The sequence below is a fragment of the Cetorhinus maximus genome, chromosome 5 (genome assembly GCF_964194155.1).
Source record: "Cetorhinus maximus chromosome 5, sCetMax3.hap1.1, whole genome shotgun sequence".
NCBI lineage: Eukaryota > Metazoa > Chordata > Chondrichthyes > Lamniformes > Cetorhinidae > Cetorhinus > Cetorhinus maximus.
Genome location: NC_135883.1, coordinates 105,386,059 through 105,530,237, shown reverse-complemented (window position 1 = coordinate 105,530,237; position 144,179 = coordinate 105,386,059). Strand labels below are relative to the sequence as shown.

General features: G+C 45.3%; 2 pseudogenes; both read right to left on the bottom strand.

Moving 5' to 3' along the window:
- Window positions 1–9,986: 9,986 nt before the first annotated feature.
- On the bottom strand, window positions 9,987–11,049 carry LOC144680332 (4-galactosyl-N-acetylglucosaminide 3-alpha-L-fucosyltransferase 9-like; annotated as a pseudogene).
- A 37,277-nt stretch (window positions 11,050–48,326) lies between these two features.
- LOC144680331 (4-galactosyl-N-acetylglucosaminide 3-alpha-L-fucosyltransferase 9-like) lies at window positions 48,327–90,213 on the bottom strand (annotated as a pseudogene).
- Between the last annotated feature and the right edge of the window lie 53,966 nt (window positions 90,214–144,179).

Here is a 144,179-nt window from a genome sequence, read left to right as displayed (position 1 = left end):
TCACTTGTTTTGCCATAGCCTCCAGGGCTACGGGCCACGTGCTGGAAAATGGGATTAGTGTAGTCAGATCTTTGTTGACCGGCGCAGACATTATGGGCTAAATGGCCTCCTTCTGTGCTGCAAATGTCTATGAGTCTATGAGGGATAACAGTGAACAGTAAACTCATTAGCCTAACATTAATTGTTAGGAAAATTATGGAATTTATTATTAAGGAATTCTTAACAATGCACATAGAAATTCATAGTACGATTAAAACGAGTCAGCATGGATTTAGTAAGGGGAAATCCTGTTTAACAAATTTATTAGAGTTTTTTGAGGATGTAACTGGCAGGGTAGATAAAGGGGAACCAGTAGATGTAGTACACCTGGATTTCCAAAAGCCATTTGATAAGGTGCCACACAAAAGGTTAATAGGCAAGATGAGGGCTCGTGGAGTTGGGGGTCGCATTTTAACATGGGTAGAGGATTGGTTAATGGATAGAAAGCCAGGAGTTGGTGATTTTTCAAGTTGGCTGACAGCGAATTGTGGAGTGCTGCAAGAATCTGTGATGCAGCCTCAGCTATATACAATCTATATCAATGACTTAGATGAAGATTCAGAGAATAATGTATTAAATTTTGGTGATGATACCATGCTATGTGTGAATGTAAGCTGTGGAGAGGACACAGAGAGGCTGCAAAGAGATATAGGCCTGAATTTTTAGGATGGTGAAGGCTTGATCCCCACCATCCAAAGAGTCCGGCTGCCCCACAGCCACTTTATGCTCAAATGAACATTGATTGGCAGTTGGCGGGACTTCTGTCCCTCATTCGGAAGGAAGTCCCGCCTTGGTGCTGCAGTGGCCAGTAGAGGAAATGCATGGAACTGCCTGAGGCTAAGTCCAGGGAACCAGAAACCCAGATAAGTGTCAGGGATCCCAGGGTGGGGAAGGTTTTGAAGGCCTGGGGGTGGGCAGGAACCTGGACAGAATCCTGTCCCTGCAATTTCACGCTTCCCCCTAACCTAGAAACCCGCCGGAGGGTGAGCTTAAAATTCTGGCCATAGTTAAGTGAATGGTCAACACGATGGCAGATGGAGTATACTGTAGGGAAGTGTGAAGTTATTTATTTTGGTAATAAGATTAGAAAAGCAGAATATTTTTAAAAAGGTGTGAAACCGGGAAGTGCTGATGTTCAAAGATACTTGGGTATGCTTGTACAAGGAAAGTAGAAAGTTAGCATTCAGGTGCAGCAAGCAATTCGGAAGGCAAATGGTATGTTGGCCTTTATTGCAAGGAGATTGGATACAAGAATAAAGAAGTCTTGGTGCAGTTGTACAGGGTTCTGGTGAGACCACATCTGGAACACTGGGTACAGTTTTGGTCTCCACATTTATGAAAGGATATATTTGCATTGGAGGGGGTACAGGAAAAATTCACTAGATTGGTCCCTGGGCTGAGAGGCGTGGTCCTATGACAAAAGGCTAAGTAAATTGGCCTTATATTCTATGGAGTTTAGAAGAATGACAGGAGATCTCATTGAAAACTACAAAATTCTGAGAGAGTTGGATAGGGTAAAAGTTGATAGATATTTTCTGCTGCTTGGTGAATGTGGGGGAGCAGGGGGCACAGCCTCAGGATAAGGGGCTGGTCATTTAGGACGGAGGTGAGGAGAAATTAGTTTACTCAAAAGGTTTGTGAATGTTTGGAATTCTCTACACAAGAGGGCTGCTAATGCTCCATTGTTGAATACATTTAAGGCTGGGATAGACGGGTTTTCAGTCTCAGGGCATTAAGGGATATGGGGAGCAGGCAGGATAGTGGAGTTGGAGCCCAAGATCAGCCATGATTCTATTGAATGGCAGAGCAGGCTCAACTGACCATATGGCCTACGACTGCTCCTATTTCCTATGTTCTTTTGAATACAACTTTATAGAGTGAACACCTGGGAGTTTGATGAGTTAGGGAATTCAGTGACGAGGGCAAGGAGGTGTTTTTTTTCCCGACACTTTTCAGCCTCCAGTATTTGGTTCTTACTTTGGTAAAGAGGAAGAAACTGATTGGAGAGTAACTGGTAAATTATTCTACTCATAATAAATAATTTGTAATAGCTTGTAAAAGTTGAGGCATGGCAGGGCAGCTCAGCTGAGTGGAATGTGCCTCCTGTGGAATGTGGGAAGTCACGATTGCACTATGTGTCCTAGACAAACACATCTGCAGGAAGTGTCACTGGCTGCAGAAGCTTGAGCTCTGGGTTTCAGAACATGTGCGGCAGCTGGAGTCACTGTGGTGCTTCCGTGAGGCAGAGAACCATGTGAATATCATGTTTAGGGAACAGGTCACGCTGCAAGGTAAGAGCATGTAGGCAGAGAGGGAATGGGTGGCTAACAGACAGTCTAAGAGAACCAGGCAGGTAGTGTAGCTGTCCCATGAGTAGATCTCACTCACTAGCTGGTTTTCCATTTTGGATTCGGGCGAGGTCGATGGTTGCTCAGGGGAGTGCAGCAACAGCCAAGTCCATGGAACCATGGATAACTCAGCTGCACAAGAGGGGAGAACAAAGAGTGTAAAGGCAATACTAATAGGGGACTTATTAGTTAGGGGAACAGACAAGTGTTTCTGCAACTGTAGATGTCACTCTAGTGTGTTATGTTGCCTTTCTGGTGCCAAGGTCAAGGATGCCAAAGAGCAGCTACAGGGCATTCTTCTGGGGCGGGTGAACAGCTAGCGGCCATGGTTCCCATTGGTACCAATGACATAGGTTGGAAGAGGGATGAGTTCCCGCAAGCAGGTCTTAGGGAGTTAGGAAAGAATTTTTTAAAAACAGGACCTCAAAAGCAGTAATCTCAGGATTAGTCCCAATGCTATGTGCTAGTAAACATAGGAATAGGAAGATTGAGTGATTGAACATGTGACTGGGGAATCGGTATGGGAGGGAGGGCATTAGGTTTCTGCGGTATTGGGACTGGCTCTGGGGAAGGGGGTCCTGTAGAAGATGGATGGGTTGCTCCTTAGCAGGACTGAGACTAACACCCCCCACAGGAAGATTTGCTAATGCTGTTGGAGGGCGTTTAAGCTAGATTGGCAGGGAGATGGGAACCTGAGAGGGAGCTCAGATTGATGGGAAGCAAAGCTGGTAACAGGAAGTAGAAAAGTAATAAGCAAAATTAGAAGACAGACGAAACAAAGGCAAATATAAAATAGGGTCAGAATTCAGAATAATGTCAAAAAGACAAAGCTAAGGGTACTCTATCTGAATGCATAGGGTACTCTATCTGAATGCATGCAGCATTCCCAACAAGGTAGATGATTTGAAGGCACTAATAGAGGTGAATGGGCATGATTTAATTGCCATTACGGAGATATGGTTACTGGGTGGCTGAGATTAGGAACTGAATATTCAAGGATATTCATTATTTAGGAAGGATAGGCAAGAAGAAAACATAGCTGGGGTAGCTCTGTTAATAAGGGATGAGGTCAGTATATTAGTGATAGAGGATCTTAGATCGAAGGATCAAAATGTACAATCAGTTTGGGTGGAGCTAAGAAACAAGAAGGGGCAGCAAACATTGATGGGTGTTGTTTATAGGACACCAAACTGTAGGGGTAATGTTGGGTACAGAATAAATCAGGAAATTAGAGCTCTATGTAACATGGAAATACAGTAATAATGGATTACTTCAATTTACATAGAGAATGAGTAAACCTAATTAGCATTAATATTATGGAGGATGAATTCCTGGAGTGTGTACAAGGTGGGTTTCTGGAGCAGTACATTGAAGAACCAACTAAGGATTGGGCTATTTTAAATTTAGTATTGTGTAATGAGAAAGGGTTAATTAATAACCTTTCTACAAAGCACCCTTTAGGAAATAGTGACTATAATACAATAGAGTTTTACATTAAGTTTGAAAGTGACATAATTCATTCTGAAACTAAGATCTAAAATCTGAATAAAGGAAACTATGAAGGTATGCGGGGCAAGTTGGCTATGGTGGATTGGGAAAATACACGATAAGAAAATTGACAGTACACAGGCAATGGCTGGTATTTAAAGAAGTATTACATGGTCTACAACAAATATGCATTCCTCTAAGGCACAAACCCCAACAGGAAAGGTGAATCAACCATGGCTAACAAAAGAAGTTAAAAGATTGCATGAGATCAAAGGAAGTAGCTCATAAGGTTGCCAGAAAAATTGGTAAGCCTGAGGATTTGAAGCAATTCAGAATCCAGCATAGGGGGATCAAGAAACTGATAAAGAGTGCGAAAGGAGAATATGAATTCTAGCTAGCGAGAGATATAAAGGCTGGCTGTAAAAGCTTCTTGAGGTATGTGAAAAGGAAAAGATTAGCAAGGACAAATGTGAGTCTATTACAGGTGCAGACAGTAGAACTTATAATGGAAAATAAAGAAGTAGTGGAGAAAATAAACAATTATTTTGTTTTTCTTCACAGAGGAAGATACCAAAACTCTCCCAGAAATACTTGGGAACCAGAATGTGTGAGAATAAGGAACTGAATGTAATTAATATTAATAAAGGCATATCACTCTCAAAACTAATTGAACTGAAGGTTGATAAATCCCCTAGGCCTGAAAGCTACATCCTAGAATGTTGAAGAAGGTGGCTATAGAGATAATAGATGCATTGGCGATTATCTATCAATATTCTGGTCCTTTGCTAGTACAGAACTTGAGTATCACTGAAAAAAGACACATGTCGAAGCTTTTCATCTTGCACTCATTAGCACATTTGCAAGAATACCAAATGTAAAGGGAACAATGAGTTATACATCATGAGAAAAGAGTGCTGACTGGCAGGAATGCAGAATCTGATTGGTAGAGGCTTTGCCATGAAAACATGCAGACAGAAAGAACATGTACACACATTGCGCCTGTTTCAACTGAACAAAATAGGTGACAGCCATTTTCTGGTGCATTCCCCAGGGCAATGCTTTGACCAATCAGAGTCAACCTGCCTAGTTCAAACTTAAACAAAGCTTGGCAGTTAACTGTCAGGCACCAGTTAACTGGTACATTCTCCATTGCAATGCCTGTACGAATTAGATTCCGCTTGCCAACAAATCAGCACTTTCTTCTCATGAAGTGTAAATTGTTGTTCACTTTACATTTGGCATTCTTGCGAACGTCCTGCTGAATGCAAGATGAAAAGTTTTGACAAGTATCTTTTTTCAGCGATATTCTATAGATTCTGAAAAGGTTCCTGCAGACTCGAAAGTAGCAAATGTACACCCTCTATTTAAGAAGGGAGGGGGAAAGAAAATGGAGTACTACAGATCTGTTAGTTTGATATCAGTAGTAGGGAGAATGTTAGAATTTATCATAAAGGATGTGATAACTAGACACTTGAAAAATAATGATCTGATTGGACAGAGTCAACATGGGTCCATGAAAGGGAAATCATGTTTGACAAACCTGTTGGAGTTTTTTGAGGGCGCAACTTATAGCATAGGTAAATGAGAACCAGTGGAAGTGGGGAATTTGGATTTTCAGAAGGCTTTTGATAAGGGCCCATACAGGAGGTTAGTAAACAAAATTAGAGCACATGGGATTGAGGGTAAGATGCTGGTATGGATCGAGAATTGGTTAACAGACAGGAAACAGAGAGTAGGAATAAACGGGCCATGTTCAGGATGGCAGGCTGTTACTAGTGGGGTCAGTGCTGAAGCTACAGCTGTTCACAATCTATGTAAATGATTTGGATGTGGGGACCAAATGTACGGCGAGATTTTCCGCACCTGCCCACCGCTGGGATCTTCCGGTCCCGCCGCAAGTCAGTGGACTTCTGGCTGGGGTGCCGCCTCACCCACGGAGAGAGAAAATAAACTTTGAGGCTAAAACAGACAATAAGAGCTTCTTTGAATACATAAAAAGGAAGAGAGAGAGGCCAAAGTGAACATAGGCCCCCTAGAGAATGAGGCTGGGGAAATAGTAATGGGGATCCAGGAAATGGCAGAGGAGTTGAATAAATACTTTGCATCAGTCTTCAGGGTAGAAGGCACTAATAGCATTCCAAAAATATTGAATAATCAAGGGGCAAAGTGGGGGACAAAATAAATACAATAACTATCACTAGAGAAAAAAGTACTGGGGAAACAAATGGGGCCAAAGACTGATAAGTTCCCTGGACCTGATGGGTTGCATCCTGGGATATTAAAGGAAGTAAATATAGAGATAGTGGATGCACTGGTAACAATATATCAAGAATCCTTAGATTCTGCAAAAGTCCCAGAGGACTGGAAAACTGCCAATGTTCAAAAAGAGAGGGAGACAAAAAACAGGTAACTATAGGCCAGTTAGCTTAACATCTGTCATTGGGAAAATGTTAGCGTCTATTATAAAGGATGCAGTAGCAGAGCATTTAGAAATGCATAATACAATCAAACAGAGGCAGCATGGCTTCATGAAGGGGAAATCATACCTGACAAATTTATTAGAATTCTTGTAGGAGGTAACAAGCAGGATAGATAAAGGGGAACCAGTAAATACAATATATTTGGATTTCCAAAAGGCGCTTGATAAGGTACTGCACATAAAGCTACTTAATAGGATAAGAGCCCATGGTGTTGGAGGTAGTACATTAGCATGGATAGAAGATTGGCTAACTAATAGAAGACAAAGCGTTGGGATAAGGGGGGTATTTTCAGGATGGCAACCTAGAATTAGTGGAATGCCGCAGGGATCAGTGCTGGGGCCACAATTATTTATAATATGTAATAATGGCTTGGATGAGGGAAGTGAATGCACTATCGCCAAGCTTGTAGATGACACAAAAATAGGTGGGAAGGCAAGTGGTGAGGATGATACAAAGAGTCTACAGAGGGATATAGACAGGTTAAGTGAGTGGGTAAAACTTGGCAGATGGAATATAATGTGAGGAAATGTGATGTTTTGCACTTTGGCAGGAAGAATATTATTTAAATGGAGAAAGACTGCAGAAAGCTTCATCACAGGGGGATTTTGGGGTCCTCATGCATGGATCACAAAATCTAGCATAAAAGTTCAGCAGGTAATAGGGAAGCCCAATGGAATGTTGGCCCTTGTTTCAAAAGGAATGGAGTACAAAATTAGGGAAGTCTTGCTAAAACTATACAAGGCACTGGTTAGACTACACCTAGAATACTGTGAACAGTTTTGGTCCCCTTATCTAAGGAAAGATATACTAGCATTGGAGGCAGTCCAGAAAAGGTTCACTAGGTTGTTCCCTGGTATGGAGGGATTTTCTTATGAGGAGAGGTTGAGTAGGTTGGGCCTGTACTCATTGGAGTTTAGAAGAATGAGAGGCGACCTTATTGAAACATATAAGATCTAAGGGGGCTTGACTGGGTAGATGCTGAGAGGTTGTTTCACCTTGTGGGAGAGTCTAGGACCAGAGGGCATAATCTCAGAGTAAGGGGTTGCCCATTTAAGACAGAGATGAGGAGGAATTTCTTCTTTCAGAGGGTAATCAATCTGTGGAATTCTTTACCGTAGAGGGCTGTAGAGGCTGGGCCATTAAGTATATTCAAGGCTGAGATAGACAGATTTTTAATCAGTAAAGGAATCACGGGTTATGGGAAAAAGGTAGGAAAGTGGAAATGAGGATTATCAGACCATCCATGATCTCATTGAATGGTGAAGCAGACTCGATGGGCCGAATGGCCTACTTCTGCTCCTACATCTTATGATCTTATGTTCCAAAGGGACCTGGGTGTCCTTGTTCATGAGTCACTAAAAGCATGCAGGCACAACAAGCAATTAGGAAGGCAAATGGTATATTGGTTTTCATCGCAAGGTGATTTGAGTACAGGAGTAAAGATGTCTTGCTGAATTTGTATAGAGCCTTGGTGAGACCGCACCTGGAGTATTGTGTACAATTTTAGTCTCCTTATCTAAGGAAGGATATACTTACCATAGAGGGAGTGCAGCAAAGGTTCACCAGACTAATCCCTGGGATGGGGAGATTGTGTTATGAGGAGAGATTGAAGAAACGGGGCCTATATTCTCTCGAGCTTCGAAGATTGAGAGGTGATCTCATAGAAATATACACAATTCTTACAGGGCGTGACAAGGCAGATGTAGATAGGATGTTTCCCCTGGCTGATGAGTCTGGAATCAGAGCACACAGTCTCAGAATAAGGGCCAGGCCATTTAAGACTGAGATGAGGGGGAATTTCTTCACTGGTGGTGACGTTTTGGAATTTTCTACCCAGAGGCCTGTGGAAGTTCAATCATTGAACATGTTCAAGACAGAAATTGATAGATTTCTGAATACTAATGATGTCAAGGGATATGGGGATTGCGTGCAAAAGTGGTGTTGTGGTAGATGACCGGCCATGATCTATTTGAATGGTGGAGCAGGCTCGACAGGCCAAATGTCCTACTCCTGCTCTTATGTTCCTATCTACAAGACACTGTAATTACGCATTATAAATGGATGGCTGACTTTGCATTCAGTATTTAAGAATACAATATTAAATTGTAGGCTAATATTTATTTGCATCAGTGGTATCAATAACTGACACAGCAACTATCAAGAAAGTAGTTGAACTATTGCTTAAAATTGCAATGAAAGGTTTAAGCCTTGATTGTTGAGACAGAAGCATACAACAATGTTCAGCCCATTGAGCTTAATTTTACTTGTCAGGCAGGAGTACGGCAATGTGATCTATAGACCTATGTGAGAGGCAGCAGACAGCCTCAGACAATTTTAATCGCAGGGCTTTATTAGCATGTCACTTGCTGGCTTCCTAATCAAAATGAGAGTGAAGATAATATGTAATTATTGCCTGGTGACTGAAATTTGGTGTCAGGAGACGATCACTGAGAACACTGCAGTAGGGTACCCAGCGCTAGGTAAGTGCTCTGGGAAGGGAATCCTTGTCAGAGGAAGAGGGAGGAAGTCTGGGGCAGATTTGCGCCAGGGGTTCCTTATGGGGGCTGAGAAAGCATTCCTGCTCCTCTTGACCCACAAGTAAGCTAAAAACGTTTTAGTTTGTTGGTCCTCTGCTGGCCCTGGCAATGATTTCCAGCAGGTTTTTCCAGGCATGGAAGCCATCACTGGAGCCTTGTTCAGGTCCCAAGTTAAAGTGGCAGTTTGCATGGCGCTCCAATGATGTCATCAGAGCCTGGTCTGCATATTTAAGAATAATGGTCTGAAATTTAAAACTGCAGTCAGCCAAATTGGAGTGGACAAGGTAATATAAGTCTCCCACTCCATTCTAACTACTTCCCTGACCCTGGTGGGTGTTAAATTTGAGCCCATTGCATCGGTGCTGGTTATTTGACAAGCAGATAGGAGTTCAAAGTACCTGTAATAAAGGGTAAAACATTTGTCCATTTTCAACTAGTGATTGGGTCTTACTACCAGTCAAATCACAGAGGAACTTTGTTGTCAGAGGCTGTAGAGCTGGATCCCAAGTCAGCTCATTCACTAAAAAATCATCACTGCAGCAAGTTTGGTGCTTAAGAGTCAATAAAGATTAAAAATTTGAAACAAAGCTTTGCTACTCTACTCAAAATAGATGGAAATTTGCTGTGTTTATAAATCATTTAAAGTAATTTTCTATAAATCATAATGTAAGTCAAATCATATTTCTCCAGTTAAAATATCAGATTGGCTATACAACCTGTTTCAGGACACTTTCTCCTTAATTCTTAATAAAGATTATCCTTTCTAACATTTTTCTAAAGTGGCAATGGCAGGGGAAAGACAATGTGAAGTTTCTTTAAATAAAATCATTCATCTTGGAAAGCAATTACACTTTCCAACGCAAGTCAATTTAAGATGAGAATCTGATGCTCAGAATTTCACTGCTGCTGTTTCAGAAGCATGATGAATTTTCACGTAATCAGGAACTATGTAAGGCTGTAGAGTTATTTTTGGTTACACAAAAAGATCAACTGATATTATTTTCTTTTGGAGAAAGGAATCAATTGAATTCTATAGATATTCTTGATGATCCATGATATTTACCAGAGACATGTTTAAGAGTTCAATCCCAAAGTCATCTCTCCAAACTGGAACATGATCTATATTTTTGATGTCATTTAACGTTCTCACACACATTACATGTATGTTCATCCCAGAAATGAACCATCCTCATTGTGTAGCATTTCCTCCATTTGAAGTAGAGCATGTGCAAATTTTCATTGCCATCCAATTTGTACAGGTAATCTACAAGCTCTTTAGCTGAGTGGAAATCATCCGCATGAATGAAAGAGTCAGCTGGTATGTAAGTTTCATAGTTGTTTCTAGATGGCCCCAGGACCACAGGCACGGTGCCTGCAAGCAATGCTTAGTAGAGATTTTCAATTATGTAATCGTCATGTATTGAATTCTCAAAGATAAGGTAGAACTAACAATCAGATATGGTAGACGTCAGTTTTTTAACCACGCAGCCATGGTCCAAAGGCTTTATCGTAAGTGCCGATATTAATGTATTTGTGGAATTCATTGTAGCACTTCACTCTGGTATGACTTGTGCTCCAGTTGCTTTCAAGTCAACACACTAGACTGCTTTTACTAGGAAATTTGAAAGCTAAAGAAACTTTGTTCATTGTCAGAGATCCATAAGGCACTTCGATATCTGAATCCCGCCATTGTGTCAAGGTCAGGATTAAGAATTAGTTAAATCCACTAATTTTTGAAGGGAAGGTAGGTGACTCCCTATTCATCCAAACCCATTTCAGAAAAGTTGGCTATGTGGGCAAATTTGACAAGTCTCCACTTATGCCTCGGTGATGGATAAGGACAGCGTGGGATTTGTTACAGAGGTTCCTGTCCGCAGTCAGGTGACAGTTACGGATGTTAAGCTCAGATTCAAAAGAATTCAGCTCAAATCTATGATCAAAAGGCCAAAGCCAAATGAGCACAATAGTTTCATTCTCTTCAGCACCTGTCACAAAGGGGTTTTTCACATTGAGTGCTGATGTGGCAGATTCCAATGGAGCATAAATCCAGATGTTAGATAGTTTGACATACAGCAACAAACCGGCTAAAAAACAACCCAAAGTGGTGAAAGAAATGAACAGGGTGTGGCAAATCCCTTTATTAGGTGCTGGTGTCATAATATCTCCTGTAAAGGAAAAGATGAAGACTATTAGGATCCTGGGAGAATAGCTCCTCTTCCACCTAAACTGCATTTAGATCAGAACATTTGAACACAGCTTCCCTAATGGAATGAGGAATGTTTACATTGGAGATATAAGAGAGAAGGTAAAGAAAGTGGAAGAGGAACAACCTTAAAATGAGAGTTAAATTCAGGAAAGAAGTGAACAAACAGAGTGAAGAAAACAGACAGTGGAAGGCCATAATCAAATACAGCTGACAAAGTACATTATAATATTGTTAAAATTAAAATATACTAAGGAATAGACATGCATTTGTATCGCACCTTTCATCGGGTCATAGGGCAAAATTTAATGTAGGTGCTGGTTGTGTCCCCCGCCAGCTGGGCCGTAGCGGGCTTCACCCGGGATCAAGGATCCCTGGCATAGAAATCCCGTCCCCCAGCAGCTGCCAGCCAATCAGAAGCCAGTAGCTGCGCTTACTTTGCATTGCCACCTGGGAGACAATGGCTGTTGCTGGCAATTCATCCAGCTGAGGCCCAGAATTGCTGAGGGATGCGCACCACGGGTGAGTGATAACGGGACGGGGGTCACTCAGTGAGGATACGGGGGTGGGGTCAGCTGCAAGGGCAGGGGAGTGGCTCTCAGCTTGTTCCCCCACCCATGTTTCGATCCCCCGCATTAAGTGCCCCACCCTGGATGCCTGCAGATTTATTTTTCTAGCCTCTCACAAGGCGAGTCTCCCACCTATCATAGGATGAATACCAGCGGCAGTGGATGTGTTCCCTTAAGTGGATATTAATTTCCCATTTAAGGGCCTCAATTGGCAGCAGGGTGGTATGGCTGTCCATGAGCATTCCTGCCCTGGACTTAATTTGGGCAGAGGCAGGAAGGAAGCAGAGTCTCAACTGCCACCCTTCTGCCAAAATTAAATGTTGCCCACCAAACATGCCTTCTGGAGGGCATTGAATGCCACCCATGGGCCCGTCATGGCTAGATTAGCTAATGTAATGTCTCACTAGCTAATGGTAGCTTACATCCTGATGAACAGACTAGTGAGCAGCGATAATGTTAGTATAGTGCAGATCATTTAACTAATGCAGAATATTTTTCAACTCCAAATGTTGAGATTTTCCCCCAGCCACCCCAGTGCTTATCTTACATCAGGTTATATTTGATGTGGCCTTGTATGGTAAATTTTATTACTTTGAGGCACTTAATTTGAGGAAAAAATGTTTGGGGTTAAATGGGCATTTAACTGGAACATTTATTTGAAGATCCCATTTAAATTCCTTAGCCATTCTAAACTCCATTGACTTTGGCAGGACCGTAAAATCCCGCTGGCGTAAAATTCTACTCATGGAGTCAGAAAGAGACCATTTGGCCCACCAAGCCCATTTAGACTCCTTGTAGTGGAATCCTGTCCATCCCATTCCCAGGCTTGATCCCCATGGTCCTCTAAGTTTCTTTTCCTCAATTGTCCACCTGATTTTCTTCTGGATTCATTCATTGTCTCTGCTTTCAGCTCCCTAGTAAGCAGTGATTTCTAGGTCATTACCATTCACTGTGTAAAAAAAGTTCTTCCTCACATTCCCCCTGCAGCTCTTGCCCAAAGCTTTAAACCTGTGTCCCATAGTCTTTGTACCACCACTTAATGGGAACAACATTCCTTTGACTATCATGCCTGATTTTCAGAAGAACATCAGGACGCAATAATCTAGCTGCAGCCTTTTCATGACTTTAAAATATGTCAAAATGTTTTATGCACAATTATTCACTCTTGAAATGTAGGAAATGCAATATTTACAGACAGAAATGTCCCATGAACAGTAATATGATGATGACTAGACAATCTGTTTTAGTGATATTTAAAGGATAAATATTGGCCAGGGCACTGAGAGATCTCACCTGCTCTTCTTCAAACGGTGCCATAGAGTCTTTTCCCTCCACCAAAAGGCAGGTGTGGCCTGGGTTTACAGTCCCTTCTGAATGAAGGCATCCATGACAGTACAGTACCCCCTCAGTCCTGCACTGGAGTTCAGCTCTGATTGTTCCATTTTCTCAATACAATCTTCCAAACGTGGAATAGGATTTAAATCCGCTTTTGTCACTGTGTTTAATCATTGATAATCTACACACAGTCATTGCGATCCATCCGGCTTCGGCACCATCAGAATAGGTGAACTTCAGTTACGGCAACTAGACTCTATGGGCAGAATCGTCCCAGATTTTCACTAAATGCAGTAGCAGGCAGGTAAAACAACGTTTTACCCACCGGCCGCAATGGCAGCTTTTCGCGCCGTATTGTCTGAAACCCGTGGTATTAATTATGCATTCCCAGGAAACATGCCATTTCCATGGCAGGCAGGCTCTCATTTGCTTACCACGCCATCACCGCACCACTTCATCTCGCCGGGCGCCATATTTAAATCAATTATAGCAGTGAGGAGGGATGATATCTTAGAAGGATTGTCAAATGAGGCCAAATGGATAGAAGTAAAAAACACAGAAAGGGCAAACATGCTATTGGGTGTGTGCTATAGGCCCCCAAACAGTCAAGGAGAGATGGAGAATCAAAGATGTAATCAAATTTCAGAGAAGTGTAAGAATAATAAGTTAGTAATAGGGATTTTAACTACCCAAATATTAACCAGGATAGTTTTGGTGTGCAAGGTAGAAGGGAGCAAAATTCTTAAGCTGCATCGGGAGAAATTTTTTAGCCAGGACGTAGAAGGCCGGACAAGGGAGGGGGAAGTTCTGGACCTAATATTCGGAAATGAGCCCGGGCAGGTAGAAGGGGTATCAGTAGGGGAGCATTTTGGAGATAGTGACCATAACTCAGTTAGATTTAGGATGGCTATGGGAAAGGATAAGGTTGGGCTGGGAATAAAAGTGCTAAACTGGGTAAAGGCTAATTTTACTATAATAAGATACAATTTGACCCAGGTGGACTGGGAGCAGCTTTTGCAGATAAAACTGTGTCAGAGCAGTGGGAGACATTGAAGGACGAAATAGTGAGAGTACAGGGAAAACGCATTCCCGTAAAGACAAAGAAGGGGACCAAGTCCAGAGAGCCCTGGATGTCAAGGGACATAAAGATTAGGATTAAGAAAAAAGAGAAGTTTATGAGAGATACCGACAGCTCAATACAGCAGAATCCCTAGAGAAGTATAAAAAGTGCCGGGGGGAACTTAAAAAGGAAATTAGGAAAGCTAAGAAAGTGTGTGAGAAAGCATTGGTGGGTAGAATAAGAAAAACCCAAATTTTTTAAATATACAAAGAGCAAGAAAATAACTAGGGAAAGAGGAGGGCCAATTAGGGACCATAGAAGTAATCTGTGTGTGGACCCAGAAGTGTGCGGGTACAGTCTTCAATGAATAATTAGCATTGGTCTTCACAATGGAAAAGGATGATGCAGGTATAGTGCAGAGGACTGTGAAATATTAGAGGAAATTAGCATAGAGAGAGAGGAGGTATTAACGGGTTTAGCGGCCTTAAAAGTGAATAAACCTACAGGTCCAGATGAGATGTGTCCTAGGCTGTTGAGGGAGGCAAGGGAAGAGATATCAAAGGCCCTGACAGTAATTTTCAAATCCTCTCTAGCCACAGGTGAGGTGCCAGAGGACTGGAGGACTGCTAACTTTGTCACATTATTAGAAAAGGGAGCAAGGGATAGACCAGGAAATTATAGGCCAATCAGTCTAACCTTGGTGGTGGAAATTACTAGAAAGAATTCTGAGGGACAGAATATATCTGCACTTGGAGAGATCTGGATTAATCAAGACAGTCAGCATGGATTTGTTAAGGGAAGGTTGTGTTTGACAAATTTGATCAAATGTTTTGAGGAGGTAACCAGGAGTGTTGATGAGGATAATGCATTTGATGTGGTTTACATGGACTTTAGCAAGGCTTTTGGTAAGGCATGGCAGACTGGTCAAGGAAGTAAGAGCCCATGGGATCCAAGGCAAAGCGGTACATTGGATCCAAAATTGGCTGAGAGGCAGGAAGCAGAGGGTGTTGGTAGAGAGATGTTTCTGTGGCTAGAAGTCTGTTTCCAGTGGGGTTCCACAGGACTCGGTGCTGGGGCCTTTGCCAGACAGGAGTCAGACATTCTCAGAGGCAATGTGAAGATCCATGGAGTGCCCTCACTGCATGTCGTCATCAGCCTCCTGCAATTGAGCACCTATTAGGGCATCCACTGCGTCTCCATGACAGGAGGATTAACATAGAGGGTATGTGCACTGCCATAAGCCAGACTAGAGTCAAACATTCATAGATGCAATGTGAGTATCTTATGGTGTCTCCTTACTACATGTCGTCACCATCCTCCACAAATCTTGCAGCTATGAGGGCTTCCCGAGTGCGCCTGCCTCGTCTGGCCCATGCGAGGACCTCATCGCCGTCATCGTTGCCTTCAAGGTCATCCTCACCCTCATCGCTGTCGACGCCCTCCTTATTGGAGAAGACCTCCAGCTCCTGCATCTCCTCCTCAGCCAGCAACTCTCTCCGTTGCAGCGCCAGGTTGTAAAGGGCATAGCCGACTACGAGGATGCGTGACAGCTTCTGTGGACTGTATTGCAGGCCTCCACCAGACCGGTCCAGGCACCGGAACCTCATTTTCAGCATCCCGATGGTTTGCTCCACAAAGTTGTGAGTTGCAGCATGAGCCTCATTATACTGTCGCTCTGCTGCAGTTTGAGGCTGCCACACGGGTGTCATCAGCCATGTCCTCTGCGGGTAGCCCTTGTCCCAGAAGAGCCATCGCTGCAGCCTCTGTGGACCCTGGAAGACCTCACGGATCTGTGACCAACTGAGAATGTAGGAGTCGTGCACACTCCCTGGTGGTTGTAAACCAGCTGCACATTCAGCGGATGGAATCCCTTGCGGTTGACATAGTTGACCATGTGTTGTGACTGAGCCTGAGCGCCACGTGAGTGCAGTCGATGGCACCCTGCACCTGTGGGAAACTGAGGATCTTGGCAAATCCAATCGGACTTGCCTCCTGGCTCTCCTAGTCCCGGGCAAAATGCACAAAGTTGTGTGCCTTTGCGAAGGTGGCATCCATGACCTCATGGATGCATTTGTGCATGGAGGCTTGTGATATCCAACATAGGTCACCTGCGGAGCCCTGAAAGGAGCCATTGGCATATAAATTGAGCGCCGCTGAAACTTTCACAGTCACTGGCAGTGAATGCCCTCCATGTCCACGTGTTGCCAAATCCTGCAGTATCTGGGGGATGTGACTGGCCAGTTCCCTAGACACTGGTTCTCGGACATCTGCAGGGGTGAAAGGTGGCGTCTATAGACCCTGGGTCTAGCTAGACACCAACCAGCGACGGCTCACTGTGGCTCTTTGGTGGTGTGAGTGGGAGCCCCAGCCGCCCCTTCTTCCAGAGAGTGCTGCTCATCCCTCTGCACAGCCAAGTGCCTCAGTCGCTCTCTTCTCCAACGTCTTAGCTCTCTGTAAGCCACGAGGCTACGACTAGTTCACCAGGCTCCATGATCCTGATGTGCTCCTCCTGCAGGATGAGAGAGATGCATAGTTTAGCATGGGTGTACTAAGCACCTCTCTTGCTTCAGTCTGAAGGCCCCTTAATTCATCTCAGAGAGTGCTGGTCACTACTCGGATGGCCAGAGGTTAGTGCGCTGCTGGCTGCCCGAAATCCCACCTTCCTCCGCCCCACTCCATCTGACGGATTGGCAGCAGCCTTGCCCATTGGACTGCATGCTGTGCTCTGAGCTCAGGGGCAGGCATTCTCCTAACCTGCACTGCAAGGCTTCTTGAACCATGGGGGAGATTGGTCCATGTGGGATGATGACATTGCAAGAGACTATGTGTGACTCCATCAGTGACTGCTCCATGGCCAGCTTTAGCAAGGAGATTTTACAATGTGCTCAGTCGTCTAGCTGTTCTACAGACCACTAAAACGCTCATTAATTTGCAGTCTGTGCCCAAGGGTTGTAAGGCTCTGGAGCATTTGGTAGCACTTTGAGGGCTCTGCGTTGCTTGTGTGGGCAGATAAGCTAGAAGCCTGACTCCAATCATATTAATGTGGCCGTGCCTGAACTGTCTCAACTGCAGCGGAATGGTCACTTTATACAGGTTTCCCTAATGCATGGCCACTTCCCTTGCACCTTGCACCTTGCACCCCCCCAAACCTCCCCCACCTCCCAGCCCCGTACATGTTTGTGCGCTACCTTCAAGTGCAGGCAGCCTTTGCCACCCCCCACAACGCGCCTTAACCTTGAAGTGCAACAGGCATCCCTTGCGAGTGCTCTGCAATATTACTGTGCACTCACCTCACCCCTTTGAGTTCCCCTCAAAGTGCAGCACGCCAAGTGCACACCTTTTATATGTCGTTGTGAAACATGTTGGCGTGCAATCATGCCAACGTGGGCGGACGATCCAGCGGGGACAGGATGAGTCCGGCGAGCTACCCTTATAATGATATGCTGATGTTTTACAATGAGGCTCCCGATGTCCGCTGGTGGGAAACGTGGCCTGCCATTGAAGGGCTGAGCGGACGATCACAAACTGGCTTCACCACGTTGTGAAACCGATTTTTGGCCTTCTCGCCATCCTGCCTGCGCACATCACCGAACATGCCTGATTCCAGCGAGCAGGGATGATTCCGCCCTATGATGTCATTCCGAAGCATGAATTTGGTTTCTTTTTGAACTTGAGCTAATTTTACTGAATTTAATCTATAAGCACGTTGCCCTCTTTAAACTGAATCTCAGATCAGCCATGCACTTACTAAATGGCGGAGCAGGCTCAATGGGCTGAATGCCCTACTCCTGCTCCTTGTTCATATGTTCATATGTTCACATCTTTGTTGTGTGTAGCTAAATTTGTTTCCCCCCCAAGTTTATTCCCACAAATAGCTTTGTGTGATTTTTCCCAAATCATTTTGACACTTGTCTAGAAGGTAATTCAATATTGCATTTAAATTTTTAAGTAGCCCCCTCACTGTACAATTTGATTAGAAGTAAATCATTTTCAGAATACTTCATTCCTATCTCATTCTATTTATCCACCACTACTAATACCTCCATTTGGTTATCTTCCCTGTCAAAATATGTTAAGCACATTTACATGACACACCCTCTGCTTTTTCTATCTGGAGTATTTATTAAATAATTTACTTTGCTCAGTCTGTTTTCAATCTTGTAAGGCCCATTAAACCTTGCCTTTTACAGTTCACCTGACACTGTTAATAAAACTAATACATTTTCTCAAGCAACAAAACCACGAGCCTGTGTCGTCTTATCTGCATTTGTCTTCATTATCCGCTGTGCTATCTTTAAATGTTCCTTTACTAACTCACATGTTCTGTTCAATCTTTCTCTGAATTTTGTTACGTAATCCAGGAGAGTAGTTTCTGAACTCTGACCCACGAGTTTCTCCTGAATCAGCTTAAGTGATCCCCTTACTTCATGACCACAGACTAATTCAAAAGGACTAAATCCTGTCGATACCATAGGGGCATCTCTAATAGCGAACAACGGGAATGGAATCCCCCAATCCCAGTCCTGAGGGTAGTCTTGGCTGTGTGCCCTCATCATAGTTTTAAGGTTTGATGCCATCTCTCTAAAGCACCTTGTGATTCAGGGTGATAAGCTGAGGACTTAAATCTCTTTAACCCCAGGCTGTTCATTACTTCCTTAAACAGCTGTGACATGAAATTCCAACACTGATTTGTATTTATTTTGGTAACCCATATCTCATTAAAAATTTGGTCAACTCCTCTACATTTCTCTTTGCTGTAATATTCTTAAAGGTATCACTTCCAGAAATCCTGTAGACACATCCATGATTGTTAAGAAGTACTGATTACCATTTTTATTCTCAGGGAGGGACCCCACGCAATCAACCAGGGCCCTGGTAAAAGGCTCCTCAAATGCTTGAATCGGAATTAAAGATGCAGGTTTAATCACTGCTTGAGGTATTCCTGTCACCTGACATGTGTGATATGATCTATAGAATTTGACTAAGTCCTTATGCAGCCCAGGCCAATAAAAATGTTTTTGTGTTTTAACCTGAGTTTTCCTAATTCCTAAATGTCCAGCTATTGGAATTTCATGAGGTCCTCTCAATATTTCATTTCTATATCCCGATGGTATAATTGTTTGATGTGCTACCACCCACTTCTCATCTGCTGGAATATGAGACGGTCTTCATTTCCTCATTAACACATTACCTTTAAAGTAATAACATTCTGGTATACATTCTGCTTCTGTTTCTGAATAAGCTGTGTGATATAACTGCTTGATTCATGGATCCTTCGGCTTCACCAATTTCACTGAGCTAAACACTTCCACCTCATTCCCTTCAACCTTCTCTTCCTGCACAACCTTTTAAAAGCTGATCCAGCTAATTGGTTGTCAGCCTCCTTCCCCTGCCTTTCAGATTCATCCTCCTCCTGTTTCAACCTGTGAGTTTATGATCTCGCTACTATGCAATCTGGAAACAATCCAGGGTGTTCTTTCTGCAACACCTCTGTTGAATGCATCTCCACAGGCTGCACGACTACGGTAGGCATCACCACCATCTGTGACCCAGCTATATCATTACCTAAGATAAAAGGAGAGAGTGAAAGGAGGACTCTGGGACAGGCAGTCAGCAGTACCTAGAGGAGTCGGGAGTTGAAAAGGAGCACGAGAGGAATCAGGAGTTGAAGAAAAGCGTGAGAGGAGTCAGGAGTTGAAGAGAAGAGTGAGAGGAGTCGGAAGTTGAAGGGGAATGCGAGAGGAGTCGGGAGTTGAAAAGGAGTGCGAGAGGAGATGGGAGTTGAAGAGAAGCGCGAGAGGAGACGGGAGTTGAAGAGGAGCGCGAGAGGAGACGGGAGTTGAAAAGAAGCTGGGAGAACAGGGATGACTGAGGGAGTTCGGTGAGGAGGGAATGAGGTAATCCTTTGAGTACCATGTGTATGGCTGGGTAAGCATTTACTACTTTTATTGCTTATAGTTTCTAAGGTCTTATTTTGTGGTTCATCATCTGTAGGGGCTATATTCTGTAACAATGAGGAGCAGGGAAGAAGGGCCCGAGAGTAATTGATATTAAGTATCTTCCAAAAGGTTTAATTTAATTTAAAGGGGTGAGTCATGGCAGGAGAGCTCAAAGCCGTGGTGTGCTCCTCCTGCTCTATGTGGGAAGCCGGGCACATTTCCAGTGCCTGGGGCCAGCATGTGTGCGGGAAGTGTCTCCAGCTGCATCTCCTGGAAGCCCGGGTTTTGGAGCTGGAGCAGTGGCTGGGGACACTGAGGAGCATCCGTGAGGCGGAGAGTATCGTGGATAGCACGTATAGAGAGGTGGTCACACTGCAAGCTAAGTGCCCACAGGCAGGAAGGGAATGGGTGACCACCAGGCAAAGCAAGAGGACTAGGCAGGCAGTGCAGGATTCTCCTGTGCCTATTCCCCTGCAAAACAGATATACCACTTTGGATACTGTTGGGGGGAATGGCCTCTCAGGAGAAAACAGCAACAGCCAAATTCATTGCACCACAGTTGGCTCTGCTGCACACGGGAGGAGTAAAATGTGTGGAAATGCAATAGTTATAAGGGATTCAATTGTAAGGGGAATAGATAGGCGTTTCTGTGGCCGCAAACGAGACTCCAGGATGGTATGTTACTTCCCTGGTGCTAGGGTCAAGGATGTCTCAGAACGGCTAGAGGACATTCTGAAAGGGGAGGGTGAACAGCCAGTGGTCGTGGTACACATTGGTACAAACAACATAGGTAAAAAAACAGATGAGGTCCTAAAAGCAGAATATAGGGAGTTATGAAGTAAGTTGAAAAGTAGGACTTCAAAGGGAGTGATCTCAGGATTACTACCAGTGCCACGTGCCAGTTAGAGTAGAAATAGCAGGATATATCGAATGAATACGTGACTGAAGAGATGGTGTGAGGGGGAGGGTTTCATATTCCTGGGGCATTGGGACTGGTTCTGGGGGAGGTGGGACCAGTACAAACTGGAGGGGTTACACATGGGCAGGACCGGGACTGATGTCCCAGGGGGAATGTTTGCTAGAGTGGTTGGGGTGGGTTGGGGATGGGAACCTATGCAAGGAGTCAGAGGAAGGGGAATCAAAGACAAGAACAAAAGATAGAAAATGGAATAAGAAAAGTGATAGTCAGAGAAATAAAGGGCAAGAATCAAACAGGGCCTCAGTGAAAAATAGTGGGAATGGGACAAGTAATGTTAAAAAGACAAGTCTTAAGGCTTTGTGCCTTAACGCGAGGAACACTCGCAATAAAGTGAATGAATTAACCGCGCAAATAGATGTAAACAGGTATGATATAGTCGGGATTACGGAAATATGGCTGCAGGGTGACCAGGGATGCGAACTGAACATCCAGGGGTATTCAGTGTTTAGGAAGGACAGACAAAAAGGAAAAGGTGGTGGAGTTGCATTGCTGGTTAAAGAGGAAAATAACGCAATAGTGAGGAAAGATATTAGCTCTGACAATGTGGAATCTGTATGGGTAGAGCTGAGAAACACTAAGGGGCAAAAAACGTTAGTGGGGGTTGTATATAGACCACCAAACTGTAGTGGTGATGTTGGGAATGGCATTAAACAGGAAATTAGAGACGCATGTAATAAAGGAACATCTGTAATTATGGGTGACTTTAATATGCATACAGATTGGGCAAATCAAATTAGTAACAATATCATAGAGGAGGAATTCCTGGAATGTATATGGGATGTTTTTCTGGAGCAATACATTGAGGAACCAACGAGAGAACAGGCCATCCTCGACTGGGTATTGTAGGTACCTTACAGTCAGAAACAGGGGAATTTATATTGGGGATCAAAGAAATGGCTGACCAACTAAATACATACTTTGGTTCTGTCTTCACAAAGGAGGACACTAATAACACACCAAAAATGCTGGGGAACAGAGCTTAGTGAAAGGGAGGAACTGAAAGAAATCATTATTAGTAGGGAAATGGTTTTGGGCAAATTGATGGGATTGAAGGCCAATAAATCCCTGAGGCCTGATAATCTACATCCCAGAGTACTTAAGGAAGTGACCCTAGAAATAGTGGATGCATTGTATGCCATCTTCTGAGGTTCTATAGACTCTGGAACAGTTCCTACAGATTGGAGGGTAGCTAATGTAACCCCACTATTTAAAAAGGGAGGCAGAGAGAAAACGGAATTATAGACCAGTCAGCCTGATGTCGGTAGTGGGAAAAATTCTAGAGTCCATTATAAAAGATTTAATAGTTGAGCACGTGGAAAACAGTGGCAGAATCGGACAGAGTCAGCATGGATTTATGAAAGGGAAATCATGCTTGGCAAATCTACTGGAATTTTTCGAGGATGTTACTTGTAGAGTTGATGAAGGGGAGCCAGTGGATGTGGTTTATTTGGACTTTCAGAAGGCTTTCGACAAAGTCCCACATAAGAGATTGGCGTGTAAAATTAAAGTGCATGGGATTCGGGGTAGTGTATTGAGATGGATAGAAAACTAGTTGGCAGACAGGAAACAAAGAGGAGGAATAAACGGGTCTTTTTCCGAATGGCAGGCAGTGACTAGAGGGGTACCGCAGGGATCGGTGCTGGGGCCCCAGTTATTCACAATATATATTAATGATTTAGATGTGGGAATTAAATGTAATATCTCCAAATTTGCAGATGACACAAAGCTCGGTGGGAGGGTAAGCTGACAGGAGGATGCAGAGATGCTTCAGTGTGATTTGGACAAGCTGAGTGAGTGGGCAAATGCATGGCAGATGCAGTATAATGTGGATAAGTGTGAGGTTATCCATTTTGGTAGCAAAAACAGGAAGGCAGGTTATTATCTGAATGGCTATAAATTGAGAGAGGGGAATGTGCAACGAGACCTGGGTGTCCTTGTATACCAGTTGCTGAAGGTAAGTATGCAGGTGCAGCAGGCGGTAAAGAAGGCAAATGGTATGTTGGCCTTCATAGCCAGAGGATTCGAGCACAGGAGCAGGGATGTCTTGCTGAAATTGTACAGGGCCTTGGTGAGACCACATCTGGAATATTGTGTGCAGTTTTGGTCTCCTTATCTGAGGAAGGATGTACTTGCTATAGAGGGAGTACAGTGAAGGTTTACCCGACTGATTCCTGGGATGGCGGGACTGACATATGAGGAGAGATTGAGTCAATTAGGATTATATTCACTGGAGTTCAGAAGAATGAGGGGGGATTTCATAGAAACCTATAAAATTCTAACAGGACTAGACAGGGTAGATGCAGGAAGGATGTTCCCGATGGTGGGGCAGTCCAGAACCAGGGGTCACAGTCTGAGGATACGGGGTAGACCATTTAGAACTGAGATAAGGAGAAATTACTTCACCCAGAGAGTGGTGAGCCTGCGGAATTCATTAACACAGGAAGTAGTTGAGACCAAAACATTGTATGTTTTCAAAAAGGAGTTAGATATAGCTCTTGGGACGAAAGGGATCAAAGGGTATGGGGAGAAAGCGGGAGCAGGCTATTGAGTTGGATGATCAGCCATGATCATAATGAATGGCGGAGCAGGCTTGAAGGGCCGAATGGCCTACTCCTGCTTCTAGTTTCTATGTTTCTATTAATTGAACACCTGCAATGGGCAATTTTTCCACTACTCCAACCATCATCTCACCTGTCTTCAACTTACTTTTAAAACTTACCTCCCACAATGGAATAGGTTTAGCATCTTCATGAATTCCACTTATTACCACTGTTTCCTGCAGTTCTCCCGCTGGACAATAAATAGCACTATCCCATAACATTAAGGACTGACTAGCCCCTGTATCCTTTAAAATTTTAACATCTTTGCCTGCTCCACCCTGTACACATGGAAAGACTTTCCCTTCACACATAAAGGCCAGGATTTTCCGGCCCCATCACTGGCGGGACCTGCTGCGGGTGAGGTGACACCCCAGCCAGAAGTCCACTGATTTATAGTGAGACCGGAAGATCCCGGTAGGTATGGAAAATCCCGCTGAAAATCTTTTAAAATTTCTCTAACCTGCCCTTCTAAACTCTCTAGGATAAGCTGTCAACCCATTCCCACTGCCTTACCTACCACTGATTCTTCCTGCTTCACCTCTACGCAAATCATTGGCTTTCCTTGCCCCGGGATCTCAGGATCCACAGTACTCCTATTTCCAGAGCTTTTCCGCATTCCAACCACTGCATCCCTGTCACCTCCAACACATTGAATGCATGTGCCCAAACTTATAAGAGTGAAAACATTTAAGACTTTGAGTGTCACTTTTACCCTCAGCACCTTCCTTTCTGGTCTTAGGAGAAAATTCCTGAACATTCCCAACTGCTCCTTCTCTTCCCTGACTACCTGCCTTTCATTCACCTTCTCACTTTCTATCCTTCTCGGATTTAAAAGGGTGACAAGAAAAGGTTAAGATCTACGGACTAGCTCATAATCATCAGCTACCTTTGCTGCTTGCCTAGCTGTTTTAAGCCTCTATTCTTCCACAAGTTCTAACTACTGAAGCAATTGAATCTTTAAATTCTTCCAAAAGAATTACTTCTCTAAGAGCTGCATATGTTGTTTCTATCTTTAATGCCCATATCCACCAGTCTAAAATTATTTTGTTTTAACTCTCTCAAACTCAATATAAGTCTGTCCAGGCTGTTTCCTTACATTCCAAAATTTCTACCTGTACACCTCAGGAACCAACTCATACACATTCAAAATAGCCTTTTTTTAATGATCCACTGATACTTCCTCAGACAGCAATGCATATGCCTCATGCCTACTTACCAACCTAGACTGTAAAAGCGGTGCCCAGATTTCTTGTGGCCATTTCATTTACTTAGCTATCTTCTCAAATGAAATAAAGCTGATATTCTCTTTCTTTCTCCTTTTCTCTTTCCTCCATTGCTAACTTCTCCCTCTGGAGATCAAGTTTTCTTATTTTCATTTCTCTTTGAAATACTCTCTCTTTTTCCTTTCCCATCTGCCTCTAGCCTTTTCAATACCAATTCTCTTTCTCTTTCTTTTGCCTTCAATTCAAGTTTTTTTTTTCATGTGCATTGCTTGTTCATGTTCAAGCTTCTCCATTTGTAACTGAAGTTTCACTAACTCCAGCTGTGACTTACTAGTTTCAGATATCCTTTCCAATTTCATATGCTGCACTATGACTTCAATTATGTCCGCTTTCTTTGCCTCTGCAGTTAACCCTAACTGCAACTTATCTACCAATTCTGTTAACTGTGCCTTAGTTTCTTCTTTGTAAACCAACCAGGGTTACATCTCCTGCTCCAAGAAAAGTCTTCGCAATTGTTAAAACCATGTTTGCAGTCTAACCACCTTAAAATTCCTCAACCCCAACTCCTGAGTTCAATGTTCTTCTCATATTCGTAGCCTTAAGATTCACCCGCTCCAAGAAATCAAGGAAATTTTAAAATCCCGGATGAACCCCCAATTTTATGATATGGCAGGTAGTATTTGCCGAGCTGACCAAATCTACAAAGGAAACTTGGCCACGCGATCACACAATTTTGCAATTTATACTTATTATTAGAAGGCTTGTGCACTTACATCAGAAGTAACCAGTCCACTACCACTTTTAGAGATTTTCAAGATTAAGTTAAAGCATTTATCAACAAAAGAAGAAAAAAAAACTTAAACACACATAAGAATACAGTCACATAGTTATAACAGTTCCCAAAATTTCTACTTAACCAGACATCCAACTATACACCCCCTTTAAGGCAACAGTCTAAATAGTTTTCAAATTTATAAAGCCATCCCATCCAGCAATATTATCACAAAAACCCACTGGACAATGGACTCTCAAAGGTTTTTAACAAAACTTTGGTTACTGGAACAGCAGACTTCTTCAGGGTGGCTGGAGGCTTTTTCCTTAAGTCTGTTTCACACAGTCACCTTTCAAGATCTATCACGGCCACACCTCACACAACCTTACACCCTCCTTTAAATATATTTTATCCCTCTTGATTTGTAAATCCCCATTGTTTACACTTGTCTGCCGAAGTTACTTTTCCCAGGATATTAAAAAAACTTACATGTTTTCATTATGGCCAGCCCTTTTGGGAAAAATCAACGTAATAACTGCCTTATTAATCTTGCCAGTTGTAAACATTTTCCATGCTCCTTTGAAAATCAAACACTTCCACTTATCTAAAACTGCAAATCTCATTCACATTGTATCTGCTGACTTCACCGTAGCTCTACTCATCTTGATTTCAAATGCCTATCTTACATCTCAATTCTTTGCTAATTTAAACCTTGCAATTTAACCACCTTTAGTTTAATTAAATTAGTCACACACACAACCAGACACACACACGTAAGCCTGCTTTAAAGTATCCCACAATAATATTAGGGAAAAATATGATAGTTCCTTGACATATGTCTTTAGCTCCCCTGTCCTTTCCCATCCCCCAGCCACCCCTTTCCTTTCCCCCATCACTGTTGATCCCCCTGGCATCACCTTTCACCTCCCCACCAACGTCTACCAGCCAGAGCCCTTTCCTTTCCAGGATGTCCAGGTGAATGTGCATGTTTCCTACCTTCCTAAGAATCCCACCCCCATCACATTCACCACCCTGACTTTCTCCTTCCCGCTCCCAGGGTCCGTGTCTGCCTTGGAGTCCCCACCAACCACCCTCGCCGTTTCTTCTGCCGCTACCATCACACCCTCACCCTCCCACCACAAAGGTTCATTCTGACCCCTATTGTCCTCACCATTCCCCCTACCATGCCCACCTTCATTTCTCTCCCCTGGATGCAGTCATCAACTCCACAGACCACCTCCCTTGCACGTTCGCCTGGACATGCCCTCCTTACTCCTCCCCCACCATTACTTCTTCCTCCATTCTTACTCCATCCTCCCCCCAGACTGCATCCTCCCTTGGAATCCTTCCCCCCTGCAAGCTCCTTCCTCCCCCCTGAACTCCTTCCCCCCCTAGACTCCATTCCCACCTCCAAACTCCTTCCCACCTCCGAACTCCTGTGCTTCCACCTTCCTCCCCCCTTACACCTACCTCCCCAGTTGCTGCATTCTTCCTCGTTACACCTTCCTCCCACATACTCCCTCCCCCACCAACTTCACCCCGCTGACACCCCCACTGACACTGACGCCCCCCCAACCTCACCCCCCGACACAATTGTTCCCCCCCCTCCCAACTTCACCCTCACCCTGGTATGTTTCCCTCTCCCAGTCAAACCTAAACCTTCCTCTCCCAACAGCCCCCTTCTCCAACAACCCCCTCACCAGTACATCTTCCTCTCCTACTCACGGCTGGACCTTCTTCTCCATCCCCTCAGTGATCATAGCAAACCATGGCCAAGACACTGACGTCATGAAGCAGACCCTCAACAGTGACCTTACAGCTCCCGTGAGCTGCTTCATGGCAGAGCCATGTTCATAAGAATCCACCCGACATGAGATGCACGTGTTCCTCCAGGGTCTGATTGCTGTGGTGTTCCAGCATCTTCTGCTCCTTGGATGTCCACAATGTGAGCAAGGCTCTGACAGTAAATCCCAACTTCTGCATGTCATATTTGTCAAGATGTGCTCTGCACCAATGAGTTTACCCGCTGACGTGGGTGGTAAATTTGATGGGTGGGGGGATGATTCTGGCGAGTAGGGCTTATAATGATATGCAGATGTATTAAAATGTAGTTTCCGGCTTCTGGCAGTGGGAAAGGCAGCCCACCATTGACGGGTGGAGCGGACAATTGCAAACTGGTTTCACGACGGCGTGAAACTGATTTTTGGCTTTTCCAGCATATTGTCCACTCATGATCGCTATGACGCCCGATGCCAAAGGGCATAGAAAATTCTGCCCTTTGCAGTTTTAATTGAAACTCAAATGCCTGCCATTCAAACCTTGGGATGCACTAGTGAGAATGGTGCTGAAACATCCCGAGATGCTTCACAGGAGAATTATAAAATCATGTATGGCCCCACACCATTAAGGAGATAATGGCCCAGAAACTTCCAAAGAGTGGTAATCACAGTCGGATTGCCACTCTGCTCCTTTCTGTTTACCCAGATTGGGAGCTATACCTTTTTCACCTGGACCTCCCTCTCAGGCCTCGTGAGAAATGTGTAGCATCCCTGGTTCCTGAGTCCTTTCAGTGCAGGGCATCAGTGTCCAGGAGTGAAGCCACACCCCTTTTTTACAGCGCTAGCTGCCATAAACTTGTAAGTTTAAAGATCCCTGTGTTTAAATGCCACTTAGAGAAGTTACGTGTAAAAGGCCAGGGAGTAGGATGGGTTTGGTGGTTTAGGATGTGTTGCGGGGTAGAATGGGAGGATCGGGGGTAGACGGGTTGGAAGGTCAGTTAGGGGGTGGGGGTATTTGGGAAGTGGCGGGATCAGGAGGGGGATGGAGGAGTGGTTATTGTTGAAATGTGTTGGATATAGTTCAGCAGGTCTGAAGAAGTCGTTGTAGGTTAACTGTAAGTCTTTATTGACTCTTAGAATTATTTACAAATACACAGCAAATAGTACAAGCTCAGAGCTGTCTCCACGCTTGCTGGTACACATGGCTCTGTTCAACACTAAACTGACCCTGCGTGTGGGTCATGTGCCTCTTACATCACTGTGTGGGTGGTACTGTACTCAGTCCCACATTAACCCTATGTGTGCCAGACTCTTATACTACATCTCCCCCTAAATCTTTATCCAATGCATTTTAAGTGATTATTGTTTACATTTGTTTTACTTATTCCATCATCGTTGGGTCATGGTGATGTCCTCTGTGGCAGAGGATGAGCATTCCTGTGGCTAGAATGAGTGGCATAATCACCTCTGTGTTTTGCTGTCGGCAATGGAGGGCTGCTACCAGGTTCCAGCATCTCTTGTGGCTTTGGCATGTTGGCTGGGAGTTGCAGCGTATGTTCGGTGGTTGCAGTGTTGACCTGTTGTACTGTTGTTGGGGCTGGAGGTTGAGGATCATCGGACTGCTGTCTCTCTTTTACATCCTCCACTGGAGGTGCCATGGATACCTCCTAGGTGGTTGACTGGTCTGACCATTGAAGGTTTTCTAGCATTTGTAATGGGAATGGACAAGCCTTCACCACAAAAAGAGAAGACTGTTCAGAGCGGAAGTCCCATTCAGGATGCTCTTTCTTGTTTGAGTTCTCAGGAACTTGCAGTTCTGCATGATTAACAACAGTGGTTGCCTTGACATCTTCTGTTATTTTGAGGAGATCCAGGTCCACACCGACATCACTGCTCAAGAGAGAGCAAGGCTGGTTACGGATGATGTACATCACCTTGAAGTTTTGTTTGCTGCCATATCTCAGTGGATCCAGAATCATGCCTATGACTGGCAATCAGATTCATTCGGGCCTTTAGAACGGTGTGTCTGTTGTTCGAAGCCAGAAGTATTTTAGCCACGGTTCTTTGTCCAACAGGACTGTTATGCTGGTTCCTGTGTCTAATTTAAAATTTCTTAAATGACCTTTGACTAAAATGTCCACATTCCAAAATGAGAAACCAAGATCTTTGACCTCACCCAAGAAGCAAGGCTGTGTATCTTCCGGGCTTGCAGTCTCGACCTCGTGGATAATCTTTGGGCCTTCTGTGCGTTTCAGAGTTTTTGCCTTGCACATTTTGCCGTAGTGTCCAATCCTGTGGCACTGAAAGCATTGGGCTGAACTCACAGGACATTGATCACATCTGCTGGGGCGCTTTTCCCACCAGCGTTGGCATGGTCGCTCTCCTGGCTGGTTTGGATGTTGCTTTCCCTGGCCTGGAGTATCTATGTGTCTTTGCTGCGTAACCAGCTGAACTGTGGGTTGGCCTCTAGACTACAGTTTATTTTCTTGCCTTAAAATGGTTTGTGCTGCTCATGGAGTTCTCTCTGCCTAACTATCCGGATTGCCTTTTCCACAGTTAGAATTTCCTTTGCTTACATGAGGTCAGAGACTGCTTCTCCACTACTCCTACTACAATTCCATTTCTGAGTTCACATTTTAATTCTCCATATTTGCAACCTTCTGCCATCCTATACATTTCATTGATGAATGAATCAGCAGGTTCTCCTGGCTGCTGGACTCATTTGTTAAATTTAGCGCTTCCAAGTATTTTATTGCTTCATATATTAAAATGTCGAATGATTTTAGCACTTCTTTGGGTTTAGAAGATGATTCATTGATTCCCTATCTTGCAATATTGTTGTCCACATTTGGGCCTACTGAGTAAAGCAGCATGTTAATCTGGTCTGCTTCTGACTTTTTGTCTAAACCTGAAACAATGCTGTATTTTAGGAATATTTTCCTCCAAGGTCCCCAATTATGTGATTGATCTGGGCCGTGGATTAGTTTGAATTGATTTGGAAGTGTGGAATTTTGACCTATGGTTAAATTTTTAAAAGTGTAGGTTCTGTTTTAAGAAGTTGCTAAAATTTAAAATGGTGCTGTTATTCATTTGAAGACAAGGGGATTTACCCACACTTGCAGCCTTGGCGGGTTCCCACTGCAATGGCTTTCGCGCTTAGCCTTGAAAATATTTTAAGCAGCGGCTGCCTGGATTGACGAGCTGCAGACTTCTCTGTTTCAGTGCTATGCTTCAGGGTTGTGAGAGCATCGAACCCTAGCCTTTACTGGTCTTTCAAGTTGATTCTTTAACAGTGAGTCTTTCAAATTAATTATTTTTTCCCCTCTTCTGAGCGAGTTCAGATGCCACGTGTTCGGGTGCCAGTTCAGGGATCTGGCTTTTAGTGACGGAATTTTTCAAAATCCACTTCTGACTCTGAATCATTTAAAGATTTCTCAGAACTTGCTGTAGTCTGGAGTTTAAAGGATTCAGCTCACACATGCTTGGGCAGCTGACTCTGCACTCTGGGATCTGACACTGGACTTCATTCAATGGAGTCTTTGCTGCAGTAAGGAATTTTACATTTCTGCCTTCAGCTTCCAAGTCTTTCTTTGGAGCTTTTTCCTGGTGATTTTTCCTCTGTGCCTCTGCAGCTGGAACTTCTTTTCAGGCCAGACTGCTTTGCTGAATTTTTTCTCAGTCTTCAAGCATTTTAGTTTTTCTCTGCATATTCTGAGAGGTCTTGGGTTTTTCCACAAGCTGCCACCTTATGGTAGGGTGTTGGATATGGTTCAGTAGGTCTGAAGAAGTCTTCATAGATATACATATTGTTAACTGCAAGTCATTATTAACTCTTAGAAGTATTTACAAATTTACAGTAAAGCATACAAGTTAGCAGCTGGGTGGGGTAGTTGGGGTGTCGGGGGTGGAGGAGTACCGGTGGGCGGTTCTGGGGTGGGAGAGTAGTTGAAGGGTTGGTCTGGGGTGGGGAGGGTGGTTGGGGGTATGGCCGGGGGTGGGACAAGGTGTGGGGGGGCGGTGTTGTTGGGTGGGTAGTTGAGGGTTGGGCGTGAGGACGTAGTCGGGCATGGTGGGGGGTACTTGGCGGGCTGGACGGTAGTCGGGTGATCCAGTGGGGGATTGAAGAGGTCAGTAGTATAGTTCCCCAGGAGTTTGAGCCATCTGAAGTCTCCAATTTAAATCGGCCCTTTGGAAATAGGGAGTTTTTGTCCATTAGGTTAGATGGCCAAAAGCTTGATCAAAGAGGAAGGTAGAAGGAGTGTCTTGAAGGATGTAAGTGAGGTAGAGAGGTGGAGAGGTGTAGGGAGGGAATTCTAGAGCTAAGGGCCCAGGCAACTGCAGGCACGGTTACAAATTGTGTTGCAAATATGTTTGGGAATACATAAGAGGCCAGAATTAAAGGAATGCAGGTATCCTGGAGCATGTGGAGCTGGAGCAGATGTACAGAGAAAAGGAGTGTGCAGTGATGTCAGTGTCCTTTTCACTTCTCAATTTCTGCATGTCTCAGCATATGTATCTCCTTATTTTGAAAGATTTTTTAATTGTGTAAGAATAATAGAAAAACAGAACTCAGGGAATTGTATCATGTTTATTTAAGATTTTTGTCCTGTTACAATACAAAGTTAAGTGCAATTTTCATATTTTCATCCACCTACTTAAGTAAGCGCACTGCAAAACACACTTAAAATATGATGGAATGTTCAACAAACGCGTCAGCTCACAAAGTGTCTCAGGACAACTCGACATCTCAAATATGGATATCACTATATAACTTGATGGTAATACAGGAACTATAAAGAGTCACATACCTCAGAAATTTTTAGTTCCTTGCTGGTGCTAATAGTGTCAAGTCAATTTCTTTCAGGGGCTTTAAATAAATATTTTGTCCTAGTAGCAGCCAACACAAACACATCTATACAATTCTTTTTGGTTTGTGTTGCAGTAGCACAAAGGTGAAGCCAGATAACATTTCTACATTGGTACCCACAACCTACAGTCAAGAAAATATAAAATAGAAACATACCACAACTCCCTTTAAAAAATTATGATGTTCATTTTTTGTATTCATCATTTTCTGTATGTAATTGTTTGGTTCAGTTTGGTAAAAGCAAGTTGATGCATTCAACTTTTAATCGAAATTGCACAATTCAAGCCCTGTTTTTGCATAAGAAGGTCAGGAGCTGAATGCTTATATGTCTTGTTACACAAGGGCAAAGGTGGATATTACAAAACAATTTATACTGATACACTTAATACATCAAAAAATATTTTAATATACGCTGAAAAAGCTCAACCCTCCATTCTGGCACTAAGATCAGGAGCTATGAAGTGGTGTTTAACATCTGGCATATAGTTAACCTAAATATAGTCAAATATATAGGACAGAATTGTCCCAGATTTGCACTAAGTGTGGTAAGAGGTGGGAAAAAGTAATTTTACCTGCTGGCTGCAATGGTGGGTTTTTGCGCCATTTCATCTCATTATCACCTCGTTAATTATGCAGCCACAGGAAACACACCGTCTTGCTGGGGGTGGCCAAAGATTTGCCCGCCACACATTACCTTGCTGCTTCTTCACGCAGGGTGCCATATTTAAGCTGTAGCCGCGCACACACTTCTCAATGCTTGCAGCTCAGGACTGCTCTGGTGAAGACATGGCCCCAAAAGCCAAGATGAGTGCAGCCCCGATTCAGTGACACATCCCTGGGACGCCTCCTGGACACCGTGGAGGCCCTCCATGATGTCCTGTACCCCTGCTCTGGCCGCAGGAGGCCCATGGGTCTCACAACCCCAGCTTGGGTGACGGTGGCAGAGGTGGTCAGTGTCAATGCTGCACACAAGAGGTCGGCCATCCAATGCAGAAAATGGATGAATGATTTCGTCCATGCCACCAGGGCAAGGCAACAATCTCATCATTCTAAACTCACAGACTCACAAGGCCATCATACATTTACTGGTAACTCACTCACTGCCAGCTCAAGAGACATCACCACCCGCTCTCTCACACAGACCCTCACATCTCCATCTGGCTTCATTACATCTAGAGACTGTCTCCTCAGCCCTCACCATCTTGAAGCCACTTACACGGATCAACATCTACCACCCCCAACCACCCGCCCCCCCCACTGCCAATACACCCTGGGATACTCCCCTTCCCCAGTACAGCCCTCGCCCTGCAGCCTTTTCCCTTGCTGAGGCCATTACTCCCCCTTCCCCAAGCAAACCCTAGCCCTGCAGCCATTGAAAAGCCAGCCCTGCCTTATGGCTGGTCTGGTAGGTAGAGACCTGCCTGTGAGGCCCCTAAAAGTGATGTGGTGCTGCCTGCGAAGCCTGGCGCTAATGACCGCGAGTGCTGCCCAAAACAAGATAGGCAAACAAACCTCGAAGTCCCAAGCGAAGTGCAGCTCGCCAGGTGCACGTTGCTTATGTACAGCTGTGAAACACATTGATGTGCAGTCACGGCGATATGCCCGGATATTCCAGCATGGGGGATGATTCCGGCAAGCAGGGCTTATAATGAGATCTTAACCTATTGAAATTAGGTTCCCGACGTGCGGCGGTGAGAAACGCAGCCTGCAATTGACTGGTGGAGCAGGCGCTAGCAAACTAGTTTCACGACGGCCGATTTTTGGTCTTCTCGCCGTATAGTCCCTCCCCTGCCTGCTATGACACCCGACGCCAATGGGGCCGGAAAATTCCGGCCATTGATATGAAATTCTGATATACTAAGGGTGAGATTTTCCTGCCACCGGGATCATCTGGCCCCGCCAAAAGTCAATGGACTATTGGTTGGGTCGCCAAATCTCCCGTGGTGGGTCTCGCCATGATGGGGCCAGAAAATCTCGGCCTAAGTTTCCTGAAATTAGAAAATTATCAAGTCCCAAGTTTGTCCTTCACCTAGTCAGTGTTTTGGTCAATTTTTTGCCGTGTACAGGTTGTTACAAACAGCACTTCATATAAAAAAACCTTATCCATGTCTCAATTTTCAACATATGATTCCGATCCTATACAATTTAGTCAGAAACCTTTCCTATGGAACTGATTGGATTACAAAAATGGCAGTTTAACCAGTTTGTAACCACCTTCCTTTACCTCCCACATACCTATTGTAATATTATTCAGACTGAGTTTCTTAATTCTTTAGAGTTGATTTTTAGACTCTTTACTTGGCTGTCCTGGGTTTAATGCAATATCGCAACAATAATTTAATGGCAGCAAATACAGTTTTCAGTGGAAACTGTTTGAAATGCTTCCCTCTACAGTAATGTGCTAAAATGTATATTTTCATAAATTTGTGCTCCCAAGGTGGAGCTTTGTGTAAGAAGCACATTAAAGAATTTCGATGCGGAGATTAGTGACTCTGTAGGATCTTCCCTCTACATGAAAATCTTTTAGTCCTTCATGTGTTCCAAATAATTCGAGATTGGATATTTTTTTCAAGATCAAAGTTTTAACTGTAAAAATTGCTTTATGTACATAGGCCAATGGAACAACGTTTCAGATAGCAACTGTCTGCATCCCCTGTTGATGTCAGGCAAAGAATCCCTTACAGAGCACATTCACCAGCCAATGGTGATTTCTGGTTGGCTGATTTTATTTTGTACATTGACAGGAGCATGTTTTTTTATTGTGTTGCAGTCTTTGAAGTTTGACAAATAACAGTTATCTGTTTAGAGAAGAGTAGAGGGAAAAAAATGATATTTCAAAGGTCAAGATGCCACAGTGGAGTAAATTCATTCAACGCTACCCGGGTTATTCTGATCTCCACACTGTTCTCTCTTTCCTCATGTGAAACAGATATTTTAATTGAAGAATGCATTGAGGAACGCTCTTTTTTTAATTGCAGCAACGTCCACATTTATTTTTGCTTCTCACGAAATATCAGAGTGGTTTAGAGCAGTGTCCTTCATTGCAAGGCCCTCAAGTCCTCTGCCGACTCCCATTGACACTAAGGGGAGAATTTTCTCCCTGTCGGACAGCCAGTCGGGATCGGGCGCGGGCAGTTGCGGAGCTGATCGCCGCCCACGATCGGCTGTGCGCCGTCACTTTACATGGGTGGGCCAATTAGCACTAACTGTGCGGGCGGGGGGAGGAGGGAGAGTCGGGGCCTGCGTGTGCATGTGCACGAAAGAGCGCAGAAATCTCCCTGAGGCACGGAGCTGCCTCAGGGAGATTAATTTCATAATGTGAGTTTTAAATAAAGAAGCTAAAAAATTATTTTACACATGTCCCCTCATGTGACAGCATCACAAGAGCTGGGACGTTTTTAAAATGTTCGAAAAATATTTATTAATGCAATAAACCCTTCATGAAACCTCATCCCGACCTTGGATGAGGTTTCATGAAAAATGTGAAGGCCACTTAGACTCTTCGCCTGCCCGCCAACCTTAAGGCTGGACGGGCAGCCCTGTCAATATCTTTAATTGTTTTATTAATGGCCTTAACAGGCCTTTGACAGTTCAGCGGGTGCGCAGCCGCCTCTGGAGCATGCCCGCCGAACGAAAGATCACAATGATGCGCGGTGACGTCGGGGCGCACGCCTGATGTCAGCTTGTGTCATTTCACACGTCGCTGTGTGGGGCCCGCCCCCTCATGCCGAACAGAAAATTCTCCCCTAAGTGCGGTTCCCAGACTCCATCCATCCATCCATTTCCAGTAACCATTCTATCCTCAGAGGGTGGCGGCGAGCTGGAGCCAAACCCCGCATTATGTTTCTATTTACTTTATTCTTAACATTAAAAAATGTGTACCGAGCCTATCAAAAGTCAGCCTTCTTTACATGTTACATTGACCACATGCTACAATGTGCGCCAATAAGTATATCTAAGTATGTGCATTATATAGTGACAGTTATATCACCATGGCCAGAATTTTCAGCTCACTGAGGCGTAAAATGACACGCGGTGATGTCGGGTGTGCGTCCCAACGTCACCGCGCGTCATTTAGATTTTCAGCTCAGCGGGCGTGCACACCCGCCAAACTGTCAAAGGCCTATTAAGGCCATTTAAAAACTAATTAAACTAATAAACTGAGCTGCCCATCAAACCTTAAGGCTGACGAGCAGGCGAAGAGCCCAGGCGGCCTTCGCATTTTTCAGGGAACCTCATCCACGGGCGGGATGAAGTTTCATGAAGTGTTTATAAATTGAATAAAAATTTTTATAAAAATTCATTGACATGTCCCAGCTCATGTGACACTGTCACATGAGGGGGAATGTTTTGAAATGTTTTCTTTTCTTTATTTAAATTCTTAAATCTTAAACTAATCTCCCTGAGGCACAGAGGTACAGATTTCTGCGCTCTTCCTCGCGCATGCCCGCGAAAGAGCGCAGGCCCCAACTCAGGGAGCCCCCACCCGCACAGGGAGTGCTCAGCGCTTCCGGGCGCATCACATGCTGGGCGGGCCTTAGTTGTCCCACCCGTGTAAAATGGCGGCGCGGACCCAATTGGGGGCGCGGATCTTGAAAAATAGTGAAGAACACTGGTTTAGAGGGTTAACATAATAAATGAATGTGGTAACTAGGGTGCACTAGAGGACTCAAGAACTCTAGAGGAAGCAAATTACCAGAATAAATCATTGCAATGGTTTGAATTTACTGCATGATTCTAAAATATCTGTTTCCTTCCTGGATCCCTGGTATTCAGCAAGCTGGCTAAATAACAAAGGACTAATTAAAAACATAGGGCAGAATTTTTCGTTTGGCATGCAGGGGGTGGGCCCCACATGTCCGCGTGTAAAATGACGCGTTGAGCGCCCTGACATCACCACGCGCCATTGTGATATTTTGTAGGGCGTGCGCGCAATGAAATCCGACGTGCGCCTGCCATTAATTAACGGGCCATTTAAGGCCCTTTAGTGTTCAATTGGCACCGATTTTTCGGCACCCATGCGATCTTCGGGTTGGCGCACGGGCGCAACGGGCAGGCGGGTAGGAGACATTTCTATTAACCTCATCCACGGGCAGGATAAGAGGGCTCAGTGGTGAATCTGCTCTGTGAAGTATTTATTTTTGAAAGTTTTTGAAACTTGCCTGTGTGATCTGCAGTATTTCAGAACACATCCCAGCTGCTTTTCCTGGACACTTAACCTTCAGGTCAGCACTCTGCAGTGAGGAATCTTTTCCGGGCCTGCAGGTTTCAGGAAGCCTTCCCTTAGCTTGGGTATGGGTGCTGATCTATCCACTGTAGGCAGCTCCTCTGAGGGGAAGGGAGGGCTAGAAGGGGGAGGTGGCCAGGAGTGCACATTCAGCTTCCAGGGGAGCCACCTTTGGGAGGAGAGGCGTAGACACAAGGGGTGCAGGGTCAAGAGGTAGTCCAAGGCAGAAAGGGCCGCAGAACATGCCGCTATCCTGCTGCCAGGGTATACAGGCGGCGAAGCAGCTACCTCAATACATCTGAGGTGTAGTGCCGAAGGAGGCTCCATCTCTCAAGGGAGACAGTCAACTATATCTGTCAGATGATTGGGCCTGAGATCGCCGCTAACTCTGTGGGTGGATACCCCATACCAGCGGCTCTGAAGGCCACAGCTGCCCTCAACTTCTATGCCTCTGGCTCCTTCCAGGGCTCGATGGGTGATCTTTGTGGTGTCTCCCAATCAGCTGTCCACACTTGTGTCAAGCAGGTTACAGACGTTCTGTTCAGATGGGCATTGATCTTCATCCACTACCGCTGGGACCAGGCAAGCCAGACACAGTGAGCCAGAGGCTTCGCAGCCATTGCTGGCTTCCCCCGTGTCCAGGGTGCAATAGATGGCAAACATGTGGCCATCAAGGCGCCAGCAGGTGAGCCCGGTGCCTTTGTCAACAGGAAGGGCTTCCACTCCATGAACGTGCAGATAGTGTGTGACCACAGGATGCTGATTCTACAAGTCTGTGCAAGGTACCCAGGCAGCTCCCACGATGCCTACACCCTCAGACACTCCCAGGTGCCGGGGTTCTTCAGTGCTCCAGCCCGGCTGGATGGATGGCTGCTGGGTGACAAGGGCTATCCCCTCAGAAGGTGGCTCATGATGTCTCTCCGCCATCCAAGAACAGAAGCTGAGGAGCGGTACAGTAGGAGTCACGCCTTCAAAAGGGCTGTGATGGAGAGAACCATTGGTCTTCTCAAGATGTGCTTCTGGTGCCTGGAGCGCTCGGGGATCATGTCTCTGTGATAGTGGTTGCATGCTGTGCTCTCCACAATCTTGCGCTGGAAAGGGGAGACGTGGTGGACAATGAAGATGTCGACGCAGTGGCTGCGGATGCACACAATGAGTCCAGCAGTGAGTCCAAGAATGAGCACACACAGGGAAATGCTGAGGGGGTAGATGCTGACCCGGGCATACTCCAAGGAGGAAGCGACACCTGGGAGGCTTTAATCCAATGAACCTTCAGCTAACACACCACAGATGGACCTCCAGGACAAGCCTGGGCTGCCGCCTTGATACTCGACACATAAGTGCAAAATCTGCCCGGTCAGCAGCAGTAAATAAGGGCCTTGTACATAAAGCTGAATGTCCAACAACTCACTCATTACACTTTTGTCAACCATACACATGCAGAAGAAACAAGGCACCCTCAGCCATGGTCACACATCTGCATTTAATGTGTGAAGCAAAATAACTTATCACAAAGAGAAAACAATAGTGTTAACAATCAAAAAGAAATCATAAGGACCTCATCTCAGGCCAACACAAAAGCGCCAGTGAAAAACCCATGGTGTGCCTAAGGTGCCTTGTGCTTTCGTTTCTGGGTGATAAGTCTTGGTGCTGCCCCATCGCTCGGAGTGGCATCTGAGACAACCTGCTCACTCTGCTGTCCTGTTGGCCTCGATGACCTTGGCGGTCGTCCTCTGGCCCGTGGAGCCTGCGCTGGCCCCGCCTGGGAGGGAGCTGCCAGTTCCACAGCTGGCATCTCCCCAGTCGTCGCAGCCTCACCGGATGCAATGGTCACTGGGAGAGGGGCGGAGGAGCTGCCGCCCTCATCTGGAGCTCCCTGAGAGGAGCCTGCAGAGATGACAGGCAGCAGCTGCATTGACGTGAGGTCACTTCGGACCTCCCTGCTCACCATGGATGGATGGGCAATGAGCTGGGAAGCTTGATGCCCACACCATCTCCCACACTGTCAGTGACCAGCTGATCTCATTGCCAGTGTGAGGGCTTGCTGGTAAGAGCGCATCCCCAGGAAGCCCTGGTGGGTCTCCTGGAGGAGCCTCTCCACGAGAGTCGCCACTCTCTCCATGGAGGACGCATGGCGTTTGGACATGTGGCTCATTGCTTCGGTGATGGTCCGCGCAGACTCCTCCGCCACAGAGACCAGGCATAGCCTCATGTATCTCACCCAGATGCTCCCGCACACCCGGCCTCTTTTGCTGCACCTGCTGCGTTGCGGACGACTCCAGAGGCACATCATCAGGCATCGGCTGAGCATGTGCCTGGTCTCCTGCAGTCCTCCGACTGCTGGCGCCATGGGCACTCTCTGTATCTGCCAGCTCCTCCAGTGCCTGTAAAGTGCCCTCACCACTGTGCCCCGGGACACTAGCCATTGTTCTAATTCCTACTGAGATGCTAGTATCTGCGCTGCTGTCTGCCTCACAGAGATGGTGTGGCACTGGTGAGACTTCAGGCCCCTAAGGTGTGAGAGGGGGCATCTGCTGCTCCTCCTCCCGGCCGTGCTTTGATGATGCTGAAAGGAAGAACAAGGATAAGGACAAGGGGTGCAGGGTCAACAGGAGGTCCAAGGCGGAAAGGGCCGCAGAACATGCCACTATCCTGCTGCCAGGGTATACAGGCAGCGAAGCAGCTACCTCAATATGTCTGAGGTGCAATGCCGAAGGAGGCTTCATCTCTCAAGGCAGACAGTCAACTATATCTGTCAGATGATTAGGACAAATTAGCATGACAAATCAGTTAGCGTGCAGACAATGACAAAGTTCATCCCTGCTCCTCTGGCTCATTATGTGCTCAACCTTCCACAACCAATGGCCCAGGAATGTTGCAACAATAACTAATTTAACAATCTTCAGTGCTATGGCTATTGGGGGGACAATGCTGACCTCACTGTTGGGCATAAATACTTGGCCAAGGCACCCCAGCCTCACCAACACCAGTAGACCTGGGTGCATGGCGCCTCTCCAGCTCAAGGGCCTCTTGCTCAAAGCGGCTTAATGTGGAGAGCTGAGCCTGGCCACCTCCAGTCCTCACACCCTCGGCTGCGTTCTGTGCATTCTTCTCCTGAAAAAGAGAGAAGAGCATTGATTAGGGCAAATTGCACATGGACTCTGTTCATGCACGGCACATCCCAACCAGAGTAGGATATATCAGGCCTCCAGTGCCTTCTTACCCCGCTGCAGCCGATCAGCCAGACAAAGATGCTAGGCCTGCTCCCCACCCCACCCCCCACCTCCCCCTTGGACACATGCTGCCTACATCACATTAGGAACCACACGATATTTCCTTCCATAGCAAGGAGGTGCAAGCACGTGCAGCATAGAGGGCAGCAGAAGGTTCGTTCCTATGCCACCTTGAAGCTCCCCTTCCACCATCTCATCACCCTGACTAGGACATGTCCTGGGATTCTGAGTCTGCAGCTAGGTGCAGCTCCTCCAGATTGCCCCCACACCAGTCATGTGGGACTCAGATCAACACATGCTGTGGGGAAAAACTCATCTTCTCATGACCCACTCAGGCTGACCTCAGCATGGGCACTAACTGCTTGCCCACCCAGCAAAGGAAAAATGCCGTCAATGATTCAATGCAGTCATGACACTGAGACTTTGGAGGTGGGACCGCAGAGGGTGAGGCAGCCTGCTGGGTTAAATGCCCAGTGCCAACATGGTACTCACCCTTCCAGAGAGCAACAAATCATTGAAGCGCTTGTGACACTGGGTCTAGGTGCGTCGCACCATGTCGCGGGAGCTCACCACCTCTGCCACCTCCTCCCAGGCACGTTTGGTCATGTGGGGGTGCCCCCTCCTTCCATCCTGGGGGACCAACACCTCCCGCCGTGCTGCCACCTCCTCGAGGAGGGCAGCAAGGCAATCATCAGAAAAACGAAGGGCACACTGACCTACCCTCCAGCCTGATCTGCTCTGCTGACCTACCCTCCAGCCAAGCCTACTACCCGAAACCCTCTGCTGTGGCCTAGCACCGGACATTGTGAGTAACCTACAGGAGGCTGCCAGGCTTTCTTTTAAACAGACAGCTGGGTCGCCATTGGGCCCGGCATTCTGTGCACTCCCGCCGCCGCCCGCACACTCCCGCTATCCTTGGGAATCGGGGAATACACTGGGTGGGCCTTAATTGGCCCGCCAGCGTAAAATGGTGGCATGGGCATGATCGCGAGCGCCGATCGGGTCCACACACGCCTGCGCCCGCTCACGCTTCACCCCCCCTCCTCTCCCGCCAGACAGAAAATTCTGCACATAAGAATTGACAACTAAAATCAAAATAATCGTTCTAATAATTTTTGACAGATTTGGGTGAAATTTCAAATGTTTTATTCTACACGGAAAAGAGATTTTTTTTCATAAGAGTATGTGTTATTCATTGGGTTAATTGTCATTTCAAGCTTATTTCTGAATTAGCACACTCCAGGGTTGTTTAAAATTAGATTTTTCTCACGCCCAATCATTAAAGGCTAGATTTTCTGAAGTTGTGCTCTTGGTATAAAATCTCTGTGCCAACAGAGCAAGTTCATAAAATCTGTGATTTGAAGACTCCTCTGTAAAGTTTATAATTTTCTTATCCTCAATAATGTAAGTAGACAGGAAAGATTTATATTTACTTAGTGCCTGACATGTAGCAAACCAGCAAGGTCCTTTCTCAGCTGAAGTGAAAATAGGGATGTCCAAAAGGGTAGAATAAGAATCTGAAGAGTATCGAAGGGAATGAAGGTGGACGAAGATGTAGAGACAGGTTGAGTCCATACCGTGCATGATTTGAAAATGTGGATGTAATTTAAATGAGGCCCGTATCTACCTCTGTCCTTGGGTGGGCACACCACTGATATTGCACGCATTATGGGCCCAAACCGAAATCTCCCCTCCTGTCATAGGTCTGAATTTTCACCTCGTCAGGCGGGCCCAGCACCTGAGCCCTAATTCCAGAAGCCCCACCCCAAAATCTGGCAAACAACATTTTTCCCGGTGGGTGAATTGGGGCAGGACATATTTTGTCATCCAGGCATATTTAAAATTGAAGCTACCTTCACTCAGAAGCAATTTTGGTCACCCAGCACTCTGAACCATGACTCGTTGGCTTCAGCCTTTTGAGGAAAAGGTCTAGGGAGGCAGTGAGGAATGAAGGGGGTGGTGACATCTTGGGGGTGTGCTCCCGATGTGTGGAGGGCATCACCCCAAATAATGTATCCCCCTTCCTGCACTTTTTTATCCTGGCCTCAAAAAGTGTACTGCCCACTCCCACCCACTTGCTCATGTCAACCATATTATGGCATGGACTGCATAATATCCCAGTCAACTGGCTTTGTAACAAGCTCAAATGACCTTTAACTATTTCTTCAAATATGGCAGGCAGGCTGCTGATTTCAGTACCCGGGTACAATTATGGGGGAACAGCTCGGGGGTGGGCAGGAAATTGGTGGGCTTGGAACTCCTCTTTATTTTATGTGAACCCCTCCCCGCCGGCTAAAAGTTGTCTTGGTGGGGGTTTTAAATCTAGCCCATTGATGTGCTTAAAAATGGATAAGATCTGTGGAACTCTCAAGCTGGCAAGTCATTTAAATTCCCCCCTCTTGTTGAATTAAAACACATGAAATACAATGCACCCTCATTATTAGAAATATATTAAATTTCCATCTCGAGGTAATCTTTTTAAAAAAGCAAAATATTCTTTAATTTCATCATATACTCCTCATGCTACTTTCTTACTGAAGCTTTAGTAAAACCTTTAAGAGAAGCATAAAATCTCAGAAAGTGCACATTTTAAAACTAATGTTCTTAAGATTTCATTAGCAGATTGTAAATAATAATAATAATAAATAAAAGACATTTCATGTGTTTGTGATGGAAAAATGTAGCCATTAGGGGCAGAGTTCAGGAAATACCTTCTGCTTCTAGAGGTTTCAGTCAGCTAAAAGGCACCAAACAATTTCACAATAGTGAACATAAAACCACGATAGATTCAAGAATCAGAGACCTTACTTGTTCACAAGCCACATTATAAGGTTAATTCCATACCACTAATACAATATCTTATATGGTGTAGATGTAATATATGACAATGGGGTAGATGTTCCACAGTGTGTAAAATTCAAGAAAATGTGTTTTTTTTAGCAAAAGCTTCATGATAAACCAGAGTTTAGTAAAGTAAAACAAATCCCTTCAACAATGCACATAGAGAAAAATAGCCTAATGTAACCAGAGCAACTGAAATAAAAAAGTATAGAAACAATACAAGATAGTATCTATAAAGTCATTCTCTAAACAGAATAGGTATTGCTGTAAAATCCAATATTATAACTTACAACATGCAGAAAGTTTTAGTGAATTACAAAAGAGTAGGAGGAGTACGTACAATTTATGGGTTCAACTTGTGATCTTGTCACCAAATTGTACAGTCCCTGAACCTTTATTTTGTAGTCAATATACATATATTTATATCTATTTCTATGTATTCTTGGAAAAATTTAAATCATTTGATGATATTATTAATTTTTAGTGAGAGAGGAACGTTAACTCCCCTAATTCATAGAGTAAATTCCATTGTGCAATTATCACTTTTTAAAAAAATACAAAGATTTCATTCTGAACAGCTGATTACTTCAGTTACATCAATGTGTTTGTTTAGAAACTCAGTAACTTCAAATTTTCAATTGTAAAAATATATCTATCCAAAAATCGTACAAAAATAGGTGAACAGGCAACAGATGTCACACTGGTGAGATGAAAGGTTTTGCTGGTTGTCAGTAGCAACAGAATCCCCACCAAACGTGATTCACGGTCATTTCAAAAGTGGAAAGAAACTGACTTTAAGAAAAAATTAGCTAAACAAATTGAATTTAATCCACTTATTACTTCAATTGTCTTGTCTATCATGCTAAATAAAGCACAGGGGACAGACCGCAAGATAAGATAAAATAAGATTGAGAAGGGGTTCAGGCTGTAGATAAAGTGAGATTAGCCAAATTGTTGAGCATTTCCAATGCAATTTAATATCACTGCCATCCTGATAGTTGTGGGAATCACATTGGATGAATCCGTTTTGGACTAGCTACAGGTTTTAAGTGCAAGGGCATTGTGTGATCCATAAACAATCATTTGAAGGAGGGAATTTCTCATGACAGGTCCAACTGCTGCCCTTGCAACCCAATTTTATGCCAAAGCCAGTAAACGACAGCTGAACAGGCAGCATCTCCAGCCCAAAAAGTAGAATAAAGACATATTTTTGTTGAAGAGGAATGATAGGTCGTCTTAGAGCCATTTGCTTGACAAGAACAAAGCTTGCATTTATAGTGTCTGAAATGTCGAAAAACAATCTCAAGGTTCTTCACATAAGCATAAAAAATGATGCTGAGTCAGGCTGTTATAATAAGAGGAGTGACCGAAACCATGTGGAAGTGGTAGTTTTTAAGGAGCATTTTAAAGAAAAGGAAAGTGCAGAAGTAAAGTGGAAGGCATTTAGGGAAGGAATTCAAGGGAGTTGAGCCTATAAGTGGCTGAAAGCATGACCACAATGGTGGTGAAAAGGATCCACGACAGGAGTCAGATGAATAGAGAGGTCCAGGAAAGAGGTGTAGCACTCCAAGTTTATAGAGGTAGGAGGGGTGAGGCCATGTAGAGGTTTAAACACTAGGATAAGGATATTAATATTCTGCCATCGCAGGTAAAGGGAGAGAGAGGATGCCTCCATCATGAGGCTCCCTCTCAATAAGTTTAAAAAAATCTGAAATAAAAATGCTCACAACTGCTGGGCTACCATGGTGGAGGGTAGGCTGTGAAATGGGGTATGGTGTCCACAAACCAGCACGCTGGCAGGTGGCGCAAAATTATACACACACCTACCTGTGTTTTTGCTCCCATATCAGGGTGAAAATTCTGCCACATCTCTTCAGTTTATGTTCCAAAAGGATAATATATAGATGAGGAGAAGGAGAGGGTCTAGGATGGATCCTTTGGAGCTTCATGAAGTGACACTGCAGTGGTGGATAGAGAAACCATACAGGATGACAATATGTGTTTCAAATCATCTTCATAGATAATTCCAAGTAACAGGTTGTTTTGAATAGGTCAGTTATTTGTTTCAATTAAAAGGTTGGTTTTGCTCTCTTACATTAATGTAAGTAATGTATAACCTATCCAGACAGCATAATTATGTATTATAAAATGATGACTCTCTTTGCATTCTGTATTTAAACAATAAAAGGGACAGTAGCAACATGGATAAAAAATTGGCTGAGCGACAGGAAACAGAGAGTAATGGTTAATGGTTATTTTTCGGGCTGGAGGAAAGTTTGTAGTTGCCCAGGAGTCAGTATTGAGACTTTCGCTTTTCCTGATATATTAGTGATCTAGATCTTGGAATACAGGGAATAATTTCAAAATTTGCAGATGATACAAAACTTGGAAGCATTGTAAACTGTGAGGAAGACAATGTAGAACATCAAAAGAACGTAGACATGTTGGTGGATTGAGCGGAGAGGTGGCAGATAAAGTTCAATGCAGAGAAAGGTGGGGTGATACATTTTGGCAGGAAGAACATGGAGAGACAATATAAAACAAAGAGTGCCACTCTGAAGTGGGTGCAGGAGCTGAAAGACCTGGGCGTGTATGTGCATAAGTCATTAAAGATGGCAGGATAGGTTGCGAGAGCAGTTAATAAAGCATACAGTGTCCTAGGCATTATTAATAGGGGCATAGATTACAAGAGCAAGGGGTTTATGTTGAACTTGTACCAGACACTAGTTAGACTTCAGCTGGAGTATTGTGTGCAGTTCTGGGGGCCACACTTTAGGAAGGATGTGAAGGCATTGGAGAGAGTGCAGGAGTGGTTTGTGAGAATGGCTCCAGGGATGAGGAACTCCAGTTATGAAGATAGATTGGAGAAGTTGGGATTCTTTTCCTTTGAGAAAAGAAGGTTGAGAGGAGATTTGAAAGAAGTATTCAAAATCATGAGGGGTCCGGACTGAGTAGACAGAGAGAAACTGTTCCCACTCATGAAAGGATCGAGAAAGACAGGGCACAGGTTTAAAATAAATGGCAAAAGAAGCAAAGGTAAAATGAGAAAAAACATTTTCACGCAGTGAGTGGTTAGCAACTGGAATGCACTGCCTGAGAGTGTGTTGGAGGCAGGTTCAATTGAGGTATTCAAGAGCGAATTAGATGATTATTTGAGGCAAAGCAATCTGTATGGTTATGGGGAGAAGACAGGAAAATGGCACTAGGTGAAATGCTCATTCAGAAAGCTGGTGCAGACATGATGGGGCAAATGGCCTCCTTCTGTTCTGTAGTAATTCTATAATTCTGTGATTTAATAATATAATAATAAATTGAGGACTAATATTTAATTAACATCAGTGGCATCAAATAATTGACACGGTAAATATCTAGAAAGTACGTGACTTGTTGCTTAAAACTGCAAAGAAAGGTTTAAGCCTTGATTGTGAAGACAGAAACATACAACAATATTTGGCCATTGACCTTACTTTTACTTGTCAGACAGGAATAGGGAAATGTGATCTGCAGATCTATGTGAGTGGCAGCAGACTGCCTCAGATGATTTTAATCACAGGGAGTTATTAGCATGCCATTTGCTGTCTTCACAATCAAAATGAGAGTGAAGATGACATGTAACTGCTGCTCAGTGATTGAAATTTGGTGTCAAGAGGCTATCGCTGAGAACCCAGCAAAAGGTAAGTGGTCTGGGAAGAGAATCCTTGTCAGAGGAGCAGGAAGGAAGCCAGGGCTGATTTGCCCCAGGGTTTCCTTATGGGGGCCTAGAAAGCATTCCTTCTTCTCTTGGCCCACAAGTAAACTAAAAACACTTTACTTTGTTGGCCCTCTACTGGCCCTGGCAATGGTTCCCAGCAGGTTTTGTCAGGCATGGAAGCCACCAGTGGGGCCTTGTTCAGGCCTCAAGTTAAAGTGGCAGTCTGAATGGGGCTTATATGATGTCATCAGCGCCTGGTCTGCATAATTGAAGTTAATAGTCTGAAATTGATAACTGCAGTCAGCCAAATTGAAGTGGACAAGGAATTATAAATCTCCCGCTCCATTCTAACTACTTCCCTGGCCCAGGTGGGTGTTAAATTTGAGCCCATTGCTGGTTATTTGATAAGCAGATAGGAGTTCAAAGTGCCTGTAATAAATGGTAAAACATTTGTCCATTTTCAACTGGTGATTGAGTCCTACTACCAGTCAAATCACAGAGGAACTTTGTTAGAGGCTGCAGAGCTGGACTGCAAGTCAGTTCATTCACTTTGTATAAAAAGTCATTACTGCAGCAAGTTTAGATCTCAAACGTCAAGAAAGGTTATAAATTCGAAACAAAGCATTACTAATCTACTCAAAATAGATGGAATTTTACAGTACTTGTAAATCATTTAAAGTTATTTTCTTTAAACCATAATGTAAGTCAAATCATGTCTCTCCAATTGAAATATCTGATTGGCTATACAATCTGTTTCAGGACACTTTCTCCTTAATTTCTCATAAAGATTATCCTTTCTAATATTGTTCTAAAGTGGCAATGGCAGGGGAAAGACAATGTGAAGCTTCTTTAAAATAAAATTGTTTATCTTGGAAAGCAATTACACTTTCCAGTTCAAGTCAATTTAAGATGAGAATTTGATGCTCAGAATTTCACTGCTGCTGTTTCAGAAGCATGATGAATTTTCACATAAGCAGGAACGATGTAAGGCTGTAGAGTTCTTTTTGGTTAAACAAAATAACTAATTAAAAGTATTTTATTTTGGAGAGAGAAATCACTTGAATTCCATAGATATTGTTAATGATTCATGATATTTATCAAAAGCATGTTTTAGAGTTCAATCCCAAAACCATTTCTCCAAACTGGAGCATGATCTATATTTTTGATGTGGTTTTATATTCTCACACACATTACATGCATGTTCATCCCAGAAATGAGCCATCCTTACTGTGTAGTATTTCTTCCATTTGAAGTATTGAATGTACAAGTCTTTATTACCATCCAGCCTCTGCAGGTAATCCGCAAGCTCTTTGGCTGAGTGGAAATCATCCACATGAATGAAAGAATCGGCCGGAATGTAATTTTCATAGTTTTTTCTAGATGGCCCCAAGACCACAGGTAGGGTGCCAACACATAAAGGATTGTAGAGCTTTTCATTTATGTAATCTTTTGAATTCTCAAAGGCAAGGTAGAACTTACAACTGGATATGGTAGACATCAATTTATTATCGTTCAGCCTTGGCCCAAAGGCTTGACCATATGTCTTGATGTTAATGTATTTGCGGAATTCATTGTAGTACTTCACTCTGGCATGACTAGTGTTCCAGTGGCTTACAATCCAACACACCAGACTGCTTTTACTAGGCAATTCAGAAGCTAATGGAACTTTGTTTATTATCAGAGATCCATAAGGCACTTGGATATCTGAATCCCGCTGATATGTCAAGGTCAGGTTGAAGAGCTGGTCAAGTCCAGTTTTTTTTGGAGAGAGGGTAGGTGACTCCAAATTCATCCAAACCCATTTCTGAAAAGTTGGTCGTGGCTGCTTGGGCAGATTGGACAAGTCTCCACTTATGTCTCAGTGATGGAAAAGGACAGCGTGGGATTTGTTATAGAGGTTCCTATCTGCAGTCATGTGACATTTATGGGTGTTAAACTTTGATTCACAAGAATTCAGCTTGAATCTATGACCAAAAGGCCAAAGCCAAATGAGCACAATAGTTTCATTCTCTTCAGCACCTGTCACAAAGGGATTTTTCACACCAAGTGCTGATGTGGCAGATTCCAATGGAGCATAAATCCAGATGTTAGATGGTTTGACATACAACAACAAGCCGGCTAAAAAACAGCCCAAAATGGTGAAGGAAATGAACAGGGTGCGGAAAATCCATATACTAGGTGCTGGTGTCATAATGTCTCCTATAAGGGAAAAGGTGAAGACTATTAGGATCCTAGGAGCATAGCTCCTCTTCCACTGAAACTGCATCAAGATCCAGAACACTTGAACACAGCTTCCCTAATGGAATGAGGAATGTTTACATTGGAGATATAAGAGAGAAGGTAAAGAAAATGGAAGAGGAACAACCTTAAAATGAGAGTTAAATTGAGGAAAGAAGTGAACAAACAGAATGAAGAAAACAGATAGTGGAAGGCCATAATCAAATGGAGACAACAAAGAATATGATAATTTTGTTAAAATTAAAATATACTAAGGAATAAAAGGAAAGAAAGATTTGCATTTATATCGCACATTTCATAGAACCATAGGGCAGAATTTAATGTAGGTGACAGGTTCCTGCCCGTCAACTGGTCAGCAGCACACTCTCGCTTTTAGGGAATCCCCCCTGCCCGCACAGGAAGCACGTAGCGCTTCCCGCCGGACGTCACGCTGGGTGGCCCGCCCATGTAAAATGGCGGTGCGGCCCGCTTCTCCGATGGGGATCGGCTCCCCACCCGCCGGAGATTGGGTCGGGCCCGCCCGCCCAACAGGCAGAAAATTCTGTCCTAAAACCATGGGACACAATTTAAAAAGTGTTCTCCCATTTAAGATGGTGATGAGGAGAATTGTTTTTCTCTTGGAGGGTAGTTAGTCTGTGGAATTATATTTCCGCAGAGAGCAGTGGGGGGCCATTGAATATTTTTAAGGCAGAGTTTGATAGATTCTTGCATAAAAGCAAAGTACTGTGGATGCTGGAAATCTGAAATAAAAACAGAAAATGCTGGAAAATACTCAGCAGGCCTGGTAGCATCTGTGGAGTGAGAAACAGAGTTAATGTTTCGAGTCTGTATGACTCTTCAGAGCTCTGAAGAGTCATACGAACTTGAAGTGTTGACTTGGTTTCTCTCTCCACAGCTGTTGCCAGAACTGATGAGTTTTTCTAGCATTTTCTGTTTTATTTTAGATAGATTCTTGACTGACAAGGGGTGAAGGTTCCAGGGGTTAGACAGGAGTAGAGGCCACAATCAGATCAGCCGTTATCTTAATAAATGGTGGAGCAGGCTCGAGAAGTCGAATGGCATACTTCTGCTCCTAATTCTCATGTTCATGACAATTCACTCACTTGAGGCCCAGGATTGCCTAGTGATCCAGGCCACAGGGCCACAGGTGAGTGATGGTGGGAGGGGAACCGCGGGATGGAGGTAGCAAGGTAATGGGGTCAGCAGCAAGGTCAAGGGTTGGCTCTCTGTGGGGCCCTGTCCCATCTCCTGAGGTTGGGTCCCTCAATCAGGCACTGAGTTGTTGACAATGAGGGATTCTCTCCACCCCTAGCCCTCACCCCGGAAGCCTGTAAGCAAATCTAACAGTGTTTGCTTTTGTGGCTCCCTGCATGTTGAGTATCCCACCCACTGTTAGGTGAAGATAAACATTGGTGGAATGAGGCCCTTGAGTGGGTATTAATTTCCCACTTAAGAGCCTTAATAGGCAGCTGGGTGGGAAGGCCATCCACAAGCCTTCCCAATCTGGATTTAACTGGGACAGACATGGGAAGGTGGCAGATTCTGCACCTGTCACCCTCATGCCCAGTTAAATGTCCCCTCCACCCAACATGCCTCAGCATTAAATTCCAGCCATGGAGTCATTAAGCACAGAAGGAGTCCATTTGGCCCATCAAGTCTATGCTGAACTCTGGAGAGCATTCCAGTCAGTCCGACCCACCAGCTCTATCCCTCACAACCCTCCAAGTTCATTTTTCTCAAGTGTCCATCCAATTTCCTTTAGAAATCATTCATTGTTTCTGCTTTCACTGCCCTCACAGGCAGCGAGTTTCAGGTCCTTACCACTTGCTGTGTAATAAAGTTCTGCCTCACATTTCAGCTACATCTCTTGTCCAAAACCTGTGTCCCCTAGTCCTTGTACCACCAGCTAATGGGACCAAATTTTCTTTGATTACCTTATCAGAACCTGTCATAATCTTCTACACCTCTATTAAATCTCCCCTCAATTTCCTTTGCTCCAAGGACAACAACCCCAACTTCTCCAATGCATCTTGCAGCTAAAATCCCTCATCCATGGAAACATTATGGTAATTCCCCTCTGAAGGACCCTCACATCCTTGCTATAGTGTGGTGACCAAAACTGGATGCAGTTGTGGTCTTTTCATGACCTTAGGATGTCTCAAAATGTCTTGCACCCAATTAAGCTCTTTTGAAATGTAGGAATAGCAACCTTTGCAGAAAACAGGTCCCATGAACAGCAATATGATGGTGACGAGATAACCTGCTTTGGTGATGTTAGTTGAGGGATGACCAGGACACTCAGAGATCTCACTTGCTCTTCTTCAAATAGTGCCAAAGAGTCTTTTCCCTCCATCAAGAAGGCAGATGTGACCTGGGTTTAAAGCCCCATCTGAATGAAGGCACTCCTGACAGTGCAGTGTACTCCCAGTCCTGCACTGGAGTTCAGCCGAGATGTTATGCTCAAGTCTCTGAAATGCAGTTTGAGCCCATAGCATTCTGGTTCAGTTGTTGGGTTGCTGACACATAGAGCATGGAACTGGAGCCTAGAGGTTGTCCTTATATTGGGAAACTGAATAGAATTGGCAGAATAGAGACCTAGATAACACTGAAGATGACCTTTAGATTTATATGTAAGACTTAAGATACTTAGGTTATGACTTGGACAAAAGTTCTAGATTTTTCGTTCTGCTGAAGCTCTATGGTTCTTATGGAAATTTCACTCTATTTATGTGATTCAATATTTGCTCTGTGACATCTCAATATCAGTGACTTCACATACATTTAAATTTCCATGTTCACTCGTCTCCAGTTTCTCTGTCTTTCTGTCTTCACTCCTGCTCACCCTACAAACATCACACACATTTTACCCATGGAAAGAAGCTAGTCTTGCTCATCTCTGGAACTCAGCTCTTTTTTCCATGTCTGAACCAAGGCCATAATGTGATCTGGTGCTGAGTGGCCCTGACAGAATCCAAACTGAGCACCAGTGAGCAGGTTATTCTTGACTATGTACTGCTCGAAAGCACTCTCGATGACATGTTCCAACACTTTAGTGAGAATGAGGGTAGACTGAAGGGGCGCTAATTGGCTGGATTGGATCTGTTATGGTTTTTTGTGGCCATGATTTACCTGGGCAAATTTCTACATTGTTGAGTAGGTTCCAGTGTTTTAGCTGTACTGGGCTAGAGGCCCAGCTAGTTCTGGAGCACGAGTCTTCAGTACTACACCCATGATGTTGTCAGGGCCCATAGGCTTTGGTGATGTCAAACTGGCGGAAAAGGTGTACAATGCTGTGCAGAATAGTGGTAGGCCAGAGTATTGGGAAAGTTTTAGAAACCAGCAAATGATGAATAAAGAAATAATAATGAATAAAGAATTAATAATTGAATTATGAGAGAAAGCTAACATGAGATATAAAAACAGACAGTAAAGGCTTTTACAAGTATATAAAAAGGAAATGAGTTGGTTCCTGTGAGTGTGAAACTAGAGAAGTAGTAATGGAAAAAAAGGAAATGGCTGAGGCTTTGAGATTTTATATCCATCTTCACAGCATTATACACAAAAAGCATCGCAAGAGTAGTAGAAAATCAAGTGGAAGAGAGGAAGGAACTTAATGCATTCAGTATCAGTAGAGAAAAAGTAATGGGAATGGTAATTGTACTTAAAGCTGACAAGTCCCTGAGACCTGATAGCCTACATCTTAGGGCCTTAAAAGAAGTGGCTGCAGCAATAGTAGATGCATAGTTTGTAATCTTCCAAAACACCCCAGATTCTGGAACGGCCCCAGCGGATTGGGAAACTACAATGGTAACACCTCTGTTCAAGAAAGGAGGGAGACAAAAAGAAGGAAACTATAGGCTGGTTAGCCTAACATCTGTCATTGGCAAAATGCTAGAATCCATTGAGCAGAATTTAGTCCTTGTAGGGTGGGCTCGACGGGGATGGGCGGGGGGGTAGGGAAGCGATCGAGGCCGGAAGGCCATTTCATGCTGGCAGGCCAATTAAGGCAGGTCCAGCGTGAAATACGAGCAGCAGCGCTTATCGCTGCCTGTGCGGGGGTGGGGGGTGGGCACAGAGCTGCCTTGGGGAGATGAAGTTTTTAAAAAAGACAATTGAAAAATGTTATAAAACATGGCCCTCATGTTACAGCATGGACGTGTTACTAATTAAATTTTAAATTTAAAAAAAAAATTTGCTTTTGGAAACTTCATCCCGTCTGTGGATGAGGCTTCCTAAAAAGTGCAAAGGTTGCTTGGGCTTTTTGCTGCTCGCCAACCGTAAGGTTGGACAGGCAACGAAAAATGTAAATTAACTGAGACTTTAATGGCCTTAACAGGCCTTTCAATTGTTGGTGGGCGTGATGCCGATTCCTGTGCATGCTCACCGACGGAAATATCATGTCATTTTATGCTCGAGCAGGTCGAGTGCGCGCCTGCCTGCCGAGGTAAAAATTTTGCCTATTATTAAAGAGGCAGTAACAGACATTTAGAAAATCATAATCCACCAGGCAGAGTACACATGGTTTTGTGAAAGGGAAATCATGTTTGACAAATTTATTAGAGTTCTTTGAATGTGTAACAAGCAGGGTAGATAAAGGGGAACCAGTAGATGTGGTGTATCTGGATTTCCAAAAGGTATTCAATAACATGCCACACAAAAGGTTACTACACAAGATACAACTTATGGCATTGAAGATGATATATGAGCATGGGTAGAGGATTGGCCAACTAACATGAAACAGACATTTGGGATAAATGGGCCATTTTCAGGATGGTAAACTGTAACTCGTGGTATGCCACAGGGTTCATTGCTGAGGCCTCACTTATTTACAATCAATATTAATGACATAGTTGAAGGAATCAACTGTATTGTAGCCATATTTGCTGACAATATGAAGATGGTTAGGAAAGCATGCTGCAAGGAAGACGTGTAGAGTCTGCAAAGGGATATGGATAGGTTGATTGAGTGGGCAAGAATTTGGCAGATGGAGTATAATGTAGGAAAATGTCAGGTTGTCCACTTTGGCAGGAAGAATAGAAAAGCAGAATATTATTTAATTTGAGAATGGCTCCAGAGTTCTATGGTACCAAGAGATCTGGGTGTCCTTGTACATGAATCACAAAATTAGCATGAAGGTACAGGAAGTAATTAGAAAGCAAGTGGAATGTTGCTCTTTATTACAAAGGGGATGAAGTATAAACATAGGAACATATTGCTACAACTGCACAGGGCATTGGTGAGACCACACCTCAAGTACTGTGTACATTTTTGGTCACCTTACTTAAAGAGAGACACACTTACATTGGAAGAAGTTCAGAGGAGGCTCACTAGACTAATTCATGGGATGACGTGTTTGTCTTATGAGGAGAGTTTGAGCAGGTTGGGCCTATATTCATTGGAGTTTAGCAGAATGAGAGGTGATCTTATTTAAACATAGAAGCTTCTGAGAGGGCTTGGCAGGGTAGGTCCTGCGAGGATGTTTCCCGACATGGAGGGATCTAGAACAAGGGGGCACAGTTTCAAAATAGTAATGATGGTGATGTAAGATGGTGATAAGGAGGGATTTCTTCTCTCAGAGGGCTGTTAGTGTTTGGAATTCTCTTCCCCCGAGAACACTGGCTGTGTGGGCAATGAATATATTGTGATGGAACAGAACCTAACCCTGTATGTCTTTTATAAAAATATATCCTTATTCCTATTTCTTAAACTGGACTTTACTGCTGGACCATGATCATTAAGATGGCTGACCGTCTATCTGTGAGTTATTATCTGTGAGCCTATAGAACAAATGGATTCACTTCTCAGTTTCAGGAATGTCACATTTTGTTATGTCTAATGAGTTTCTACCCGATCACCTGGGGACCACACAGTCCCACTTCAAAGGGAGCTACTAGAAGGTCATTTGCATTTGACAAACCATGCTTGCCAGTGAAGTCTGTGAGATTATGAAGACAATGACTTCCCAAACACCAGACCCTCAACAAATAGCACCTTGTTCAACCCATAATGGCTGGGATGTTATCAAGCTGGAACACAAATTCAATTTCAAGACACTGGATAAATATCCTTTGTTGAAGACATTGTGGAGAGGTAAGGTTACATGTCCTAAGACTCTGGCTTGCTGAACAGGTTAATATTGCCTTCCTGAGCTGTAAGCTCCAGTCTGTTGTTTAACATCAGACTGGCAGGCCACATCGAAGCAAGCCCTGGCCGGGCTGGACAACTGGCCCCATTTAACCTGACTTTGCTGGATGTTTTGCACCATCGCCTACAGAACTGAATCAATCTCTACGTGTCAACTTCATCTTGTGACATCAACACCAGAAAAGCAGATTTTACAATGCTGGTTTTCAGCCCGCCAACCTCCATGAATGCATTTCTCATTGGACTTTTATAATGGTCTCTGGAACTCACATGAACCAATACTTATTTTCTCTGTGGTCTCAGTGCTGTAAACCTTCTTTTCTCTATCCCTCTCTTTACTGGAGCGTGGAGGGGGAAGCTGCGCACCTTCCTGTTTGCGGTTTTTGAATGTGTGCAATAAACTAACCTTCTGAGTTAACCCTGCCTCAAGTTTGCTGTGGAGTTATTGGTAGAAATTGAATTACATGAAAACTGAGGGGTTGGAAAACGCGCCACCGCTTATTAAAAATAACAATTCTAAACACCTTCTGCTTAAGGATGGGTGGTCATATGAAAAACCAGTGCTGTTGAACTGACCCCCTCAGTGCGTAACAATATTCAAGGCTGAGTTAGATAGATTTTTGACTGACAAGGGGAAGATGGTGGTGTCGTGGCAATGTTACTGGACTAGTAATCCAGAGGCCCAGGCTCATGCTTTAGAGACATGGGTTCGAGTTCCATCATGGCAGCTGGTGGAATTTAAATTCAATGAATAAATCTGGATTATAAAGCTAGTTTCAGTAGTGGTGACCATGAAACTATCATTGATTGTTAGAAAAACACACCTGTTTCACTAATGTCGATTAGGGAAGGAAATCTGTTATCCCTACCTGGTCTGGCCTACATGTGACTGCAGACCCATATCCATGTGGTTGACTCTTAATTGCCACCTGAAATGGCCTAGCAAATCATTCAGTTCAAGGGCAATTTTAGATGGGCAACAAACGCTGGCCTTTCCAGCAATGCCCATATCCCAGGAATAAAATATTAAAAAGAGTTGAGGGTTATGCGAGACAGGCAGGAAAGTAGAGCTAAGACCATGATCAGAACAGCCATGATCTTATTGAATGGTAGAGCAGGCTTGAGGGGCCAAATGGCCTACTCCTGCTCTTATTTATGTTTTTATTTTCTTTGCTGTATTCAATGCCTTGAGTTGTTTCTTGGTATCACATGAACTTAATTGAATTGGCTGAAGACTGGCATCTGTGATGTTGGGGAGCTCAGGAGGAAGCTAAGATGGATCATCCACTTGGCACTTCTGGCTGAGAAAGGTTGCAAGTAGACCAGCCTTGTGTTTTGCACTGACATGTTGGGCTGCCCCATTATTGAGGATGGGGATGTTTGTGAAGGCTCCTAATCTGTTCGAAATCTGTCCCAGTTAGCATTGTGCGAGTGCCACACAACAAGATGGAGGGTATCCTCAGTGTGAAAATGGGACTCTGTTGCCACAAGGACTGTGCAGTGGTCATTTCTACCAATATTATCATGGACAGATACATCTGTGACAGGTTGATTGGTGAGGATCAGGTAAATTCAGGTTTTCCCTCTTGTGAGTTTCACTTCTGCAGGCCCACGTGACAGACATGTTCTTCAGGATTCAACCAGCTTGGTCAGTAGTTCTGTTATCAAGGTCCAGCAGTGGGGGTATACATGGTCCAAAATCTGAGGACCCGGGCACTAAGGGGGCCCAAGCTCAGTGCTATAAATGGAGCTCTTGTCATCCAGCCAGAGATTCAGACCTGTTGAGAGTTCCAATTTTTTAAGCTGGTCTTTCAGGTGAGTTGCTGCGCTGCTGCTTCTGACCTTAGGGCAGCTTCGTGGTTTCAATTTTGTCTGAAAAGCCCGCCAGTAAACCAGAAAGCTGCCCAAAGGTCAACAGCAGCAGTCCCTACAGGCAGCAATGAAAGTGCTCCTGGTTCAACATCTGGACAAAAAAATCCCTTGAATAATTTTAGAACTAATTGGAAGCAGTGTGTGTGTAGGGAGGGGAGCGGGGGCAGTGGTGGTGGGAGCATTTTTAAGGTCATTCTGGGTGGGTGACAAGGCCTTTCTTACCCATGATTTCTTGTGAACAGAGGGTGGAATCATGGCTGGATGTGTATTTATTTTGTCACTAATGGAGGTTTACTGTGAGCAGGCTTTGTGGGGTGAAATTTCCAGGAGTGTGTAATGGGCTCATAGTGAATCAGTAGCCTGTTTACACTGCACATAATTCTCAAGCGTCTTTTCCACTGACTTCAATATTGTCCTATTGGTCTACATGCCTAATATCTCACTCTATCTTGGTGTTTTTATTTGTTTTTTGAGGCATTAAAATATTGTGATAAAGCTGTGTTGCAGTGTAGAAATTGAAAATATATTTTAGTGAGAAGCAGCAATTAGCAGCATCTTCAGCCTTGCTGATCAAGAAAACACAGATATAATTGTGAACCATTCAGTCTTTGTCCTCTGTCCTCTTAAAATTTGTATCGCACAGAGACACCTGAGGGTTCCAATGCTTCTCATTGATAGTGAAGGACTATGTTGTTCAGTCATTCCACTTTGTTCCTCAGGGGTTATTTGATAATTCTGCCCTGTGAGATTATTGCTAAAATAGAATCCAACCCTTGTATGAAATAATTACATTGGGCAGAATTTTCCGTATGATATGCGGGTGAAACTGCAATGAAACTGACAGTTCTGATTTTTTTTGAAGCCGGTCACAAAGCTGTCTGAAAGTCTTGCCCAGTCTCAACAACTGTAAGGTTCTTTGTAAAAAAAAAATATTGACTGTTAGTTAAACTGTCAGTTGCTGGGAGTGTGTATTGACAGTAGAGCAGTGATTGGAGGAGCAGCAGGTGTGGGATAGGTGTAGCTTCTCCAATCATATATTCTGTCTCTCCCATGCTGGATGTAAAAGTTCATGGATATGCAAATTCTTCTATTTTTTCTTTGAGTTCTGATGATTTACTTGTCAAGCTGACTTTCTAGTGGTTCTGCCTGGTCCTGTCTGTTTCTCTCTCCCTCGTGCTGAACGGTCTGGAAAGATTGTCTAGCAATGCACTTCATTTTATATATGAAAAAGGAATGAACAATTTATAATGTGTGAACAGATCTGTAGGTGTGTGTGTGTATGTACTGCTGAGAGCTTTCTTTTGAAGCTCATGTTATATTCCCCTGAAGTTGCTCAGACCCGTTGAATGCAATCTATTAGGGAAACCAATGAGGCAAAACAAGACTGTGCCTTCAATGCTCAAGTTAGTCATTGCTCCAATTCCTCCAATCATAGGGTCCCCCCCTCCCCCCCCACACCTCCTGCTCTTGCTGCTCCTCCAGAGACACAATCTATGCTTGGAGGAGCATCAAGCATAGGAGAGAGGGAGCCTGTGATTGGAGGAGCTGGAGCAGTTATTCTGCTCATTCCTGCTGACCATCATGCAAGCTGCACTGAGCGATTTGTGACAACATCTTCCCCAAGGTCAAGGAGAAGGAACAGAAAATGAAAGAACAGGAAGGAGTCTCCGCTGGTAACAAGGCCGGAGCAAACCCAGGGGAATTGTCACTCGGCCTCGCGCCAGACCAGACCTGGCTGTCGTCTTTACCCGTCATATGAGCCATTCACAGGGAACTGGAACTTCGTTTCTAGTGATACAGAATTATCTTGAGTGAAGTGAGTGAGTGCTATGTCAGTGTGTCCGGGGAGGGAAGAGGAAGCTTAGGCAGCAGCAAGTGAATGGGTCCATCCCCCCTCCTCCTACTCTCTCTCCCTCCCTCACTCCCTCCCTCCCTCTTTCCTGTCTATGACTCTCCAACAATGAAACAACAGAAACTGCTGCATGGCGGCAGTGTTTCTTTTCTATACGAACAGGCAGTCGAAATATATAAAACAAAACCTGGAAGGTTTTCTTGCGGTCTGGGTTGCAAGTATTGAATGCTTCCTCCATATATGAATTTACTGTCATTGTGTACATATGGTGCTATGTACAGAACATGTTTATGAAGGCTGAGGCAGTCACTGAAATCAGTGTTATCATTTGCACGGTGTTATAAATAATAATAGGATATTTTTCTGTAAAATTAACAATATTGCACAATGTGATAAATAGAATGGGTATTCTCTGGTTTCTTTAATAGTTGCTGTGGGATCTCCAAGAGCGTGCACACAAATCACCATTGCATTATATCGTTGCTGCTTTTAATAGAAGAGCTGAATATTATTTAAATGGAGAAAGACTGCTGAAGGCTTCAGGCAGAGGGATTTGGGACTCCTTGGGCATGAATTCCAAAAAGCTAGCATACAAGTTCAACAGGTAATAGGGAAGGCAAATGGAATGCTGGCCTTTATTTCAAAGGGGATGGAGTATAAAAATAGGGAAGTCTTGCTAAAACTATACAAGGCACTGGTTAGACCACACCCAGAATACTGTGAGCAGTTTTGGTCCCCTTATCTAAGGAAAGATATATTGGCATTGGAGGCAGTCCAGAGAAGGTTCACTAGGTTGATCCAGGGGATGGAAGGATTTTCTTATGAGGAGAGGTTGATTCGGTTGGGCCTGTGCTCATTGGAGTTTAGAAGAATGAGAAGCGAACTTAATGACACATATAAGATCTAAGGGGGCTTGACAGGGTAGATGTTGAGAGGTTGTTTCCCCTTGTGGGAGAGTCTAGGACCAGAGGGCATAATCTCAGAGTAAGGGGTCGCCCATTTAAAACAGAGATGAGGAGGAATTTCTTCTGTCAGAGGGTAGTCAATCTGGAATTCTTTACCGCAGAGGGTTGTAGAGGCTGGGTCGTTAACTACATTCAAGGCTGAGATAGACAGATTTTTAACCAGTAAGGGAATCGAGGGTTATGGGGAAAAGGCAGGAAAGTGGAGTTGAGGATTATCAAATCAGCCATGATCTCATTGAATGGCGCAGCAGACTCAATGGGCCGAATGCCCTACTTCTACTCCTACGTCTTGTGGTCTTAATAGTAATGACCCATGCTGCATGTATATTGGATGATATTTGTAACCAGATGCCAACAATGGGCCTTAGGACTTTACAAGGATCTTTCTGTGATTATTTAGTGAATTGATTGCTGAATCTCGAGAGGGGAAAAAAATAACATGCATGTTTGAAGGGGAGGGTTAAAGGTGGGTGTGGTGGCGGGGGGGTGGAGGGTTGTGGGAAAGGGGCCCAGAAACAGGAGAAGCAACAGGGCCCATGATTTCTCCTGAGTGTTATCAAGCTCCCCTTAGTGATAGACATTGAAGTCCCTGGCCCAAAGTGCATTCGAGCACACAACGCTATGTTATTGAAACTGCTGGAGTATCTGTAACACAATCATACAGTCACATGACACAGTCTGCAGCAGGTTGCTTGGCATGAGTGCATTTTGTGGTTGAGATTTACATCATAATCTGAAATAATAAAGCTGCTGACTTTATCTAACACAACTCAGCCAAGTGATATACAATGGCCGGGATTTTCTGTGCCTGCTGGCATCAGGTGTGTTCGGTGGAGTAAGCGGGCAATATGGCGCGATCGGTTTCACGACGGAGTGAAACCAGTTTCCAATCGCCCGCTGACAGCGGGCCGCGTTTCCCGCCACTGGATGCTGGGAACCTCATTGTAATACATCAGCATGTTATTATTAGGCCAGCCTACCGGAACTGCCCCCCTCCTCCCCCACTGAATTGTCCATCCATGTTGGCGGGAAAGCACGCCCACATTTTTCACAACAGCATATAAAAGGCGTGCACTTGGCGGGCTGCACTTTAAGAGGGACTCGGAGGTGAGGACACTGCAACAATATGCAGCACTTGCCAGGGACGCCTGTTGGACTTCAAGCTTGAGGAACGTTGGGAGAGGGGGGGTGTCAAGCGTTGCCTTGCAGTTGAGATGACTTATGGGGATCGGGGTGGGGGTGCAAAGGCAGCCCTGCCATTGAGGCGACTTGTGTGGATGTGGGGGCTGCAAGGGCTGCCATGTAGTTGAATATAGCGCGCAAGCATTCGGGACTGGGGGCAGGATGGGCGAGGGAAACAGCCACACATTAGGGACACCTTATATAAAATGAGCATTCCTCTGCAACTGAGACAGTTCAAGTATAGCCATTGATATGACTGGAGCCAGGCTTCTAGCTTATCTGCTCACTCAAGCAACACAGAGGCATTAAAGTGTCACCAAGTGCTACAGAGCTTCTCACGCCCGCTGGCACAGACTGCAAAGTCATGAGTGTTTTAGCGACTGCAGAACAGTTATATGACCGCACACATTGTACAATCTCCTTGCTAAAGCTCGCCATAGAGCAGTCATTCTTGGAGGCGCTCACACCCCCTTGCAATGTCAGCATTCTGGCTTGGACCAGTCTCCCCGATGGTTCAACTAACAATGCTGCCTTGCAGTGTGGGTTAGGAGAATGCCAGCACCTGAGCTGAGAGCACAGCATGCTGTCCAATGGGAAAAGCTGCAGCCAATCGGGTGGAGTGGGACAAATGTGGGTGGAGTCTCGGGCAGCCATGTAGTACACTAATCTCTGGCCATCCAAGTGGTGGCCAGTACTCTCCGGGAAGCTTCAAGGGGCCTTCAGGCTTAATCAGGACAGCCATGCTAAACCACATGTCTCTTCCATCCTGTAGGAGGAGTACATCAGGATCATGGAGCCTGGTGAACTGGCTGTATGACTGATGTCCCACAGAGAGTGAAGACGACAGAGTGGGGTGCGGCTGAGGCCCCTGGCTGCACAAAGAGCAGTAATACCCTCTGGAAGAAGGGACGGCTGGGGCTCCCGCACATGCTGCCGAAGACCCACAGTGAGCTGTTGCTGGTGGGCACCGAGTGACACCCATGTTCTATAGATGCCGCCTTTCACTCCTGCAGATGACTGAGAACCAGTGTTGCTGAAGACTGAGCATGTCTACAGAACTGGTCGGTCACATCTGCCACTTACTGCAGGACTTGGTGCCAAGGGGATATGGAGGGTATCCACTGCTAGTGGCTGTTTAAGTGACAGTGGCGCTCAATGTCTATGCCAGGGGCTCCTTTCAGGGTTCCATTGGTGACCTTTGTTGGATATCACAAGCCTCCACCCACAAATGCATCCATGAGGTCATGAATGCCATCTTTGCGAGAGCAAATAGCTTTGTGCATATCGCCCAGGACCAGGACAGCCAGAATGCAAGAGCGATTGGATTTGCCCAGACCTCGGGCAGGTGCAGGGTGCCATCGACTGCACTCACCTGGCGCACAAGTCTCAGTCGCAGCATGCAGTCAACTATATCAACTGCAAGGGATTTCATTTGCTAAATGTGCAGCTGGTACGCGACCACCAGAAACACATTCTGCAGGTATGCGCACGGTTTCCAGGGAGTGTGCACGATGCCTACAACCTCAGTCAGTCACAGATCTCTGAAGTCCAGGTTCCGGGGTCCACAGAAGCTACAGGGATGGTTCCTCAGGGACAAAGGCTACCCAAGGAGGCCGGGGCTGATGACACCCAAGCAGCAGCCTCAGACTGCAGCAGAGCGATGGTATAATGAGGCTCATGCTGCAATGCGCAACTTGGTGGAACAGACCATCGAGATGCTGCACATGAGGTTCTGGTGTCTGGGCCAGTCTGGTGGTGCCCTGCAATATAGCCCGCAGAGGGTGTCATGCATTGTTGTCGTTTGCTGCGCCCATTACAACCTGCCAATGCAAGGGGGAGAGGAGTTGGCTGAGGAGGAGATGAAGGAGCTGGAGGCCTCCTCGGATGAGGGTGAGGAGGTTCTTGAAGGCGATGATGATGGGGCTGAGGCCCTCGCACTGGCCAGATGAGGCAGGCATGCTCGGGAGGTCCTCATAGCTGCCAGATTTGTGGAGGATGATGATAACATGCAGTGAGGTGACCCCATAGATCCTCACATTGCATCTATGAACATTTGACTCCAGTCTGGCTTATGGCAGCGTGAATACGTGAGAATGCTCCTGTCATGGAGACACAGCAGTGGCCCTAACAGCTGCTCAGTTGCAAGAGGATGATGATGACATTCAGTGAGGACACTCCATAAATCTTTCTGACTCCTGTCTGGCCGAGGGCAGCTCTCTTGCACTCTGTGATCAGGGTCATATCATAGAGACGCAGCCTTGAAACATTAAAAACATCTGATCCTTTGTCCACCTCCAGTGCCTGAGCCCTTCAGGAGCACAGCATCAGTGGTCATAGATGCTGCAAAGATGGGGGCCAGCCCCACTTTAAAGGTGCTGAGAGCACACAGAGAGAATGAGGGAACTCTGTGACACCTGCCATTGTATTCTGGCAGCAATGACCAGCACTATCAAGGTGCAGGCATCAGTAATGTGTCCACGGAATGTGAGGCTGGACCCTCACTGTGGTCTGAAAGCTGCACAAAGCACAGGGAAGAGGCCCTGGACTGAGACACCTGCCTTTATCTTGTGCAGGAAGGTTTCACATCTGAGTGACACAAACACTGCTCATCAGAACAAGGAGCCATAGGCAGGGAGATATTCGTGGGAATTTATTAACAATAGTGAACAGTATGTACAAGTGATTAACACCCGTGCCCAGGCTGTGCAACTAATTCTTAACTTTCCTAACCCTGTCACTACGTTTTGGTGCTCCCCAGACATCCACTGCAAGAGTGGAGGCAGCCTGCTGACTGCAACGCCCTGTCTGTGATGGCCTTGGTGGATGCCCTCTGGAGGACTGAGACTTGGAGGGCCCCGACCTGCTTTCGGGATCATGTTTGCAGTGGCACCCTCTTCGGCCTGTGGAGCTAGAGCTGCTGAGGTCACAGGAAGAGGGGATTTGGATGGACCAGACGCTCCCGGAGTCACCTGGCTGGATGGCCCGGGGCATGCACCTGCTGATTCTCTTCCCTATGCGTGCCCGAGGGCCCCAGCTTGACTCCATGAGCAGAAGGGGTAGCTGGAGTGAGATCTAGCTGCTCCGCACCCCTCTCGCATACACTGTTGGAGGCCAACTATGGCATCAGCGAAGGAGTTGAGCCCGCGCAGCAGTGCAGGAATGATGTCCTGGACATAGGTCTCCATGGCACTGCCATCCTACCAATGTTGACCTCGGTACATTGGCATACCAGCGCTATCATCTCAGCCTGAAGACGGACAGACGCCTCCATCGTGCCTTCCAATCTGAGCAGTGCAGCGGACATCCTTCCTGATGTTCCCGAGCTTGTCTTTGCAGCTTCAGTAACTGTGACATGATCGAGTCCAGAGGCTCATCATCTGACTCTGAGTAAGCAAATATCTGGCCTCCAGAAATCCTCTGAGTGCCGGACACCTGGGAAGTCCCTGCCGTTGCCTGCAGTGGATCAGAAAGTGCGATATGCTCACCAGATTGTGATCCCAAGCTTACTCTAAGGCTAGGTCCCACCAAGGTGTGTGTCTCTGCGCTGGTGCAGAGTGTGGGTGAGCGCTGTGCTGGGATTTCAGGGAGGGTGCCTCCAGATTCCTCTTCAGAGGTTTCTTCGTGGCTTGATTGGGGGCCCTGGGTCCTAGACTCTGTCAGCTGTTTGGCAGATGCGCCTGCAAAAGCAAGGGGAGGTAATTAATGCATGCCAGTGGCCTGTGAAAAAGGACACATCACTCACAGCACAGTTGTTTGATGGATGTTGCACTGCTGGATCCTCACTTGGTAGAACACCGCCAACCACAACATCAGGAACGGTCAGATCGTCGCCGGCCAGCTAGATGGCTCTGTTTTCAAAGTCGTGAGGATCTTGCTTTCAGACAATTCCTCCACCAGTCTGTGACCTCTCCCTCTTGCCCTGCATAAATAGAGATGGAGAGAGTATAAGCAGGATGCCTGCCAGGCCAGATGATAAGTATGTCTGGCCTGTGTGGGTGGCGTGTAGTCCCATGGACGGGATGAGGACAGTGATGGTGTGTGTGAAAGAATGAATGGTGATGTCCCTTGAACTGGCAGTGAGTGAAATCCCTGTGGCTGTGCTGGATTTGTGAGTGTGAGTGTTGACAGTGATGAGAAGAGTGACTTACCCTGGTAGAACGGAGAAGATCATTCATCCTCTTGCAGCACTGGGTGGCTGTTCTCTGTTGCGGGGCGTTTGCACTGACCACCGCTGTCACTGCCTCCCAAGCCAGATTAGTGAGTTTCCTGCCCATCCTGCAGCCAGAAGGGGGGCAGAGGACATCATGGTGAGCCTCCACTGTATCCAAAAGGTGCTCGAGGGACCCGTCATTGAACCTGGGGGCTGCAGTCTTTTTGACTTTCAGGGCGATGTCTTCTTTGCAGCAGTCATGGGCTGGAAGCACTGAGAGGTGGGCGCATGGCTGGACTTTAAATATGGCGCCCGGCGAGATGAAGCAGCGAGGTGATGGCGTGTCAGGCGAATGAGATCCCGCCCGCCATGGAAACGGTGTGTTTCCTGGGAATGCATAATTAATGTGGCAGGGCTGTGATGAATTGGGGAAGTGATGGTGTAGTGGTATTGTCGCTGGACTACTAATCTAGAGACCTAGGGTAATTCTCTGGGGACCTGAGTTCAAATCCCACCGCAGGTGGTGGAATTTGAATTCAATAAAAATCTAGAATGGCTATGAAGCCGATTGTTATAAAAACCCATCTGGTTTACTAATGTCCTTTAGGGGAAGAGTGTCCTGCAGTCAGCATCACAGTGAAGCAATCTGGGAAGAGTGTCCTGCAGTCAGTTCTTGTTGAAAATAAAAAGAGTGACACCACAAGACAGCATGAGAGATCAGAACCAGCCCAAGTGCGGGGAAGCTTCAAAAAGTGATGTCAGCACAAAGGTGAGACTTGGTTGGTGAGTAGAGGATAAGTGTTTTTCTCCAGTTTAAAATAGATTAAGCTAAGGAAAGGTAAGCATTCTAGTTTTTATTTAAAGTACATAAATAATTTAGCATTTTTTTACTGTATATAACTTAAAGTAAGGGTTTTTGTTTTCAACTAGAGGCATGGCAGGGCAGCTCAGTGCCGTGTTATATGCTGCTTGCAACATGTGGGAAGTCCTAGGCGCTCCTTGCTCTCTGACCGACCATGTGTGCAGGAAGTGCCACCAACTGCAGCTGCTTGAGCTCTGAGTTTTGGAGTTTGAGCGGCAGCTGGAGGCACTGAGGCGCATCTGCGAGGCTGAGAGTTTCGTGGATAGCACGTTTTTGGACGTGGTCACCCCACAGCTTATGGAAGTACAGACAGAGAGGAAATGGGTGACCATCAGTCAGAAGAAAGGTGTCAGGCAGGTAGTCAGGAAATCCCCAAGGAGCATCTCGCTCAAGGACAGTTTCTCTGTGTTGGAAAACGGTGAGAGTGACAGTTCCTCTGGGGAGTGCAGCCATGGCACTGTGAGTGGCTCAGCTGCACAGGGGGGAGGAAAAAGAGGGGAAGAGCAATAATGGTAGGAAACTCGATTGTAAGGGGAACAGACAGATTTCTGCAGCCGTAGACGCGACTCCAGGATGGTATGTTGCCTCCCTGGTGCAAGAGTCAAGGATGTCACTGAACGGCTGCAGGGGGGAGGGAAAACAGACAGAGATCATGGTACATATTGGTACAAATGACATAGGTAGAAAGGGGGATGAGGTCCTGGCAAGCAGAATTTAGGGAGCTAGGAAGCAGATTAAAAAACAGGACCTCAAAGGTAGTAATCTCTCAATTACTTCCGGTGCCACACGCTAGTGAGTATAGAAATAGGAAGTTAGTCCAGATGAATGCGTAGCTGAAGAGATGGTGCAGGTGGGAGGGCTTTAGATTTCTGGGACATTGGGGCCATTTCTGGGGTGGTGGGACCTGTACAAGGCAGACCGGTTGCGTCTGAACTGGAATGGGACCAACATCCTTGCGGGGAGGTTTGCTAGTGCTGTTGGGGAGGGTTTAAACTAACTTGGCAGGGGGATGGGATCCTGAGAGGAGGTTTAGCAGGGGGAGATGCACAGCCAAAATTAGAATAGAGGGCAAGTGAGTCTGGAAGGCATAGAAATTATAGGCCAGTTAAGGTACGGGGGAGTTTGGCAAGGTTGGATGGCATTTATTTTAATGCAAGGAGTCTGATGAATTAGGCAGATGAGTTGAGGACACAAATTAACAAATGGAAGTATGATGTCATTGCTGTCACAGTGACATGGTTGAGAGAGGGGCAGGATTGACAGCTCAATATTCTGGGATACAGGGTCTTCAGGCGAGATAGGGAAGGAGGTAAAAGAGGAAGGGGTATCACAATATTGATCATGGAATCAATTCCAGCAGTAAGGAGGGATGACATTTTAGAAGGCTCCTCAAGTGAAGCCATATGGATAGAACTGAAAGACAAAAAAAAGGAGCAATAACATTGCTGGGAGTATACTATAGGCCCCCAAACAGTTAGAGAGAAATAAAAGAGCAGGTATGTAGGCAAATTTCAGAGAAGTGTAAAAATAATAGCATAGTAATAGTGGGGGATTTCAACTTGCCCAACATTAACTGAGTTAGTCATAGTGTGATAGGTTTAGAGGGAGCAGAATTCTTAAAATGCATCCAGGAGAGTTTTTTAAGCCAGTACGTAGAAGGTCCTACAAGAGAGGGAGTGGTCCTGGACTTCATTTTAGGGAATGAAGCCAGGCAAGTGGTAGAGGAATCAATGGGGGAGCATGTTGCAGATAGTGATCATAACTCCATTAGATTCAAGGTTGTTATGGAAAAGGACAAGGATAGGCCAGAAATCAGAGTTCTAAATTGCAGGAAGGTCGATTTTAATAAGATCAGATATGACTTGGCCAGAGTGGACTGGGAGCAGCTACTTTTAGGCTAATCTGCATCAGGGCAGTGGGACTCATTCAAGAAGGAAATAGGGAGAGTATAGGGCCAACATATTCCAGTAAAGACAAAGGGTGGGACCAACAAATCCCGAATGCTGTGGGATATACAAGATTGGAAACGGGAAAAAGGGAGGCTTGTGGCACATACTGAGGGCTCAAAATAGCGGAAGCCCAAGAAGAGTATAGAATGTGTAGGGGGAACTTAAAAAGGAAATTAGGAGGTCAAAAAGGGGGAATGAAAAAACATTGGCAGATAAATAAAGCAAAATCCAATGTTATTTTACAAGTACATTAAGAGTAAGAGGATAACTAGGGAAAGGGTGGGGCCCATTAAGGACTATTGTGGTAATTTGTGTGTGGAGCCAGAAGACATATGTAGGGTTCTAAATGAATACTTTGTTTTGGTGTTCACAAGTGAGAGGGATGATGTAGGTACGGAAATCAGGCGGAAGGACTGTGATATAATTTAAGAAATTAGCATAGAAAGGGAAGAGGTTCTAAGTGGTCTGGCAGGCTTAAAAGTAGATAAATCTCCAGGCCCGGATTAAACGTATCCCAGGTTGTTGAGTGAGGCAAGGGAGGAGATAGCAGGGTTGCTGGCAATAATTTTCAATACCTCCCTGGCCACAGTAGAGGTGCAAGAGGACTGGAGGACAGCCAATATGGTATCGTTATTCAAGAAGGGAGGAAGGGATAAACCAGGAAACTACAGGTCAGTCAGTCTAACCTCAGTGGTGGGGAAACTATTGGAAGCAATTCTGAGGGACAGAATTTTTCTACACTTGGAGAGGCAGGGATTAATCAAGGACAGTCAGCATGGTTTTGTTAAGGGGAGGTCATGTCTGACCAATTTGATTGAATTTTTTGAAGAGGTGACCAGGTATGTAGATGAGGGCTATGCATTTGATGTAGCCTACTTGGACTTCAGCAAGGCTTTTGATAAGGTCCCACATGGGAGACTGATAACGAAGGTAAGAGCCCATGGGATCCAAGGAAATTTGGCAAATTGGATCCAGAATTGGCTGAGTGGCAGGAAGCAGAGGGTGATGATCAAGCGGTGATTTTGTGACTGGATGCCTGTGTCCAAGGGGGTTCCACAGGGATCGGTGTTGGGTCCCTTGCTGTTTATGGTATGTATAAATGAGTTAGACTTGAATCTAGGAGGGTAGATCAGTAAGTTCGCGGATGACACGAAAATTGGTGGGGTGGTAAATAGTGAGGAGGAAAGCCTTAGATTACAGGAGGATATAGACGGGCTAGTCAGATGCGCTGATCAGTGACAAATGGAATTTAATCCAGATAAGTGTGAAGTGATGCACCTGGGCAGGACAAACAAAGCATGGGAATACATGATTAATGGTAGGTCCTTGGGAAGTACCAAGGATCAGAGGGACCTTGGTGTGCATGTCCACCGGTCCCTTAAGGTAGCGGGACAGGTAGATAAGGTAGTTATGAAGGCAAATGGGATACTTGCCTTTATTAGCCGAGGCATAGAATATAAGAGCAGGGAGGTTATGCTGGAACTGGATAAAACGCTGGTTAGGCCATAGCTAGAGTATTGCGTGCAGTTCTGGGATCCGCATTATAGGAAGGATGTGATTGCACTAGAGAGAGTGCAGAAGAGATTTACCAGGATGTTGCCTGGGCTGGAGAGTTTTAGTTATGAGGAGAGATTGGGTAGACTAGGGTTATTTACCTTGGAGCAGAGGAAATTGAGTGGGGACATGATTGAGGTGTATAAAATTATGAGGGGCATAGATCAGGTAGACAGGAAGGAATTTTTCCCTTTGGTGGAGGGATCAATAACCAGGGGCCATAGATTTAAGATAACGGGCAGGAGGTTTAGAGGGGATACGAGGAAGAAATATTTCACCCAGAGGGTGGTGGGAATCTGGAACTCACTGTCTGAAGGGGTGGTAGAGGCAGAAACCCTCATAACATTTAAGAAGTATTTGGATGTGCACTTGCGATGCCATGGCATACAAGGCTATGGGCCTATTGCTGGAAAATGGGATTAGAATGGTTAGGCACTTGTTTGACTGGTAGAGACTCAATGGGCTGAAGGGCCTTTTTCTGTCCTGTAGACCTCTATGACCACATGACTAAAAACTGCAATTGCGGCCAGCAAGTAAAACGTCGTTTTTCCCACCCACTATAGCACTTTATGCAAATCTGGGACAATTCCGCCCTATGTTTTGGAAAATTGTCATTGTATATAATGTATAGAATTATAGTAAATTCTTGGGAAATATCATTGCCTCCAAATATTGCAGAATCATATTTTGGGAAAATATATCATCATTTGTGGATCACACTAGTTAGTTGACAAAGACTTTTAGGAAGGAAATTCTTGTGTTTTTATTAATAAAACTTACATTTGTTTATGGCAGTCCAACTGTAAGAGTCATGATGATGCAAAACATTATTAATAGGACTGATGGCCATTTCCTCAATTCCCCAAAAGAGCAGGAAATGGGAGAGATTGTTGACGGAATACGGATATTAGTCTGTGAGGCCAATACAACTAAAGCAGAAACAGAAGAAGAGGCAGAAAGGGTCGATGAAGTGTACAACACTTGCACGAGTTGGAAAGATAATTTTTTAAAAATGCAGGCTTCAAGGGTTATGTATCTCAACACAGCTCTTCTGCATGACAAACACTTGTCCCAAGTACCCATGAAATCTCTTGGACTTGGCCTGCACTGGATGCTTGCCATTGCACTTTGTTTCTTCAGTGGCTGTCCATCTTGTGAGTTGATGGTTGGTGCCCTGGTGGTTTACTCTATGTTAGACATCATCTTGTGTGGTTCTAGAGACCTACAATGACAGGACCAGTCTCTGCCATATTTTCTGCAGAGGAAGACAGTGGGCTGAGAAGGTGCACAATTCGTTTGCCTGTTTCCTCTGGACACTCTCCTTGGCCAACTGAGCTTTCTGTTTCTCCTCGCCTCTTCCAATGCTGTTCCAAACAGTCAGCATTCAGAAGTCATGGCTATCAGTGACTGTCTGCCAATTGTCTGTGTTAACGTCCCCAGCTTCATATCCCTCTTCAAGGTGTCCTTATAGCAGCGGTATGGACCGGCTGCAAGTCCTTTGTCAATCCCATGCACATGGTCCTGATGTTGGCTGGTGTGATGGATTTAGTCCACTTGTTGAGTGGAGACACTAAGCTCCAAGCACCCATTGAATCAGATGGACCAGTGTGATCAGCACTGAACTAGTTGGGGGATGCCCAACTTGAGGTGGCCGGTGGCTGACCAGTGGGTTGTGATGGTCCCTCTCATCATTGAGGACAGTCAGTAGCATTCTTTCTCTATGCCAATCAAATTGGGGCTTGTTACTCGTAACTGCTGTCTCCTGTATTGTGTTCATGCTCTGCAGTAAAACTGGAGTGTCCTCTCCAGGATGCAAGCCTGGGAAAAACTTATGGAGACTCTGGGCAGCCTAAATGTCAGTGTCCCCCTCTCAACCTCCCGGTTTGAGTTCAAAGAAATGCAAAGCACTATGTTTGGCATTGGCTTGGTTGCAGGAGTTTCCAGAAAAATGACATATTTAGACATCAGTCTGCCTTTGGGCTCCATTACAGATTTTTGTCAAGATTTACACCCTCAGCCTTCAACTCTCCTGAGGGATCCACAAGGCAATGGAGTTATTCGCCCATAGCTGTGAATTTGCTTCATGAGTGCCAGGAAATGCCCACATGCCAGTGGGCATGGACACTGCATGTCTGGAGGCCAAATGTCCTCCGATTTCCTCTGAAGCAGAGCCTGGGGCCACGAGGGACCCAGTTTCCAAGTGTCACCACAAGGAGGCACAGCTGAGCACTTACTGATGGAGAGGCTGGTTACTGAGAGCGAGAGACTTACACATTTGGGCCTGTAATTTGCATTGCTACCAGCCAGCGGTGGAGGCTGAAATTGAGAAGCAAACTAACAAACATGGCGCAAGTCAAGAGTGTGATGGAATACTTTCTAGTTGCCTGGATGAGTGCAGCTCCAACAACACTCAAGAAGCTCAACACCCTTGAGGACAAAGCAGTCCACTTGATCAGCACCTTAACCACCACCTTAAACATTCATTCCCTCCATCACTGACACAGTGTGACAGCACTGGGTACCAGCTGCAAAATATACTGCAGCAACTCACTAAGCCTCCCTCAACAGGAGCCTCGAAACCCGTGACCTCTACCACCGAGAATGACAAAGGCAGCGGAAGCATGGGAGCACCAGCACCTGCAAGTTCCCCTCCAAGTCACACATCCTCCTGATTTTTATCTTGCTGTTGTTTCACTGTCGCTGGGTTAAATGCTGGAACTCCTTCTGAACAACAATGTGGCTGTATCTACATGAGATGGTCTGCATTGGTTCAATAAGCGGCTCACTACAACCTTCTCAAAGACAATTAGGGATGGGTAACAAATGCCGGACTAGCCAGTGACATCCACATCCCATGAAAAACTCTAAGAAAAATAAACTCATCCTTCCATGGAAACCTACAGACACCACCTCTCCACGTCCAATAGTGCTTTATTTCTTTGGCAATGCCCAGATTATAAATCCTTCAATGACCTTGTCCCTCCCTAACTCTGTCACCTCCTCCTGCAACCCTCTATGATCTGAATTCCTCAATCCTGGCCTCTTGCACATCCCCAGTTTTCTTCAATGCACAGTTGGTGCCTCGGTCCTCAGGTCTGGAATTCCCACCCTAAACCTCTTCCCGTCTCTCTGCTCCTTTAAGATGCTCCTTAAAATCTAGCTTTTTGGTCAAGCTTTTGGTCACCTAACCTAATATCTCCTGACACGTCTCAGTGTCAAACTTTGTTTGATTACAGTCCTGTGAAGAGCCTTGAGATGTTTTACTATGTTAAACGCGCGATATAAATGTAAGTTGTTGTTCAGATATGACTCTTTTATTCCTCTTGTGCATGAGATGGTGAGCTTGGAGGAATTACAATCTGTGGGATATGGCCAAACTGTGAGTTTAATAATGCTCAAATCATCTGTAGGTGTAATCTTTTAAAAAGTGTCATTATTGAACCTATGTAAGAAATTATGTATTTCAGGTGCTTCATCAAATCTGGAAGTATTCGATGATTCAATCTTCTCAAAGGATGTCACAATCCGTTACGTGCTGCATGTTTGTTTTAATCAACACCAGAGTCAGGGTCACATTGGTAATAAGGTAAATAAAACACACATAAAGAAATAAGGATGGTAGGAAGAATAGAAAATGCTGGAAATATTAAGTAGGTCAGATAGACAGAGAAAGGAACAGAGTTAATGCGTGGAGTCTTAGCCACTTTGGAGATTTTCAGGTGTTGGCACCATTTGCAGATCCAGACCCCGCACAGGGCGGAGGTGTGCCAACAGAAGGGAGTCTTCCAGACAATTAGGAGCTCGCTTGCGTGTTTGTCTTCCAATTAAGGATGGCGGGTGTGTTCCTGAGGCTGGAACACAGGACATTGAGGCCTACTCCAATGGAAGCCATCAGTTCCCACTGTGAGACTAGTGGGAGCGCTGCTAAGGGGCAGACTGATGGACTGGCAGGGAGAAATCTCAGTCACCTGTGGAGTGGATGTAAGGTTCACTGCATATGGTCATCAAAGACATTGGGCAGAGTTTTGCCCTTGGCTGGCGGGCCAATTAAGGCCCACCCAGCGGCCTGCCCGACAGGAAGCACTATGCGCTTCTTGTGCGGGTGGGGGAAGGCAATCCCCAGCTGTCATAGTGTGCTCTTTGGTGCATGCGCGCGAAAGAGCACACTGCTCCCTGAGACTAAGTGCTGTCTCAGGGAGATTGGTGACAGTGTACAAAACTTAAAAAATAGAAAAATAAAAATATTATTAACATGTTCCCCTCATGTGACAATGTCACATGAAACGGGACATGTTAATAAATATCACATGACATTTATTAAAGTTTTTAAAAACGGACATGAAACCTCATCCTGCCAGTGTTTCAAGTATTATCAGAAGCCCGCTGGGGCTCCTGGCCTGTCCGCCAGCCTTAAGGTTGGACGTGCAGGGCCTTTAATTACTTTAATTATCCTGTCAATGGCTTCAATTGGCTGATTTCGCTGTCCGCCCGCCTTCCTGTAAATTTAAAGGGACTGGGATGACATCGGGGGTTCCTCCCGACGTCATCCCGCGTCATTTTCCCGTTGGCAAGCGGGCCCCGCCCCCAAATCGCCGACAGAAAAATTCTGGCCATTGTCTCCATGATTTCTTCACTCAAAAGCAAGACTGTGATCTTTATTTCAGATTTCCAGCATCTGCAGTATATTGCTTTTATATAAGTCTGTGATATGGGCAGACAGCAGCCATGCCTTTTGCTGCCCAATAGCTTTTGCACAGCCTCAAAAGGAACAGGGCTCCAATCTCTGGCTGTGAGGCTGCCTCCTCCCACTAGCAGGGGGCTTATGCGATATTTGAAAGATTCCAGATGTGTCCAGGAATAGAGCTGATTGCTTTTAGGTGCCTGCTTTGGAAGCCTGCCGCTACTGAGCAGTCAGCCACTGCCTCAGGGAGCCCATCTCTGGGAATATCTCCTGGAAGCAGGAAGCTGTTGGGGATCTGACACGATGCACAGCACCCCCACCTCCAAAGCCTCTTCTGTGGGGATGGTAAAATTCTGTCCAATGTTTCAGGTCGGTGACCTTTCATTAGCGTCCTGATGAGAAGTTATTTACCTGAAACTCTAACTTTGTTTCTCTCTCCACAGATGCTGTAGGAACAACTAAGAATTTCCAGCATATTTGTTTTTCTTCAGATTTCCAGCATCTGCAGCATTTGGCTTTTGGGGAAATTTAGGTCAGGTGAGTTGCAAGAACATGGCAGATGAATACAATGTGGCAATGCATGATGTTATCTTCTTTTTTTTATTGATTCATGGGATGTGGGCATCGGTGGCTCAGCCAGCATTTATTGCATACCTAATTGCCCTTGAGAAGGTGGTGGTGAGCTGCCTTCTTGAACTGCTGCAGTCTATGTGGTGTAGGTACACCCACAGTGCTGTTAGGGAAGGAGTTCCAGGGTTTTGACCCAGCGACAGTGAAGGAACTGCGATTCTTTTCCAAGTCAGGATGGTGAGTGACTTGGAGGGGAACTTCCAGTTGGTGGTGTTCCCATGTATCTGCTGCCCTTGCCCTTCTAGATGGTAGTGGTCGTGGGTTTGGAAGGTGCTGCCGAAGGAGCCTTGGTGAGTTCTTGCAGTGCATCTTGCAGATGGTACACACTGCCTCCACAGTGCCTCGGTGGTGGAGGGAGTGAATGTTTATGGATGAGGTGCCAATCAAGTGGGCTGCTTTGTCCTGGATGGTTTCAAGCTTCTTGAGTATTGTTGGAGCTGCACTCATCCAGGCAACTGGAGAGTATTCCATCACACTCCTGACTTGTGTCTTGTGGATGCTGGACAGGCTTTGGGGAGTCAGGAGGTGAGTTATTCACCATAGAATTTCTAGTCTCTGACCTGGTCTCATAGCCACAGTATTTATTTGGCTAGTCCAGTTTAGTTTCAGGTCTATGGTATCCCCCACAATGTCAATAGTGAGGGATTCAGTAATGGTAGTGCCATTGAATGTCAAGGGGAAATGGTTAGATTCTCTCTTGTTGGAGATGGTCATTGCCTGGCACTTGTGTGGCGTGAATGTTACTTGCCACTTGTCAGCCCAAGCCTAGATATTGTCCAGGTCTTGCTGCATTTGGAAATGGACTGCTTCAGCATCTGAGGAGTTGCAAATGGTGCTGAACATTATGCAATCATCAGCGAACATCCCCACTTCTGACTTAATGATGGAAAGAAGTTCATCGATGAAGCAGCTGAAGATGGTTGGAACTAGAACACTACCTTGAGGAACTCCTGCGGTGATGTCCTGGAACTGAGATGATTGACCTCCAACAACCACAACCATCTTCCTTTGTGCTAAGTAAGACTCCAATCAGTGGAGAGTTTCCCCTCTGACTCCCATTGACTCCAGTTTTACTAGGACTCCTTGATGCCACACTTGGTCAAATGCAGCCTTGATGTGAAGGGCAGTCACTTCCACCTCACCTCAGGAGTTCAGCTCTTTTGTCCATATTTGAACCAAGGTTTTAATGAGGTCAGGAGCCGTGTAGCCCTGGCAGAACCCAAACTGAGTGTCAATGAGCAGGGTTTTGCTAAACAAGTAACCCCAGAAAGAAAAAAAAGTAAAACTGTACCTTAAAATGGAACACCAGTAAAACTGGGAAATAAAAGTACTGGTCCAAACTGTTTTTTTTTCCTTCTGGGCCGCTTGATAGCACTGTTGATGACCCCTTCAATCCCTTTACTGATGATGGAGAGTAGACTGATGGGCCAATAATTAACCAGGTTTATTTGTCCTTTTTGTGTACAGGATATACTTGAGCAATTATCCACATAGCTGGGTAGATGCCAGTTGTAGCTGCATTGGAACACCTTGGCTAGCGGCACGACAAGTTCTGGAGCACAGGTCTTCAGTACTATTGCTGGAATATTGTCAGGGCTCATAGCCTTTGCACTATCCAGTGCCTTCAGCCGTTTCTTGATATCGCGTGGAGTGAATTGAATTGGCTGAAGACAGCCACCTGTGATGCTGGGGAGCTCCGGGGGAGACCGAGATGGATCACTGACTTGGCAATTTTGACTGAAGATTGTTGCAAATGCTTCAGCCTTATCTTTGAACTGATGTGCTAGGATCCTCCATCACTGAGGTTGGGGATATTTGTGGAGCCTCCTCCTCCAGTGAGTTGTTTAATTATCAGGAGAGCACAATGGTGTGTTGAAATGGCAAGTGACAAGAAGGTCTGGGTCATGCTTGTGGACTGTGTGAAAGTGTTCTGTAAAGCCGACACCCAGTCTGCGTTTGGTCTCTCCAATGTAGAGGAGACCGCATTGGGAGTAGCAAATACAGTAGACCAAATTGAAGGAGGTGCAAGTGAAGTGCAGCTTCACCTGAAAGGAGCGTTTGGGGCCTTGGACAGTGATGATGGAGGAGTTAAAGGGGCAAGTGTTGCACATTCTGCGATTGCATGGCAAGGTGCCATGGAAAGGGGATGGAAGAGTGGGGGTGATGGAAGAGTGGACCATGGTGTCCCGGGGGGAACGGTCCCTACGGAATGCTGACAGGGGGGTGAGGGGAAGTTGTGTTTGGTGCTGGAGTTGGCGGAAGTGGAGGAGGATGATCCTTTGAAAGTGGAGGCTGGTGGGGTGAAACTGAGGTCAAGGCAGATCCTTTCATGGTTCGGGGGGAGAGAAAGGATTAGGACAGAGGTATGAAGGATGGGTCGGCCACAGTTGAGGGTCCTGTCAACCACAGTTGGGAGCATCCCTCAGTCAAGGAAAAAAGAAGGCATATCAGAAGCGCTGTTTTGGAAGGTAGTATCACTGGAACGGATGCAACGGGGGCAGAGGAACTGGGAGAATGTGATGGAGTCCTTACAGGAAACAGGATGTGAGGAGCTGTAGTCGAGGTGGCTGTGGGAAGTCAGTGGGCTTGTAATGAATATTGGTGGGCAGTCAATCACCAGAAATGAAGGCAGAGAGGTCAAGGAAGGGAAGCAAAATGTCAAAGATGGACCATGTGAAGGTGAGAGAGGGGTGGAAATTGGAAGCAAAATCAATAAATATTTCCAGGTCCAGACGGGAGCATGAAGCGACACCAAAACAGTCATCAAAGTACCGAGAAAAGAGTTGTGGGAGGTGGCCTGAGTAGGACTGGAACAAGGAACCTTCCACGTACTCCACAAAAAGGCAGGCATAACTGGATCCCGTGTGGGTACCCATGGCCACACTTTTTATTGCGAGGAAGCGAGACAAGTTAAAGGAGAAATTGTTAAGTGAGGGAACAAGCTCAGCCAGGCAGAAGAGAGCGGTGGTGGATGGGGATTGTTCGGGCTTCTGTTCAAGGAAGAAGTGGAGAGCCTTCAGGCCTGGTGGGGGATGGAGGTGTAGAGGGATTGGACGTCCATGGTGAAGAGGAGACAGTTAGAGCCAGGAAATTGGAAATTGTTGATGTGATGTAGGGCATCAGACGAATCGTGAATGTAGGTGGGAAGAGACTGGACAAGGGGAGAGAGAATGGAGTCAAGATAGGAAGAAATTAATTCTGTGGGGCAGGAGCAGGCTGACACGATTGGTCTACCGGGACGGTCCTGTTTGTGGATTTTGGGAGGTAGGTAGAAGCGGGCCGTCCGAGGTTGGGAAACTATGAGGCTGGAAGCTGTGGAGGGAAGATCTCCAGAGGGGATGAGGTCAATGACAGTCCTGGAAACAATGGCTTGATGTTTGGCGGTGGGGCCCAGGGGAGGAAGGAAGAAGTGTCTGAGAGTTGGCGCTCAGCCTCTGCAAGGTAGAGGTCAGCACACCAGACAACATCAGCGCCACCCTTGTCGGCAGCTTTGAGAACAAAGTCAGGGTTGGACCTGAGAGAACAAAGTGCAGCAAGTTCAGAAGGAGATAGGTTGGAGTTGGTGAGAGGCGCAGAGAAATTAGGATGGCTGATGTCAGGCCGACAGTTCTCAATGAAAAGATCGAGAGCAAGTAAGAGGTCAGAGGGAGGGGTCCAGGTAGAGGGAGAACACTGGAGGCAGGTGAAAGGATCCAAAATGTTGAAGTAAACAACTGTGGAGTGCTGAACAAAGACAAACAGGAAATTTTTTTGATTCAGAAAGAACAACTGGAGGAACAGATCAAACACTTTAGTATAGTGATGAATGTATCATGATCAATGCAGTGTTATTTTGTCAAGGTGTGAAAGAATGGAGCTTGGAAAATGGTAGCAAATGTTTTGTAATTTGTGGCGAATAAAATAAACCTTTGAAGATTTAAAAAAATAATTCATTGATTTCCTGGGGTGCCTCTCACAAACAAAAATAAAATACAAAATGCATATCTCTCTTCCTCTAATAGTCCCTCAATGCTGGCCATTGTGTTGTTCATCTAGTTAAAATAAACTTGTATACAAAATTGTTATGTCAGCGTTCATCCCCTTCAACTCGTGTTTCATGATAATTTCACTGTACCACTCTTACATGATGATGTAATGCTGAGAGTAGGTGCAGAGAATCGGGAGAACTGCTGAGAACCTGTTTGTGATTCAGCAAATCCTGGCTATTCTGACGATTTAGCAGAGACTGCCACATTATTCCAGGCGCAGGGACCCTCCTGTTTTGGGTGGCAATTTGTGTCATTTGTTCAGAGACTGGTCCAGGTAAGGGACCAGCAGTGATTTGAGAGCTCTCTGCTTCTTCCTGTGTTTTCTCCAAACACACTGATCCTGCTCTGCTTCCTGGTCTCAGTATGCCTGGCTCATAGATCTCAGGAGATGTTCCCCCAGTGTTATCACCCCTTGGATTTCAAACCATGATACCACAACATATCATTGGAAATATCGCTGAGAGATGCTCCAACTGTGTTTGCCATCTGCATGTCTGAGGTCTCCTCTGCAGATGCCACTTATGCTATATACTAATCATACTGTAAGTAACACTTGCCGCCTACCTTTATCTAACTGGTAGCAATTGCAGTAAGCCCAGTCTGCATTATACTCTGCAAGGTGAAACAACTAATGCACCAGGTTTCAATCCTAGCTAGTCTGTGAGGTTGAAATTTTAAATTGACTTATCAGAGGCTACGGTGATGCTATGTTTCGACTCAGCATCAGCCAACCATTCGTCATCTTCTACACCATGTCACATGGTTCACTTTGCCTTTCCTGTACTTAATGAATAAAAACTCCAGGGTGTCTGTCACTTAGCTGGTCCTGCTTCAAGAGTGATGACGCTGAATGTGATGATGAGAAAGTGTAAGTTCCTTCTCCAGAGTGGAATGTATGCAATAAGGGGAAAAGGAAACATGATGAGTACATGCAGGTAGCTAAATAGATAATTATGGGCATGACTTACAGCAGAACATGTTCATTGTTTTACACAACTGCACTGATAGGGTGAGTGAATTTTCCTCCTAGCTGATCACTTCCTTTGCACATCTTTGAATGGAGTGTGGATATGATCAACTCCATTGTGACTTAGTGACTTCTGTTGTACACTGCATTTTCTAAAACAATAAGAAAAATATACACGGAAGCTGTGGATTCTGTATTTTAGCCTTCGGCACAGTTTTCGGACCATGGGTGCCTGACTCTAAATTGTATCAGTTACAGAGTGCTTTTTAATCGTCAGCTATATGTGTCTTCAATCTTTGTCAGTTGTATTTTACTAAGCAATCTTTTATTGCTACACTTGTTTTTTTTAACAATCTTATTAACTCAGTTGACGTCGTGTTGACTAGAAAGTTTGCAGCGAAGGATAAATAGTCACTCCTAAATTCTTTCCTCCATCCACCTGTCCCTATATATAGTTCTTCATGTTTTCCTGTTCCAACATGCACATACATTTATCCATATTAAAAGCTTTCTGCTACTGTTTAGGTCACTTAATTTAAAGGGGAAGTTTTTAAATTCTTTCATGGGATATGGGCATAGCTGGCAAGGCCAGTATTTATTGTCCAATTGCTCGTGAACTGAGTGGCTTGCTAGGCCATTTCAGAGGGAAGTTAAGATGCAACCTCATGACCCTAAAGGAAGGGAAAAAGGACATTAGTGAACCAGAAATGACATTAGTGAAAGGAAAACATTAATGAACCAGATGGGTTTTTACAACAATCAATGGTAGATTAATGGTCACCATTACCGAGACTAGCTTTGAATTCCACATTTTATGAATTGAATTTCAATTCCACAAGCTGCCATGGTGGGATTTCAACCCATGGTCCCAGAGCATCAGCCTGGGTCTTCAGATCACTTGCCCAGTGACATTACCAGTGATATTACCCTTGTGCTACTGTCTCCCCTCAGGACATGTGCTTGTATATGAAAATGTTGTTAGACATTACAAAACCTCAATTTTCCAACCTCAATGGAGTTGACATTTCTTTTGTGATTCCCAATGTGTGATGCCGCTGACAGGACATAGTCACTTGTGTCCAATGATAGCTCCATGAAAAACCAGAGGAAACCGTGACTTTGGAACAACTTGCAAATAGTTATGAGCCCAGGCAAGTTAACCATTTTATCGGCAAAGTGTTCTATGGAGTAAACTGTGTGAGTTAAAGGGTGGAGAATGGGGCTAAAACATTATAGCCCAAGCTTTGGCCTGTGTTCATATCGGGTGTCAGTTCCCCACTGGAAAGGTGGAATTTTGTCAGTGGCGAGCTGCTCCCGATAGCAGATGGTCACATGTATGCCACTTCCACTCTTCTGTTTTTTCAGTTTCCCACATGATTCACACGGGAAACACGTGTGATCATGTGGCAGAGTAAGCCTTTCCATGATGAAGCCTGCCATCAGCTGATAATGCTGCAGCTAGGGTCGGGGTATAAAAAGTCTCCTGGTTAAGCAGGGAGGCTATGCATCATGGCCAAAACTTTCTTGTCCAACTGCATTGCCATTAACATAAGAATGATTGAGAGCACAAAGGAGGCACAGATGTTTTTTTAAATTTATGTTTCACTTATAAATAATTCAAATTACATTGATGAGTGCACTTCACAATCGCTTGAGGTGCAGGTGGACGCAGAGAGTGCCCAGAGCACCGGCAGTCGGAGGACTGCTTCCACAGCAGGACGAGGACCAGGGCGATACTCAGTCGAAGGCAGATGATGAGCCTCTGGAGTCGTCCATTAGGCGGCAGATGCTGGATGTCCAGCGAGGTGTGCGGGAGGATCTGGTGGAGGTCCATGAGGTTGTGCATGCCTTGGTCTCTGTGATGGAGGAGTCCATGTGGAGCAAGAGCACTGTGTTGACTGTCATGGCCGAGCGCACTGCCTCCTCCATTGAGAGATTGGCGACTCTCATGGAGAGGCAGCTCCAGGGACAGAATCAGGGGTTCCTGGGGTTGCGCTCGGACCTGCAAGCCCTCACACAGGCACTAACCTTAGGTGGTCAGTGTCAGTGTGGGAGATGGATGAGGCACCCAGTATCCCAGCTAGGTGCCCGTCCACCAACAGTGAGCAGGGAGGTCCACAGCGACCTCATGTTGACGCACGAGCTGCCTGTCATCTCTGGGGGCTCCTCTTAGGGTGCTCTAGATGATGGCAGCAGCTCCTCCGCCCCTCTGCCAGTGACCGTGGCATCTGATGCGGCTGTGGCGACTGGGGAGATGCCAGCTGTGGCACTGGCCGCTCCCTCCCAGGCAGGGCCAACACGGTTTCCACTGGCCAGAGGACGGCCAGCAGGTTATCAAGGCCAATAAGACAGCAGAGTCAACAGACTGCCTCCAATGCTGGTGCCAGCAAGGGGGGAGCACCTAGACCTAGCACCCCAAGTGCAAGTTAAAGGCACCATGGGCACAAGAGAGACAGGTCACGGGTGATTTTACATTCATTTATGTTTAGTTTCTGTCTTCTGGTTTGGGACTTAAGACCAGAGAGGTTGATCTCAGAAGTATGTATATGTGGAAATGAAATAAATCTGGTTTTGTCATCATGGCCTGAGGATGCGTCACCTTTTTATCTAAGTGGTGCAGGGTATGCCAGTATGTAATGCTGGACTTACATGCTCTGAACTTTATTGCACAGGCACTAAGTGTTCCTTGTGTTCGAATGAAAGGGTCATTTCAGACATCTGGGATGGAGGTGGCAGCCCTGGCATGTGTTTGAAGCTAATCTTTGGTAGGCTAGCTGAAGGAGCATTGGATCAAGGCATCCCTGGTGTCGCTGCCTCCCTGGAGGTTACCGAGGTATGGCTCCATGCCTTCAGCGTTCTCCTCACCGTGCTCCTCTTCTGACTCACCACTGGATTCATCATCTGTGGCCTGTGCAGCTGTGACAAGATCCTCCTTCTCCAGTGGGTACCCCCTTGCCAGTGCCAGATTGTGGAGAGCGCAGCATGCAACCACTATCAGTGACACCCACTCTAGGGTGTATTGTAGTGTCCCTGTGAATGGTCCAGGTATCGGAAGCACATCTTGAGAAGACCTATGGTCCTCTCCACCACTGCCCTTGGGGAGGCATGACTCGTATTGTAATGCTTCTCGGCCTCTGCTCTTGTGTGGCGGAGAGGCATCTTGAGCCACCTCTTCAATGGATAGCCCTTGTCACCCAGCAGCCATCCATCCAGTCGGGCTGGAGCACTGAAGAGCCTCAGCACCTGGGGGTGTCTCAGGATGTACGCATCATAGGAGCTGCCAGGGTACCTTGCACACACTTGCAGAATCAGCATCCTGTGGTCACACACTATCTGCACGTTCATAGAGTGAAAACCCTTTCTGTTGACGAAGGCACCCGGCTGACAGCTGGCACTTTGATGGCCACATGTGTGCAGTCGATTGCACCCTGGACGCAGGGAACCCAGCAATCGCTGCAAGCCTCTGGCTCACTCAATCTGGCTGGCCTTATTCGTACGGTAAAGAATAAAGATCAGTACCCACCTGAAAGAGCTTCTGCCACCAGCTTGACACTACTGCGGACAGCTGATTGGAAGACTCCACACAGATCCCCCACTGAGCCCTGAAAAGAGCTGGAGGCTTAGAGATTGAGGGCCACTGTGACCTTCAGGGATACTGGCATGGGGTTTTCACTCAGACATTCGGAGCTGATCGCAGGCCCAATCATCTGGCAAATGGAGGTGACAGTCTCCCTTGAGAGGCGGATCCTCCTTTGGCATTGCACCTCAAACATATTGAGGTAGCTGCATCACCGCCTGTAAACCCTGGCAGCAGGATAGTGGTTTCTTCTGTGGCCCCTTCCGCCTTGTACTTCCTGCTGGCCCTGCGCCCCTTGTGCCTGCGCCTCTCCTCCCACAGGTCCCCCCTCCGGAAGCTGCATTGCGGCACCTGGCCTCCTCTCCCTTCTTCCCCTCTTTTCCTCCTTAGAGGAGGTGCCTCCACCGGAGACTATAATCCCCATTACCAGGGTAAGGGAAGGCTGTCTGATACCTGGAAGGGTCCACACTGTCTGAATCCACCAGGGGCCTGGCAGACAGCAATGAGTCCTGAAATGAAGCCTGGAAATGCTAAGAGTGAAGCCCTGAACAGAGATGAAACTGTCAAGTTTAAATCAGCAACCAGCTGCAAACTGTCTCCAAAAATCCTCAATTTGAGGATTTGATGAAACTGAATCATTTGACTTCATAATAGCCCTGTATTGGTTGCATTGCACGACAAAATGATTTGTGATTTGTCGTGGGGCTAGGCAATATGAGAAAGAAAGATTAAAGTTGGGCTCCAAATGAAACTTCAAGAAAGTGAAAAATTAAATGAGAAGTTGCGGCACTATTAAGGGAAAACAAGTAATATCAATCATTTTCAAAAAACGTGGACGATCACTGCAGATTGGAATAACACAACATCCAAAGTACGCTCCTAAATTGGATTATAGGAAAGGAGGAGTCAGAGGATTTGTGATAAATGTACAAAATTTGAAATTGATTGTAAACACCTATGCATGGGGAGTAAAATAAAGCACTGATGCTTTCACTAAGAATTCAAGGCTCTATCAAAGACTGATACCACAGAAGATCAGACCAGGATAATTAATTCTCTAAACAGGCCCCTTTGAAGAGGCATTTTGTTGATAATGCCTACATCAGTGTAGTCTTAAATGTTCGACATAATACATAAATTACATCAAAGGATCTGAAAATCTAATTATATGGTGGGCATGCAGCTTGAAGAAATCATCAAGACAGTCTTGATTCAGAGTATAGAACAAACTTAACTGAACCTGTGATTCCTTTTGTTCTGCCAGAGCATCTGAGGCTGAAGATGTAGCAACTGTCTTATTTGAATCGAATCTTATTTTAGATTGTTATGATGGCTTTGTCTCTGAATTCATTAGCTTCTTGTCTAGAAGAGATCTTGCCAGAGGCAATGGTCTTTTTTTCAAAAAAAAACATTCATTTACATGCTAACTATTTACAATGGTTATGTAAGGCAAAGATATATCTAGAGCAGCCCTCTGAGAAGCTACTCAGACATCCTCTCTCACTGAGTGACATGACTGTGACATAGCTTCTTTTGCACATGCTCAGTATGTTCTTATTAGAGTTAACCATTTACTCTACAGATTGCTTTGCATGTTTTATATATATACAAATATATATATATACATTTATATATAAAGAAACACTCAATAAACTAGAATTGCATCAAAGATCATGGGACCAGTCTAATGAGAAGCCCCAGTAGCATGATGATCTGTAACCAAACGGTTCCGTAAAAAGCGTCATGAAGGTGTGCTTTATGTCAAATAATGATTTTTAATCCACCAGTTAGAAACATGAATTGAACTTCTAAAAAAAGTCTTTTTAAAACACAGACTAAGCTAACATAGAAACATAGAAAATAGGAGCAGGAGTAGGCCATTCGGCCCTTCAAGCTGGCTGATCATCCAACTCAATAGCCTGCTCCCGCTTTCTCCCCATATTCTTTGATCCCTTTCGCCCCAAGAGCTATATCTAACTCCTTTTTGAACATGTACAATGTTTTGGCCTCAGCTACTTTCTGTGGTAGCGAATTCCACAGGCTCACCACTCTCTGGGTGAAGAAATTTCTCCTCATCTTAGTCCTAAATGGTCTATCCCGTATCCTCAGATTGTGACTCCTGGTTCTGGACTCCCCCAACATCGGGAACATCCTTCTTGCATCTACCCTGTCTAGTCCTGTTAGAATTTTATAGGTTTCTATGAGATCCCCCCTCATTCTTCTGAACTCCAGTGAACATAATCCTAACCAACTCAATCTCTCCTCATATGTCAGCCCCGCCATCCCAGGAATCAGTCTGGTAAACCTTCGCTGCACTCCCTCTATAGCAAGCACATCCTCCCTCAGATAAGGAGACCAAAACTGCACAGTATTCCAGGTGTGGTCTCACCAAGGCCCTGTATATTGCAGCAAGACATCCCTGCTCCTGCACTTGAATCCTCTCGCTATGAAGGCCTACATACTATTTGCCTTCTTTACCGTCTGCTGCAACTGCATGCTTACCTTCAAGGACTGGTGTATGAGGACACCCAGGACTCGTTGCACATTCCCCTCTCTCAATTTATAGCCATTCAGATAATAATCTGCCTTCCTGTTTTTGCTACCTAAGTGGATAACCTCACATTTATCCACATTATACTGCATCTGCCATACATTTGCTCACTCACTCAGCTTGTCCAAATCAAACTGAAGCATCTCTGCATCCTTCTCACAGCTCACCCTCCCACCCAGCTTTGTATCATCTGAAAATTTGGAGATATTACATTTAGTTCCCTCATCTAAATCATGAATATATATTGTGAATAGCTGACTAACTTGAACTAACTAACTGTTCCCAATCTGCATTAATCTACATTCCAACCCCATTGAGATAGAGACAGCATGTTTGCAATAACCCATCAAAGACAATTACTTCAGCGGAATGCGAATGATCCTAGTATTCTATTCCATTAGCACTATGTCCAGATGCTCAGCTGGGTGGAGACAAGCCATCAAACCTAATATCTTGAACCATCGGACCCTGCCGAAGAGAAGGACTTCCCAGGCTTGATCTAATCAAGAAACAAATGGAATATACAATCATGTTTGAAAGATATTTGGAGAGGGCAGTCACATGACAAACCAATCCTTTGTAAGTTTTAAGCACATATTTTCTCAGCAGAACTGAGAGCAAGCATCTAAGAAGCTGAAAGAGATCCTTCCTCCCTCTCTGTCGCTCCACTCAACTTGCAAGATTTTGGGCCCTGTCTGCTATTGTTTGACTCTGCATGTGCAGTGGACAAAGGTTTTAAAGAAAGAACTCAACTTCACAGCTGTGTCTCAGAAGAACAGATAGATCATCCATCTGCGGTTTTAAACCACCTCAATGCAGAAGGCACAAGAACGCTGAATGAAAGCAGCAAGATTACCAGATTCAGCCTGAAGCCAGCTGAGTCACCAAACTACAGGCTGCGAATTCCTTTTAACATTTATGGACTCTAATTTGACCAATCTATCCTTCCCACTCTGTAATCTGCTTCTGTGTGTGTCGACTTCGAGTATGTGCGTGAAAGTCTGAGCATGTTTTATTATTTTACCTAGATCGGTTTAAGTATACGGAAGGTAACCTCTTTCTTTGTTAAACACTAAAAAACCTGCCCTATTTGTTATTTTTTGATCACATCGCATAGATAGCTAAGTACTTACTGAATTGGCAAATTTCACCTTTTCAAACAAAAGAAACTGTTGCAAATAAGGAGAGGGAAAAGAGGAGAGCCATTTGGCCCCTTCTCATCTGATCGTAACAAAAGACAGACTTAATTACGTTCATATTCCTTACCCAATGAAAAGGGATACACCCAGAGATTCTCAACTTTGCACACTGTAAGACATGGATAAATGAAACAAAGACAAACCACTGAGCTGTATCATAAACTATTTCCTAATGCTGAAGAACATAAAAAAAGTTTCCAAGACAAAATCTGGAAGACTTTTTGGGTGTAATTCTGGCCAAAGGGTAAAAAAACAGACGCTAAATGGGTGTTGCGCTTATAAAAAAATTGTCTGATAGTTAAAAGTTAGCACCCAATTTTCAGTCTAACTATCGATTAGCATGATCTAAACATTCCTGCAGGCATTGAAACCAACAACTGAAAGTTTAGCATTCAAGCACTTATGACAGGCACTTTTCCTGGATGGGTGCATGCAGCCTGCATTCACCCACTTCAACTGAAGGTGTGGAGTACACTGGCAAGGAAAGGAACCAATATGAAACAACATCTCAAAGACCTAGGGCTAGATTTTCATGGTCCCAATTGAAACCAAATTTATGCAGGATGGGGGAAAAAAGGTCACCGAGTGGAGCAGCCAGAATTCCCACCTCTATTTCCACCCTCGACCACTTTCACAGAGCGGGAGAGGGGCCACGCCCCAGAACCTGTCCGTTCCTACAACTAACAGTGTCATGACTCATTGGGAGTCTTCCCCAGGTAAGTTTTTTAACTTTCATGGAGACAGTTGGACCTCAGCAGCTGTCAGGTTTTACGCCAGCTACATGGAGGTGTAAACCATGAATTGAAGGTGGGAAGAGTTCAGAAGGTCAGTAAAATCATTTTGCCTCCTTTACAGTTCATCATTAAATGCCATAGCATGAATTGTTCAGTAATGTGAATTCTTATTGTGCTGTGCTTGGAAGATGTAACTACCTTTTAAACAAAGGGCCAAATCTTTCAAGGAGTGGCAATCACCGTCTGATTGCCACTCCACTCCTTAATTTTCATCTACTTAACTTGCACCAAAGCTTCACATTTCTAACCCAGACTTCTGAACTGGGCCTCCTCAGAAACATAAAGCCTAGATTCCTCTTTTGTGAGCAGGCTTGTCAGGGAAACCAAGCCACGCTCCCTTTTTCGGCATTAGCTGCCATATTACAGTAACATTAAATGGCCAAAAGCCACTTTCAGAAGTTGCTGAGGGAAGGTAAGTGTGTCAGGTGGGTGGGTGAGGGGGTAGGGTGGGTCAGGGGTCAGGGTATAGTTGACTGGTCAGGAGGGAGTCAGGGGGTCAGAGAGTGTAGTCAGGGGCTGGGGTGTTGTTGAATAGTTGGGTGGTTGGGGGCAGTCAGGGAGTTGGGAGGGCAGCCGTGTGGAGGTGAGGGGGGTAGTTGGGGCTTCAGTAGTATGTTTCCCAGGAGTTAGAACTGGTTTTAATCCTTCTAACTTTTCCTGGGTAACTATTCTGGTAACTGAATCAAAACCATCCAAAGTCTCCGATTCTAACTCAGAGTTTCGGAGGGTTCCAGACACTGGGGAATTGCCCATCGGAAGTCCAAACTTCCCAAACAATTCCTGCTAAGTCCTTGCATTGGGCCTTCCTGCGCATCTTTCGGTGTACCTCCAGGGTACAACATTCCAGAGATTGGAATATCTGGGGCAAAGTGTTTGTTTTGTTACTTCTGCAATCTGGCAAGCCGTCAACATTCTAAATGTGGAAAAGTCATCAGATAAATTAAAAAATCATCTAATTGATAAAAAGATAGATCGAATTTTACACTATTGAAACAGTAGCTTAATATAATAACCAAGTGTAATTGTTCAAACCTTTCCAATTGAATTTATACATTCAGTCTAGACATCTGTAGAGATGGCAGTTCTGAGGTCAGTTTGTTTATTTGGGGTGTTTTATGGGCTTTTGGCTGCAATCCAACTGCCTAATTGTTTTTAATAAATATCTGATATTGTGTATACTGCTGCTTTGAAGTTACAATCTCTTCCCAACTCCAAATCTTATCTTCACCCTCATCCACTCCTTGACCTCATTTCTCAATCTCATCTCTCTCTGAACCTACCATCAACTTAGAAAACCCCTTGATTTCTGATTTTTCCGGCATACCAACCCTGGAGGCGGCTGGTCGCAGCACAGGCTAGGGTGGGGGGCTGCTGTCGCAGGCAATCTAAAGAGAAAAGTGACTGGGAGTTGGAAGCAGCAGTGCCTGGGAAAATCATGCTATATTCTGATCATCTTCCAAAAGCTATACTCTAGAGATCTTTGTGCCTCAGTTAATTCAAAAATAACCCTTAACACATCAGTTGCAGCTAAAATTGTTCAGTTAATCAATATCTTCTTTCTTGCTTGCTAATCAATATAACATAGGTGCACTTGTCAAGCGACTTTTAAAATAGAAATAGTAATACAGGAAGGATTATGTGACAGATAGACATAGATTTTGTGAAAGTAATAAGGGCAAGCTCAGTCAGTGTGAATAAGGTACTCTCTGAAGGGAGATTAGAGAGAGCATAAAGAATTACTGACCTGCTAACAGTATGTTCCGATCTCGGAAGTCCTTAGACTTTCTCAAATCACACTTTCCAAGAAGCTTCACTTTTTTCCCTAGTGAGAAAGAAAGAAATTAATTTGAAATACTTTGGAGTTGTGCTCAAAGCAAACTCTCGAACTTTGATAATGAACTGTTAATGCTTTCACATTTAGGGGAGATTTCCCAAGTCTGCATCCAGGCACACTGGGTTGTGTGGGCTTGCGTAATAACAGCAACTTGGGCACACCCAGTAAATGAACCAGTTTGATTTTCCTTCCAGAGTGCCCAGGGCCATAATGATACAGAGTCAGAACTCTTGACCATAACCAACTGAGCAACAACTATATATGTTGCAACTGCGCTCTAATTTCAAGCCTGTATATTTTAATTTTTATTCATTTACGGTATGTGGGCATCGCTGGCTAGGCCAGCATTTATTGCCCATCCCGAGTTGCCCTTGATAGGGCAGTGGTGAGCTTCCTTCTTGAACCACTGCATCCCATGTGGTGTAGGTACACCCACAGTGCTGTTCGGGAGGGAGTTCCAGGACTTTGACTCAGTGACAGTGAAGGAATGACGATATATTTCCAAGTCCGGTTGGTGAATGGCTTGGAGGGGAACTTCCAGTTGGTGGTGTTCCCATGTGTCTACTGCCCTTGTCCTGCTAGATGGTAGCGGTCGTGGGTTTGGAAGGTGCTGTCTAAGGAGTCTTGGTGAGTTCGTACAGTGCACCTTGTAGATGGTACATACTACTGCTGCTGTGCGTTGGTGGTGGAAGGAGGGAATGCTTGTGGATCTGTTGCCAGTCAAGCAGACTGCCTTGTCCTGGATTGCAATGGGCCCTTGGCTACAATCCAACTGCCTAATTGTTTTATAAATGTCTGATATTGTTTATACAGCTGCTTTGAAGTCACAATCTCATCCCAACTCCAAATTCTATCTCCTCCCTCATCCATTCCTTGACCTCATCTCTCAATTTCATCTTTCTCTGAACCCGCCATCGACTTAGAAAACCCCTTGATTTCTGATTGTTCCGGCATACCAACTCTGGAGGCGGCTGGTCACAGCACAGGCTGGGGTGGGGGCTGCTGTGGCAGGCAATCTAAAGAGAAAAGTGACTGGGAGTTGGAAGCAGCAGTGCTTCTGAGTGCTGTTGGAGCTGCACTCATTTAGGCAAGTGGAGAGATTTCCATCACACTCCTGACTTGTGTCTTGTAGATGGTGGACAGGCTTTGGGGAGCCAGGAAGTGAGTTACTCACTGCAAGATTCTGAGCATCTGAGCTGCTCTTGTAGCTACAGTATTTTTATAGCTAGTCCAGTTCAGTTTCTAGTCTATGGTAACTCCCATAATGTGGATAGTGGGGGATTCAGTGATGGTAATACCATTGAATGTCAAGGGGCGATGTTTAGATTCTTTCTTGTTGGCGATGGTCATTGCCTGGCACCTGTGTGGCACGAATGTTACTTGCTAGTTATCAGCCCAAGCCTGGATATTGTCCAAGTCTTGCTGCATTTGGACCTGGACTGCTTTAGTACCTGAGGAGTTGCGAATGGTGCTGAACATTATGCAATCATCAGCGAACATCCTCACTTCTGACGTTATGATGGAAGGAAGGTCATTGATGAAACAGCTGAAGATGGTTGGGCTGAGGACACTACCCTGAGGAACTCCTGCAGTGATGTCCTGGAATTAAGATGACTGACCTCCAACAACCACAACCATCTTCCTTTGTTCCAGGCATTATTCTAACAAGCAGAGAGTTTTCCCCCTGATTCCCATTTACTCCAGTTTTGCTAGGGCCCCTTGATGCCACACTCTGTCAAATGCTGCCTTGATGTCAAGGGCAGTGACTCTCACCTCACCTCAGGAGTTCAGCTCTTTTGTCCATATTTGAACCAAGGCTGTAATGAGGTCAGGAGCTGAGTAGCCCTGCCAGAACTAAAACTGAGCGTCAGTGAGCAGGTTATTGCTAAGCAAATGCTGCTTGATAGCACTGATGATCAAGAGTAGGCTGATGGGGAAGTATTTGACTGGGTTGGACTTGTCCTGCTTTTTGTATACTGGACATACCTGGAGCACAGTCTTTTTGCCCATTTTTGCGATATTTTCACATCAATTGCTTGTACAAAAGCAAAATATTACAGATGCAGTCTTGTACATAAGTGCTGCAGCACCTTAAGGAAAGAAAGTTAGGTGTGGGGGAGGAGGGGATATGAATCATTGTGCACATTCAAATAGTACTGCTTGTCTTGTCAGTGGAGCGGGTAGCATCTTCAGTGAAAATGCACCTGAGGGGTTATATGCACATCTCAGAGTGATATTCCAGAACCTGAGTTTTCAGACTAAACCAATCAGGATATCAGATGATATCTTTCTCTGGCACTTCTACTGCAGAGGCACAGTGATCAAGCTGTGCCATCCACTACCGGCTGCCCTGTGGTCTACATCCAGGATAGGTACAACACTCCCTATTAGGTACAGCACTCCCTATAGGTACAGCACTCACTACAACCGTGAAGGTGACAGCACCATCAACTTTTTTACATTACAGGGCCCTGTCAGACCTCCACAGAGGACATCAAGCAAATTAGCCTGTGTTGTAACAGGTGCATAAAGTTAGTCAAGATCCTCAATGGAAAAAATGCAGCAACTGGAGATTGCACAAGGAGAGTGATAGTTTCTAAGAATGTAAGGCATTGTAGACAGAATACATATGCATGATTTATGCATAACACAATGTTTAGATAAACAGGAATGGGCTCCATTCCATGATTATAAACGTGATTGCTAATCATTTTACATGTCAATGAATATTGTTCCAGGGCCATCTATGACTCTTTCACTCTACTACACATCCACTGATCGAAGAGTTAAATGAAATGACCGACATTTGGTGAACAACCTTTAAAAATGAACTCTTGGATGTGTGTGCCATTTATTATGCATGAGTAGACTTACTGCACTTGACTGAGTAACTTGGTCGGTCTTTAAAGATGACTGGAGTTGCATATAAGGATTATTAATTTTTCTTACCTAAATGATATTAATGAATCAATTGAATTTTTGTGATCACTTTATTGATGGCCAGTTTTCCGATCTTTCAGACTGTATTCAAATTCTCAAACTGCAATGCGGGCTCTGAACTCACATTCTCTGGTTAATTAGTCCAGGCCTACTGAATTACTTCTCCAGTAACATATTCAAGCATTACATTACACCACCATACCCCACCCCTCTGAACACTGATTCAAAAAGTCAAATTGTCAACATAGTCCCTGTAGAACCCATCTAAAACTTTAAAATCAGTAAACTCTACCATCTAGAAGGCCAAGAGCACCAGGATCATGGGAACACAATTGCTGCAAAATCCCCTCCATGTCACACACCATCTTGACTTGGAAATATATTGCTGTTCCTTCACTGTTGTTGAGTCAAAATCTTGGAACTTCCTCCCAAACAGACTATGGATATACCTACACCAGGTGCACTGCAGTAGTTCAACAAGGAGGCTCAACACCACCTTCTCAAGGAAAATTGGGGATGGGCAATAAATGCTGGTCTTGTCAGTAATGGCCATGTCCCACAAACAAACAACAATAGTACTATGATTGCTTGTCATTGTTGGGAGCTATTACCCTGTTGAGATGGTTATAACCTGAAGCTTCTGGGTGCATGCTCATGCAATGTTCCTTCAATAGGTTGGCCACATATGATAATACAATGGCTTCCCTCAGTGGACCTTTAGGGCACCTTTGTGGTCCTTTAGGGCAAATTCTGTCTCCCAAAAGATGGTGAACTGCTTGATTATAGCTAACCACCTCTGTTCCAGATTCTTTCCCAATGGTTGTAAGCAGCCATGGTTTATAAGAAAATCACGTTTATAAAGATGTTAGCAATAGCAAAACAGGTGCAACAGTCCTGACCAGCCCTGACCACTTATCTTGCTGGCCTTGATTACTCCACTGAGTTTGTATTTTGGATGTATGGGCACAATACGAGTTCTGTACATAGAACTATTGGCCCCCAATAGCATTATGACAAACAACTACCATGGAAATAAGGTGGGCTACAAAAAAATAGAAACAATGTTTTGGAGGATAGCTATGTGTTGGTATGGTGGAACTGATGTTGTTTAATAGTGTGTCCCTGAGGTTGTGTCATAGTAAGGCCAAACCTAGTAGTGTTGGATCACAACTGAGTGGTGCAAAGGTACCTACACTTACCTGGGGAGCAATCCAGGGTACAGAGGCCTCAATTAGGCCCTTTCTGTCTATTTAAATAATTTGTGAGCCTTCATGCCACTACACCTTGTCACACTTGTGAGGTTTATAAGACTATGTTTTTGGGCTATATCTTTTGGTTTATAAAATTACTGTATTTTTGGACTATAGCTTGAAATATAGAGTAAATGAAAGGCATTAAGTGACCTTTGTTGGAGTCTGCCAAAGAGGAAGCCTGGATGGTTTAATTGTTAGAGATCAGAAGAATACTCAAATTGTTTTTTGAGATGTAGGTGTATTTATGTGTGGAGACAATGCCAACAAATACTGAGTATACTACAAATAGACCCTAATTCTGCTAAAGTCCTAGACAGGTGTTATAGCTATTCAATTGTAAACAGTGAGTAAACAGAAGTAAAGTATTCCTTTACTTCTAAGATGGAAAAGAGTTGGGATCACAAATAACTGATTAGCTTTGTACTTAAGTGGAAATGTTAAGGTGTTTCCTGTTGCCTTGGGGAAGAGAGTAGAGGAAGCCACTTTCAGATCAGGTTACAGGCTTCCTTATAAACCCAGGAATGTCACAGACAGATAGTGGTCTGCAGTCAACTGAGAAGTAGAGAGCAAGAAGCAGAATCAGACAGGCTTGCACCTTAAGCAGGGAAAATGCTGACTTTATCGTTCACCACACAGAACATGGGTGGGGACTCATTCTCAGATTGAAGACTGAGTTTGTTATGGGTTAAAGAAGGCTGGAAAATTTGCCAACTTGGATCTAGAAGAAGGATTCTGGGATTTGGAGTTACCAGGCTGGGGAAATAAAACTAAAGCAACCCATTGGAAGTTGGGAGCATCTGTGAACTGTTTGCTGTAAGAACTGTATCTCCATGGAGAGGCATAAGTGACAAAGAACCATTTATTTCTATAGTTTATAGTGTAGGTTGCCTATAAAAGAAAATGATGTTTCGTCAATAATGTTTTTTTCATTATTTGATACAGTAAAAATGTGAAATTTTGGCATGTCATTCTTTCATAACTGGAAGTTTGAATTTCTCTTTAAAAGCTATAGGTCCATATGGAGATCATAACAACCTGGCCTACCCACTTAGATGTTGGGATAGGGAGACACATTTCCACGTTTGACAATGGCATAAAAATAGGTAACATTGTAGCAGTGTAGATGGGAGCATAAAAATACAAAGAGATGTTGATAGGTGGAATGAACAGGTAAAACTGGCAAATGGATTTCAACGTAGGCAAGTCTGAAGTCATGCAGCTTAGATCTAAAGAGGATATAGGCAGTGGAGTTCCAAAGAAACCTCAGCTTCCAGGTACATAAATCATTAAAATATCATGCACACGTACAGAAAAAAATCGAAAAGGCTAATTGAACGCTGGACATCTTATCTAGAGACCTCAAATACACAATGTAGATGTTATTCTTCAGCTATGTAAAGTCATGATTTGATCACACTTGGCAGTACAGTATTCACTTCTGGGCAGCACACTGTAGGAAAAATATGTTAGCCTGGGAGGAAGTATAGGGTAGATACCTGGACTCCAAGGAATAAATTATGAGCATTCTATTGTTATGAGCCCAGCTGATACTACTCCTGGACAAACCAGATCCCAGGGTAGAACCTGGCTTGATAGATCCTAACTTTTATTTTTTGTTTAGAAATGTGGAGAGTGGCTACTGAACAGAGTCATAGGAGTCAACTGATAAACTTTTTTAAAAATGCATTTATTTAACAAGAAAAGATCAACTACATTACAATACTCCTTCACCCACAGCTATACATTTACAGATATATACAGATCTGTAAGGATAACACAAGTTATAAAAGCTATCTCATACTCTCATGTTCACAGTAAGTACACAGTTCATGTAAACCAATAAGTAACCTGTGGTCAGGCATATCACACTCAGAAACCAAGTGACAGATGCCACCCAAATCAGACGCTTTGGATCCCTCATCAACTCAGATGCTTATCACACCGTGAGCCAAACGGTCTCACTGAGCTCCATCTTTCATATGAGGATTTCCAATCTCCATCTCAAAGAACCCGCTTTGGAATCTTCTCCCAAGCAACGCTTTCTCTCAGGTGCCTTCCACAAGGGTCCACCTCCAGTGCTTTGAAATCTCCTTCTGATGTTTCTATCCCCTGGATCACCACGTGCCTTCCACGCGCTCTCTCTCAGATACTCAGCCGTGCCAACAGAACACCACTGCTTCACATGCCCATAGTGAAGAGTTACAGACCTTCAGCTGTCCCCTTGGGTCTCCTGGCTTCTTGTAAGCCTATTTTGCTTTAAGTCTGCATCCTGAAGCTTTCTCCCTTTAGGCTTGGAGCCTTCCTCTGTTCCTCACTCTTAACTTCACTTGACAGGACATTTTCCAGATTCCAATTTATCCTTTGACTAGAAGGTCTTCTTGGGACTCTTTTTCTCCCCTACTCTCTGGTTTCTGGGACCCTCTCCTGATTTTATGGGAAATCTGCTTTCTACAGTTCCCTCTCATGTCCAGCTCCTCCTGACTCCTGGTATCAACTGAACTGAAATTACTTTTCTATTTTTCTTTGTCTCTGGGGGTCCCTCTCTCTGGACACCTGTTACTAGATTTTTCTATGTTGTGTTTGTTTTAGCTTCCCTTCAAGTGTCATAAAACCTTATGAGAATGCAGGCATCTTTTAAAGTGAAGCCAAAACTCAAGTTCCCCCATTTCTTAACACACTGATGCAGAAACACAAGTCTAACTTAAACTTAAAGCTAAAAGTCATTCCTAACACCCACAAATAGAAATATAACTTACGTAAGCTACCTCTAGTTCCTAACACTATTCACTGGAATTCAGAAGGTTAAGGAGTAATTTTATGGAAGATATTAAGGGGAACAGATAGGTTGAATTGATGGAAACTATCTCCAATGGCTGGGGCCTCTAGGAATAGGGGGCATAACCTAAAAATTAGAGCCAAAACCCTTAGAAGAATTTAGGAAATATTTTACACACAAGAGGTGGGATTTTCTGCTCCTGCCTGAGGCTGGGATTTTCTGGTCCTGCCGAAAGTCAATGGACTTTTGGCCATCTCTCCAAATTTCCTGCTCCCGCCTACGAGGATTCCCACCATGGACAGGACTGGAAAATCCCAACCAAAGGGAGGGTAGAATTTTGGAAATCTCTTCCTCAAACTGCATGCTAGATCAAATGCTAATTTTTCAATCTAAGATTGATAGATTATTGTTAGTCAGATATATTAAGAGATATGGGGAAAATATGGATATATGGAGTTAGTTTGCCAATCAGCTATGGTCAGACTCAAAGTCAGAACAGGCCTGAGGGGCCAAATAACCTACTGCTGTTCGTATGTTTCTAACTTCCATGAGACAGTCCTGGGGAATAGTAGTAAATGGGACAGATGAGAGAAAAATTGATTGGGCTGTCAAGTCCCGTGACCCACTTTGCCATGGGAAGTGAAATGGTGGCCTGCATTGGTCACAGTCGAGGCAAAGGAAAGAAAATCAAGACCTAGGCAATGAGACACTAGTAGGCCTACTACCTGATTTTTGCACAATTTCTGCTGTGATCACGCCCAAATCTGAGTGAGTTTGAGAAATCAAATCAAATCCTTGGCTTCTTGCTTTCTTCTCCTATCTGGATTCTCATTACTTCAATTAAGTGGCTTTGCAGACTGACCAGGAGAGTTCTAAAAAAAATGTTATATTTATATCTCTCTCTTAGATGTTTATTATCTTGTGGGTTTATTCTAGTGCTTTTGCATTAATATTTCAATAGTTCAACATTCACACTTTTTAAAAAATTCCTACATTAGTTTTATTGATGGATTTGACAAGCATTGCTTTTGTGAGCCTAGATTTAATAAGCAGGTACATATGGCTTGTGTGAGCAGATAAAGGAGTAATTGGATTGGCATGTACTGCAGGGGAAGGGGTGTAAGATTCCACCCATTGCTTCTTCCTCCAACAGCACAGGGTGCATGCCATCAGATTCCATTCAGCTTGAGTTCTACCAATTGTTTCAGAATCAATTCCCGTTCTAAGGTAAACCCTAGCAGTTTTTCCATAACCTACTCTGCATACATCTATGTTCTCATTTGCGCCATTATTTTTAAATACTGATGCAAAATTTTTATTTCATATTCCTGCTCTACCTTAATCCTCCACAATTAGATTCTTTCCTTCATCGCTTCATGGGCAGGGGTGGGGGGGGGCGAAATGGAGCAGTCGCGGACCTGATCGCCAGCAGCGATCGGCTCCACGCCACCATTTTACGCTGACGGGCCATTTAAAGCCCGCCCGGCGTGTTTCGCGGCTCCCGGGGACAGCGGGAGTGGTTGGGCGGAGGCGGATCGGCAATCACCCCCGGGGTCCAATGGCGACCCGGCAGCCTGTTTAAAGGTCAAGCTGCAGCCGCACCAAGGCTGCTGTACTTGGCCAGGGGTCAGGGCCAATGCAGATCCAGGCTGACCATGCAGGAGGGTAGCGTGGGTGGTCAAAGTGCACCCCGGTTTTCGGACGAGTGCCTTGCTGCCCTCCTCGAGAAGGTGGCAGCACAGTAGGAGGTGCTCATCCCCCAGGACGGGAGGAGGAGGTCACCCCATTTGACCAAGCGTGCGTGGGAGGAGGGAACGGAGGTCGTGAGCTCCCATGATGTGGTGCGGCGCACATGGATCCAGTGCCGCAAGCGCGTCAACAACCTGCTGCGCACAGGAAGGGTGAGTAGCATGTTGGCATCGTTCACTTCACCCATCATGTAAGCTTCTCTCCCCTGCGCGCCCCACCCGTGTCTGACTGGCCTGAATGCAATGAGTCATTGAAGGCATGTGTCCTTGCATGCGGGCCAGCAGATATTCCCTATGCGTTGGTCAGCCTGAGAGGGTGGTGATGAGATGGGTTCTGCACCCGCAGCATGTGGTGGACTGAGACCCACATGACTGTGGTGGGGGCAACCTGGAGGATTTGCACCCAGGCGCAGTGCTCAAACTCCAGGACATGTCGAAGTCAGGGTCATGACATGGTGGGAGGGGGTCTTCAAGGTGGCGTGGCACAGATTGATGTGCTGCCCTCTGTGATCCACGTCATTGGGCCTCCTTGCTAAGGCAAGTTAAACTGTGCGCTCCCAGGTGTGATGAAGGCAGCATGTAGCCAAGGAGATGGGGGGGCTGCGGTGGGAAGGACACACCTAGCATATTTGTGTGAGTGTTCGGCAGCAGCGGGGTAAGGATGCATTGGAGCCCTGCAATGGCCAACTGGGCTTGGGGTAGGCCGGCCACGAGGAGATTCATGGTACAAGTATCACTTATCAATGCTCTTTTCTCATTTCCAGAAGAATTCTCACAACACTGCCGGGCGAGCGAGGACTGGCGGTGGGCCAGCCCAGGTAGTGCTGCTTAGCCACTTCGAGCAGGAGGCCCTCGACCTGGAGAGGCGCCATGCGCCCAGGTCCACCGGAGCTGGAGAGGCTGGGGTTCCACGGGCAGGTATGTGTGGCCAGCACTCACGTCACCAGTAGTCTCCCAACATCCATGGCAGTGCTGATTGACAGTGAGTGACATTACCAACATGGCTTGCCCATTGCACGTGGAATGATGAGCGCATGATGATCCGGAGGACAGGCATGTACATTGACATTGGCCGCAGGCTAACTGATCAAATTTCCTTACTCTTCCTTTCAGCATCAGTGATATAGGGCCGGGACCCGGAGCAGCAGGGGCTTCCCCTGACAACTGAGGGCTATGAAGTGTCAACATCACCAGCGTCACACCATCTCTGCCAGGCAGGCACCAGCGCAGATACTGGCACGCTGGTGGGAATCAGATCTTTGGCTAGAGTCTCGGGGCACAACGGTGAGGGCATTTTACAGTCGCTGGAGGAGCTGGCGGAGACAGAGAGTGCCCATGGCGCCAGAAGTTGGAGGATTGCAGGGGCCAAGGCACATGTTCAGTCAGTGGCTGATGATGATCCTCTGGAGTCATCCGCGATGCAGCCAACTCATGAGATGCGGCCGGGTGTGCGGGACCAGCTGGTGGAGATAATTGAGTCTGTGCTTGGCTTGGTGTCAGTGGCGGAGGAGTCTACACGGATCGTAGCCGATGCATTGAGCCTCATGGATGAGCATCAACTTCCTCCATGGAGAGAGTGGTGATTCTTATGCAGAGGCAGCTCCAGGCACAGGATCAGGGGTTCCTGGGGTTGCACTCGGACCCGCAATCCCTCACAGCGGCATTGACCTCAGGTGGTCAGTCGTTGTGTGGGCGGTGGTTTGAGCAGCAGGTATCTCACCTTGTTGCCCATCCATCTACGGTGAGCAGGGAGGGCCAAACGGACCTCACGTCGGCAGAACAGCTGCCTGTCGTCTCTGTGGGCATCTCTCAGGGCACACCGGATGAGGGCGGCAGCTCCTCCGCCCCCTGCCAGTGTCCGTGGCACCCAATGAGGCTACGACGACTGGGGAGATGCCAGCTGTGGAGCTGGCAGCTCCCTCCCAGGTGGGGCAAGCACAGGCTCCACGGGCCAGAGAACGTCCGCTAAGGTAATTGAGGCCAGCGGGACAGCAGAGAGAGCAGGCTGTCTCAGATGCTGTGCCAGTGAGGGGGCATCACAAAGTTGTAGCACCCGCAAATGTAAAATTAAGGCAACTTAGGCACATCCCGGGTTCATCACTGGTGATTTTTTTGTTGGCCCCCCTATGAGTTCCTTCTGATTGTGTTTGCAGTGCGACACCATTTTATTTGTGTTATGTTAAGAGACTTTTGTGAAAGCATTAAATTAAGATCGCCTAACATGGCTGGGGGTGCCTCTTTTCTTGGGCAGGTGGATGGATTCCTGAGATGTTATGACTGATTTGTGTGTCATTGACATTTATTGACTGGGCCCATCGTCAATGCTCCTATCCTGACAGATTTTGCACTAATGTCTCCAGCATGTAGGCTGCAGCCCAGGCTTGTGTTGGAGATCCATATGTTCTGTGCTAGCTGAAGGCTCCTTGGATTAGAGCGTCCCGGGTGTCCCTGCCTCCCTGGAGTATGCCCGGGTCAGCGTCTGCCCCCTCAGCATTTCCCTGTGTGTGCTCACCCTCGGACTCAATGCTGGAGTCACCGTGTTCAGCTGCAGCCACTGTGTCGATGTCTTCATCGTCCACTGCGTCCCCCCTTTGCAGCGCAAGATTGTGGAGAATGCAGCATGCAGCCACTATCAGGGACACTCGATCTGGGGGGTACTGGAGTGCGCCCCCTGAGCGGTCCAGGCATCAGAAGTGCATCTTGCGAAGACCAATGCCTCTCTCCACCACAGCCCTCATGGAGGCGTGGCACCTATTGTACCACTGCTCAGCTTCTGTTCTTGGATGGCGGAGAGGCGTCATGAGGCACCTTCTGAGGGGATAGCCCTTGTCACCCAGCAGCCATCCATCCAGCCGGGCTGGAGCACTGAAGAGCCACGACACCTGTGAGTGTCTAAGGATGTAGGTGTGGTGGGAACTGCCTGGGTACCTTGTGCAGACTTGCAGAATCTGCAGCCTGTGATCACACATTATCTGCACATTCATGGAGTGGAAGCCCTTCCTGTTGACAAAGACACCAGGCTCACTTTCTGGCATCTTGATAGCCACATGTGTGCAGTTTATTGCACTCTGGACACGGGGGAAGCCAGCAATCGGCGCGAAGCCTCTGGCTCGCTCTGTCTGGGAGCCTCATCCCAGCATCCCCAATGCACGCCTGAACACAAGGTTTGTGACCTGCCTGACGCAAGTGTGGACAGCTGATTGGGAGACACCGCAAAGATCACCCACCGAGCCCTGGAAGGAGCCAGAGTCATAGAAGTTGAGGGCAGCTGTGATTAGAGCCACTGGCATGGGGCATCTACCCACACAGTTCGTGGGGATCTCAGGCCTAATCATCTGACAGATAAAGCTGATTGTCCCCCTTGAGAGTCGGAGCCTCCTTCGGCACTGCACCTCAGACATATTGAGGTAGCTGCTTCGCCGCCTGTAAACCCTGGCAGCAGGATAGTGACGTCTTCTGCGGCCCCTTCCGCCTTGGACTAGCTCTCGGCCCTGCACCCCTTGTGTCTGTCCTCCCAAAGGTGGCCCCCCTGGAGGCTGAATGTGCACTCCTGGCCTCCTCCCCATTCTAGCCCTCCCATCCTCCTCAGAGGAGATGCCTCCAGTGGAGAGATCACCTCCCATTCCCAGGCTCAGGGAGGCTTTCTGAAACCTAAAGGCCCCAAAACAAATCCTCACTGTAAAGTGCTGATCTGAAGGTTATGAGTCCAGTCCAAGCAGCTGGTGTGCGTTTTGAACTTTTCCAGCTCACACAGGCAAGTTTCAGTAACTTTTATACAATAAGTTTTAAATCTGTAGAATTGCGACCCCACTGAGCCATCTTCTCCCGCTCATGGATGAGGTTCATACAAATTTCTGCTACCAGCCTGTACAATACAAACAACATTGGAAGCAAGGTGACTAGTGTCAATTCAGGTTGCTGAGAGAAACCTAATAAGGGTGACTATGAGACACATGCATCACATTGCATAAGGATTGGGTTGGCAGTCAATACTATATGGATAAATACAAAGGTGATGAAGTGCATAGAAAGTCAAGTGTGGATGTTACTGAAAGTTGAACTGATCCTCCCCTTGACTACACCCTGCGTAGATTCCAGCAAGGCATCATTAATCTGAGTGCTGCCCTTGCTCAAAGTTTACCATTGATCCTGACCACCCCTAATTTGCAATTGTAGGCTCTTCCTGAGACTGCAGCAGTGCTTATTATTTCGTCAAGTGTTTGGGGTCTAGACAGAATTCTTTGGGTTTGTGTATTTTCCCAAAATAAACTGTTCAAGATTGGTTTGTTCAAGCATTACTCTTTATTTACAGATATTCTGTACATATTGGATGAGATTGGAACTTATACTCCCTCCAGATCGCTGTTACTCAATTATGGAGCGTTACATCATCATTATATCAGCATCAGGTGCTTCTGATATTAACCCTTTACACTACATCTCTCCAAGTCTTTAGTCCACTTATATGCATCCTTCTACATCTGCCCCCAAAGTCTCAGACTTCACAGGGTTAGCCTCTGAAATGCCTTGACCAATCTCCCTGATCTTGTTCTGATCTCTTTCTGAGGTTGAGGACATTCCGCACTCTCCTTTCTGTTAGTGTGGGTATCCTTCTCCTGGGCGGCTGTAGATCTTTGTTTTGTTTCTTCTTTACCTGCATCTGGCTCTGAGTAGTAAGCCCAAGTTTCTATTGGATTCCTTTCCAAGGATATTAAGACACTGCGGTTTCTCCTTAGAGTTCCTTGGTCTGTCACAGTCCTGCAAGGTCTCAGTTGTGGAGTTCTTTTGGTTGTTCTGCTGTCTGTCTTTTGCTCTTGTACCCATACTCCCTCCCTGGGCTTCAAAACTGATAAGTCTCCTGCCCTGTTTAACTTCATGCCTGAAGTTAAAGTTATGAGCCTGTTTGTTTCTCTGTTCTTCGTCATGCTGATCTACCCTCGCATGATTATTCGAGGTAATGTTAGGTTTTAATTTCTGTTGCAGAAGAGGAAGTTGTGTCCTCAATTTCCTTCCCATCAAATAAATCCATTCCCAGGCACTCCAACAGTCTTAATGGAAAAGTAGAAGGTGATAGTGATTCTTTTTGCTCTTGGCTGTTCACTTCACAAGACAATTAGAAATTCTTTCTTCCACAGAATGAGTAATGCCTGTCCACCAGGCTGATTACTGGGCTCTTACTCTACATTTTGCTATCCCCAAACGACCTTGGTGAAGTCTTTGAAGAATATCAAGGCTAAGTGTTCTCAGGATGACTATTCTGTCTTCACATTGAGGATACCCTCTATTGTGATGTGTAACACTACCACCATGCTTAGTGGAATAGATTTCGAACATCTCGAGCAACTCAAGACTGAGCATCCGTGACGTGCTGTGGGACATCAGCAGCAAAAGAATTGTACTCAACCACAATCTGTAACATCATGACCCGGCATATACCCAACTCTACCATTACCACCAAGCCAGGGAATCAAACCTGGTTCAATGAAGAATGCAGGAGGGTGTGCCAGGCATATCTAAAAATGAGGTATCACCTGGTTAATCTACAACTCAGGACTACTTGCGTGCCAAACAGCAAAAGCACCATGCAATAGAGAGAGCTAAGCGATAACACAACCAACGGATCAGATCTGAGCTCTGCAGTCCTGCCACGTACAGTCATGAATGGTGGCAGATAAATAAATAATTCACTGGAGGAGGAAACTCCACAAATACCACCATCCTCAATGATGGGGGAGGCCAGCAGATCAGTGCAAAAGGTAAGGCTGAAGCATTTGCAAGAATCTACAGCCATAAGTGCCAAGTGGATGATCCATCTCAGATTCCTCTGGAGGTCCCCATCATCAGAGATGCCAGTCTTTAGCCAATTTGATTGACTCCACATGATATCAAGAAACAGCTGAAGGCACTGGTTACTACAAAGGCTACATGCCCTGACAATATTCCAGCAATAGTACTGAATACTACTGAAGAACTTGCAGCGCCCCAAGCCAAGCTGTTCCAGTGCAACACTGGCATCTGCCCGGCAATGTTGAAAGCTTCACAGGTATATTCTGTACACAAAAAGCAGGACAAATCCAACCCGGCCAATTACCACCCCATCAGTCTACTCTCGATCACTAGTAAATTGATGTAAGGGATCATCAACAGTGCAATCAAGCAGCGCTTGCTTAGAAATAATCTGCTCACTGACACTCAGATTAGGCTCCACCAGGATCACTCAGCTCCTAACCTCATTACAGCCTTGGGTTAAACATGGATAAAAGAGCTGAACTCCAGAGGTGAGGTGAGAGTGACTGCCCTTGACATCAAGGCAGCATTTGACCAAGTGTGGCATCAAGGAGCCCTAGCAAAATTGGAATCAATGGGGAAAACGCTCTGCTGATTGGAGTCATACCTAGCACAAAGGAAGATGGTTGTGGTTGTTGGAGGTCAATCATCTCAGCTCTAGGACATCACTGCAGGAGTTTCTCAGGGTAGTACCCTGGCCCAAACATCTTCAGCTGCTTCATCAATGACCTTCCTTCCATCATTAGGTCATATGTGGGATGTTTACTGATGATTGCTCAATGTTCAGCACCATTCGCGACTCCTCAGGTACTGATGCAGTCCATGTCGAAATGCAACAAGATCCAGACACTATCCAGGCTTGGGCAAGTAACATTGATGCCACACAAGTGTCAGGCAATGACCATCTCCAATAAGAGAGAATCTAACCATCACTGCTTGACATGCAATGACATTACCATTGCTGAATCCCCCACTATCAACATCCTGGGTGTTACCATTGACCAGAAACTAAACTGGACTAGCCATATAAATACTGTGGCTACAAGAGTAGGTCAGAGGCTAGGAATCTTGCAGTGAGCAACTCACCTCCTGATTCCCTAAAGCCTGTTGGCCATCTACAAGGGACAAGTCAGGAGTGTGGAAAGTGGGCATCTCTGGCTAGGCCAGTATTTACTGCCCATCCATATTTGCCCTTGAGAAGGATGTGGTGAGCTGCCTTCTTGAACTGCTGCAGTCCATGTAGTCCAATCCCCTTGCCTGGATGAGTGCAGCTCCAACAACACTCAAGAAGCTCGACACCATCTAGGACATAGCAGCCCGCTGAATTGCCACCCCATCCACAAACATTCACTCCCTCCACCTCTGATGCACAGTGACAACAGTGTGTACCATCTACAAGGTGCACCGCAGGAACTCACTGAGGCTCCTCAGACAGCACCTTCCAAACCACACAACTGCTACCAAGGACAAGGGCAGCAGATGCATGGAAACACTACCACTTGGAAGTTCCCCTCCAAGCCACTCACCATCCTGAGTTGGAAATGTATCACTGTTCCTTTGTTGCTGGGTTAAAATCCTGGAACTCCCTCCCTGACAGCACTGTGGGTGTACCTATACTATGCAGCGGTTCAAGAAGGCAGCTCAGCACCACCTTCTCAAGGCCAATTATGGATGGGCAATAAATACTGGTCCAGCCAGTGATGCCCATTTTCCATGAATGAATAAAAAAAATTAAAATTAGGAGATCATCAATTATTGTGAGGTGCTTTCTCTGTTCAAAGTACTGCCATAGTAATGGTTTGTTCAGAGTATAGTCAGGCCATCCTTACAGACAATATTTTCTTAACTGAACATATTTGTCATCTTGCTGCTGTGCTTGTTTTATTCCCTGCAACTTCTTTACAGCAGCCAGTAGGTGTTAAGTAATTAGAGATGTACATGCTTCAACCTCCTCAATGAAATGCAAATCCTCTGGATTTCAAATGGTATCCTCGATAGTGTATCTGCTGCTGTCTGGTACTTCCGTTGAACATTCTCTGTTATGGAATGATATCTCATTAATCTTAATCTAAACCTTTGTATTCTAGGTGGCATCTTTGGAATCTCTTTCATGTTCATAAGAGTGACTGCTGGGTTATGGTCTGCTTAAATTTTGAACCACAAGTTTGAGAATTTCTCACACACCCACGTTGTTGCCAATGTTTCCTTCTCAATTGTAGCTTCCTTCTCAATTGTATCTTTTCTCCATGTCTGTGAGTGACCTTGAGGTGTAATAAACTGGTCCACATTTACTGTCTCTCTGTACTTGAAATAATACTCCACCCAGACCTGCTGGTGATGAATCTGCTGCTACTATGGCTGGTAGCTTTAAGTCGTAATATGCCAAAATTTCAGAGGAAATTATAAGATTTTTGATTGGTTCTTGATTTGATTTTGCTGGTTCATATTCCAGCACCATTGTTGACTCCGTCTCAAAGGCTTACTGACCTCTGGTAAACTTAGTAGGAACTTGCCTACTTGGTTGACCATACCATGGAATCTCTGAAACTCAGTATTACTGGGCTGTGGAAACTGTCTGATCACCTTTGTGTTTTGTTGGTCAACTGTTATTCCAGAGGCTTATGCAACGTGATCTAGAAATTTAGTCATTGGTTTGCCGTACCCACACTTTTTTCATTCAATGTTGGCCCTGCATCCTGAAAGACTTTCAGGACTGCTCTAACTCTATGGTCATGCTGTGCTCTCGTGGAGCTGTGTACAAGTATGTAATCCATATCGCATATGCCTGCTTCCATGCCTTCTAAGGTTTGAGACATTGTTCTTTGGAAAATTTCAGGACACAATTCCGAACGATAATCTATTAAAGCAATAATAACCAAATGGTGTTATAAATGTGGTCAGCAATTTGGATTCTTTGTCCAGGGCAACTGCCAAAATCCACTGTTTGCATCTAATTTGATGATTGTAGTAGAATCTTAGCTAGTTTAGTAAGACTCTCATTCACTGAGGCCATCGGGCGGATCTCACATTCCATTGATTTATTTGGTTGAGTTAAAGCCATGCAAATTCTTATACAGCCATTTGGCTTTGGGGCCGAGACCATTCCTGAACACCATTCTGTTGGCGTGGTGACCCGTGATCTAACTCCTTGCAGAACCATGTTCTTGATTTCATCCTTGACTTTGTCCCGGAGTGTGCGAGGGGCTTCTTCAGTGTAAAGAGGCAGATTGGTTTAGCATCAACTCTTAGGGCAATATGGTACTTGGTCTTTAGTTTTCCCAAGCCTGTAAATAATCTTGGAAATTCAATCCTGAATGTACTGCTGTCATACTCATCAGCAACATTATCATCTTTATAGATTAGTTTCAATTTTAAGCACGCCTTCCTGCTTAGTAAAAAAAATTCTTGATCCTGGATGACAAGCAGAGGTTCAATAATTTCTCTATCTTTGTATTCAATTTTTCCATGTATGGGCCTATGACTTTTAGTGTAACCCCACGTGGACCCGGAAACTTGATAGATGAAGGCTGAAGGCTATTCTGTAATGAAGACTGTACTGTAATGCAATTAAGCCCTTTCACTTCATCGGATAAGACAGAAACTCCTGCCCCTGTGTCTAATTTTACTCCACTCTGTGGGGTGTCCATCCATTTCAAGTTTAACACTCTAGTATTTATTTTCTGTTTCATTTAGTTCCCTAGGAAAGTTATTTTCTTTCTCTCTGGTTCTTCCAGTTTTTGTTTGTAGTTTGGCTTTCATGTTTTCCTTCTTTTTGCAGGTCATCAATCTTATAGATTGGTAAATTGTTTAAAAATATCCTATTTTCCACAGTTAGGATCATAGAAGGTTTACGGAACAGGAAGAGGTCACTTGGCCCATCGTGTCTGCACCGTTTACAAAATAAGCCACCCAGCCTAATCCCATTTTCCAGCATTTGGTCCGTAGTTCTGCAGGTTATTGTACTTGAAGTACATATCTAGAGACCTTTTAAATGAGTTGAGCATTTCTCTCTCTACTACTACCCATTCAGGCAGTGAGTTCCAGACCCCCACAACCCTCTGCGTGAAAAAGGAAATTCCTCGTCTCCCTTCTAATCTTTCTACCAATTGTTTAAGTCTATGTCCCCTAGTCATTGGCCTCTCTGCTAAAGTAAATAGGCTCTTCCCATCCGCTCTATCCAAGCCTTGGCCTCACAATCTTGTACATCTCAATGAAATCTCCCCTCAACCTCCCCTGTTCCAAGAAGAACAACTCCAGCCTATCCAATCGTTCTTCATAGCTGCAATTTTCCAGTCCTAACAGCATCTTCATAAATCTCCTCTGTCTCCTCTCTAGTGCATTCTTTCTGTAATGAGGTGACCAGAACTGCACACAGTGCTTAAGTTGTGACCTAACTAATGTTTTATACAATTCCAGCATAGCCTCCCTGTGTTGTTGCAGCACTCTGCCCCCTGTGCTGGGCATCCTTGTCTCTTGTCCAGCCTTTTCCCACCACACAGAGAGCATTTCAAGGTGGCGGTTGGTGCACTTTTCCCCATTTTCATGAGCTTCTGCTTTGGTGTACTTTCTCTCTTATGGCCTACATACTGAATGGCCTCACTCATTCCTTTCCATGGGACCTCACCTGCTCCACATACAAACACTGTATTTTATTTTCTGAGTTCAGTTTGTCTCACAATGTGTGTTGTCTTGACTCAAATTAAATCCTCTCTGATCTGAAAGGGATCTGATCAAGCTTCATTTAAGAGCCCAACTACTATTCAATCACTAATCAATTTATCCCCCAATGTTCCATAGTTGCAATTTTCTGACAGCCTGTACAAATCATTTGATAAATGAATCAATGCTCTCATCTGGACTTTGCTTTCACTTGTTAAATGTTGCCCTTTCTATAATTAATTTTGGCAAATGTTGAAATATGAGTCAAATGCTTGCAGGACTTTGTAAGAAATTCAAGTCTCATCAACTCTCTGCCTCATGATTAGGTCATTGGCAATAGCTCCAACTGCATAGAGTAATGTGCTCTCCTGATCCTTTTGTTCTTTTTTGTGCCAACCAGAAACTGTTCTATATCTGGAAAATCTCTTTCTCCAGTTGTTCCAGTGCTGAGCCTATTGTGAGTCTTCAGTTGTCCTAAATGGTTCTGGGAACGGTAGAGTGGGTTCCATGTTTCTGCCAAACCCTGGAATTGTTGTAGCTTCACTGGTGTTGATTGTTGCTTCGCGTCTGTACTCACTGCTGTCCAGTCTCTGGGTCTGTGTCTCAACTTGCACCTAGTGCCCCCACGATGCTCTGACTTTCTGATGAGCCTTGACTATGTTCCCTTCTTCCTTCTTTCAAAGACCTCCTGACTTGTCAGGCCCTTGTTAAAGTTTTATGGGTCTTTTATTCACTGTCTGCTGCCACCATGTTTCCTTGTGTGTTCGGGGTTTTTTGAGGCGTGTCTATTTTCCCAAAGTAAGCTGCCTGAGACCGTAGTTTGTTAAAACCATTAGTCTTTATTTACGGATATTATATACGCACTGGGACCTCTGCACAAGGTTGGAACTTCAGCTCCCTCCAGGTCTCTGTTACCCAATCGTGTGTTGTTAAATCATCATTACATCAGTATCATGTGCTTTTGATGTTAACCCTTTACACCTATTACACTTGCTATGCAAATATAGAAATGCTGATTCTATTGAGATTTAAATTCCTGATTATTTTTGGCCTAGTCCACATTGAACATTCAAAACAACAATTTAGCAAAATGATAGAAATATTAACTATACTTTCACCATTTGTAGGGGTGTTAAAAAATGAACAAGCTGCAATTAAGATCCATGTACACAAGTATTAATAGTTAAGGCACCGGCTTTTTGTGTCACTGGTTGGCATTCCCACAATTGTGAAATACAGTGAATGGTACTCTCACAAAATTCCCTACAGTGGAATACAACCAAACACAATAACAACATCTAATGGCATAAACTAACGGCTGCACTTCCTGGATTGCCTTCTGTCCGACTGTATACTTTTCCCAAAGTTATATCTCTAAGCTTTTAAATCTCTAAACTTGAAACTCTCCCCAAGCTGTACAGCAGGTGCAGTCAAGGAGAGAATCCATTCAATTTTCAGCAACATCCAAACTTGGCTTTCTATGCACTGCATCATTTCTGCATTTACCCATATTGCATTCTCACCGAAATCCTTATGTAATGTGATGCATGTGCCCCATAGTCAGCCCCATTAGGGAAATAATCTTTCTTTATGCAGACTATTTTGGTTTCATTTTATTTTAGTACAGGTGCAGGTGGAACCATCTTTGGCAGGGCCATCAGGGGCTCCAAGTCCCACAGGTAATAGGCTAAAGGTATCTCAGCAATCAGAACAGGGATCTGAGCAGCCTGCATTTACCTCTGCTGAAGCCATAGTGGGTGCACAATGTCAAAGTGGTAGGAAGCATAAGTTGAAAAAATTGTAATTCACCAACGAAATGTACATGGATGTTTGACAAAATGCAACAATAAGTTTCCTTCTTGTTTTAATAATGCCACATAAAATTTAATGATTTTCACCATTTCCACATCTTTCCCATGATTAAATCCAGAGGGCCAACCCAACTCATCCTTTCACTTGTTTCAGGATGAATGTCAGTGCACAATGGACCCTTGTGCAGATGTGCAATGGGTGGATGAGTAGTTGAATGACTGTTTTGTGCAAAAGCTGGGGTTGGGGGGGGTGGTGCGCGGCATTGGGGACTGTTGGTCCTCTGGTGGTTCAGACTGCAGGATTTAAGTTCTTATTTTGCACCTATTTAGGGCACGTTGGGCATATCAGACAACAATGTAAGCTGCTGGTCTGAAAATGGATGCCCCCTCTTTATCCTCTATGTTCTCCCATCTGAAGACAAATGATGAGCTCCTTTGTTCAATTTTAGCTGCAAATCTCCCTCCTGCAAACCTCCCTCCTGCGGCCCTCCCTCCTTTACATGTGCTGACCCCACCACACCAGTGATCGTGGTCATGGATGGTAATGACTTACCTCTTCTGATGTGAAATCAAATACATGCAAAGAACCACCCGTACTGATCTTATCAATTTACCATCCTCCGAGGTTGGAAAAAGCTTTACCTCAACAAACAGTCTCTGCCAAGCATTTGCCAGAAGGAATTAAGATAGCAATTAATGTTAAGTGAGGTTTTATTCAGATGGGACAATGACAAGTTTAGATATTCACCTGAATTGCTGCTCAAAGTCACTTCCTGTCCAACTGACTCACCAGAGATGGCAGTACTGTGGTTTACAGTTGGGAAGGGATTGCCCTGGGAGTCCTCACATTCACTATGGATCCCATGCAGTCCGAAGGCGTGATCAAGCATGGGCAAGGAAACCTCCTGCTGATTACCACCTACCATCCCCCACTCAGCTGATCAATCAGTGCTCCTTCATGTTGAAAAATTGGAGGAAGGACTGAGGGTGGCAAGGCCACAGAATGTACTGTGGGTGGGGACTTCAGTGCCCCTCACTAAGAGTGGCTCAGTAGCACCACTACTGACTGAGCTGGCCTAGTCCTAAAAGACAAAGCTGCTAGACTGGGTCTGCGGCAGGTGGTGAGGGAAACAACATCTCGTTAATCTACCTGTCGCAGATGCTTCTGTCCATGACAGTATTAGTAGGAGTGATCGCTGCACAGTCCTTGTGGAGACAAAGTCCCATCTTTACATTGCGGATATCCGCCATCATATTGTGTGGCACCACCACTGTGCTAAATGGGGTAGATTTCAAACAGATCTAGCAACTCAAAACTGGACATCCATGAGACATTGTGGGCCATCAGTAGCAGCAGAATTGTACTCAACCATAATCTGTAAACTCATGGCCCAGCACATTCCCCATTCTACCATTACCGACAAGCCAGCGGATAAACCCTGGTTCAATGGAGAGTGCAGGAGGGCATGACAGGAGCAGCACTAGGCATACCTAAAAATGAGGTGCCAACCTAGTGAAGCTACAACTTAGGACTACTTGCATGCCAAACTGCCGAAGTAACATGCTAAGAGATCCCACAACCAGCAGATCAGATTTAAGCTCTGCAGTCCTGCCACATCTAGTCGTGAATAGTGGTGGACAATTAAACAACTAACAGGAGGAGGAGAATCCACAATTATTCCCATTGTCAATGATGGGGGAGCCAGTGCGTCAAAGCAAAAAATAAGGCTGAAGCATTTGGAACAATTTTCAGCCAGGAGTGCTGAGTGGAAGATCCATTTTGGCCTTCTGAGGCCCCCAGCATAATGGATGCCAGTCTTTAGCATTCAATTTACTCCACGTGATATCAAGAAATAGCTGAAGGCATCAGGCACTGCAAAGGTTATGGGCCTTGACAACATCCTGACAATAGTACTGAAGACTTACGCTCCAGAAGTAGTCATACCCCTAGCCAAGCTACAGGACTGGCACTGGCAATGTCAAAAAATGTCAATGCCCAGTATGTCCTGTCCACATAAAGCAGGACAGGCCCATTCTGGCCAATTATTGCCCCATCAGACTCCTCTCGATCACCATCAAAGTGATGGAAGGTGTCATTGACAGTGCTATCAAGCAGCACTTATTCAGCAGTAACCTTCCCATTGATGCTCAGTCTGGGCTCTGACATGTCCACTTGGCTCCTGACCTTATTACAGCCTTGGTCCAAACATGGATAAAAGAGCTTCACCCAAGAGGTGAGGTGAGAGTGACTGCCCATGACATCAAGGCAGCATTTGACCAAGTGTGGCATCAGGGAGCCCTAGCAAAACTGGAGTTAATGGGAATCAGGGAAATCTCTCCACCGGTTGGAGTCATACCTAGCACAAAGGAAGGTGGTTGTTGTTGTTGGATTTAATCATGTCAGTTCCAGGACATCAATGCCTCAGGGTAGTGTCCAAATATCTTCAACTACTTTACTAATGACCTTCCCTCCATCATAAGGTCCAAAATGGGGATGTTCACCAATGATTGTTCAGCACCACTCATTGCTCCTCAGATGCTGAAGCAGTCCATGTCCATATGCAGCAAGACCTGGAAAATATTTATGCTTGGGGCAAGTAACATTGGTGCCACTGAAGCGCCAGTCAATGTCCATCTCTAACAATGGAGACACCATCTCCCCTTGACATTCAAGGCATTACTTTTGGTAAATTGCCCACTACAGATTACCATTGACCACAACCTGAACTGGACCAGTCATATAAATATTGTGGCTACAAGAGCAGGTCATAGGCTGGGAATTCTGCAACAAGTAACCCACCTCCTGACTCCCTAACACCTGTCCCCCACCTACAAGGCACAAGTCAGGAGTGTGATGGAATACTCTCCACTTGCCTGGATGAGTGCAACTCCAACAACATTCATGAAGCTTGACACCCTCCAGGACAAAACAGACAACTTGATTGGCACCACATTCACAAACATTCATTCCCTCCACAACCGACGCACAATGGCCGTAATTTGCACAATCTACAAGATGCACTCCAGTAACTCACCAAGACTCCTACGACAGCACATTCCAAACCTGTAACATCTACCACCTAGAAGGGCAAGGGCAGCAGACACATGGGTACACCACCACTAGCAAATTCCCCACCAAGCCACATGCCACCCTGACTTGGAAATGTGTCATCGTCCCTTTACTGTCGCTGGTCAAAATCCTGGAACTCCCATCCAAACAGCACTGTGGGTGTACCTGCACCAGGTTGTCTGCAACAGTTGAAGAAGGCAGCTCATCACCACCTTCTCAAGGGCAATTGGGGATGGGCAATAAATGCTGGTCTAGGCACTGATGCCATCATGCCGTGAAAGAATAAAGTAAAAAAAAATGTCTTTATTTAAGTTGTATATTGTTGTTTTACAATAATAGGTATTCTTTACAGTGGAGTATCTATTGCTCTCATGTCAATGTTTCTTTCAATGCTCATGATTGTGAGCTTTCATGGAGCCATGAACATCACTGGACCTGCCAGTTACCTAAGGGTTAAGATTTCTAAGTTACTACAACACAAACACCAAAGATGCATAATGCTCCAAAAAAAATTAATTCTTCACTTGCTGTCATAGGACCCTTCTCAAAAGTAGCACTAATAGTCACACTTCAAATGTTATTAGAAACTCAAAAAGACATTGGGCAGAATTGTCCCAGGTTTGCACTAAATGCGGAGGCTGGTGTGAAAAAAGACGTTTTACCGGCTGGCCGCAATGGCGGGTTTTCGCACCATATCATCCCTTTCCTGGCCTCATTAATAATGCATTCACGGGAAATCCTCTGGATTCCTCCGAGTGGGTTTGGATTTGCCCACCACACCATGTCCTCAGTGCTTCCTCGCTCCAGGCGCCATACTTAAAGCACACCAGAGCACAGCCTATTTCACATCTACAGAGCAGGACTGATTGAGGACAGGTGACCCTGAAAACAAAGAAGACGACAGCCCCTAAATTTAGTGATGCCTCTCTGGGGCACATGCTGGGTGCAGTGGAAGGCTGCCGCGATGTCCTCTATGCCCGCTCTGGCTGCAGGAGGTCCGCCAGAGTCACCAATCCAGCCATGAAGGTGGCGGCAGCGGCGGTCAGTGCCACCGGAGCACAGAGGAGGTCAGCCAAGCAGTGCAGGAAGAGGATGACTGCTCTCATCCGTTCTGCCAGGGTAAGTCAACCGCATCATCACTCTCAGCTCATACATTCACAAACCCATTACACATCCACAGGGATCTCACACCTCAAGGGACAACAAGACTAAATCTCACACACACCCTCACATCTTCCTCAGGCTCATATTCTCTGGAGCTCGCATCCTCATCCCGCCTATGTGGAGCGCTCACCATACAAACATTCCACGCAGTGCCATGTGTCCTGCTCACACTCTCTCCATCTGTTTCCATGCAGGAGAAGCTGGCTAACACCAGCAGGGAGATGTCCCAGACCTGGGGTTGTGTGGCCCACATTAGGCCTCTCACTCACTTTGAGTGTGCCATCGTGCTGACTGGTGCGGATGTGGACCGTGCCTGCGGCGACAGTGAGATCGGCGGTGAACACCCACGTGAGGATCCTGCACCACATCATCCCTCTCTCAACACAACTGTGAGTGCTCTCTCTCCTACTTTTGACTCTGCTACCATGCACTAATTATCTCTACTTTGGTTCACAGGGAACTCTGCTAAGCAACCAACACCCTCAGCCAACCAGTCCCTCAGCTCCATCCACATCCTCACCTCCAGCCAAGAGGACACCTCCTCCATTGAAGAGCTGGAAATAAGCAACCTGGAAGACCTATCGCAGTGCTTACCCACACCCTCCACCAGCGCAGAGTCACACACACTCCTCTGTGGGACCTAGATCTAGAGCAGGCTCAGGTTCACAACCTGATAGTCACTGCATGGACACGTGTCCACAGCAGGAGAAGGAAAGTTCAGCTGAGCTCCCAGGCACTCGGAGGACTGCTGGGGAAGAGGTATCTGCAAGGCCTGAGTCAGATGACAAGCCTCTGGATTCAGCATTCCAAATCATCGTGGAGAGTCAGCATAGGCAGGGGAACATCATGCAGAGCTGTTGTAAGCCCTCAACAGAGTGGCACGCGAGCCAAAGGAAGGTGTCCACCTGCTTTCTGATTGAGTGGTGCCCACATGTGGTTGTATGGAGGTCTCAATGGGAAGGATGGCAAATGTCATGGAGACCCTGGTTCAGCAGAACATGGAGATGTGTGCGGACCGGCCCTCCATTGCGGTAGCCATGGGTGAGTTCCTGCAGTGGCAACATGAGAGGGAAACAAGGCACCTCGACGTCCCTCCAGGTGCTGCTTCCCCTCAAGAAGACAGGCCGGGGCCCTTGGGCACCCAAATAGAGGAGGAACAACAGCTGGACATCCCTGGGATCTCACCACTCAGGAATATCAGAGACTGTTTGCTGCCTCTGAGTCTTCTTTCCCTCTGACCCCCTCAACCTCATCCTTTGTCACCACAGAGGGAGCAGCTGGAGGACAGTCAAAGCAAGCCGGGGCCCTCAAAGCCTCGGCTTTCCAGAGGACATATACCGAAGTCATCAGAGGCAAAAGGGCCAACCATTGCACATGCTGTCTGCACTCCTGCTGCGGATGTCAGGGCAACACCTAGAAGAAGTGGTAGGCCTGGAAAAGTTAAGAAATTCTTATCTCAAGTGGCTGCACAGATGAACACATATTGTCACTTAATAACCTGAAAATATATTCACTTTCACTGAATAATGTGTAATGTTGTCTTTTAGATTCATTGATGGGCTTTGCAAGTCCTCCCATTGCATCCCCCCCATCATGAGCACTTTAGCTACACACAGCCAGACCACGAGTGATTCTGGAGGGAGAAGTATGTATGTGGCAGACCTTTCATGCCTCGGGCAAGCATCCTCCCACGTACATGGAGTCTTCATCCATCACACCCACCTTACTGTCCCAAGAATTTTCAGTGCTTGCCTGCTGGGGTTCTCTTTCGGTTGTCCATCTGAGCTTATCTGCATCTCCGCCCACCCACTGATCGCACTCCCATGCAGCACTTGTGCCTATCCAACATGAGGCTCCACTCACTTTCGATCTTGAAAACCATGGTCATGGTCAAGTATCTCATCAGCTCCCCCATCCTTTCTCTCCACCAGTCACTCGAGTCCTTTCCCCCATCACTGTGGACCCCCTGGCATCACCTTTCACCTCCCCACCGTCACCTACCAACCCAAGCCCTTGTCGTTTCAGGGTGTCCAGGTGAACATGCATGTTCCCTACTTTCCTGAAAATCCCACCCTCATCTACATTGACCCCCCTGACTTCCTCCTTCACATTTCTAGGGTCCGTGCCTGCCTCTGAGACCCCACCAACCACCCACGCCGTTGCTTCTATCATTACCGGTGCACCCTCACCGTCCCACACTACCAGCTCCCACTGCTGCCTTTCACACTCACCATTCCTCCTACCACATTAGTTTGGTCCCCAGGCGACAGTCATTGACTCCACAGGCCCCCTCCCTTGCACATTCACCTGGACATCACCCCCTCCTCCACCCTTACTCCATCGTCGACTCTTACTCTCTCCTCCCCCCAGACACCTTCCCCCCTCTGAACGTCCTCCTCCCAGCAGACACCTTCAGCTCTCTGAACTCCCTCTAGCATCATCTTCTCCTCGGATGTCCATGACCTAAGCAAGGCCCTAATTGTAAATCCCGACTTCTGTACGTCACACTTGTCCTAATGTGTTCGGGCAATTTGTGATCCACCATGGTGGACGCCATCGGATGATCCCGCTGTGATTGCCGGCATGAAACCGATTTTTGCCCCCTCGCTGAATTGCCCCCCACCCCTCCGCCTCCCATGATACCCGCAGCCAACGGAAACGGACAATTCCGCCCATTATTTTCTAACTTTGGGCAACCAGTGGAAAGCATTGGCCAGCAGGAGGATTTATTCAGAAAACCATATGCACCGATGGCCAAATCCCTGACATGTACTCCTATTGTTAAGACTTCCCATTAAGCTTGCAATATCGTAAAATTACCCCTGGTATGTTTGGCTGGCTTGTACAAAGAAAGCTTTACAGTTGCAGCTCAACACCTTGCCTGCCCCATGGATCAGTATCAAATTCTGCACTAAGGTTACAAGTTCTAATTATCTCCTTGTTTTCTAATTTACTCATCTGTTTCATTTCTTTATTTTCCAATTAACTCCTAGGCATCACTTCAAAGCTTTCACCAACCTGACGGAATTTTCAGAATCCAACAGTTTCTGCATTAGTCAGAACTTTAGAACTGTACCAGAAGGCTCACATTTCAATTTTAAAACAATCTTTAAAAAGGAAAGACTTGGCATTTATATAGCACCTTTCATTACCACAGGACATCCCATAACACTTTACAACCTATTAAGTACTCTGTACACAGTAGCCAATTTGTACACATCAATTGGTGCTGACCACTGTTGCCACTGCCTCCAATGCAACAGCGGGGTGATGGCGAACAGGCAATTGTACAAACAACTTCATGATAATGACCAGATAATCTGTTTTTTGTGATGTTGATCATGGGATATATATTGGCCAGAACACTGGGGACAACTCCCCTGCTCTTCTTCAAAGTTTCACCTTATGCTCTTTGACATCCACCCAAGTAAGTAGACAGGCCCTCAGTTTATCACCTCATGTGACAACAGCACCGCCAACAGCGCAGAATTTCCTCAGTACTGAACCGTAGCGTTAGCCTCGATTTTTGTGAACAAATCTTGGGGCTGAGTTTTCCCAGAATTGCACTAAGTGCGGTAGTGGGCAGGTAAAATGGAGTCCTACCAGCCGATGAAAATGGCGGGTTTTCACGCCGTATCTTCCCAAGCCCGCCTCATTTCTTATTCACTCCCATGAAACACATCGTTTCCATGGCGGGCGGGCTCTCATTCCCCCACTCGCCATCACCCCGCTGTTGCATCACGTCTGCCACCATCTTTAAAAGGCAGCCGTCAGCAAAGCACTCATTGCCACCAGCTCACCACCACTGCCTGGGAGACATGGCCAGCAAAGGGAAAAAGACTGCAGCCCCCCGCTTCAATGACGGGTCCCTTGAGCGACTGCTGGATGCCGTGGAGGCTGCCAGGATGTGCTCTACCCCCACTCTGGCTACAGCATGGGTAGCAATGTCACCAACCCGGCTTGGGAGGCAGTGGCAGCAGTGGTCAGCATCAATGCCCTTCAGAAGAGGACAGCCATCCAGTGCCACAAAAGGATGAATGATCTCCTTAGCTCCGTTGGGGTAAGTCACTCTTTTCATCACTCCCAACTCACACATCCACAGGACCCTCACTCACTGCCAGTGCAAGGGACATCACCATTCACTGCCTCACACACTGTCATTGTCCTCATCCCGTCCATGGGACCACTCACCACCCACACAGGCCAGGCATACTTATCATCTGGCCTGGCAGGCATCCTGATACACTCTCCCCATCTCTATCCATGCAGGACAAACTGGCTCACGACAGGAGGGAAAGGTCGCACACAGGTGGAGGGATGCCGGAATTCTCAAAGTTCTCCCAGAATTTGAAAACAGAGCCATCCAGCTGGCTGGCGATGACCGGTCCTGTGCTGACGATGAAGTCGGCGCTGCTCTACCAAGTGAGGATCCAGCAGTGCAACACCCATCAGATAACCCTGCCACGGGTGATGTGCCCTCTTTCACAGGCCACTGCCATGCACTAATTATCTCCCATTGCTTTCACAGGCACATCTGGGAAGTAGCAGACGGAGTCCACGACCCAGCGCCTCCAAGCAAGCTCCGAAGAAACCTCCGAAGATGAATCTGAAGGGCGCCCTCCCTGCGCTCATCCACACCAACGCAGAGACACACATCTCGATGGGATCTAGCTTTCGAGTAGCATCGTGACCACAATTTAGTGAGCACTGTCAGATCCACAGCAGGCGGATGCAGGGACTTCCCAGGTCCCCAGCACTCGGAGGACTGCTGGAGGCCAGATCGTTGCTGAGTCCGAGTCAGATGATGAGCTTCTGGCCTCAGTCATGGCGCAGTTGCTGGATCTGCAAAGGCAAGCTCGGGAACATCAGGACGGGATGGCCGCTGCACTCCCAGATTGCAAAGCACGATGGAGGAGTCTGTCTGTCTTCAGGCTGAGGTGATAGCGCCGGCATTGTAATGCACTGAGGTCAACACTGGCAGGTTTGCGGCCGCCATGGAGCCCTTGTTCCAGGATGTCACTCCTGCAGTACTGCGCAGGCTTAACTCCATCACTGATGCCATAGTCGGCCTCCCACACTGTGTACGCAAGAGGGGTTCTGGGCAGCTCAATCTCACTCCAGCTACCCCTTCTGCTCTCAGAGTCAGCCAGGGGCCCTCGGGCACCCATAGGGAGGATCAGCAGGTGCATGCTCTGGGGCTATCCAGTTAACTCTGGGAGTGACCGGCCCATTTGACTCCCTTCATCCTGTGACCTCCGCAGATCCAGCTTCACAGGCTGAGGAGGGTGCCACTGACACATAGCAGTGCCATGAAAGCAGGCCAGGACCCTCCAAGTCTCGGCCCTCCAGAGGACGCCTGCCAAAGTCATCACAGACAGGGCGTAGCAGTCAGCAGGCTGCCTCCACCTCTGCTGTGGATGTCCGGGGAGCACCAAGATGTAACGGCAGAGTTAGGGCAGTTAAGGAGAATTAGTTGCACAGCCTGGGCACGGGTGTTAATCTCTTGTACATAATGTTCACTATTTGTCAATAAACTCCCAAGAATGTCTCCCTGCCTATGGCTCCTTGTTCTGATGAGCAGTGTTCTTGTCACTCAGATGTGAAACCTTTCTACTCAAGAAAAGGCAGTTGTCAAAGTCCAGGGCCTCTTCCCTGTGCTCTGTGCGGCCTTCCGGCTACAGTGATGGTCCAGCCTCCAGGTCCCTGGAAACATTACTGATGCCTGCACCTCGGCGGTGCTGGTCATTGCTGCCAGAATGTAGGGGGCAGGTGCCACAGAGTTCTCTCATTCTCTCTGTGTGCTCTCAGCACCTTTAATGTGGGGCTGGGCCCCATCACACCAGCGTCTGTGACCAGTGATGCTGTGCACCAGCTCCTGAAGGGCACAACATCAGATGCATCTAAAGTTTCATGGCTGCGTCTCTGAGACGACCCTGATCACAGAGCGCAAGCAAGCTGCCCTCAGCCAGACAGGAGTCAGACATTCTCAGAGGCTATGTGAAGGTCTATGGACAGTCCTCACTGCATGTTGTCATCATCCTCCTGCGATCAAGCAACTATTAGGGCCTCCACTGCATCTCCATGACAGGAGCATTCTCTCAGAGGGTATTGGCACTGTCATAAGCCAGACTGGAGTCAAACGTTCACAACTGCAAAGTGAGGATCTATGGGGACACCTCATTGCATGTCGTCATCATCCTCCACAAATCTGGCAGCTATGAGGGCCTCCCGAGTGTGCCTGCCTCGTCTGGCCAATGTGAGACCCTCATCCCTGTCATCTTCACCACTGAGGACTCCCTCACCCTCATCCCCATCAGTGTCCTCCTCATTGGAGAAGACATGCAGCTCCTCCATCTCCTCCTCAGCCAGGTGCCCTCCCCATTGCAGTGCCAGGTTGTAAAGGGCGCAGCAGACGACGATGATGCATGACAACCTCTGCGGACTGTCTTGCAGGGCTCCACCAGACCGGTCCAGGCACCGGAACCGCATTTTCAGCATCCCGATGGTCTGCTCCACCAAGTTGCGAGCTGCTGCATGAGCCTCATTATAGCGTCGCTCAGCTGCAGTCTGAGGCCGCCGCACGGGTGTCATCAGCCACAGCCTCTGCGAGTAGCCCTTGTTCCCAAGGAGCCAACCCTGCAGCCTCTGTGGACCCTGGAAGACTGCAGGGATCTCCGAGTGACTCAGGATGTAGGCATCGTGCACACTCCCTGGAAACCGTGTGCATACCTGCAGGATGCATTTCTGGTGGTCGCATACCAGCTGCACGTTCAGTGAGTGCAAGCCCTTGACAATACAGCAGGGTTCCAAGACCCTGGTGGGATGGCCTTTTAATTATATGCTAATGTATTACAATTAGCTCCCCGCCAACCGATGGTGGGAAACGCAGCCCGCCATTGGCAGCCTGAGCGGACGATCGCCACCTGCCTTCCCGCTGTCGAGAAGTGGGTCCCGCCATATTTTCTGCACACGCCACCTAACACGCCTACCACAAGCAGGCTCGGAAAATTCCACACTTGGAGTTGGACTTGAATCGACAATCTTCTGACTCAGAAGCTTGAAAACTGAGCCGTGGCTGACACCTAAGAGTGAGTTTTCGCATCGGAGGTGGGAAACCAAAGTTGGGCACTTTCCAGATCCCAAACCCGCCCCTGAGGGAAGCAATAATAATTCACAATTTTCATGGGGGTAACACCTTAATTGGTTTGGAGATAGTTTGGCAGTCAATTAGTGGCCACGAGGCAGTTCAGATGAAGTGTGGGCCCAAATTAAAACCACATGGTAGTGTTATGAGACAGCTTTTTGGTAAAGCTGAGTTCTTTAAAAATCGCAGAGGGAAACTTTAAACAACTGCCATAACCTATATAATTAAGTGGTATGTTTGAGACGGAATTCTAAATTCAGAAATCAGGCCACCAGTTCTTGAGAGGTTTTATATTAAACTAAATGAAACATTTTATTAATTTATACAAGTTAAATATATACACATGGCAACAAATTATTACTATCATAACTTTTAACAAATTCCCAAACTAATCTCCATTAAGGCAACAGCAACCCAAAGACTTAACCAGGCACCAGACAAAGCATTTTCACCTTATGAATTCGAAATGAGGTTCCTTTCACTTTGGTTGCTGTGGAGACAGTTGGAGGCTTACAGCTGCTTTGATCTTACATTGCCTCTGCCCTGCACACACAAAACTGCTGAAGTTACAACTAGCACAGCTCATTGAATGTAAATTTTCATTGTTATCACTAGCCTCTTCTAACAATAGTTTCCTGGTACAAATTTTATTTGTAGTATAAACATATTGCTTGGTCTCTGCTCGCTAGGTGCAAGATTTGACTCGCCTTCTTGAATGCTCTATTCAAAAATGTAAATGCACTCTACCTCTCTTCCATCTCAATACTAGTACACATCAAAGCGCCCAGGCTAGTTGGCTTTAATCCAACTAAGACACATCCACAGACTAAACCTCTATTTTAAAAGAAAAATATTTTCCAATCATATACATTAATAGCTTCATGTCAGTAGCCATTACTGTGGGTGTTGTGTGAGTGTTGAAAGAACATATAAAAGGTAGTTGTTGAGTTTTAGCCTTGATTGCTGTCACCCATGACGTCACAGGAAAGCTGGTGGCCTGACAGCTGGGGCAGGACAGTCCTTCATTCTCAGCCAATGACCTTGAAGTCATGATGGAGGCCACGAGGGAGAGGAGGGAGGTCCTTTCCCTCAGAATGTCTTATAGCCATAGTGCTGCTAAGGATTTGTCACCACTGAAATATGCAACTTCTAATGAACAGGGCCGGTGCCCTTGGCTACAGAGGACAGTGGTGCCTTATCTCATTCTTTTTCAGTGTTGCAGGAGAAATGGGCTCACAATGCGCGGAGAATGGGCACAATGATACCGTACTTCAATGGAAGGCCAAACAATGGAGATATCAAGGATCATGCGCCAGGAGTCAACCCTGAGAATTCAAGGTGCAGATGGTGATTACACAGGACAATGTGTTCTTTAGAAGGTTCAGAGCACTCCACCCCATTGGTAACCTGTTGAGCACTGAGTTGCATTGGGTAATATCAGCACTGCAGCATTTTTGCTCTTCTTGGTTAAGTCTCATAATCTCTTCTTGTGTCTCTCAAGAGTGCAGATGTCCACCTGAAGAAACTGTCTCTGTCTTCTTCCAAGGTGCCAGAGGAACAGCAAGAGGCCGAAGAAACAATGCCACTCCTTACAACTGTGCCATCCATCAGCACAGCTATTCTCACTTCGATACATCCTGCTTTTATATATAGAGTGGCACTGGGTGAGGAGCTCTGAACTAGTGGGCAGGAGGAGACACCAGGGGCAGAGGCAGCTGTGGGCAGTTCCTCTTGAAGGAGGGAGGACAGATACAGCCTTGCTCACCAAGGCCTCAGGAGTCACAAGACAGAAGGTTCTACCTAGACCAACAGCAAATGTAGTCCCACAGGTCAAAGTTCCCTAATGCAGTATGGGGTCATGGGCTGAGGATGGAGAAGTCCACTACAATGGCTCAGGGCTATTAGCCCATATCCTTGAGCCTGTCTTGTGGAGAGCCATGTATGGCAGGACTTGTAATACATACAGGAAATGTTCATTGATTTCCACAAGATGTATGTGACCTGTGTAATCTGAACTGGTCAATGGCACAGAGATGTTTGGAGTGAATGCCAGTTGCATCCCAGCTGGTGTCCTCCTCCAACTATTCAGTGTGTCCGCCAAGGAATGAGGATATCAGGGAGGAGAATGAGAGCTCCTCCCGTCATGGGCCCCAAAAAGGAAAAACAGCAAAACTTGGAAATGATTGGTACTGGTCCAAACAGGAGTTCCATTTTAAGGTATACAATACCAGTTTGGACCAGTCCCCGACATTTCCAAGTTTTACTGTTTTTCCCTTCTGGCCCCCATAAGGGGTGGGCCACTCATCCTCTTTCTTGATGTCCTCATCCCTTGGCGGATATATATTTAGTGAAATAAAAGTGTCAGGAGCAGCATCATATAATAAGTAAAGGCATGGCAGGGCACCCAGTTCCACAGAGTGCACATCCTGTTCCATGTTGGAATACCAGGACACTTCGTGTATCCTGGACAACCACCTATGCAGGAAGTGTCACTAGCTGGAGAAGCTTGAGCTCGGGGTTTCAGAATTTGAGGGTCACTAAGGTGCATACAATGGTGAGAGCTATGTGGAATAATTTGTTTCTGGAGGTGGTCACCCGATAGCTCAAGTGCAGGCAGGGGAGAAATGGATGACTGTCAGGTGGTCAAGCAGGACCAGGCAGGTGGTGCAGAAGTCCCTGAGTACATCTCGTTCTCCAAGGAACATAGGAAATAGGACTTAGGAGCAGGAGTAAGCCATTTTGGCTCTTAGAGCCTGCTCCGCCATTTGATAATATCATAGCTGATTTGATTGTGGTCTTAGCTCCACTTTCTTGTATGTTCTCCAGAACCATTGACTCTCTTGTCTATCAGAAATCTATCAAGTTCAGCCTTGAATAAATTCAATGACCCAGCCTTCACTGCTTTCTGGGGAAGAAAATTCCACAGACTTACAACCCTCTGAGAAAAAAGATACTCGTCCCTGTTTTAAATCCAGCATTCAGTTCTGAATACTGGTGAGGGTGATGCTTCTTGTGGGGAATACATCCAGAACCAAGGCCACAACATCATGGGTGGCTCAGCTATCATGGTTGGGGGGTGGGGGGAGGAATTTCAAGAAAGACAACAGTGATAGGGGGATTCAATAGTTAGGGAACAGGCAGGTGTTTCTGCAGCCACAGAGGTGACTCCAGGTTGGTGCCTCCCTGGTGTCATGGTCAAGGATGTTACTGAGCAACTGCAGAACAACTGAAGTGCAAACGTGCTGAGGACACAAATAGACACTTGAAAGAAAGATATTACAACTATTACTGAAACTCGAAGAAGGGCAGGAATGATAGCTCAAACAGAGTTTTCAGGTGGGATTAAGAGGTGGATGGAAAAGGGAGGTTTGTCATATTGGTTAAAGAAACAATCACGGCCATGAGGAGGGATTCAGTTCGGTTGTAAGAATAGAGAAGCAGAATTTTTTTAAAAGGCACAAAGCTTGGTCATGATGATGTGCAGAGGGGCTTGAGTTTACACAGAAAGTTAACATGCAGGTACAGCAAGCAATTCGGAAGGCAAATGACATTTATTTATTGCAAGAGATTTGAAGTAAAGAATAAGAAAGTCTTGCTACAATTGTACAGGGCTTTGGTGAGACCACAACTGGAGTACTGTGCACAGTTTTGGTCTCCATATTTAAGAAAGGATATACTTGCCTTGGAGGCAGTTATGTGAAGTTTCACTAGATTATTTACTGGGATGAGAGGTTTTTACTATGACAGGAGGCTGAGTAAATTGGGCCTATATTTCTGGATTTAGAAGAATCTAATTGATCCCATTGAAATATACAATATTCAAAAGAGGCTGGATAGGACAGACACTGAGAGGCTGGCGAATCTAGAACATGGGAGCACAGCTTCAGGATGAGGGGCCAATTATTTAGGATTGGAATGAGGAGAAATGTTTTCACTCCAAGGCTTGTGATTCTTTGGAATTCTCTACCCCTGATTGTTGTGGATGCTCCATTATGACTATATTTAAGGTTGGGATAGACGGATTTTTGGTCTCTCAGGGAACCAAGGGATATTGTGGTGGGAGGGTAAATGAGTTGAGACAGAAAATCAGCTATGACTGTATTGAATAGCAGAGCAGGCTCGAGGGTCCATACAAGACTCCTGCTCCTATTTCTTGTTCTTAAAGATCATCAAATGAGGTCATGTAGGGTGAACTGATGATCAAAGAAGGAGCAATCACATTGCTGGGAGCAGACTACAGACCTTCAAACAGGACAAGCAAATGTGCAGGCAAATTGCTGAGAAATGCAGAAATAATAGGGCAGTAATAATATGAGATTTCAACTGCCCTAATATTAACTGGGATAAAATCAGTGCAAAAGGAATAGAGAGCACATAATTCTTAAAATGCATTCAGGGGATCTTCAATAGCCAATACATAGTAAGCCAGGAAAAAGAAAGGCAGTCCCAGAGTTAGTTTAGGAAATGAAGTTGGGAAGGTGGAAGGGGTATGTGTGTGAGAGCATTTTATTGGTAGTCATCAGAATTCAGTTTGATTTAGAGCACATTTACAAAAAAGGGTAACGATGGACCAAGAGTAACTTTTTTTGAAGTGGGGGAGAGGCCAATTTCACTAAGTTCAGATGTGATTTGGTGCAAGTGGACTGGAAACAGCTGGTCCAAAATGGAGTATAGGATGTAGTCTCGGAACCAAGTGCTGCTGTGAGACATAAGATTATCAATAAGAACAGCATGAACTTAAATTTGTACAGGGCTTTAATGGAGGAAAGTATACAAAGGCACTTCCCAGAAGTGTAATCAGACAACAATCAATGCTGAGCGAAAAGAAGATTGCAGCAGTGACTGAAATCTTTGTCAAAGAAGTGGGTTGTAATGAGTGGGGAGTTAAAGAGGTTTAGAGACAGAATTCCAAAGCCTAGGTAGCAGAAAGCATGGATGCAAAATTGGGGATAAGAAGTGAGGAATACACAAGAGGTCAGAGTTGGAGTAATGAATAGTTCATGGATGGGGCATGAAGGGATTTAAAGTCAAGGGTGACAATTTCAATTTCAGGTATTGGGTACTGGGGGCCAATATAGGTCAACAAGTCCAGGAGTGATGTGTAAGGAATACTTGGTGTGTAACAGGATAGTTCTGGATGAGCTAAAGCTTACAGAAGGTGGCAAATGACCGGTTAGGACTGGAACAGTCAGTCTGGAGGCAATAAAAGTATGACTGAGGGATTCAGCAGCAAATGGAGTGGGGCGGAATCATAGGTTAGTGTTATGGTGGAAGTGAGGGCAAATGGACTTTGTGATGAAAAGGGTGAGAGGGAGCCAACTCCAGGGCAAATAAAAAACAACTACTGAGGTTGCAATCACTCTGCTTCAACCTGTGTCAGTGGAAGTGGATGGAATTAGCAACAAGGATACAAAACAAAAACAGAATTACCTGGAAAAACTCAGCAGGTCTGGCGGCATTGGTGGAGAAGAAAAGAGCTGACGTTTCGGGTCCACATGACCCTTCAACAGAACTGAAATATAGTTAGGAGAGGGGTGAAATATAAGCTGGTTTAAGGTGGGGGGCGGGGGGAGAGAGAAGTTGAGGGGGGGGGGTGGTTGTGGGGATAAGCAAGCAGTGATAGGAACAGATAATCAAAAGATGTCACAGACAAAAGGATCAAAGATGTGTTGAAGGTGGTGATATTATCTAAGAAAAGTGCTAATTAAGAATGGATGGCAGGATACTCAAGGTACAGCTCTAGTGGGGGTGGGGTGGAAAGACTAAAAAGGTATTAGTTGTAGATTTAAAAATAATGGAAATAGGTGGGAAAAGAAGAATCTATATAAATTATTGAAAAAAAAAACAAAAGGGAGGGGGAAGAAACGGGGTGGGGATGGGGGGAGGGGGAGTTTAAGATCTAAAGTTGTTGAATTCAATATTCAGCCCGGAAGGCTGTAAAGTGCCTAGTCAGAAGATGAGGTGCTGTTCCTCCAGTTTGCGTTGGGCTTCACTGGAGCAATGCAGCAAGCCAAGGACAGACATGTGGGCAAGAGACCAGGGTGGAGTGTTAAAATGGCAAGCAACAGGGAGGTTTGGGTCTTTCTTGCGGACAGACCGCAGGTGTCTGCAAAGCGGTCGCCCAGTTTGCGTTTGGTCTCTCCAATGTAGAGGAGACCGCATTGGGAGCAACGAATGCAGTAGACTAAGTTAGGCAAAATGCAAGTGAAATGCTGCTTCACTTGAAAGGAGTGTTTGGGCCCTTGGACGGTGAGGAGAGAGGAAGTGAAGGGGCAGGTGTTGCATCTTCTGCGTGGGCATGGGGAGGTGCCATAGGTGGGGGTTGAGGAGTAGGGGGTGATGGAGGAGTGGACCAGGGTGTCCCGGAGGGAACGATCCCTATGGAATGCTGCCAGGGGGGGTGAAGCGAAGATGTGTTTGGTGGTGGCATCATGCTGGAGTTGGCGGAAATGGCGGAGGATGATCCTTTGAATGCGGAGGCTGGTGGGGTGATAAGTGAGGACAAGGGGGACCCTATCATGTTTCTGGGAGGGAGGAGAAGGCGTGAGGGCGGATGCGCGGGATATGGGCCGGACACGGTTGAGGGCCCTGTCAACGACCGTGGGTGGAAAACCTCGGTTAAGGAAGAAGGAGGACATGTCAGAGGAGCTGTTTTTGAAGGTAGCGTCATCAGAACAGATGCGACGGAGGCGAAGGAACTGAGAGAATGGGATGGAGTCCTTACAGGAAGCGGGGTGTGAGGAGCTGTAGTCGAGGTAGCTGTGGGAGCCGGTAGGCTTGTAATGGATATTGGTGGACAGTCTATCATCAGAAATTGAGACAGAGAGGTCAAGGAAGGGAAGAGAAGTGTCAGAGATAGACCATGTGAAAATGATGGAGGGGTGGAGATTGGAAGCAAAATTAATAAATTTTTCCAGGTCCCGACGAGAGCATGAAGCAGCACCGAAGTTATCATCGATGTACCGGAGAAAGAGTTGTGGGAGGGGTCTGAGTAGGACTGGAACAAGGAATGTTCCACATACCCCATAAAGAGACAGGCATAGCTGGGGCCCATGCAGGAACCCATAGCCACACCTTTTATTTGGAGGAAGTGAGAGGAGTTAAAGGAGAAATTGTTCAGTGTGAGAACAAGTTCAGCCAGACGGAGGAGAGTAGTGGTGGATGGGGATTGTTGGGGCCTCTGTTCAAGGAAGAAGCTAAGGGCCCTCAGACCATCCTGGTGGGGGATGGAGGTGTAGAGGGATTGGACATCCATGGTGAAGAGGAAGCAGTTGGTGCCAGGGAACTGGAAATTGTTGATGTGACGTAAGGTGTCAGAGAAATCACAGATGTAGATGGGAAGGGACTGGACAAGGGGAGAGAGAAGGGAGTCAAGATAATGAGAAATGAGTTCCGTGGGGCAGGAACAGGCTGACACGATCGGTCTGCCAGGACAGTTCTGTTTGTGGATTTTGGGTAGGAGGTAGAAGCGGGCCGTCCGATGTTGGGCGACTATCAAGTTGGAAGCTGTGGGAGGAAGATCTCCAGAGGAGATGAGGTCAGTGACAGTCCTGGAAACAATGGCTTGATGTTCTGTGGTGGGGTCATGGTCCAGGGAGAGGTAGGAGGAAGTGTCTGTGAGTTGACGCTCAGCCTCCGCGAGGTAGAGGTCAGTGCGCCAGACAACAACAGCACCACCCTTGTCAGCGGGTTTGATGACAATGTTGGGGTTGGACCTGAGAGAACGGAGTGCAGTAAGTTCAGAGAGAGACAGATTAGAATGAGTGAGAGGAGCAGAGAAATTGAGACGGCTAATGTCACGCCGACAGTTCTCAATGAAAAGATCAAGAGAAGGTAAGAATCCAGAGGGAGGGGTCCAGGTGGAGGGAGAATATTGGAAGTGAGTAAAAGGATCAAAGATTGTGGTGAAAGTTCAAGAGTCTGGGAGAGTTCCCAAGTTATCAGCAGAATTCCATCCATTATTGCAAAGTAACGGTGCTAGTCTTCCTGCCACTCTTCCCTCCACTGCCTAGGCATATTTTCTAACAATTCAAAAGCTCTTAAACTGTCTATAACATTCCAATCCCTCAAAAATGAATAAGGTTAAATACTATAGTGATTTTGAACAGTTTGAGCTGAATTAAGTGAACTCTCACTCATATTTTAATAGTGGTTATTCCCTTCTACTGCTAATCCAAGGTCACAATAACATTGATTCCTCTTTTCCTCCACTTTAGGTAACTAGGTTAATACTTTGCTTTCTCTATGTGACATACCTTTGCTTCCACAGAATGTTGCTGCAGACAGTCCTTCCTTTCAACCTTGTAACTGCATTGCAGCTTTTCCTTCTTGATACCAGTCTCCAAGGGTAAAATTTAGTCCAGCCTGAGGTGGCAGGACACATGGCAGAGGAACCCACGACACCGCGCAGGAGGCTAAGCATCAGTCTGCCAGTGACAGGAAATCCTCCCATGATTAAGTCGGAAGCAAGGAAGGGCAGATGTGCACAGTCTGCTCACTTGCAGCGGGATGTCAATCAGGTTCACTAATGAGCCACTTGACACCAATTACCCCTGAGCCCACCATTATTTAGTGGCTCAGAGATTATATCGGAGTCACACTGATCTTCCATTCCTCCTGAAGGCAGTCTGGCAAGCCATGCCGTGATTGGGTGAGGGGGCCCTATCCTCTAACCCTCCTGTCCCCAAACCCACCCGACCCTAGCAACCCCCTCCCCGCAATCATCATCCCTCTCCACACAACTGTGTGCAGGGTTCCAGTGATGATACAAAAACAGAAAATGTTGGAAAAACTCAGCAGGTCGAGCAGCATCTGTGGAGAGAGAAACAGAGTTAACGTTTCAAGTCTGCATGGCCCTTCTTCAGAGCTGAAGAGAAGTGGAAATGTAATGAAATTTATACTGTTTAAGGGGGTGGGGGGGAGCGGGGGTAGAGCAGGTAAAGCTGGATAGAAAGCCAGCGATGGGTGGGGACAAAGGAAGGATTGGCAAAGATGCCATGAGCTAAAGGACAAAGGGAGTATGAAGGGTAGTGGTAAGGGCTAAAAAAAAGTGTTAATAGTGGCGTAAAGGTAAGAAACCAGAATGTGTTAATAGCTGGGCAAGGGTGGCATTGTGTGAAAGAACAACATGGAACAAGCAAAAGATGGCCCTGTAAAGGATGGGGTGGGGGGAAGGGGCAGTGGTGGGGGAAAAAAGGATAGAAAATGGGATAAAAAAGGGGGACAAAACCATGAATAAATGAATAAAAACAAAAATAAGTGGATGAAAAATAAAAATTAATGTAGAAAAAGAGGGGATAAAAAAAGGGGCGAGGATAGAGGTGGGAGCTCATCGTCTGAAGTTGTTGAACTCAATATTAAGTCCGGAAGGCTGTAAAGTACCTAATTGGAAGATGAGGTGCTGTTCCTCCAGTTTGCATTGGGCTTCATTAGAACATTGCAGCAGGCCAAAGACAGACATGTGGGCATGAGAGCAGGATGATGTGTTGAAATGGAAAGCAACAGGAAGGCCTGGGCCATGCTTGCGGACAAATCTGAGGTGTTCCGCAAAGCGGTCACCCAACCTGCGTTTGGTCTCCCCAGTGTAGAGGAGACCACATTGGGAGCAGCGGATGCAGTAGACCAAATTGAAGGAGGTGCAAGTGAAGTGCTGCTTCACCTGAAAGGAGTGTTTGGGCGGTGAGGAGGGAGGAAGTGAAGGGACAGGTGTTGCACCTTCTGCGATTGCATGGGAAGGTACTGTGGGAAAGGGATCAGGTGTTGGGGGGTGATGGAGGAGTGGACCAGGGTGTCCCGGAGGGAACGGTCCCTATGGAATTCTGACGGGAGCCTGAGGGAAGCTTTGTTTGGTGGTGTCATCATGCTGGAGGTGGCGGAAATGTCGGAGGATGATCCTTTGAATGCGGCGGCTGGTGGGGTGAAAAGTGAAGACAAGGGGGATCCGATCATGGTTCTGGGAGGGAGGGGAAGGTGTGAGGGCAAAGGCGCAAGAGATGGGTCGGACACGGTTGAGGGTCCTGTCAACCACAGTGGGAGGCAAACCTCAGTTAAGGAAGAAGGAAGACATGTCAGAAGCCCCGTTTTGGAAAGTGGCATTATCGGAACAGATGTGAAGGAGGCGATGGAACTGAGAGAATAGGATGGACTCCTTACAGTAAGCAGGGCTTGAGGAGCTACAGGCGAGGTAGCTGTGGGATTCACTGAGAGTGAAGTGGAGAAGCAGTTTCTTAGTTATCAAACTTTTTTCCTTTTACAGATGCTAAAATAATGCTTGTCTTTTCTACACTCAGTTGTATCTGCCTACAGATCCTAACCACTTGCTGTGTAGTTTGTAATGAATATTGGTATTAGCCCTTACCAGTACCATTAACACTCCCTTTGTCCTTTAGCTCATGACATCTTTGCCAATCTCTCTTTTGTCCCCATCTATTGCTGGCTTTCTATCCAACTTCAACTGCTCCACCCTACTTAAACAGTATAAATTTCATCACATTCCCACTTCCCTTCAGCTCTGAAGGAGGTCATACAGACTCGAAACGTTTAATCTGTTTCTCTCTCCAAAGATGCTGCAGACCTGCTGAGTTTTACCATCATTATCTGTATTTGTTTCATATTTCCAGCATCCACAGTATTTTGCTTTTATCTTAGTGTTCCAGTGATGACCCTTGGCAAAGCTTTAGAGCATTAGAGCATTACCAGCAGTAGCCACCACTCCTGGTGGTGCCATCAACAATGGAAAACTACTAGTCTCTGATTGGCTGGTAGCTCTCAAGGAGTGCAATTTCCACCCTCGGGGTCTTAAGCTCAATGTTGGCCAGAAAAGTATCTGACAGGCACTTAATTTCATTGGGTCTCCTCCATGAAGCGAGGCAAGGTTCCCACGTGAATTCCTGGCCTACATTTCAACTTTTTGTCATTGCTGGCATTCTCCTACCACCAGAAACATGACTTCTGTCTGTGCTATTTTATGAGGCCTTGTGATCTAGTTCCTAGTTCTAGCTGTTCCCATTCCAATTTATATATGTCTAGAATTTCAAAAGCATGTTTGGTCATTATATGGTACTTATTCCTTTTTAGCTGACAAAAATTCCTATGTACAGACCATATCTCGCTTTGAGTCAGATATAGGTTCATGTGTCCGAGCAGTTTGCTCTTTCACTTCTGATCACTGGCATGGCTCATCTGCTCAGAGAGATGCCCTGATTTGAAATGACTGATCCTAATACATCGAGGAGGATGATTATTAAACTTCATATCTAAGATTAAGGTAGGAACTTATCAGAAAAAAAAACCTGCAATACTAAATTATACACATAACACCTTGAACATGTTCAGCTAACCAGAGAGAGAGAATATCTAAATGCTAGGCCCTGCCTGACAAAACATATTTAATTCTTGGAGAGTTGTCTAAAGTATGGACAGGGGAATGTCTATTCATGTTACTTATATGGACTTCCAGAAGACATTTGATAAAAACAAAAACAGAAATACTTGGAAAAACTCAGCAGGTCTGGCAGCATTGGCGGAGAAGAACAAAGTTGCCGTTTCGAGTCCTCATGACCCTTCAACAGAACTAAGTAGAAATAGGAAAGGGGTGAAATATAAGCTGGTTGGGGGGGTGGGGGGGCGGGGAAGGAAGAAGGGGGGTGGGTTGTTGGGACAAGCAAGCAGTGATAAGAGGAGATAACCAAAAGATGTCACAGACAAAAGAACAAAGAGGTGTTGAAGGTGGTGATATTATCTAAGTTGGAGCTCATGGAATTGAAGGCAAATTATTGACCTGGTTAGGAAATTGGCTGAGTAGCAGGAGACAGGGAGTAGGGATAACGGGCAGGCACTTTAATTGGCAGGGTGTGGCTAATGGTATCCCTTAAGGATTGATGTTGGCTCCAGATCATATTTATTAATGACTTAGATGATGGGATAGGAAGCTGTTGTTTTCCGATGACACAAAGATCAGTGCCATTGTAAGCAATGAAGATGGAAACATACAATTACAAAGGGAAATTAACAGATAATGCGATTGGGCAAAACTGCTAACCTGCCCACTTGTAACTCTACCCATCTACCACCTCAACCACCTGCCACCCTACCCACTTCCCTCGCCCACCCTATCCAATTACCCACTTAGCTCACTCAACCTACCCACCCCACCACTTTACCACTCTACCCATTCATTCATTCATCCACTCACCAATTCACTCAATAAGTAACATTCAAACTGGACATTTAAACTTACCGTACAGCAGCTAGTGCCATAAAAAGGGATCTGTTCAGCCTCTCCGCAGGGCTACTATGATCTGACAGAACTCTTGGATGGAAGCTGTGCTTGATATCCGAAGAAGCCGGGCTCAGAAAACTTGGCCAGAAATGCGGAACAGTGTTGGGATGGGCAAAAATAGAAGCAGAGCAGCAATAAGATGATGATTGCCGCTCCTCGGAACGTCCAGGTCAATATTGTGATTTTCATGTTTAGGTCCCTCTGTGGCTTCACTCCTCCCCATCCCTGTAACCTCCATCAGTACAACACAGCCCCTACCCCCCTGCTTCCCCTCAGTCCAACCAAAATCTGTATGTCTCTGAATTTTGTATATTCCTCCTTCACCTCTAAAATTAATGGCCTTGGCAGCATGAATCACAAGCTTTGGAATTCCCAGCTAAAATCCCCCTGCCTTTCCACCTCCCTCTCCTCCATTTTAAAAGACAACTCATTTAACCACTTGGCATCATAGCTCGACATCTATTTCCCCCCTTATGCATCAGCAGAGCAATTTACAATGCTTTTCTACATTAAAGGTGCCATATAAAAACAAGTTATTGCTTTTATGAGAGAAAGTTACTGTGGCTGTTGGAAATCTGGAGAATCATCAACTTGACATCAGCCATCTTAATTTCTCTGCTCCCTTCACTTATTCTCATTTCCCTGTGAACTTGCAGTACTCCATTCTCTCAGCTTCAACCTTAATATAGGTATCAACATTGCTGAGAAGGCTGGCGCTTTTGTTTGGTGAATCAATCTCTAGCTAGCGGATTTCTACATTCTGTCTTTCCTCAGTTCTGATGAAGTGTCAGCACAACTTAAAATATTAACTCTGTTTCCCTCCACAGATCCTGCTTCGCCTGCTGAGTATTTCCAGCATTTTCTGGTTTTGTTTCAGATTTCCAGCATCTGCAGTATTTTGCTTTTGTCTAGAGAGCCGATGCTGATCTCCAACTCTCCAACACCTCGAACCTCCCCCTGAACCATGATCCCATGATCAAACATCAAGCCATTGTTCCTAAGATTATTGCTGACCTCATCTCCTCTGGAGATCTTCCCACTAAGGCCTCCAACATCATATTTCCACAATTCCAAACAGCCTGCTCCTACCTCCTTCCAAAATTCACAAAGAGCGCTGCCCTGGTGGACCCATTGTTTCAACCTGTATTTGCCCCATGGAACAGATTTCTTCCTATCATGACTATTTTTTCTCTGCTTATCCAGTTTCTTCCCACTTACATTTTCTGACACTTCCGTTGCTTTGGCAGTTTCGAGTTTCCTGGCCATAACTGTTTCATTTTCATCAATGGCGTCCAGCCTCTCTACACCTCCATCACCCATCAGAATGGCCTGAGGGCTCTCCATTTCTTCCTTGAATGGACGCCCAACCAATCTCCATCCACCACCACCCTCCTCTGCCTGGTTGAACTTGTTCTCACATTCTGTAACTCCACTAACATCCTCCACATAAAATGAACCCATATGAGTAGCAGCTATGCTGACCTTTTCATGGATCTGTTTCCCTTTATTACTATTCTACTCAGATCCCTCCCTCACCTCTTTTTCCTGATACTTGATTCCTGCAACTTCACTGGTTTGTACCTGTAGCAATTGTGGGTATAGCCTCTCCTGCTGTCTATCAGGGGTCAGGCCATGTCCTGGGAGGCTCTGACCAATGACCCCCAAGCACGGGCAATCCGGGGGTGGGGTTTCCTGATGAGAGTCCTGATCAAGCATGTAGCACCTGAAAAGCTCTCTGTGATAAAGTTTATCTGTTTCTTGTTGAAACCTGTCCGTTCCATCGAGTCATTACATTTGGCGACGAGGGTAAAATAGCTCCGATGTTGCACCTTGCCTGGTTACTGTGAGTACATCGAATCCTAAGAAAGAGAAAAGACTACTCACCAAGTCAAGCCACTCTTTGGCAGAATCGATCCTTATGATATAACTATGGAAGACTGGAGCCAGTATGCAGAGCGTCTTGAGTTTTATCTTGTAGCGAACTAATTAATCACGGAGGAAAAGCAGAAAGCAATCCTTTTGAGTGTATATGGCAGTAAGACACACAATCTCATTCGCAACCTGATGGCCCCGAACGTGACCAATTGTCAGTCTTATGATGAATAGGTGGACCTCGTGAAAACGCACTTCCAGCCGAAGCTATCCGCAATAATGCAGCTTTTTAAATTTAATTCCAGGGTTAGGGCCCCTGGAGAGTCCATTGCAACCTATGTAGCAAACCTTAAGCAGTTGACAGAACACTGCAACTTCGGGGGCACATTAAATGATTCGCTGTGGGACCGATTAGTTTGGGGAGTTCAGGACAATGCCACACAGCGCCGTTTACTCATCGAGGTCAACATCGACTTTAAGCACACCCTAGAAATTTCCCTCACCATGGAATGTGCTGTGAGAGACTCGCAGGCTTTGCAACACATACAACATGGCGCCGTCCTTCGTGCAGGGTGGGAACCTACCACTGAGCACGGCTTGAAAACCACGCCCACAGCATCGAAACGAGATGCAATGTCCACTGTTAGAAACATTAAAAGGCCTAGCAGAAACACTTCTGCAGTGATTCCAAGAGTGAGTTGTTATAGATGTGGAGGTGACCACTGATCAGACACCTGTAAATTTCAGGAGGCAGAATGCCATTACTGCCATAAAAAAGGTCACGTAGTAAGGCAATGCAGGGCAAAGCCAAAACAGCCCGTAAAACAGCAAACCAACGTGATTGAATTAAAGAATACAGCAGAATCTGAAGCTGCTGACACTGACATTTATTCCCTGTATAACATCACCGCTGTAAAAACCGAACCTATCACTGTCACAATCCAAGTTAATGAGAGGCCGCTAATAATGGGGGTGGATACGGGTGTCTCAACGACAGAGGTGGGAGAACACATTTTCAAATATATTAATGAAGGTAGACAGCAAATAAACCTCGAGTGGACAACCGCTAAAGTGAAGACATATACTGGAAAATCAATTAAAGACATACATTGGAGAATCTATTTGGGTAAAAGGCATCTCCACAGTACCAGTTTTTTACAGGCAACAGACAGCCCAACTGCCTGTGATAATAGAGAAAGGAGAAGGACCCAGTCTTTTAGGCTGAGACTGGTTACAGAAGATCAAGCTTGAGTGGAGTTTCTGAACTGCTAAGGGAATATGACATGGTATTTCAGGATGAATTAGGGAAGTTAAAAAACGTGCAGGTCAAGATATATGTGGATCCTCAGGCGACACCCCATTTCTTTAAGGCCAGGCTTGTGCCTTATGCATTGAAGGAGAAGGTGGAGACAGAACTGTGTCGGTTAGAAAAGCTGGGCATCATCCAACCTGTCCAATTCTCAGAATGGGCAGCACCCATAGTTCCAGCTGTTAAGCCTGGCCAAACCAAACACATCTGTGAGGACTATAAATTGACTGAATAAGGCAGCAAAACAAGACAAGTACCCCATTCCAAGGACAGGTGACTTATATGCAAAGCTGGCTGGAGGCAAATCCTCTACAAAACTGAATATGAGCTATTCCTACCAACAATTAGAACTGGATAGCACAGCGAGAGAATACGTGACCATTAACACACACAAGGGTCTTTATCGGTACACTCACCTCCCCTTTGTAGCGTTGTCTACATGCACTATCTTCCAGAGAACTATGGAGAGTCTTTTGCAAGGACTTCCCCGAGTGGTAGTTTACCTGGATGATGTTTGGATCACAGGGTCAACCGAGACCGAACACTCGGCCAACCTGGAGGAGGTGCTAAGAAGGTTTATGGAAGTCGCCGTACGGTTAAAGAAGGAAAAATGCACATTTCAAGCACCAGAAGTTACCTACCTGGGTCACAGGGTGGATGGCATGGGTTTGCATCCGGTAGAAGAGAAGGTTCGGGCAATAAAGGATGCATCCAAACTCAAGTCCTTCCTGGGTATCATCAACTACTATAGCCACTTCCTGCCTAACTTATCAACTGTGTTGGCACCATTACACTTATTTTTAAAAAAGAATCACTGCTGGTCATGGAATTCACAACAGGGAGAAGCCTTTATGAAAGTAAATAAACTGTTGCATTCGTCGTGTTTATTGATACACTACGACCCATCGAAAGAGTTGGCATTAACATGTGATGCCTCTCCTTATGGTGCAAGAGCAGTGTTATCACATGGAAAAAAAAATGAATCAGAAAGGCCCATTAGCCATGCCTTGAACCCTCCCCACAGCCAAGGAGGGTTATTACCAGCTAGAAAAGTAAGGTTTATCGGACATATTCAGAATAAAGGAATTCCACCGTACATACATGGATGACACTTCACCATTGTGTTGGACCATAAACCTTTAATGGGTTTATTCAGTGAGGATAAGGCCATTCCGCTAATAGCATCAGCAAGAATACAATGTTGGGCTCTGATATGATCTGCGTATGAGTATACTTTTATGTACCGTCCTGGCTTACACATTGCAAATGTGGATGCATTCAGTCATCTCCCGCTACCCAATTGCATTGTACATGCTCCTGTTCCACAAAAAGTTGTGTTATTAATTTCCTGGATTCTTCGCCTGTGTGAGCGAAGGGAATTAGAAATCCAATGTTGTCGAAAGTCTGAGACTTTGTTTTGCAAGGATGGTCAAATTCACCTGTTCCTGATGATTTGAGACCATTCCATGCCAGAAACACAGAGTTAAGCTGTCAATTTAGAATTTTGTTGGGGAATCAAGAGTTGTTGTCCCATCACAAGGTAAAGAACCACTCTTCACAGTGCGTATCGAGGCATATCAAAGATGAAAATGCTTGCGCGAAGCTATGACTGGTGGCCAGGCATTGACAGTGACATTGAAAGCATGGTCAAGCATTAACCCATTGTCAGCAACAACAGAAGTTGCCTGTTTCAGCTCCCCTACATCCATGGAAGCGGCCTGGTCAACTCTGGTTAGACTAAATATCGATTATTTAGGACCATTCTTAGGTACCATGTTTTTGTTGATCATAGATGCACATACAAAATGGGCGGATGCATACAAAGTCAAATCGCCAACATCGAGAGCAACTATCGAGAACCTGCGTCACTGTTTTTGCATACATGGCCTACCTGAATTCATCATTTCTGATAACTGTACAGTCTTTACCAGCACAAAGTTTCAGAAATTCATGAATCTGAATGGAATCAGACATCTTAAACAGTCCCTTAATATCCATCATCGAATGGCTCAGCTGAGAGAGCTGTACCAACTGACAAGTCTGGTATGAACAGGTTAAGAGAAAGTACTCTAGAATCTCAACTTTCCCTCTTTCTTCTCAGTTATTGTACAACACCACATTCGCCTACGGGCTCAACACCGTCTAAATTATTGATAAAACGCTGCTTATGTACATGATTCAGTCTGGTGTTTTCAAATTTAGAGGGGAAGGTAGAGAAGAATCAGAGTAATCAAAAATTGAATCATCATATGCACACCAAAACTCACACATTCAGTGTAGGTGACACAGTATTCATGCAAAAGTTTGGAAGTGGACCTTGTTGGGTTCCTGGAACCATTGTCTCAGACACTGGCCCATTATCTCTCCAAGTACAAGTGGGAGATAGAATCGTACGTAAGCATGTGGATCATATTTGTGTTAGAAAGACAGTCCAACAACAAACTGTTCTGCCTGCGTTTAATGTTGAAATGTCAATTCCTGAGGAGACAGATCGACCTAGAATAGACATGCCCAATGTCTCTGCAGAGTTGCCAAACCCAGAAGTGCCACTTTCTAATGATGTGTCTCATGCTGTAGTTCCAGATCCTGTCAATCCTGCTGAGGAACCTCAGTGGTAGAGCTATGCCACTCTATGTAAGGAGAGCACCTCAGAGACTTGATTTTTAATCACCTGAAGTTTTATATATATATATGTTGTTAACTATTCAAATGTTTCCCTGTAAATAGAAATTGTGTAAAAAAACTAAACGGGGAGGAAATGTAGTAACTGTGGGTATAGCCTCTCCTGCTGTCTATCAGGGGTGACGTGATGTTCTGGAAGTCGCTGATGAATAAGCCCCAAGTGCAGGAAATCCGGAGGGTGGGGCTTCCTGACGAGAGTCCTGATTGAGCATGCAGTACCTAAGAAGCTGTTTGGAATAAACTTTATCTATTTCTTGTTGAAACCTGACCACTCAATCAAATCATTACAGTACCTCTTTTACAGATTTGCCCAGTGCTGTTCCTGACATGTGCACCTTCACTCTCTGAGTGCACCAGAAAATATGATCAGAGAAGGGAATCAAGGGATATGGGGAGCAGGCGGGAAAGCGGAGTTGAAGCCCATGATCAGCCATGATTATATTGAAAGATTGAACAAGCTTAGTGGGTGGTGCAATCTTTTCCTGCTTCTATTTCTTATGTTCTTAGTCTGCTGAAAAGAGAGACCTATTGCCAAAGCTTTTCATCTTGCATTGATCACAACAAATGCAAGAACGTACGATAACAACCAATGAGTCGAGCTCATAATATGACTCATTTACACTTGCTAGAAGCAACATACGTTCATACAGATCAACCTGTTCACTGCAAACAAAAGGAACATGGTCAAGCCTTACACCTTTTTGAATTCCCTGGGAGTTTGGGAGACTTTAGTTCCCTGTTATTTTCTCCATGGCAACAGCTCAACCAGACTTGACTTGCCAACCGATCAGCACAGTTTTCTCCTGTCGTATAAAAATTGTTGTGGTCATTTGAAATTTGGCATTCCTGTGACATAACTTCATGTCCTTAAAGGCATATCAATGCTGAGTTTATTAATGAGATGCCGCTGTAGCAGAGCTGGTCGAGCAGCAGAGTAAATCAGTCATCAACTTCCAGATTACTGCATTTTACTGCTCATGGACGGATGCTAGAACTTGATGATCAATTTGCACCACAATAATGATGAGTGCTGATAGCCTCACCGTTATTGTTACTGCAAAATCTGACTGAGTGCAATGGTCTGCCTGGTGTTAATTGCTCCACCATTGGTGGCTGTGCCTTCAGCTACCAAGCCCCAAACTCTGGAATTCCCTCCCTCCACCTCGCTTTCCTCCTTTGAGGCATTTCTTAAAACCTCTCTCTCTGACCAAGCTTTTGACCATCTGCTAAATACCTTCTTAAGTGATTCCGGTCAAAATTTGTTTTATAATGTTCCAATGGAGCACCTTAGGATATTTTATGTGTTAAAGGTGCTATATTGAAATGTGTGGTAGTTTTTGGGCACATTTAACCCTAGCTTTGTTGCAGGCTAGAGATATGCTACACCCAATGTGAAGCTGAAGTGGAATCAGGCTAACTCACATTCTTAATTTTGTTTGTTACACTAGCTCTCAAATTGCATTATCACACTTTAATGTTGTTACAAAGGAGTTTTATGTACACATTGCTATGAGAATGTTCATATGGCTGCGCAGAAAATCAATTATAGTTGTATGCTGTAGACTGTAATAGGAGCATCTGAACTCATTTTACTTCAGAGTCTGTTACAGAGACCGACTTTAACCAATGCGTTATGCCACCCCCTCCCCCACTCTACTCCTTCTTTAGTCCAGCTTTGAAGAGCAAATCTTCCTCCCTGGTTTATTTAACAAAGAGTAAACTCACTGTGGACCGAACCTATTTGAATCTCAAATGTCTTGCGGCATTTGGTTGTTAGAATGTTGAGCCACTATGAAAAAGTTCAGTTAAAGGATAATTGTTTAGTTCTTTTAAAATGACAAGGTGTTTCAAACATAGAATTTATAGGAACTCAATGGAAATAAAGCACAATAATATGTCAATTAACACAAATACAAAAACTGAAATACAGATGTTGAATTATGTTCTTTTCATTAGTAATTGTTCCATCAATTTGTATTTTCTCCTCAGCTTCTTGGTTGTTCACCAGTTATTTCTGAAGTGCCCCCTAACCCCCATGTCTGCAGCTTTTGTTATTTTGGATGAAAGCCAGTCTCCCAGTGGCGGGATTCTCACCTTCTATGCAGCCCTGTTTCAGAAATCATGAAAGAAGCATTTTGTCATGAAAGTCACTGAATTAGAGGAGCATTAACTCTCATTGTGATTCCCTTCCTATCCAACAGGTTGAGAAAAAAATTTGATAACTGTTTTGCTTTGGATAATTTCTGATGTTTGAAGCACATATTTTCTAACAAAGCTTGTTTTTTTATTAAAATATTTACTTATTTAAATTCTATGAGTAGAATTTCTTTCCAATGAGAATGAGTTGAATTCCTGAGCACATTTTCCATTACATTATACTGAAACATTCAAATCCAAATTATTCATATTAACTTACAGATGACATTTCCTGACAAACTACATTTATTAATCTGAAATATCAGAGTACTTTCTAATTATTATTAATCTTCAAAGGCTTTTCAATTCTACAAAAAACATAAGACAGCCTGCAAAGAGATACCCATTAAGTTCCCACCATTCATGATTATTTTAGACTGCTTCCCTTTCCCTCATCATTACTTGTTGATGGTCTACTTTAGCCAAAAATGGTGTTCTTCCCCTATTCCTCGAATAAAAATGACTATTATGTTTCTAGAATGCTTAATCTAACTTCATAATCAGTAACACATACTTCCATTTCAGGGTCCCCATTGGATTCAAATCAACTAGTTCCTCTGAAAATTTCTTCTACATGCTTACTATGGAATGGGGAAGGTAATTTTTTCAAAATCTAACCTTGGTTGAGGCTTGAGTTTTGTGATTGTGCCCTCCAATCTCATGCTTGTTGTAAAAATTAACTAGCTCAGTTACTTCAACCTTATCCACACTGTTATGATCAGGTGAGGAGGGGTCGAATGATTCCCTTCTTTTCCTTCTCCTTGTTTCACTGCACTAAGTTTTTGCTTTAAAAAGATATACTTGCCAATTCCATGAGTATCTAACTGTTTACATGCTGTGACCCTAAAATACACAATCGGACAGGTTTACTAGAGTTTTTAAAATGAAGAGTGGATAGATTTTATTATACTTAACCTGGTCTAAGTAGCATAATGAAAAGGCTATGACTTTCACACATGCAGGGTTTCACTCCTTCAGCATCTAAGTTCTATTATGCAGCAAAAACAGGTGCTTAAACATGCAAAGGGTTGGCTTGTCACATGTCCCTCTCTCTCCAACTGCCCAGTGGCTCAAATATGGTCATGGCTATTGTATTCCAGTTTAACTTGATTAGATCATGGCTGGGAACTTCCCTCTCGGCCAGGATCCCATTGCCTAATTGATTATTTCTAATGTTTTGTCTCCACCCAGTTGAATGCCCAAGTGATTGTCTGGATGTTTTGCTAATGGAATGGAGATGGCCCCCATTC